The 143,228-nt window shown below is 45.4% G+C and overlaps 4 protein-coding genes across 6 annotated transcripts; 1 reads left to right on the forward strand and 3 right to left on the reverse strand.

Moving 5' to 3' along the window:
* Positions 1-1,200: 1,200 nt before the first annotated feature.
* Positions 1,201-68,423, reverse strand: CFAP44 (cilia and flagella associated protein 44). 2 transcript variants are annotated; one of them, XM_019476161.2, is made up of 35 exons: positions 68,346-68,423; positions 59,779-59,931; positions 56,611-56,736; positions 54,589-54,760; positions 53,402-53,564; positions 47,164-47,266; positions 46,635-46,851; positions 45,142-45,256; positions 44,457-44,621; positions 41,749-41,904; positions 41,312-41,359; positions 40,433-40,532; positions 35,202-35,296; positions 33,614-33,823; positions 33,062-33,172; positions 31,331-31,483; positions 29,467-29,685; positions 29,234-29,379; positions 26,621-26,891; positions 25,684-25,739; positions 25,185-25,347; positions 24,654-24,784; positions 23,524-23,726; positions 22,366-22,546; positions 20,892-21,069; positions 17,154-17,657; positions 15,432-15,635; positions 14,410-14,605; positions 13,003-13,113; positions 11,496-11,626; positions 9,695-9,811; positions 8,545-8,746; positions 5,628-5,788; positions 2,776-2,910; positions 1,201-2,197 (listed from the first exon to the last, which is right to left on the reverse strand). In XM_019476161.2, the coding sequence occupies exons 3-35, from the start codon at positions 56,612-56,614 to the stop codon at positions 2,015-2,017; spliced, it is 5,304 nt and encodes a 1,767-aa protein (XP_019331706.1). In that variant the 5' UTR covers positions 56,615-56,736; positions 59,779-59,931; positions 68,346-68,423; the 3' UTR covers positions 1,201-2,014. The 2 variants fall into 2 exon arrangements, with proteins under 2 accessions (XP_019331706.1, XP_019331704.1); XM_019476159.2 differs by lacking the exon at positions 68,346-68,423 and adding an exon at positions 63,987-64,069.
* Positions 68,424-68,589: 166 nt separating this feature from the next.
* ILDR1 (immunoglobulin like domain containing receptor 1) lies at positions 68,590-98,158 on the forward strand. 2 transcript variants are annotated; one of them, XM_019476455.2, is made up of 9 exons: positions 69,034-69,241; positions 72,576-72,746; positions 74,021-74,170; positions 75,749-75,868; positions 75,996-76,142; positions 79,574-79,705; positions 96,411-96,509; positions 97,022-97,184; positions 97,779-98,158. In XM_019476455.2, the coding sequence occupies exons 1-9, from the start codon at positions 69,187-69,189 to the stop codon at positions 97,870-97,872; spliced, it is 1,131 nt and encodes a 376-aa protein (XP_019332000.1). In that variant the 5' UTR covers positions 69,034-69,186; the 3' UTR covers positions 97,873-98,158. The 2 variants fall into 2 exon arrangements, with proteins under 2 accessions (XP_006259493.2, XP_019332000.1); XM_006259431.3 differs by lacking the exons at positions 96,411-96,509; positions 97,022-97,184; positions 97,779-98,158 and adding exons at positions 82,090-82,934; positions 84,518-88,977 and having other exon boundaries at positions 68,590-69,241.
* Positions 98,159-109,405: 11,247 nt separating this feature from the next.
* On the reverse strand, positions 109,406-114,950 carry LOC132247694 (uncharacterized). The gene is made up of 2 exons (XM_059720463.1): positions 111,615-114,950; positions 109,406-110,406 (listed from the first exon to the last, which is right to left on the reverse strand). Exon 1 carries the CDS (start codon positions 114,674-114,676, stop codon positions 113,129-113,131), a length of 1,548 nt encoding a protein of 515 aa, XP_059576446.1. The 5' UTR covers positions 114,677-114,950; the 3' UTR covers positions 109,406-110,406; positions 111,615-113,128.
* Positions 114,951-125,222: 10,272 nt separating this feature from the next.
* On the reverse strand, positions 125,223-126,838 carry GPR15 (G protein-coupled receptor 15). Its single transcript, XM_006275101.4, has one exon. It carries the CDS (start codon positions 126,828-126,830, stop codon positions 125,715-125,717), a length of 1,116 nt encoding a protein of 371 aa, XP_006275163.4. The 5' UTR covers positions 126,831-126,838; the 3' UTR covers positions 125,223-125,714.
* Positions 126,839-143,228: the final 16,390 nt, after the last annotated feature.

Consider the following 143,228-nt stretch of genomic DNA (forward strand, 5'->3'; position numbering starts at 1 on the left):
AGTTTACCTGGTTTAAAAAAGCCCTTGGTCTTGGATGGGCTATACCTGCCTCATAGTGAAACCTCACCACTGAGGGATCCTTGCACAGGAAGACGGAAGTAGTTCAGAGAACCACAATTCTGATCTACAGAAGGCAGAATAAAATGGCAGCCAGGTCAAAAGCTGCAGCTCTCTCTTCATACAGATTCCAGACCCCTGTGGTACTGAAAAGAAGCAGGCTTGCCCTGGACTCCTCTAAACAAGTTACTGCTCTTGTCTTTCATGTTTCTTCCCTCTCACTCCCCTCTACAGAATGAGCCTTTTGCCATCTAAGTGGGCAGCATGCTCCCGCGGAGTGGGGCTGACCCATAAGCCTGAAAGGTTTCCCTGAACTGCCAGCCCTTTATGATGGGCCTTTCTAAGAAGAACTGTTAACTAACTTCTAGGTATCAAAGCACCAAATTACAGCCCAGCAGAATAATTTTAAGAGGATGATTCTCAAGCATCAGAAATTAGTCCAGTAGTCATCTAGTCAACCACATCTTCACTAACATTGCTCAGTAACTCTGCCTGTATACACATACACATGCCCCTTTTAATTTTCTACTTAGAACTACAATATTTGAAAACAAGAAAAATGAATGTAACTGATTGTATTTTACCACATTCTTTTCCTACTTACTACTTAACAATACCCCACTTCTGTGGATCATCCAACTAACTGTGCTTCTGTCTGTACAGCTGATGCAGTCAGCAAAGTCCTTCTTGTGTCTCTGTCAACACACCTGCTATATAAAGTCCTTTTAGCCCTTCTTTTCCAGATTTGAAAATAGAGGGTTAACATCTGCTCTTAGAGCTGCAGGTTAGCAAACCAAGGCTCAATAAAATCCAAGGGCTGCAAGCTGAAGTCAGGAAAAAATCTCAGAAAAACAAGATGCACATTTTTTTAAGTAAGGACGATTAAGCATCAAAATGGCTTCCCATGGCACATGGCAAAGCCTCCATCCCTTGAAAACAGGATGGGATATATTTCCAAATATCACACTTCGGTGCAACTGCAAGCTGTGGAGTTGGATACTGGGTAAGTCTACAGCCTTCAATCAAGCAAGAGGCCAGATGGAGGTTCCCTTGATTCACATTTCAGCAGTTTTACCCCCCTGGGTCCCACCTTTCTGGCCTCAAAAATCACCACATACAAAACCATCACAAAAGAGTGCAGAGTCCAGCCTGCTGCCAAATGTTTATTATCTACATTCTGATGCCAGCTTCAACACTGATTTCCCATGTGTAAAGCTCAGGTCACCTCTCCCCATTCTTCCTCCATAGCCTTCTGCAAGACTGTGCAGTTAGAAACTGTTCTATGACGCTAAGCGAAAGGCGACAGCAAATTATGCATTAATGGGACAAGACAATTTGTGGGAATGCCAGCCAGCAAGGGAAAAGGAAGTGACTAGGTAAGAAAAAGAGACTGAGCTCTTCCCTAGTGTAAGATAGTTGGGAGCCATGCACAGTTAGACACAGTACCAGCATGTGGCCATGGCTGGTAATACAGCATATTTCTTGGGTTGCCAACAGTGGGCCTCCCTGCCCATATCTGTTGAGTCCTGTAAGAGCAGGCCTGATTGTCACGAAGAACGTAGTGTTAAAAGCCATGGAAGTATAGGAAGAGCCACTGTTGCAAGCATTCACGTATTGTATGTGTGGGGACTGCACCTAATTTACCCTATGGCAGCCTTGGTGCAGCTTGCCTCATACTGTAGCCTTGGAGAGCACAGGATCCCATGCTTCATGCTCTTGCTGGCTTGACTGGAGGAAGAACATTACATGCTGGGACCTGAAAGACTCAGGACCTTCTGTATTCAAACTGCCCTATCGAAGACTGGTAATGAGGCAGCCCAGATGGAGCCTGAATCCTGGAGTTCTGCTTTGACCAGCTGTGTTGTAATGGGATGGGTGCTGACTGCACACAGGCTTACACTAGCATCCAGGTTGGCAGGGACTTGTAGAATGAATAAGGCTAGCGCCAGAGGGAGATTTAATTCAGCATGTCAGTGCTGGGGGGTGGTTGAGGTGGTGGGAAGATGCGCCCATCTTTTCTCCTTAAGAGAGTGATTTCTTCCTTCAGGACTTCTGCCTCTTGGGCCTGGAGCTGGACCAACATGATCAACCTCTCTCTGTCCTGGAGATCAGCTTTCTGGGGCCCCTGAAATTCAGCTCCCTGTTGGAAGAGGACAAGGTGACAGCTCCCTTTAAGCGCACAGGGAGACTGGACCCATTTTCTGAGGTCCCTTCCAGCCCTGATGTCTATGAATCTATTAATCTATTTCAGGCGGGAGAGTGAAGCTGTCCATTTGCTAATCCAAGCAACAGGCCAAATTTATGCCTTCTCCACTGTCATCCTAACACAGAGGGAAGCCACTCAGCTAGTGAATGTTAATGTAGTCTCAGGCCTCTGATCAGGGTAGGAAAACCAAAAGGAAATCACGTCTCATTTTTTCAGATCGCTCTGATTTACTGGAAGAGAAGCCTCATCCCTTTTAAGTAGATATAGGATGGTTTCATCATGATGAGTGAGCAAGGGAAATTTGGGCATGGCTGCTCCAACAGGAACAGGTGTGAGACCCATCTCGCTGTCATAAGAAGTGGAGCTGCCAGTCAACTTTACCAGTGCGTGTTACTGACCAAGCCCATGGATGCCCACAGCAGAGCTGCAAGAGACCTGGTGGGAGTAAACTAATGCCCCCTCTTAGCACACAGCCCCCAGCCAGCAGCAGGCAGGGCTGCACGAAACTTTACCAGCTTGCTCTGTAGTGTGTCCAGCTTGGTTTCGAGTCCCTGTCTTTCAAGGCAGAACCTGTTTATCTGCTGCAGCTTGCTGGTGTTTTCTTTCATCTTCATCATCAGACGTTGCCGCTGCTCCAAGATTTTTTCCTGGGGGACAGAGGGAAGGTGGAAATTGGTGAGGAAGAGAAGGGGAGGATCAAAAGGTTTGTATGGGGGGAGAAAGCAAGAAAGCAGGGGGCTCTCATGCCTTGGAGGGTACAGCAGAGTACACTTGAATCAGTTACAGCAGGGCTCAAGGAAAACAGTGAAGCTTTTCTGTCTTTAGATCCATGTAAATGGATTGGAATCTAGGTCCAAGAGTCCGGGACCTGCAGCTCAGGGTGTGCAAAGGGCAAGCTCAGGCCTGCAGCAGCTGGTGCCAAGAGAGCTGGATAGAAAAATGGAGCAATGTGTTCCTGTCAGGATTTCAGTCTCATCACTCAGATCCAAAGGGGGCTCCCAGGTCACCAGCAGGTGCCACAAGCTCAACATGGGGGTTGCAAGGATGTTTTCTGAATGTGGGAATTAGCATTGTATGGCACCATCTCACAAGGGGCTCCTAGTTCATCATAAACCTGCTTCTGCTCCCAAAGTCAATAGCAGAAACCCCTAGGCCAGATCCAGATCCAAGCTATGACAATGCAGACTGTTGCAGGGCACCTCAGTGCCTGCTCCTAGAGAGGAGAAACTGCTAGGGAGAGAGCCCTGGCAGCGCCTAATGAGCACAGCTGCGGGTTGCCAGGGCAACTGATAAGAATCAGCTGCCTGTAGGGGGCAGGGCCTGGCCCTCATAAAGCCCAGGGCTGAGGCCAGGCTGGTAGTTCCCTGCCAGCAGCCGGAGAGGCAGGAGTTCTCTTGGCTGAGAGATGGGTAGAAGCCTGATGGCCAGTACAGCTCATGAGAGCTCCGAAGGTTGGAGTAATGGTGCTAAGTTATAGCCAGGCGGCTTACTTTGTAGTAGCTAGGTGACATAGGTTTTAGTTGTAGCCAGGAGGCTTGCAGTATGTGTTGTAGTTATTTATTACACTGGAGGCTTGGGTGAGGCTGTAGGGGTTGGAGGAGGCGTCATAGGGACCCCATAGGGGTGGGGTGCCCTAGCGCCAAGAGGGCGCATTATTCTTATGGGGACCCCAGTGCCAGGGAAAGCACAGCTTGTGCACCAGTGAAGGTGCAACTGGCGGCAACGAGCGCAACCAGCGGGTCGCAGGCGGGGAACAGAGACCCTGGGTTGTGTGCGGGTACGTAGACCCCAGCCCCAGAGCGGGGCAGCATTGAGAAGCCCAAGGTGGGCACGGCAAGCCCCGAAGAGGGGGAGCACCATATTGAGAAGCCCAAGATGGGCGTAGCAAAGATGGCCGTAGGCTAGTGTGGCAACAGCCCTCAAGCAGAGGCAGGGTGCTGCGGCTGTCCCCGGAGAAACGGGATAGCAGCACGGTGAGCCGGGATCAGAGAGGGTAGCCGTGCGGTTGGCCTAAAGGACCGGAGGCCCGCTAGAGGGTCCCTGAGCGGGACCACACTTTCAGAGAAGGCCCAGAGTGGGCTTGACGAGAGTCTCGGTGAGAGGCTGGGTATTAGAGAGAGCCCAGGAATGGGCTAGACTACAGGGGAGGCCCAGGAGTGGGCGAGATTACAGAGGAGGCCCGGGAGAACGGGCATGTAACATGACAGACCAACGTCCAGCACATCTGCGAGGCTTGGGGCATGGTATTAGGGGTTGGTAGGAGCCACGCGTCGCCCGTAAGGCTAGGATGCCGGGGGAGCACCCGTCATACCGGGAGACCACGGGACCTCTGTCCCCGCGGTTCTTCCGGACTCCTGAGTAGCCGTGCTCAGCGAGTCATAGGCAGCCTCCCAATCATATTTTCCAGCAAGACGTGGCGGGCGAGAATAAGAGGGTGCCTTGGGCCGGCCTTGACACGGAGCGAGGGACCTCAAGGAGATCACGGCCCTCCTAAAGGACCCCGCCGTGACACAGACAATAAGTAAAGCAGCCCAATGGAGCTGAGCCCAGAGACTTGCCTAAAGACAGTTTTGCAGTGGGTGTCAGTGAGAACAGGAGACAAAGGAGCAGGAAGCATCAGGTACATGCATTCAGGCTTTTGCTCTGGGAGAAATCTGAAACTCTGGACAAAGGACTTTAAAATAAAAATAAAAGCTAGGCAAAAATTGTGCACGTTTATCTGGGAGGTTTTCCACATTTCATGTCTCCAGGCAATCCTAAATTGGTTGCACATGTTTTCTATGTCACTTCATATTTCTAAAATGACAAGCAAGGCTCAGACATCTGGGGGATACTAGAACCTTGCTTTTTCACAAAACAGTAAGTGGGTCCTAGACAAGATAAACTCTGACATCTAAAGGCCAAGGGGTTAATAACAGAGACCAGGAGGGGGTTTCTTAGTCCAGGGGGTGGTTGCTATGGAATTAGTAGAAGCATCCTCCAAACAACTGTGCATTTTTAAAACTATCATTGTCTTGGGGTAGCATTTAGGAGCACAGAAAAGGCAACACTACGCCCCAAAGAACTTGCAATCAAAACTATAAGTGGGATTTTCAAAGGAAACTTAGGTGCTGGACTCTTAACTGAAAGCTGACGGGACCAATGTCCTACACCTACCCAAGTCTGAAAGAAAGGGACCCCACCCACAGAAAACATGGCAGTGTGGCAAGAGTCTCTACTACAAGGTACCATGTAGTTTGAGGATTGGGAGGAAAGGTTGAAAATCCTGGCATCACAGACTCTAATGCAGCTGTTTGGTCTCCAGGTTTCCTAACTAACTCTCTGGGGGAGTGCTCCAACCCTTTCTCTATGTCTTGCTCCTTACCTCCCACATTTTGAGTTCCTGGGCTTGCAACTGCTCTTTCTCCATGATTTTCACCTTCAGCTCTTCCAGGTTGGTGTTAATGGAGAGCGTCTGCAGTGCTTCCAAGTTAACCACTCGGCCAAACTTCATCATCATCAGCTGATTACAGTTTTCTTGCAGTCCTAATAGGAAAGTCCTCATATTAAGATGGACATGTCTTCTGGGCCCTCTGAACATTCATTTGTAAGCTCATAGGGTCCTTTCATAAGAGGATCTCAAGCACTTATTGCATTGTTCTAATTATAAGTCAATTTTTCTTTTTCTTCCAAAAGAACCATAAAAATGCCACTCAACCTCTATACAGGGTCCATGCATAATTGGCCCCCACTTTTTCCACCCAGTCTTGTTTATTGCACTTGCAATAATTTGTGCACTCAGTAAAAATATCAAGTCAGAACTTCTTTCTGTGCCATTTTGACTTCAGTATTTTCAGTGCATTTTTAGTGCAAACTAACTGGGTCTATATCAGTACTTACTGGGTTATATTATACAGATAAGCTGTTTTTCATAAACTTGAACTATGGGGTCAACTTATAATCAGAACAGCATGGCATAAGCATTAATTCATGCAAGTCTCTCTATGCCTTCATCTGGTAGGGTGGTGATATGAGAGGTGTGTGAACACATGCAGCAACTGAACCATTCCAAAAATCACTGATTGGGAACCGGTTCACAATTGTGTGAGGTGCTGTGACTGACACCAGGGGATGGCACTGAGCATCCAGACCAGCATGCCTGGCAGTGGGAGAGTTGGGAGGTGGGGGCAGTGCTTGAACCAACACTTTGCGAGTTCCAGGGGGTGGATGACCGGTGGCTAGGAGCATTTTCACTTTTTCTGTTTTCCCTTGTTTCTTAAACATGAGTTCAGTAAACTTCAGTAGCCTGCAAATGACCAAAGTCTGCAGTGTGCTTGCCTGAGTTGGGGAAGAGAGCAGGGAGTTCTTGGACCTATGCTTCTTGGTTCCTAGGTCATGATGAAGGGATACAATTGAGTAGGGAGTGAGGACACAGCTGGTTGTTAGCATTTATTGAAGGAGCAGTACAAGGGAGCTCACTGATGAAAAATGTGAAGAAAAGGAAAACAAAGGGGGCAGTAGAGTCCTGGCTGTATACCAGAGCACTGAGTTGCAATAGTGTAGGAGAGGTGTGGGAGGGATAAGGAGCAATGCAGTGTGGGATGCTTAGAGGACCAACCAAACCCATGTTACAGTATACTTGGTGGTGACACAGAGTGCACCAGTTCAAAACTACCATATTTTCTCACATACAACACGCTCACAAATCTAATAGGTACCTTGTTTTTGAAAAGCACATTTTTTCAGTTATGGCTGCACTGCGTAGGGACACCCACATTTGCAGCTGACTCACCCTCTCTTTCCTTCAAAACTAAAGTTGAATCCCTAGCTGCGGCTGAAGACTGGTCTCCATGGGCATGTCCAGATGAGCACGGACGTGCGGTATGTGGTGTTGCAGACCCATCTGCGGTACAACACACCACACATGCAGGCATTCCCTGTGCTGCTAGTCCGGAGATCCCAAGGTCAAAAAAAACCATGCCAAAACAAAAAAAGGGTGGTGCACATGGCGCGCCACCCAAAACTGGAGCCTGGCTGGCCGGAGCCATGCTCCAGCTGCAGCTGCTGGCCAGGCTTTGTGCTGTGACTGCAGCCCCGGGAGGCCCCCAGGACCCCAGGTAAAGCTGCTGGGGCCAACTCAGTTACCCCACCCAGGGTAACCTGCTGTGCAAGGTGTGTCACTGCTACTTGTCCCCAGGGAAACAAATGTCCGCTCTTGTCTGGATGTGCCCCATAGAAGCATCCACATTTTTAAACAGTTAAAGAATCTGTGGTAGATACCTAAAGAGGCTTTGAAACAGAGACACCTGGAGCAGCTAGTAGACAGCAAAGTTGCCCTAAGAAAGGTACACTCGATAAGTGGAACATCAGGACCAATAAAATGGAGATACAATTGTTAACACCTGAAGAGTGAAGAACACTCTGAAAGCCATTAAGTCAACTGACTCCCTCATCTGCCTAAACAGTAACACCACAGGCGCTGCACTGTAAAGCATGAATCAAACTACAGTGTTTCCAACCCCAGACAAAATCAGCTTTGCTGCTTCATACATGCACCACAATTTCGGGGTAGGGGTGTGATTTATGGGGAAAATGTATGGAGTTTATGTGAGGAAATATAGTACTTGATTCTCTAGGTCCATGGTTCTCAATCTTTTTCAGACTTAAAGTACCCTCCTACACATTTAACGCATTTTTTGATTACAGAAAAATAATACAGCAATTCTCCTGTTGCAAAGAACTCAGAAAGACCACAACAGGCAAGGATGTTTTTAACAATCTGGATTCCTATTTGAAATCTCTGGGTTTAACTTGTGAATCAAGTTTGCACACCTAGCAATGCTAACATTGCTTAACACCCTGCAATTGCCTTAAAAGGATCTCAAGGCACCCCCAGCATGCTGCAGCACCCCGATTGAAAATCACTGATCCGGATACACTTTTGAACCATTCCAGGCAAATTTAAACTGGCTTCACAGGCTAGTACACCTGTCTACTTTAGGGTTAGACCACATTCAAACCATTCTAGTGTTCTGTGTATCCATGCCCTAAGGAAACTCTAATAGCATCTTGCTAGTCCTGTTTATTTTTCCTGTTAGTTTATCATCAGATTTTCCATGATAATCAACAAGGATTACAGTGCTGGGGAAGGGGTAACACAGACAGCTCATGAATTAACTCAGGCTAGCAATGCACATTCCTTCTGACTGTCTGCAAGTGAGATATGATGGCTGTGTACACAGGAAGTGGAAGGAGTACTGTGTGGTGCGAAGCAGCTGAAACCCAAGTGTTCTGTCACTCACGTTCAATCCGTATCTCCATCTCCCTTTTGTCCCGGATGAGTTGCTTATGCTGTTCCCGGGCCTTCTTGTAGAGTTCCCTCTGATCTGTCTTCTCATGCTGCAGAACCATGATCCTCTGCTGAAGATATTCTAAGGACTGGTTGGTAAATACCAAAGCCTGGCAGAAGTCACTGGGTAACTCCCCATTTACTAAATACTCCACCTGCCAGAAAGAGTCAAAGGCAAGGTTGTTTATTACACTGTGCTGTGAATTCAAGGGACCCATCTGGCTGGCAGACAAGTAGTTACACATACTATCACATAAGGACTGGCTGTATTTTTTAAGCACAGTTGTCTGAGAATGGGCCAGGGGAAGACAATTCCCAATGTGGTGGCCACGAGCATTGTCAAAAACAGGTGAGAGAGCCCTGAATGGACTCCTATCTCACTGGCTGCCTCCAGCCTCCTTTAGTAACTAAAATAGAGGGAAGGAAATACTTTATATCTAAGCGACTCTGCTTTTAGGCAGTCTGGTGTCTTCAGAATTATAAGACCAATCTTGGCACCTTTCTGATTTTTAATGAGGAAACTGGAGATGCCAGGGTGTGCTGGACCTGTCCCCGAGGTGACTAGGCTAGAGCAGTGGTGTTGTCAAGGACTGCCCTGGTTTTCAATAGCCCCTGAATCAACCTCAGAACAAGGCAAGCTAAGGGACCCCACCTAGAGAAACCAACACCACTGTATCAAGTTTGCCTCCCCATTTTTGAGTCACCAGAGCCCATTAAGGCAACATGTGTGTAAATTAACCTATTGTGACCCACCCAGAGGTCCTTATCTGGACAAAGCTTCCAACAGGCATAATGAGAACTTTGCCCAAGATCCAGGATCAAGACCACAGAAGTGTTTTGGGTGCATATCTGCAGCACATGAGGCACATGGTCACTGCCTAGCCTTGCTACTCCTCTGGCACAGGCATAAGGGGCAAACAATAACCACTTGAAATCCCAGGTCAGTCCAGGGCACCTAACTCCATGGAGAATAATTGTAAGCCAGAAATCTTGGGCCTGTGAGACTGATAATACTACTGACTCTGTATTGGACCGTCCCTGGCTGGAACCTTCTTGCTGCTTCTAAGCCAGAGGTAATAAACAGTAGCACACTCCTGTGTCACCTGATGTAGCTTCAGAGGCACTACTACATGCAGCTCATTCACTCTCTGCTGCTTCTCCCGCTGATAGGCTTCCAGGGCTCCCTCAGCAGTGTCAAGGCTGGCTTCTACCACTTTCACCTGCAGGAAGCCAAGCCATGGACAAATGTGAAAACTTTGTAATCTACAATTTAACCAGCCATTGTGGCCATGGCCATAGAAAGACACTCTGGGATGGGCTTAGATGTGTGGTCTCGGGCCCCTGGTTTTGGAAGGGGTTGGGTTCTGCATGGGAGTGGTGGCAACTGTTGCTCATTTGGAAGAGACTGCAGTGCAGAAGGCCCACATTAGTTGGTTCTGTCTTGTCATCTGTAGAGCACATCCCTGCCCAGCAAAAGGATCATCAGTTTTTTAAACTGAGCTTCCATGCAGAATGTGTCTCTACAAGGATGACCCCTTATTACCAAATAAGCTCTCTTGCTATACATATTGAAGGAAAACTGCTTCATGCAATAACTAGAGCAGGCTCTCACTTCTGCTACCCCACAGAATCCACAAGGCTGCAGGAGCAAGGAGCTGAAGTCTGGTTGTGTCTACACATCAGCAACAGGATTGTGTCACTGTGTTCTGCTCGGAAATGTTTATTGATTCTGTCTGAGAAGGCAAAAGCCTGGCTAGACTGGCAGAACCCAGGGTGAATTTGTGGTGTCGGCAGTTAGGAAAGGCTTAAAAAAAACCCACTTGTAAACTGAGTACATTTGCTGGAAGTTACAGGAAATTTGGAGCTTCAACATAGAAACACCCAGCATAGAAAGAACACAGGATTTCAGAGCAAGTTAAAACTGGAAGATGAGAGCACAAAAACAACCATTTAGAGATAATTAAACTTTGGTTGGGAGTTATTTTGTTTTTTAAGAAAGAACATTGCAACAAGGCTGAGGTTTATTGGACGATTACTACAGCAAGTGCAGTGGAAACATCTAAAGAGAAGATTTTTCTGAAGTTCATTTGCTCTTACTGTAAAGGATGTATGTACACACAAAGACACAAACTTCACTCTCCAAAACCCTACTCTTGAAATGGCTATGGCATAAGGCAAATGATGCAGCAGACTAAGAACCTGAATTCTCAGAGTGGATCCAATGACTTCAATGGTGCTATGCTGCTTTTCCCCAGTGAAGAATCTACCTTTATATCTTTACACTGGGACCAAACACAAGAAGATGCATAGGGTAATACATTTTCAGATGCATCATGCAGTCAAATTACAAAACAGAGATCACAGCAAAAAACCGTGGCAATATTTTTCCTCTCTCTCTCCAGTGATCCATTACATCCCTGAGTGCACAACACATGCTCCATACAAGGCTGGCTTCACCAGTTGCTGGCAGCATGAAATGCTGCAGCTCTGTAGCAACACACAACAATGCTGCATACTACTTTAGAGCAGGAGAAAAAGACCATTGTGCCAAACTGTTAGGAAAAGGGGTATTTCTGTGAGCAGAATACCATTACTTTCCTTGCAGTTTCACCTGGGCTTTCTTGGGTTTAGCATCTAGAAATATTGTAGTAATCATCCATTAAACTTCAGCTTTCTCAAAGTTAGCCTAAGCTGAACCCCAAGATACTGCAGCTTGACAAAGTAGTACCCAACCTAGCCTGGGTATGTCTATGCTATACTGCAGTCTTCAACATAAATACTGCCTGTGAGAGGTGAAGCCTTTGGGTTTCAATCCCAACAAAAAGATGACAATTCCAGGAACATGGTATTCCCACCTGCCCACACCTGGCTGTGGCGTGCTGGGAGACTGGGAAATTATGCTACCTTTTTAGCCAAAGCATCATATTCTTTTTTGAGATTATCAATCACTTTCTTCTCTTCCGCTAAGGCCTCCTCAATGTCCAATCGCTTCTCACGAAGCTGAAGAGTGTTTTCAAAGAGCGCTTCATCACAATCTGAGAAGGAAGGGCAAGGTTCAGATTAAACCAGTGGGATGGCTTTGGCCTAGTTTGGATTTTGTTACAATTATAAACTGATCTGATAGCTCCCCAATGGGATGAAGGTTAGGCTGCCCAGCACTTCCCATTACAAGACCTCATTTTCAATTGCTTATATGTTTGCCAAACATGAACTATTTAGGTTGAAATCTTTTATGTTATATGTTTGCTTCAGACTGGGTTTCTTTTAATCTCAGTTGAAACAGTGCTGCTGTTTCCAGAAATGAGGACAGAACAAATAAGGTGTTTTGCCAGTACTGAAAGTCAAACGCTCCAAAGTTAGGAAATACTGGAAATAAGGTTTCCTGAGCAACCTTACTTCAGGAGACAACTATGAATTACCAGTACGCATACTAATTTTCCCAAGGGCCCCTCCCATATCCAGTGCATAGATCAGACCTGCTCATGGGATGAATCATAGTTGTGTGGTGAAGGAGTTGTGTTGTGGGAGGAAAAAATATGGATACTAATACCTCCATCAAAATCATAAAAATTAGTGATAAAAATATGCTTAGGCAACCTGCTTATCAGGTCTAACAAACTAGCCTAAAAAAACCCAACCTTAGCAAAGAGTCATAAAAACATATCGGCCTGAGCTCAGAAATCCACAAATAATTTTACTCACCAAAAATACGAAATTTCCAACTTTCTGAAAAGGGAGGTAGGAATTTGCAGAAATGCTGTATAGACCAATTTATTTGAAAATAAATTCCTCAATCTTTGCTGCCAAATCTAAGAAACAGCCAGCATTACTTCCTCAAACCACAAGGTGGTAAGAAAGAGCTTAATTTACCCACCAAATTCAGAGCCATCCAGGATTTCCCCAGTTTGGAGAAATACAATCCTAGCAAACAAGCCTATTCTTTGGGTTTCCATGGTGAGTGTATACATTACATGTTCCAGCTACAGTCATGGAAATTCTGTCCTCTTGAGGAAACAGCCTTGATATTGTGAGTCTTTCCTTCGCATGTAATAATTAATTCTTAACAACTAGCCTTTTACTTTTTCCAGGGTTTTAAATAATTCCAGCTCATGAATCATCACACCACTCTTTTGCAACAGGTATTACTGCCTCCATTTTACAGGGGAAAATCAGCTACAGGGACAAAACAAATTTCTGTTCCCCTCCTCAAACTGGGTAATACACTGCCCTGCAAGTAGTAGTCCCATGTATGTCACTGAAGTTACTTAAGGAGCAAAGTGCTACTCAAGAACTTAAATGGGGGGAAACTCTGACTCATAAATATTACATTAGACTATTGAAAAATCCTATTTTTCAATGTAAATTCACAGTGTTTGCTCACAAAACTGAAGGAGAGTAACGGCTCACTTACTCTTTGGGCAAACAGAGTCATCAAAGACTTCATCTTCAGATCCCGAATCTTCTTCATCACTCTCAAAGCTGGACTCATCGTCACTCTCTTCCTCGCTTTCCTCTTCTTCATCTAGGAGAGGAAGGTAAAAGTGTTGGTACATACCAAAAACAGGTTCTAATACATGACAGGTCCACTGGCTGTACTGCGGGCTAACAGAGCCCTAAGGAGCAACAGCATACTAATGAATACATCCCCAGTCATCCCAATGTTTTAAGGGTGATTATCTTGTTAAGGCCTTTCCACTAATTCACTGAGCCCACAGGTCAAAGAAGTGGAAGAAGGATCACTCACTCCAGGAACATGCACAGCTAAATAATGCTTTTCTTCCTTTTCTGTATTCCCTTCCTCAAGTATCTCCCCACTTTCTCTGTATGTAATGCAATATATTAGCTATTCTGAAATGAACAATTTGGATTCAGTCAGCACATAGGTTTAACATCCTAGTGAGGAAACTAACAAACAGAAAAGATGTGCCCAGGTACTAAAAGATGAATTGTGTGTTGTAATTGCCAAAATTTGCTGTTTGTTTATATAGTACATAACCTCCTTGGCATCAAATGCCAAATCAGAGAACAAATACTGAACAAATATTTCAGACCAAAACACTGCCTAATCTTAAGCATTTTAAAACTAACACAGCAAGCAAAACCTGACAAATGAATGTGAATCTTTTCATAATAAATGTTGTCACATGAGTTATTAGAATGATTCTTTGCACTGACTAGCGGATAATTACAGATGAGGGGATGGTCCCATAGTAAGCAAAAGAGATTGAAGGAAAATGTTATGCACACAGACACCAGACTAACAGCTATCCACACCTCTCAGGTGGTATCAGTGGCAGCTCTGCAACACTTTGTCCCTTGTTCCCACCCAACATTAATATGTCTCAACACCGACCTACAGGAACTGCCTTTTAAGAGTCTGTTAACACTACAAATACTGCCAAATCAGAGGCCTGGTTATAATGCCATTATTTCCCAAGGTGATTACAACACAGTGGCCACAGCTACACAAGATGCTGACTGCACAGTAGCTTGTTACTACTGCACAGTAATAATGAGCTACTGCGCAGTCCGCAAAAAAAAAAGCCATTTGGTGATGTTACTACACAGTAAGTCTAGTTACAGTGCAGCCATTTAGTATTTGTTTATATAATTATTAAATGACTGCACAGTAACAACAACACAGTCAGTGTCTTGTGTAGATGCATCCACTTTGGTCTTGTAGAACAAATGGGATCTGCCCAAGTGATTTTTTTTTTAAACTAACTTAAACAATGTATATGTCCAACATTTCAATCAATAGCAGTGGCTTCCATACTTCAAACATAATATATAGACCTAAAGAAATGGTATTTCTAACCTGCTTCTCCTTCTGTTTCTTTCTTCTTAACACGCCTGATCTTCTTTTTCAGGACCTTAGTAAGAAAGCTGGCAAAGTTGTTGTTTTCTCCAAGGGATGCTTGGAAGGTGGCATAGAGTGCTTTCTCACGTTCCTGAAGCTTTGCAATCTCACTTTTTTTATCTTCCATCTGTGCAAGGTAGTTGTTTAATTTCCACTAAAAAAAATCAAAATCCAATCCTTAGGCTGGGAGAGGACTATTAGAACGCTAGCCTTTTAAATTGCTGGCCCACTTCTGGTTAGCCATGAATGGCCTTGCAATGGGCACAGGAGCCTTGGTCTGAATGAATGCCCAGCTCTATGCCAGTAGTTCCCTGTGTAGTGCCAGGCAAGTTGTTTTCCCTCTCTTTGGTTCAGTTTCATCGTAGATAAAATGAGGATAATCACACCTGCCCCCCTTTGCAAAGTGTTTGAGACCCTCAGAGGAAACCCCTATATGAGTCCTTGTTTTGTTATGATTTCTCCATTTCAGTGATTGAATTATCAAACTATATGGATACATAAAGAAGAAACAGTTGTCAAAACCAGTCATTAATCTTTACCTTGATCTGACAAAAGCCAGGGTTGATGGTAGTTTTACAAAGAGCTTAGATTATGGATTTACATGGGATGGTTTGGATAGGGATGATCCTGCCTCAGGCAGGGGGTTGGACTAGATGACCTCTGAAGGTCCCCTCCAGCCCGACTTCTCTAAGATTCTATTTTGACAGTGGTCACCCACAGCAGACCCATGGTAGGACAACAGCCTTTAATTTCACACTTCCCATAGTCCATTACATACAACCTGAGGGACAAAAGGAATTCTCTATTTAGGCTTAAAATGACTGTCTCTGCATGATCATTTAGGGCATTTTCTTTTCTTGGTATTCAGTACTAAGGCACTGGCTTGGTACACAGAGAAGCAAAGGGATCCACCCTCTTTTTTGTAGCATGTTTGTTTCCAGCCCCATCAAAAGATAAATCAGCAGCTCTAGCCTACATACTTGCATGCCCTCTTCCTCACTGATAAGGCTGTTGACACGCTCCTGAAGAATGTCCTCATGTTTCTCAAAGTTCTTGAGGAGAAGCAGCTCCTCAAACCACGTGATGTGCCGTAGGTCAGCACACTTCATCTGCATGTCCAGCTTCAGCTTCTGATGCCTCAGGAGGCGGAGCTCAGCATCAAAGGTGACCACCAACTCATTGATCTGGAGCATGGGGAAGGGCAAAATGGAGCAGGCACATATCAGAAAATGACGCTATGCAAGGCAACAGGAGCAGAAAAGCAAATCAAGAATTTGCCAACAGCATTTATGATGATTTACTTGGGTATTTAGGACAACAAAATTAAAATTAACTACAGAGAATGTTTTGGTATCACTGCAGAAGGAGCACATGAATCATCAGAAATGCCACAGATGCTTTTCACTGCTCAAACCACCCTCCACTCCCAAAATTATTCAAGTGAAGTGCTTCACTCCCTATAGTGTTCTAGCCTGACCTGAAGAATGTCCTGCCTCCTGCACCAGTAAATGCATGCTACTGACCCCTGCCTTCTAAATCATCTTGGAGACTATCTGCCAATGTCTTCCTTGGGCAAGTACACTTACGAACACCTTTCAATGGCAGGTTAACCAAACGGTATTTTTAGAGACCAGTTAATACTCACTGGGCGTGTCTATACGTGCTATTAAGTCAAAGTAGGCTTACTGTGCAGTAAGCATGTCTACATGTGCTCCCCCTTGGGAGCAGATTTGCTCCCAGTGGGAGCAGCCTGGCACAGGGCTACACCCACCCTGCTCTGCCCCCCTGCAGCAGCCAGGGGGAGCTGCAGGCTTCCCCTGGGTGCTAGCCCAGGGGCTGGCAGAGAGCATGGGGCTGGTCCCCATGCACACAGGGCCAGGAGAGAGCTGTCTCCTGGCCCCATACACATTGGGAGGGGTCCTGATAGGCACGGAGCAAGAGAACTGCTGCAGAGCTCTCCTACACTATTCACATGGGGACAGGCCCTGTGCCCAGGCTGGAGCTGGCTGGGACCTGCCCCTTCCCCGCAGTTGTTTCCCAATCTTGTGCCCCAATCAGGCAATCTGGACAGGGGGCCTGGGAAACAGCTGTATGGGAGAGGGACTCTTCCCAGCACCTGGCCCAATCACTCAAACAGGGCACTGAGCTGGGAAACAGCTATGGAGGAGGGGCAAGTCCCAGCCCCCTGCCCTGATCCACTGGTGAGTCAGCTAGCAGTGAGTCCCCTTGTGGGCGGGGATTGCCCACCCAGCCAGGGGCTTACTGCTAGCTGCCCTACTGGTAGCTCCCCACTCCCATGGGGAGCCAGGATTCCCACAGTGCTGGGACAGGGAGCAGAGTGGGATCCAGTCCCTGCACCGATCTGCTCCTGGGTCCATTAGTTTAGTATCTGTATTTACAGATACGAGATAACTGTGCAGTATACTAATTTACTGTGCAGTATTTTATTAGCATGGTTACTTAGTGACACTTTTCTGCACAGTAGATTAGTCTTGTGTGGACACAGCCACATTGGTCTTCTAATGCTCTCCCAGCAGTATAATGCATCAGCTCCACAGTTTGCTCCAAGCAGGGTCTCCTGAACTTCCAAAAGACAAAAAGTGAAAGAGTTGCTATTACAGCACTGAAACAGATGGGAAGAAAGCTCTGTGAACTGGTTTTGTTTTGGGAATTAGAGTGGTCAGTCACTTTTAATTTCCTACCCGTTTGATCAAGGTCTCCTGTAGGTAAATGTTTTTGATCCTTTCTTTCTTGAGAGCTTCCTGGTCCATCTCTGTTGGTTCTGCCTTTTCAATCTCAAAAACCCTTGGCTGCACTGAAACAACTGAAGACATGGTTCTCATTGATCTCACACTTGAAGCCCGTGCAGGGGTATCCATTTCCTTTAGAGAAGGAGAACGAAAAAAACTTGTACGGAACAGACCAAATGAGGAAGACTCTCCCACCTGCTCTGAAAGCCTAGTTTTTTGGTCCTGCTCATGTTTGAACTTCTGGAGGATTTCATTGTCATACTGGAACTTTTTTTCTGGAATCTCCTCTGGGTGTAACTGAGGTATTGGGGGAACAGGGAGTTGTTCAGATGGGTCCAGGGCAGACTGTATGGATTTCAGTTCTTGCACTAGACAGTTGATCTCTTCAATAATGGCCACCTTGAGGTCCCGCAGGGAGATGATCCATTTGTTCATGTTCAATTTCTTCTCATGGATCTGGAAAAAGAAGGATAAGCAATTTTAGCATGACTTCCCAGTGATACTTCTGCTGTGTAAATTCTTTCCCAACTCATGTAAGCAATCAAGTGCACAGTCAGCATCTCTGATTCACTTAGTCTATAAGACATATGTCTACTCTGCCTTCTAACTTGCCAATGAAGAAGGGTTTAAATGCTTAAGAAGGCAAAGGAAGAGAAGATATTTACTTCCCTTCACTGTTCCTTCAATGTGGCACCTCTGCATAGTCACATTTGGGAGATCAGGGCCTCCTACTGATGGATTTCTCTAGCCAGCAGCATCTGTTAGGACCATTAGCCCTCCCTCTCCCTCATACAGAATTCCAAGGATAGAAAGACATGACAGGGCCCCTAAACAGCCAGCAGTTCCTCCCCTAATTTGGGAATTTTCCCCCACTTCAGACACTCAGGTGAAGTGGGCAGAGTATGACTGTGGTAAGGTAGACAAGGTTCATAGAATCCTAGAATCCTAGAAGTAGGGTCGGAAGGGACCTTGTAGATCTTCAAGTCCGACCCCCTGCCTGGGCAGGAGAGAAACTGGGCTCAACTGACCCCAGCCAGGTAGGCATTGAGCTGCTTCTTAAAGACCCCCAGAGTAGGAGCCAGCACCACTTCCCTTGGAAGTTGGTTCCAGATCCTAGCCGCCCTAACTGTCAAGTAGTTCCTACGGATGTCTAATCTGAACCTACTCTCCAACAACTTGTGGCCGTTATTACTTGTTATCCCGGGGGGCGCTGGGGGAAACAAGGTCTCCCACAAACCCTTCTGGTCCCCCCTAGTGAGTTTATAGACAGTCACAAGGTCCCACCTCAGCCTTCTCTTGTGAAGGCTGAACAGGTTCAGGTCCCGTAGCCTCTCATTGTAGGGTCTGCCCTGCTGTCCCCGGATCATGCAGGTGACCCTCCTCTGGACCCTCTCAATGTTGTCCACATCCCTCTTGAAGTGGGGTGCCCAGAACTGGACTCTTCCTGGGTGGAGCACACACCAACTGCTGAAACTTCCTTAGCCTGACGAAGGGTTTTTGAACCCGAAAGCTTGCTTAATAACTATTCTCCAAGTATTTGGGTTGGTCTAATAAAAGATATCAAATTCACCCAAGGAACCTTGTCTGCCTATGTCCTTAGACCAACACGGCTACAACCTACACCCCTGCAACTATGGTAAGGTGGCACTCTCAAACAATGATGGCTAAGAGTGAGTCACCTCTTTTCCTTCTTCAAATGGATTCCACATACTCTGAGATTAGCAAGAAGCACTACCCTTTAAGGCAGTGGACATCAGTTCTAGATGGCAAGTCAAAGGAGTACTAGGAGGGACTGTTTGCAGACTACTTCAGTACCATTTCATTTATCCAAACAAATGCCTGGAGACTCTTAACTAGCATCATAAGAAGAAACTAAAAAGGAGAGTGTCAAGGACGTTGTGTGGAATCTACACTCAGTGCACCTTTGATGGGTAAACGGAGTTGAAGGGTGGAGGGATCTACCCCTTTCCCCCCCACCCTCCATTATATACCCTCATAATCCATTGATGTAGTGGGGGGAATGAGCGATCACAAAAGAAACTCCTCGCTACCAATTTTTCAGAGTTCAAGTGCCAGAAGGAAGCAATTCTTCCTGTGGAATGTGCAGAGGCCCACCGAAAAAAACAATATCCCCTTGGTGAGACTGTAACAAGGATCAGCCCCAAAGGTAGCCATTATGCCCTGTGGTGGCCTTGTGACTCCCGCTCTGATCCGGCTTCCCGGGTCCCCTTCCTTTTCCCTCTCCTGCCACACCTTGATGTAATGAGATGCTCGGTGAAAAGGGAGGCTGTCCATGGGTCCCAGATCGAGCCATTGTTTGTCTTGTGGCCAGCTGGTCCCTCTCAGATCCACTGGTCCCAATCCTTCCCCTTACATGCTACGTGGATCCACTTGGCACATCCATGCCAGCCTCCCATCTCTGGGGCACCTTTCACCTTAAGGGCTATTCGTGGCCTCTGACCTCCCCTGCAGTCACATCCACACCTCAAGGGTGTTACCACGTATTCACTTTCCCTTGTAGGGGCCTCAGCCTTCCCAGCCTCAGCCTCTTTTCTCTCACTGGGCCCTTTCTGCCTAGACCCACTGTGCTGGACCTGGCTTCTAGGTTCCAGCCCTGCCTCACCTATTCCAATTTTTTCTCCATCCTGGTTGGAACATTGGGACTCTGGCCCTGTCTCCACTCAATTTGTGTTACAGTTATGTCTTCCTCATTTTCACTAAGCCGCAACCCCTCTCTTGGCCACTGCCCGCTCACACTTTGGACCCAGCTTCTGGCAGGGCTCAGGGCAGTCATGTGCCTCTCAGGCACTGCTGGGATCTCCACCTCTCCTCTTGTTCCAACCCAAACTACCAGTATGAATCATAACATTAAAGCAAACAACCACTTTAACATAAACCTTCCTTCTGGGCAAACAAAACATCAGGAAAATAAAACTACCACTTTAAAAGGAAATCTCTCCTCCCCCATCAGAGCAGCCCTGGCCCCTGGGAGCAGCCCTTCCCTTCCTGGGAGCTATTCTCCCTGCCCCAGCGTGGCCAAACTGACTTCTTTGGCTCTGACACTGAGTTCATAAACTTCCCAATCCCTTCTAGTCAGGTGGCTCCCCAGCCATCCACAGGAGTTACTAATCAAAGCCTGATAATTATCTCTTGGAACAGCTTGCAGCCACTACTCTGGCCACCTTAACAGTGCTAACTGCCCACACAGGGCTCTGCCCTACTGTCCTATTGCAGAGCAGGTAGCACTGCAATAGATACCCAATCTCTGGCCTCTGGATGCCTATTTCCCTGTAGCCTGTCCATAATAGTCTCTCTGCCACCTGGGCTGCTGCCTCTGCCTCCAAATAACAAAAACATTGAGTGTCTCTGTAACTGGGAACATTAGAAGGGGTTTTTTTGATGAGTTCACTTAGTTTCTGGGGAAAATGTCTCAGCCACTGGATGGTACTCTTCTTTGAAGCAAGAAGAATATCTGGTGTTTCTGTCAACATGCCAGAAAAGATACATTCCCATGTTTACAGTATCGGCTTAGTTAATGGTTTGCAACTAAAGCTGACTATGCACAGTCTGTTCTCAGCAGTTCCTACCCCACCTCCATTCCCTCTCAAGCCTTTTTTGTGGTGGCTGGTTTTCTATACTTTGCTTTCCAAAACAGGTGCAATCACAGTCCCAGGGAATCTGTTCCCATACCACCACTTCTAGCGAGGCAAGCTGTATTTTCTTCTTCTCTGCATTCATGCGCATGTGCTCGGGGATCTTATAGTTAGTGGCTGTCTTCAGTTTGAAATCCCCCATGTTTTCCTGAGCCATCTTGATCTCCTGAATATCCTTGGGGTTCTCATAATTATCACTGGGTTTGCTCTTCAATCTGTTGAGTGCCAAAAACAAGCAGAATGTCTTAGATTGCCTACGATTCCTAGATTATCCAGTCTAAAATTCCTGCCTTGTGCAACAGGGCTTGATATTTGATCTAGGAGTCAGCAGTGGGTTAAACAATGTTTAGAAAAATATTAATTGTTCAGAAGACTCTGTCTACATGTCTAATTTATCTATCACCCTCAGGTACTTGAGGAAAAATATCTCCTTCCGTATCAAAGGAACAACAAATTTGTCTAGAAATAGGTGGATTTTTAAAATTAAATAGCTCTCCCAGGACCTAGACTGAACCCTGGATATAGTGGGCAGCCAGATGTAGCACTGCTAAGTAGATAGCACGCTGTAAACCTGATTCAAGTTGGCAAAGGACCTGAAGAAAAAGGGGTGCACCAAGCATCTGCAATATGTCCCAAAATCAAAGCCCAGGGGAAGGGAATCATATGATTCTGATTCAGCTAATGTGCATGGATGTGATCCTGACATTCTCAAGGAAATGCTTGATGAAGTTCTACTTGGCTGCAGTATGCAGTATTGGGTCTAAACCTACAGGTCCAAGAAGAGTCAGAGCCTCACTGACTTCATGAGCTTGCATACTTAAAGCCCTGTTTTTTCATTTCTACCCCTAATGTCATTTCACCCTCTAAACTGGTATTACTTAACAAGACGAGACATAGCAGCCACTATTAATATTCTACGGCTAATACGAGAATCAAAAAACTCTGTGGCCCATTACTGATATTTGGAGCTGATCAGAATTATTTATTCCACCTCAGAATAATATGGAATTATGTAAATGTAAAACTTCACAGGGGCACAGACACTGGGATAGCTTGGAAAGAGATGGTCTTGCTTTGAGCAAGGGGTTGGACTGGATGGCCTCTTGGGGTCCCTAGTTTTAAAAGATACTATGATTAGATTAGACCAGTGATTCTCAACCAGGGTGCAAGGGCACCCTGAGGTGCTGTGAGATCCTTTGAAGGGTGCCACTGAGGTTTGAGATCAGCAGATAAGATCAAGCTCAAGCTCTGCGCTGACTGGCCACTCTCCCACCCCAACTGCCTCTCCCCTTTCAAACAAGGTAAGCACTGTAATAAATAAATTATTTTTTAAAATGGGACGCAGCCATGAACCCTCCAAACATTATGGAGAGGTGTCATGTGTCTAATAAGGGATACCTTTTCTAAAAAGTTTGAGAACCAGTGGATTAGACAGATGAGCCAACCAGGATTATTTCAGCTCATGATACAGAGCACCCGTGAAAGACTGCAGCTTCTGATTCATGACTCACAGTTCTTCCCATTCGTTCTTTCTCTGCATGATCTTAGCTTTGGCTTTATCAGCTTTCTCAACAATTTTTCTGATTTTCTCAAGTTGGTTTTCAAGTAAACGGGCTGCTGCAGTTTGCGACTGTGTCTTCTTCTTCAATTTTTCAACCTCCATCTCCTCCTCAGTAACTCCAGCAACTGGAACTGAAAAAAGAGAGAGGATATATAAATGTTAAGAAATTATATATGATAAACAAGCTAGTCACAGCTACTGTAAACCATACTGGTCTGTCCAACTGAGCGGCCACATTCAACATGTGCTTTCCTGCAGAGTAGACTAATTAGTTGCAGAGTAAAGCATCACCATCTACAGGTGCGACAGTATTAGACTGCAGTAAACTAATTTACGCCACAGTAAGATAGTACTGTTGGGGACAGAACTATGTTATGCTGGGGTAATTTACTGCAATTAAATGCACATGTACACACTGACCATAGATGCAGGCATAAATTGTGCCTGGTCAGCCCAGGCAACCAGAGGCAGACTCCTCCTTGCCACTTAGCCACATGACTTCACACTTTCATCACCCTTGTGCTCCAGCCACCCCTCCACCACCCAATGCTGCCACCCAGACCCTGGGGCTGACCCCCCCTCTCCCCACCAGCCCCCTGCTAGCCTGGCCCTTCTCCACCCCAGCTTAAATTGCTGCTGCCCTGGGCACATGTATAGATGCTGTGCTTGGAAGTTGTTTACTCTGGCTCAAACTGCTCCTGAGTTTATTGCTTCGCATCAGTTGCACATGTAGATGCACCCAGCTAGTATAAATTTGTGGAACTTAAATGAAGTCAGTGTCCTTAACTTATGCCATATTACCAATAAAAAAAGGAAGCAACACAAGCTTATTTCTCCCCTTTGAGTTAATGGAATTTTGTGGCTATCAACTAGAATGTGAAAAAACATTTAATAATAAAGGGTGCTGGAAAACCTGTTGACTGAGAAAGTGAAGTGATGACTGAAAAAACAGAGATACCATGTGATTGCATTTGACCACCGAGTTTCTGCATTTGGAGATGAGGTATTACAAGTACTGAAATATGACTATACAAAGAAATAAACCAGGTAAAAATAAGGATGGAAAAGACATTATATAAACATGTTCAGGCTTTTGTGCATGCCTTACTTGTCTCTTTCAGGGTCTCTCTTCTTTGTTCTACTTCTTTTCCTTTCCAATCATATTTGGTTACCCTCTTTTTCCCTGCCTGACTTTGTTTTTTAACCTTGTAATATTTCTCAGAAATTGCCAGAAGCCTGTATGTGGAGATTTGATGATTACTTCCCATAGCATGAACAACCACAGTATCAAATTCTAACATGTCCCGAAATCTGAGGAAACAAAATGGAGATAACATTATTTACTGTCTGAGATATGCAGAAGCAAGTTATCAAATACTTCACTTAAGAAGAATACTTCACTTAACCCATGTAGCTATCCAAAATGACCTAAACAATTCATTATACTAACTATGACTATTACACAGTCATCATATCTGAGCATACAAACCAGTAAGTAACAGCACTATGCCTGTGACATTCATCAAATTTAGGGATAGAGCCACTTAAGGGCTATATCAGCCATTAGAGTTTGTATACCATGCTTATCACACTAGTTCTGACCACCTTCCAATAATTAAGAAACATGACTTAAGCAACATGACATTCAGGTCTAATGTGTTTGTTCTATCATCCTCTCCCTAGGGGAAGAAATGTATGCCTTGTTTCAGTAGGTAGGTTTAGTTTGTTTTTAAAATAACCATACCTTATTCCTATGTGTTTAAGATAGAGCAGGTATGTTAAAGAAGTGCACACTGAATGGGGACAAATTTTATGACGGACATTAATTAATCCCACCACCTTGGACTGTGTCAACAACACCTCATCCTTTATGATTTCCAAAGCACCAAGAGCATAGTTTCATTTCACAGGTTAGCCCTCAAAGTTCTACCAGCTCTTCTAGACTTTTTAGCCATCACCATTCAGGGAAACTGAAGCAGAGCACTCTTTCACAGCATAGTTGTGCTGCCACAGAAAGGGACAGCTTAATCAACAGGTAATTTTCTTGCTTTGCATTCCTTGTTTTTTTCTTTTTCCCCACCAAGAATCCAAAACAGGCAGTCATACAAAAAAATCACAAAAATGACATGTACAAATTTTGGTTCTATAAACAAAAATAAAGTTGCAGTCTCGTTTCTCAGGACAGATGAAACTGAAAGATCTAATGAGGAAGGACGGTAACAGAAAGCTAGTACTTACCGACTTTGCAATTTCTGCAATCCTATCTGATGCTTCTCCTGTTCCCAAGCCAGTTCTTTCTGCACCTGCTGGATGCGTTGTGCTGTCTGCCTATTCATCTCCTCACAGATCCTGTGGTCCATTTCAAATTGCTGCAAACAAGTGAGACACACAGTTTCATGGTATCCCAACCACTAAGCTATGGCACTCACAATTCTCAGAAATGTTTTTGTCCAGGTGCAAGAGTTGCCTGCGCATTAGAATAAATATTCACCCCAGAGTGCAGAACCGTGTTCTTTGAAAACACTTCTCTCATGACACACAGCATTAGCTGTGAGTTGCAGCTCCTGGTATATAGGGCCTAGGTATATAAGTACTTAAGGGACTAGACCCAACCCACATGGGCCTTGTAATCAGTGACCTTGTAATGCTCTGGAGTAGGATGAGGAGAGAAAAGGTTGGCTAAAGTTGTCCCTAACACACTGGATGCTGTTTCTTTTAAAAGTGGGAGTCTAGTCTAAGGATAAATGACCTGTATGAAAACAGACATACCTCTCTGAGTAGCTGCATGTGTTTTGGCAGCTCCATATTCTTCTGAAGCAAATGAAGAAACTCCTGCTTGAGGGCAGCTAGCTTTTGCCTCTTCTCATTCTTTTTGTCCTCTGCGGCCTTCATTATCTGATCATATTCCTTTTTCTGCTTGGCATTCTCAATACTGGAAATGCAGAACAAAGGAAATGGCACTGTCTCAGTGGTGGAAGTAAAGAGACATCAGCAGGCATCAGCCCAGCCCCAATCACATGCAGCAATTGATAGAAGTTCCCTAAAGTGCTCCACTTTGGAGCACCTTCATCTGATCCCTCATTAGGATGAGGGTTAATTTGTCACGCAATCAGCCACTTTTAAAGCACTCTGCAGCTATGCACATGTGTCACAGCACAGCTATAGATCACTTCCAGGGGGCCAATCACATGACAAATGTCACGTCTGTCAGTGCCCAGAGCTACCAGCACATGGAAAAGTCTCTTATCTTCATCCCAGTCTATCCTACCTGTAGGCATTGGGATCCTCAATATCTTCAGCAGCTTTCTCCTTTTCAAGTTCTCTCTGTGGATCAAAAATATTATTTGTTCTTTAAAAAAAAAGCAGCAACACTCAACAGCTGACAAGGGTGTTCAAAAGGTCAAGGAGAATGCCAGACTGATGTTTGTGGAACTAAATGAGACTTCCATGATGAACATCACAACCACCAAACATCAGGTTCAAATGTTCCCTTCAACCAAAAAGAAGAGACCAATCCAATATTTACCACTGAAAACAGTGGCACCAAGCTGATCTGTAATACAGCATGATTAAACTTATGTGGATTTATATTTGGCCATTACAATCCTCAGAAAAAAATATGTCAGATTTTTGTGCTTCTCAGTCTGCAAATGCACAAGGTGATATTCTTAATTTACTTGGGCCATATCTGGCTAGTGAAGCCATGTTGTCTGGCCCATGGGACTCCCAGAGGGGCTGGGCATTTGATGGTGCCACTGAAATCCTGGGTACAAAGCCCCACTGGGGATGGTTGTCAGCAGTTGGGAATGAGCTATGGATGCATTAACCCCTATTGTCATCACTGCTGCTTACTCTACCACCATGTCTGGATCTGGCAAATGAGGGGCCCTGCACTCTGGATCCAGCCCAAAAGGAGGGGCAGTCTGGCATCCCTGAGCTATAGGATTCCTGAGCCTCAACATCAAGAACAGAAGGAGCATTACCAGATATTTTCCCTGGACTCAAATTTGCAAATTGAGAATGAAAACTTCAAATTTTGCCATAAATGACACACAGTGCAAAAGGTTTAGGCACAGCATTATTCAGCATAGAGAACTGTGCAATGTTTAAGGACCTGAACTTGATTTGGAGAATAAGTTGTAAGCTTCCCCACATGAAAAACACAGTCAAAAAGAGTTTTGAAAGGTTTTCATTTAGTCACTTACTCTTGGAGATGGAACTTTGGCTCTTAGCTCTTTTTGAATGTCCTCTGGGGACAGGATGGTGAAGGTAAAGATGTTGCCATCTGCTCCACAGGTAACAAGAAACCGGTCATCGTAACTAGAATAGATCCCCTGGATTTGGCCATAATCATTGTCATGTATGTTGAAGGACCAGTATCTGTCCAGGGTATCCACCGAGAGTTCTTTGTCCTGGAGAGGGTAAACTCGCACTCCTCCATCCTTCATCCCACAGAACATCAACAGCTTGCTGATACTGCAACGTGAACAAAAGCTAGACAATTTAAGGTGCTGACCTAAAACAATTAATGCTATAACAATGAAGGTTAAATGGCACTTGGAAAAAAAAAGATAAATCCACAGAATTAATTAAACTCACCAAAGTGTCAAGGGCTGGAGAAAAGTTCTCATAACACCTGAGCCCTGCAGAGGTGCTATGCAGGTGACTGACAAGCTAAGTGGCTGCCCAAGGGTACCCTTGCACTCCCTGAACACCATAAACTGGCTTTTTCACTGACCCATGCAGGACTGGTTCAGAAGATCAATTGGGGTGGACCAGGGGAAGGCTTCCAGGGAAACTGGGTTTATATGGTTCCAGGGGACACAATACATTGTTCAATGGGAGCAGGTTGGTTGTAGGCATTATTTCACCCCATTAGGCAAGTTAGCAGCTAAAGTAGAGCTGTGCAGCTGTCTCAAACCCTGGTTCATTAAGAACAGATCATGCTAGGCCTTATGGAGTACATAATGTAGGGAGGTGGCAAGTAGTTCTCCCCTCTGTCACAACCCAGTGATTTTGGTGCCTCGACAGTATGGAATTTTCTTGTCACATGACAGCCTCTTGCACAGCGAGGGTTTTTGCTGCGTGGAGAACCCGTGTGCAGGAGAGAGTTCCCGCCAATTTGCAGCTGTCTTTGCAGGATGCATTTTCCCTTTGCAGCACAGAAATGCACGGTGCAAAGAGTTCCCGCTATTCGAATGCAAATTTGTGTCCCGCTATTGGCTAGTGCTAAATTATTCACACGTGGCGGCCAGTAATTGGCTTGCTGGCCGTTTAAAAATTAGTGCGACTTCCGCCCAAGTCAAAGAACTTTGAGCATGCTGCAGAGTGCCTCTAAAGAGATCTGACTTGCGGCTAGCTGGTCGATAGACTGATCACCTATCGATCCTTCTTCCCGTCGCCGAACGCAATCCCAGACGTACCCTTTTCCCGCCAGCTTGAGTTACGGACGGATTTACTGGCTTTGGCCTCGCCAGCTGGAGCAACTCACATTGTTGTCCAGACGACCGAACCGCTTCCGTCGCAGCCACCCGCAACGTAAGTAAAGTTTTTTACAACCGTTAAGCCTTGTCAGCCTCTCCATTCACCAGCTCACCCTGACGAACGAGCAGTTTCTAAATCACCTCGAGTCGGCTCAGCCCGGCCGAGACACCCTTCACTTATGCAATCCACATAATAGCCAGGCAATGTGTTAGGCCGGGGTGCTCAACCTCTAGGCCGCGGGCTAGATCTGGCCTGTGATACCATGTCATCCAGCCCATGCGGCTCCCCATGAGGTCTAGAAATTTGGCAGCAGTGGAGAGGTGGTACCACTCCCTTGTGGCCAAATCTCAAGACCCATGGGGAGCCCTGGACCCTGCACGCTGGATCCAGCACTCAATCCCAGAATACAGGGTCCAGTGGGGGTGATGCTAGGCCCCAGGGCTTAATCCTAGAGTGGGGAGCTGGGAGGAGGCAGCATCAGGCTCCTGGGACACAATCCTGGTACACAGGGAGTGGTGCCTGGCTCCCAGGACCCAATCCTGGCATTTGGGGGGTAGGAGGAGGTGACATGAATCTATGTCATTGCCCCCCCCAGGACCCAAACCTGGTGTGCAGGGGTTAAGAAGGGGTGATACTGGGTCCCTGGGACCCAATCCCAGCATGCAGGGCATGGGAGAGGGTGGTGCCAGGCCCCTAATACCCAATCCCAGTGTGCAGGGGGTGGGAGGGGATGGTGGTGGGCCCTAGGGCCCAATTCAGCCTGAAGACAGGCACCATACCCCTCACCTGGCCCACAGGACCAAAAGGTAGAGCACCACTGTGCTAGACTGTATATAGCTTGCTCTCTTGGTACTCTGCAGTACCATCCAATAGGGCTGAGAAACTGAAAGAAGCTGAGGTCTTGAGTGCTATCAAGGACTAGTGCCAAAGAGATGCAATAGGCTGGACCCACGTAGCAAGGGTAACAGCAAACTCCCAGTGCTTTGCTTGAAGAGCTAGAATGCAGACTGCCTCCAATGGCTGCCTATGCCTTTTAAGCATTATTGTGCCATTAGTTCTCAAATTCACACCTTTTTTCACCTTGAACAGTGCCTGAAGAAAACAAATAGTATATTCTGCATTGCTATATTCCCAAATCATGCCTGTCAGGAATCCTAACTCTGATAAATAACGAGCACAAGCTAGCAATGAACAGCACAGAACTCATCTTGAACTCTTACAAATGGATATTGTCTACACTATGAGGAAAGAAGCAATATGCCATGGTTTCTCCAAAGCTCAGTATATCAGGCTTTAGTGCAAAATGACTGCTCATAGTGAATAAGCTGTTTTACCAGAAAGAGATCCTTTGGATGGGGTTATCATCTGTGTACTCCATAGGAACCACTTCAAAGGGTTCATCTTGCCTATTCTCAGGGTCTTTCTGTTGATCATTTGAGGAGAATGAACAATGGTAAAGGAACCCAGAGTCATAGCCACCCTGAAGAAAACAAAAGCCATAAGGAAGTGGTGTTATTGTTTCCACGTTTTACACATTTTCACACATTAAAAGAGAAAGACTAATTACCAAGGAGAGCCAGAATTTCCCTGGTGCTGAATAAAACCCACAGAGGATGGGGCTGGGCTCCTCTGGGATGTAGAACGGTGGCAGCGGTTCCTCTTTTTCAGGCTCTTCTGGCTCTTCTTCTACCTCCTTTCCCATCTCCTCTTGTTTCTTTATCCACTCAAGCCTTGCCTTCTCCTTCTCCTGTTTCTTTTTCTCTCTAAGCTCTATCTCCTCTTCTCTCTATTACAGAAAAGCATAGACACAAAACAATATGAAGCCAGTGCACCCCTTAAGTCACTGACTGAACGGCTCTCATGATGAAAAAGTTAGGAACTAGGAAATTAGAGTAATATTTTTTCCTGCAGCTGAACAAATATAATCCATGCATCACTTGAAGCTGCAGTGGGAATCCCCTTAATTTCTTCCTCCTCTTATATTTGTTTCAAGGGGCTTGTGAAACAGCAATCACCCCAAGCAAATTAAGCCCTGTATTAGCCAAAGAGGTGGCTTGACAGGGATAAGAGATTCTCTTCAATTCGGTGATGGGGTGCCCCACTTTCACAGTGCTTCATCTAGACCCAGTCCTCTGTTTGCCCAAGAGGACAAAAGACCAAAATGAAGACTTACACCAGGGGTCGACAACCTTTTCCTCACCATGGGCCACTCTTGCAAATGGGCTGGCAGTCTGGGCTGCCCATTCCCTGCTTTTCCCCAGCTGTTCCTGCTCTGGGCAGAGGGGCTGATCTCTTACTTTTCCTCTGCAAACTGGGGCTGGATCCAATCTCTTTGAGAGCCACATCCAGCCTGTGAGCCATAGGTTGCCAACCTCTGACTTCCACCCACATGACAGTGCACAGTTTGTGCACTGTCATGTGGGGTGAGAAGAAAGCAGCTGTAATGACCTTCCTTGTTCTGAATACTGAAATGAAGACTGCTGCCATCAGCAAGATCGATACAAATATTAATATAGTTTCATTACAGCTTAGCACAAATATAATCCTAAAAGGGTTTTTTTTCCAGAAAAAGAATATTAACCATATAAGAAACCAAAGAATTTTCTCCCTTCTGAGTATTCAATTTCTCCTGATCATGGTGAGTGCTGAGGTTCTGCCTAATCTTTAATAAAAAGGCAGCATTCAAAATATTGGAAGTAGTCTACATGGAAAGGACTGACAAGAGGGGTCAAGAAGTGTTAATCACTCAAGAGGTAGCTCTAGGCTGGTGGACTAAGCACCTTGTCTAAGGATCAAGTAATTGGAGTTCGGTTTTTAAGATTATCACTGGCCTAAATCTGAGCTTCATAAAATTCACCACTGGTGAACATGGACAGAATTCTCATGATATCAAAGGAACTGCTGCAAATACATAAAATGTATTTCTAGAACATAATAAAAAGCATTATAACAATATAATTGGTGAAAAATAGTGGGTTTTCATATTTGGTTAAAATGGGACCAAACGGTTGTTTATGAAACACTCTGAAAGAATTTCCTTTCAGGCCAAGAGCATAGAGAAGCAAGCTCTCCAGAATTTTTTTCTGAAATATATATAAATAGATAGCTACATAGATAGTTTAAAACAGACGTGCCGTATTATCATAATTCTTCTATCACTAGTGTAAGCTTCTAATATGTATGCAGTATAAACTCCATGGCATTTCTCAATGGGACATGTTTTGATTCCAGTTAATTAATGTCAACATACAATTGTCAAGTGATGAAGCAAAGCTGTAAGTGGACTAGACCTAGTCGTCCTTTATGAGAAGATTAGCTAACCCCCTATGTTTAGCACTCCGTAAAACAACTAGAGCCTGAGTGATTTTGCACTCTGAAGATGTTGATAGCTGGGGGCTAAGAGTGTAATTCCCCATAGGAGTGTCCTTTACCTTGATCCGGGATTTAATGCTGCAGAAGTGGAAATACCGTCTGGGCAGGTCTTTGATCTGATAGGTGGATACTGTGTCCTGTTCCCCGAGCATGGGACCAATGACCTCGAGAGCAAAGCCGTTCTCGCAGAGCACGAGCAGCATGCTCTGTGCCTGTACAACAGCATATAAAAAACAAGCATGAGGCAGGGGAACTAGGAAATGGGAGAAAATAAAGCTAAAGACCAAAAGCTGCTAAGCTGCAGAATTAAACTAGTCAATGTTTGTTTTAATTGTGTGCTTCCTTAATCGAACATGCCTCTGCTAGAAATCAAGTAATTTTTTTTTATACAACATATTGCTGGTAAAGCTAATTGCTAATTGATATAAGCCAGGGCTGTCCAACTGCATGGGCCATACACCCTGGAGTCCTGCCCAGTGCTCACCATGTGAGCAGCCCAGCTTTCCCCATCCCAACTTCCCTCTTACACAGGCAACATGGGCAGCCCAGCTCTTCCCCTGTGCATACCTCAAACACAGGATGGGCAGGACTGCAGGCTACACATACAACACAAGCAACCAGGGTTTTCTGGCTGCTCATGCAGTATGAGCAACTTGACCTCCCTCTTGCCAGCCTAATCCTTCTTTTGCCATATGACCAGCATGGCTCTCCCCCCTGCTGTATGTGCAGTGACCTCCCAATAACCCACTCCCAGAAGCAGGGGCAGGAACCAGAAGCCAGAGGAGGGAGGGGAAGCCTAGAGACCCCAACTGTTCCAATAGCAGGAGCAAAGGGGGGTTAGGTGGCTGGGCACCTCATCTTAACCCCTCAGACTGCTCTGCTATAGACGATACAAGTATGCTTCTAGAATGGTCTAGGTTGGGAGTGGAGCAATGATATTTTGCAAGTCATGTCTTTTGTAAGAGATGAGACTGAACCAGAAGCTCAGATCCAGTGTTTGGGTTGGACAAGCACTTGAAAATTCAAAGGCTCTCTGTCCTCTGCAAATCTCTTTTGTCTTTAAAATTAGGCTAGAAATCTTGCAAAACACACTTCTGTTTTGTTTTAACATGACTTCTAGTCTAACACAGTCTAACATTCGTTTGAATGTATATGTTCATATGACTGTCAAATACCAAAAGTTGCTGGTATATCTATAGTCATTGTCACTGTTTCTCTATCCCTAAAACAAAATAAATGATAAGCTATACTTTAATTGGCATGATTTTAAGGCATAGATTTTTTATGCACTGTTGCTTAATCTACAATATGGGGATGCTGCCTCTTTAATAATGGAGATGGAGCCCTCTGGTACAGACACAGCTCTGTTGATTAAAGCTTTTCTGCTGTGAAAGTTACCCCAGTTCCCTCAAACAACAGAAGCTCTGCCACCAGAAGTCTAGAGACTGCATAGGAGGCAGAGTCTGTTTAACAGCTCCTTTCATCCCAAAGCAGCATGAAAGTAAGAGTTCACTCCATTACCTGCACTATATTGTTGAGATGATGACTCTTGATCCCTGAAATCAGCAGTTCCCAAGCTCATTCACAGATCACCAGTGTTCTGCAAAGTAAGCTCAGTCCCTCTTTCCCAATTAAGTTTCATGATAAGATGGCTTGTGAGAAATTCTGAAGGTTGACAGCAATCCATTGGTTCATATAATTTGATAACTACTGCTTAAAATAACAATACAGAATCTGCCATATTTATAGGCGTTGAAATGTTTCCAAAATAAGATCCAAGCACTACTCACATGAGATGGTGGAGACCACTGTAATGCCTGCACAGGCCCAGGGACATCAATGAACCCAACTGGCTCATATTTGTCTTCAACAGCAAAAAAGAAGACCGTTTTGTCTTTACTCTGAGAAAAAAAAAGAGAGAGATACTAAAAACACTTTAGAGAATCAACAAATCTTTCATCAACTTACATGTCTGAAATCCTCCATGGCTTCAAATATATTTCATTTCAAGCCAGTGAAAGACCACAACAGAATTGTTTTAATAATATGAATTCCTATTTGAAATCTCCAGGTTTATCTTGTGAATATCTGTATAAACCTAACAGTGTTAACATTGTGTGGCACCCCATGGCACCCTTGAAAGAATTACAAGGCACCCCAGGGTATCATGGCACCCTGGTTGAGAATCACTGAGCTAAGCCATAGGAAGCGATCACCAGGGGAGAACCTTTATGGTAGATAAGATTGGATAGTTCAAGGAAGAGGCACTAATATATTACCTTAAAACAGCTTTGATCTTTTTCAGCTTAATAAAAGCAATCCTTTGAACGCTTCAGACCTACCCCTGTGGCGAGTACTTCCCCATTTCGTTCATAGGCCAAGGCTGTAACTACAGCGGTGTGAGGCTTGAAAGCTTGTTTCAGCCGCATCTCTGCCTTCTTTATGTTCATTCGTCCTGCAAAGATGGTGAGTCCTTGGGGATCATAGATTTCAATAATGCGAACAACGCCATCTTCAAACCCAACGGCAATGAGACCTCCTTTAGGATTTACCTGGGAGTAGATAGAGGAAAAAGGATAGATACTAGATCAAGAGGAAAAGGACAGTGAAGTCAGCAACTTCAGACAAAAGATAAGCAGCCCTGTGACATGCTGTTGTGGAATTAACATATAACCTGTTTTATAGATCACTCCACATTTCTATTGTCTGAGCATATACTAACTGTTTCTATACAAGGAAAATGTTTTAAAATTAATTAAAAAGGCCTATCAGTATTAGGGCAATGTTACTTGATACTAGGAAGGTGTACAATTAGTATTAGGACAGCAGGAATTGGAAAAATTAGAAGGAACATGCTTGGAGTTCACGGGACAATTACTTTAGATATACCAGTGACTTTTGGTATATTTATTGAGGAGGAGAGTGAAGTCCAAAGGGAGTGCTACCCCTACCTTCGGTCTAATGAGGAACAGATGTCACATGTGATTTTGAACAAGACAGGTTTTTAAGATGATACTGATGAGAAGTTAAAACAATATTATCAGGAAGAAAAAAGGCAAGGATAAATATACTTAAATGGCAGCTTTTTCATGAAGAGCTAGCATCTTCTAATGCTATGGCAAACCTTGGGTAAGGTCTCATTGTGAATGCCACACCCAGAAGAGAATCACAAGAGGATCATTCAAATTAGTTTAGTTACAAATCCTCTCCTTTTACAAATACTATCCCCAGTGGCAATGCGTAGGAGGTGCACGGCAGTGCCCATGCACCCCCTGAGACCCCTGGTGCACCCCCTCACAGCCAGCACTCCTTGTTTAGGTGATGGGCAGGGGGGCAGGCAGGAGTGCCAGTGCCCCCCCTGCGAGCACTGGCCGGGGAGTGGGGGCGCCAGGAGAAGCACCACTGGCACTTCCGGGTGCCCCGCTCGATCGGCTGCAGGGGGACCCACCCCTGGTTGGTGAGATCAGCTGCAGGGGACTCCCTGGTTGGCAAGATTGGCTGTGGGGGGACCAATCGCCCATGACTATCCTGCTGCAGAGTAAATTAGTTCACTCCAGCCTAATAGGGGTACATGTGTAGATGTGCAACATTTACTGTGCAACAAATTAGTCAACTGCACAGTTGGACTAATTCCAGATGTGGACATGTCTACATCTTATGTAGACATCAGATGTAGACATGTCCACACACTGCAATAAATCCCAGCACAATTTCTCTAAGAAGCATGGCATAAAGAACTTGCTTTTCTACATGTTTGCTGGGTAAGAAGAAGCTATTTTCCACTGTCCCAGTTGAAAGGTTATCATCATAAAATAACCTCACTTGAAGCAATTCATGAAGCCCAAAGTGGGCTGGTAGTTTAAAGCCATGAGTAATGTACATTTGTGATTTCTGAATCCACGTGAACATGCTGCAGTAGGGTAAACTTACCACCCGAGGGGCCCAAGTCAGTGCTGTTCCTCCCTGTTTAAATTTAATCTCAGTCAAGAGACAATTGCTGATGAAATCATAGATACGCACTGAGCCTGTGTAGGACAATTAAGGAAGAAAGTGGAAAGAAGACAAGTTATTGTAGACATTTTTGAAAGATGACTTATTTTAAGATGGTGGGGAAAATTCTGAGGCATCCTAATGAAAACCTGGATAGAAAGTTAGTAATCTCTCTCTTTTAACATCAACACTCCTAATGAGAAGGATCTGGCTAATGATTAGATAGTACAGTAACTTTCTCTGCGAATTTAAATGTTTACTCCAAAGGGCAATAAGACCAGGGAATGCTTCAGAAATAATATGTTCTGCTGTACAGCAAGAATAACAGAGCCCTGCATTGACTGTAGGTAGCCCAAGAGCAAGAGTGAGCCTGTGGACAGACTTAATTTTCAACTGCTTTAAACATAAATTGTTTATACACATGCTCTGGGAGGTGGGGAAGAAAGGAGCTTTAATTAAAGTGACTTCAAGAACTGCTCTAATTAAAGCACCTGGAGCATCAGGTGTATCGGCGTCCCCACGCTGAAAAATGGTGACGGGAGCACTTTAACTAAAGCTCATTGAGCGAGCTTTAGTTGAAGTGCCCCCGGCACCATTTTTGAGTGCAGAGACACTGATATATGTGACAATGGAATCTGCTTGAGTGTGGTAATTGCTACATTCCAGTAGACTGGATTGATCAAGTCTGTTCCAACAGACTGTAATTACACCGCATCGGAACAGCCTTAATGCATGTGCATAGGTGCACCACAGCTGCATCTACACACTCATTTAACTGCCCAGTAGACTAATTAGATGTGGAGTAAAGCATTACTGTCTACACGTGTGACAGTATTAGGCTGCAGTAAACTAATTAACACTGCAGTAAGGTACTGTTGTCTGGGACAGTACTATTTTAGCTGGGGTAATTTACCATGATTAAATGCACATGTAAACACTGACTCATAGGCGATTAATGCATGAGACAGCAGGGCTTGGGCCCAAGGGCCCCCAGATGCCTGGGTTTCCCCCCGCACCATGCCTGGGTTTCCCTGGAAGTGGCAGGTTTCCCCTTGCAGGCGAGCAGCAGTCCAACCTGCAAAGGGTCCTGATTAAGGCTTGGGGAACGGCCAGGAGCACAGCTAGGCAGCACTCTGCAGGTAAGTCTAATGCAGGGAAGGGGCATGGCAGGGGCAGAGCACAGCCCCCATGGGGAGAGAGGGAGTGGGGCTGGGGTGGGGGTAGGGGGACCTGGAGCCAGGAGTGAGATACAGACATGGGTGGCTCATGCACAGGGTCCAGGGAGGAGGGGTGCAACTCTCTGCTGCTGCACATATCCTCCAGGGAAGGCATGGGGGTGGGCATGGGCCCCCCCTTATGTGTGCACGGGATAGATGCAGGTTGCACACTGTGGGCTTGGGGTTCTCTGCTGCCTTTGCCCCAAGGGCCTGGCACACGATGACCACCCAGCAACAGTGGGGGTGGCAATTTGTGCTTCTGGATGTCGGATGGGTAGGGGTGCGGTCCTGGGTAAGCTTTTTGAGAGAATTATTCTGGCGCATGTCCGCAAGGGGCCAGCAGGGGATATTATGCTGAGGGGCAACCAGCATGGGTTCATTAGAGGCAGGTCCTGTCAGACCAACCTGGTGGCCTTCTATGACCAGGTCACAAGATCCTTGGACGCAGGTGTGAACATAGTCTTTCTGGACTTGAGGAAGGCCTTCGACACTGTCTCTCACCCCATTCTCATTAAAAAACTAGGGGACTGTGGTGTCGATACCTACACAGTCAGATGGGTCGCTAACTGGCTGGAGGGGCGCACCCAGAGAGTGGTGGTGGACAGGTCATTTACGACCTGGAGGGATGCGAGTAGTGGGGTCCCCCAGGGCTCGGTCCTCGTACCTGCACTGTTCAACATCTTCATCAGCGACTTGGACAAGGGGGTAAAAAGCACCCTGTTCAAATTTGCAGATGACACTAAGATGTGGGGAGAAGTGGGCATGCTAGAAGGGAGGAATAGGCTGCAATCGGACCTGGACAGGTTACAGGGGCGGGCGGATGAGAACAGGATGGGTTTCAACACTGACAACTGCAGGGTACTGCACCTGGGGAGGAAGAACCCCATACCTACAGGATGGGGAACAGTGCAGAGGCAGAAAAGGATCTTGGAGTCATTATTGATGCCAAAATGAACATGGGCTGACAGTGTGGGGACGCGGTCAGGAAGGCCAACAGTACCTTGTTATGCATCCACAGATGCATCGCAAGCAGGTCCAAGGAGGTGATCCTCCCCCTCTATGCGGCACTGGTGAAGGCCGCAGTTGCAGTACTGTGTCCAATTCTGGGCGCTGCACTTCAGGAGGGATGTGGACAACATGGAGAGGGTGCAAAGGAGGGCCACCCGCATGATCAGGGGGCAGCAGGGCAGGCCCTGTGAGGAGAAGCTAAGGGACCTGAACCTGTTCAGCCTCCACAAGAGAAGGCTGAGGGGGATATAGTGGCTGTTTACAAAATGGTCAGAGGGGACCAGCAGGCATTGGGGGAGTCTCTGTTCCCCCAAGCACTCCCAGGGGTGACAAGAAATAACAGTCACAAGCTGGCAGAGGGTAGATTCAGACTAGACATCAGGAGGTGCTACTTCACAGTCAGGGAGGCTAGGATCTGGAACTAACTTCCAAGAGAAGTGGTGCTGGCTCCTACCCTGGAGGTCTTTAAAAGGAGGCTGGATGAACACCTTGCCAGGGTCGTTTGACCCCAGTTCTCTTTCCTGCCCTGGCAGGGGGTCGGACTTGATGATCTGCTCAGGTCCCTTCCGACCCTACCAACTAACAACTAACTAACTAGCCAGCACAGGTCCCCCGGTGCATCCAGTGTTAGCAATGTACACGGAGCTGCCAGGCCACGGTGAAACTGCAGCAGCTGGCAGTGCTTGCTGAAGTGTGCAACTTCTTGCCTGCCTGCTGCTGCCACCTACAGGGAGGTGCTGAACCAGTGCAACGTGGAGGCACACTTAAGGGAGTGCTGCGAGGTGTGGGCTACAAGGCCATGCAAACATGGCTGTGGCTTGGTGCTGACCCACAGCAAGAGCCAGGCCAGTGGCCACTGCTGCATGACAGCGCTTCAGGGCTATGGTGCCAGGCTGCAGACATGGTTGGCCACACTGGAAAAGGAGCTGAAGGGTCCTTCACTGCAATGCATACCCCACACCCTGCTGCCATGCCCTGTGCCCCTGTGCCCGGGGCTTTGCTCCCTGCTGCCCCCCACGCGCCGCCTCCCCAGGAAGCCTCAGGGCTGGGGACATGGCACAGCAGGGAGGAGAAGTGTCCTCAGTGGGATCAACTGGAGAGGGAGAGGGCGACAGGAGGAGGTCCCATGAGGGGAAAGTGTGTGTGTTCATGGCAGGTAAAGTGTGTTTGTGTCTGTGCCCATGTGCAGAGAGTGAGTGATAGTAGAGCATGTGTGTCCATGTGCATGGCAGGGAGTGTGTGTGTTCATAGTAGGGAGAGATAGAGTGTATTTGTGTCTGTTTGTGTATTTGTCCATGTGCAAGGCAGGGAGTGAATGAGACTATGGTGTGTATGCGTATGTGTGGGTCTATGTGCATGACAGGGAGTGAGAGCGCCCCCAAGGCAACAGCAGCAGACTGGAGTCCCTAGCCCACAGCAGGCAGCCCACATCCACCCTTACCCCATTGGGCTCTGTTCTGGCCACGGTGAGGGAAGTGGGGTGGGAAGCAGTGGGGAGAGGTGGGCATGTGCCTCCCCACACCCCACCCAGTCGAGTCCACCCAGCCTCCCCCACGGGACATAGAAGCCCACCCTGCCCTTGGCAGCAACAGCAGGACCAGGAGGGTAAGGTGCCCCTCTTCCCCCGGAGTCCAGCTCCCACGGGGGAGAGGGCCTCCAATTTTGTGTTTGCCCAGGGCCCCAGTAAAGTTTAATCTACCTCTGCGCTGACTACAGGCATAAATTGCACTTGGTCAGCCCAGCCAGCCAGGGGCCAGACTCCTGCTTGCCACCTAGACATGTGGCTCTGCATTTGCAGGACCCTCATGCCCTAGCCAGCCCGTCTGTTGCCCAATGGCATTACCCAGAGCTCAAGGCTGACCGCCCCCACCCCACGCTCGCTGGCAGGGTGGGGCTGCTCTGCCCCAGGTCAAATTGCTAATGTCCCAGGGGATATGTAGATGATGAGCCCAGGAGTAGTTTACTGTTCCAGAGTTGATTGCTTTACATTTATTGCACATGTAGATGAACCTGCATTGTAACAGTTTATACCAGGTCATTCCATACTGGCATAATTGTTTCATCCGTCTGTACCCAGATGTGTTCTAAGGGAAAGTCCTATGCTGTCAGTCTAGGAAAATATGATGTGAACAGACTTGAATATGGCTTTAAGGAAAATGCTTATCTGGATTCTTCCTCATTTTAATCTGTTTAATATCCAGCCTCATTCTAGCTGGAATTAATGAGTTAATAGAGACATCTATTCACATGCAAAGACTTCTATGCCAATTAGCATTGATGACATGCCAATTAGACTCAGCTGGTAGAAATTTAGCATTCAGGCACAGAAATGCATTCTTAGTAACTGATAAGGACAAGTCAAAGGCCATAAAGCACTTTCTGAAAAGCATAATAAGTGATGCTAATATCCTGGCCAATATTTCTTCTCTCACACTAACCAGTGCTAATGCTAAGTATAAAGGCTTGCACAGACACATTTAAAATATATATATTTTAAGTTTTAAAAAAGAGGCATAAGTGTCAAAAGCTAGGTACAAGCTCTTTGCTGATAACAGGCAACTGCTAGGAAAGGCACAGGTATTAATAGGGCATTACAAAAGCTGGTATACTCATTATTGTCCCACAGAGCCTTGAATATGAAATCTTTTCAGTCATTGTCTCCTAATGAAAAAAGCTTGTAAAGCTTCCCTTTGAGAATTTCTTTTATCAAAGCCCAGTTCTCAAAATCTGATACACATGGCACTTTATTTCATTAATGATCTATCCTATCTTTCAGGATACTGTCCCAGGAATAAATGACTAAATTTTACAAAGTAAAGGGACATGTCCACCCCAAATCCACACCAGTTCAAACAGTGTCATTCTCAAGTATGGGTCAGAGCTACAGCTCTGCCCTTAAAACGTAATAGTTGCAGTGAGGGAAAGAGAGAAAAAAGCTGTACTTACGGTCAAGAGCAGTTGTGGCCATGAGGTATGTGACAGGAGACACATCCATTGCTTCTATTTTCCCAGAATGAAAAGTAAATAGGCACTCTGGATCATGGGTCTACAGAATAAAACAAGGAAAGAGGTCCTGCTGTGTGAGGCATTATAAGCCTTGTGTTCAAACATGGACACCTCAGAGGAACTCTACAGTCTCTACAGACACATATTGTGCACATATAATACGTGGGGTCTGTGCATTCAATGGATGCCTATGAATACAGTTTCACAATGGTGGCATGAGCAAATTTCTACAGACATATTAAGCACCCGTACTTAAAATGTTGGCAGTATCTACATAAAAATAAAACAGAATCATATTAGAGTAAGAAGCACTATGTCGGGGGAAAAAATTTCATAATCGAAAACTACTCTTCCAGGAGTTGAGAAAATGACTTTAAACCAACAACCAGGTAGGCCACTAAAAGTCTTTTCCCAGTCCAAAGAGAGAGATAGGTTTCTCTATATACTTCTGTCTTCATAATATACATTATACATCACTTTTTGCCATAATAGCTTTGCAGTTTAATTCTTCAGTTTTCATTATTCAAAGAATACTGAAATCAACAAGAGTCTTCCTGCAGTTTTCAGCTGCTTTGGGGCAAGCCTTAAGTATCTTTATTTTAATTTTTCTGGTCAAATGACCCTCTCCATCAATATTTAAAATCCTGGTCAATAACTGTAATTGATGAAGCAGTTAAAATAAGTTATAACAAGATCTGGTCACAATTCTAAATCCCCAACTGTTCAAAGTAGGACTGTGGAGCCGTCTATTGTAATTATAGAAGGCTATTAGGAGGGAAGTATATAAATCAGGGGGCAGAAGAGGAAAATAAAACTTACAACATTTGAAAAAGTCAGATCGAGCTTCCAGATCGCTCCATTGGAATCCTAAAGAAACAGAAACATTTAAAACTTGTATGTCTTTTCAAACTGAGTATAAAAATTCAACCAGTTCCTTACAAACATTCTTTACAAATGTCAGTAAAACTTTTGAATGGTCTGTGTGAAAGAGAATTTGGATTTCAGAGAATCCAATTGTGTCAATTAGATGAGGTGCTCAGGGTAATAGAGCTTGAGTATTCTACTTCCACTTTCTCCTTTTGGTTCTCAAAGTCAGAAAATAGGCCCCAATGTTTTACTACTCTAGGAGGAAACAATAGTAATTCTACAGAAAAACAACAGATTACTTCACAGTAGATTTCCTCTCATACTGCATCATCACCTTTCTTGTTATATATTGCTCTGTTAAGCAGACACAAATGCAAATTATGTGTTACCTGGGCATACCAAACAGGTTGTCCATGGTCATGGATTTTCATCATGAAGCTCAGGTTGACATTCTTGCCAACCAGAAGTTCATTCATATGCTCCATCTCTAGTAGCCCGGTGTCATCTACAGAATCGGCTGTGTCTATCGTTTCAAAGTCCCATACCTTCATGAAATTAAAAGGAAAAATACTAGCAGAGCTTTCATCAGTCCAGATGTCAACATAACTCACGTTAACAGATACAACGGACATATAGCAAACAATAAAACAGTGGCAGCTCCATACGTATAATATAGAACCATTTCCCTCCACATGGCTAGTCTGAATGAAATCTGGATCTGTGACAAAAAGCAGCAAACATTGGTAGCCTATGTAAAATGACCTCATTCGACTTTCAAAAGGATAATTATCATAGCCCCCAAATTGCCAACCTGCCAATCACAACTTCAGCTCCAGAGCTGGTGCCATCATGCGGGTTTTGGCTTCTACAACCACGATCCACACTTCCATGGAAGAGGTATCCTGGGACGAGATGGTCTTCATCTCTCTTCTAAAAGTAAGAATCTGTCCTCCTACAGGTTGGCTGATCTCCGAAGGGCTTTAAACTAGGTTCACTGGGGGATGGGGAAGCAGAGGATAAGGAAAACCTAGGATGAGTGAGCCATGAGCAATGCATTGGATCAGCCCAGATAAGCACTAAGGTAAGCACTAAGGGGCCTGATAGATATCAGGAGAGCGGGGTACCAAGGGCACCTGTTGGGGGGCTTAAATGTCTCTACACTAATGCTATGAGCATGGGGAACAAGCAGGAGGAACTTGCACTTTTGCTTGCAAGCAACAACTTTGACCTGGTTGGACTAACTGAAACCTGGTGGGACCCTACTCATGATTGGGCAGTAGGCATTGAGAGTTACAGGTTGTACGGATGAGATAGGTTGGGGAAAAAAGAGGTGCAGGGGTTGCGCTCTATGTTAAGACACAATATACATCCTCTATAATCAAGATGAGATCAGAGGAGGGCCAAACCAAGGTACTGTGGGTTAGGATACGAGGGGGTGGGGGGGACTTGGTAGTGGGGGCCTACTATAGATGACAAACAGTTCCAGGGAGGTGATGCTTCCTCTCTATGCAGCACTGGTCAGGCCACAGTTGGAGTACTATTTTGAGGGAGCACTTCAAGAGGGACGTGAAGAATCTTGAGAGGGTCCAGAGGAGGGCCACATGTATGGTCAGAGGCCTGCAGGCAAGGCCCTATGAGGAGAGGCTGAGGGACCGAGATCTCTTCAGCCTTCGCAAGAGAAGGATGAGAGGTTATCTTGTGGCTGCCTATAAATTCATGGGGGAGGGCAGCAGGGAATAGGAGACACTCTATTTACTAGGGCTTCCCCTGGAGTAACTGGGAACAATGGCCACAAATTGACGGAGAGCAGATTTAGGTTGGACATTAGAAAGAACTTCTTCACAGTAAGGGTTGCCAGAATCTGGAATGGGCTTCCAAGAGAGGTGATGCTCTCCCCTACCTTGGGGGCCTTCAAGAGGAGACTGGACAACCACCTGGCTGAGGTCATCTGAACCCTGCGCTCTTTCCTGCCCAGGGTAGGGGGTCGGACTCGATGACCTACTGAGGTCCCTTCTGACCCTGACATCTATGAATCTATGAACTGGCACTATTCATCACCTGAAAACGATGGGAAACAAAGTATCTGCTTCCTCCAGATAGTGCATTGATGGAAGCAATGTAAAAGAAAGATTGGAAAAGCTTGCGCTGCCACTGCCTGCTCCAGACGTAACAAGCAGATTTCAGTTTCAAGAGATGTTAGTCCACCACCTTTTCACCCAGCTAAAATTTACTAAATGGGATAATATCAAAGCTTTTTAAGGGGGGAAAAAAAGTCTTGTCTGAAATGCACTGATATAAACGACACTTAGATGTTCTACAACTGAAAGATTATATGAGAAATAACATTGTTTTATTCCTTGTTGTTTCAGTATTAAACTGAGCTTTGTGTATACTCATTCTTTCACTGAATACTCATTCAACTTCCCATTTTGGGGGGTCTTTCAACAATAAAGGAGAATGCTTTCCTAAAAGAAAAGGAAAATGTGTAAAACTCCCAAATACTAGCAGGTGGAAGGAGAGGCAGGCATAGAACCTGAAATGATTTTTAGCTCATTTCTAGTGGATTATATTTTAAATTGAGAGTGTTCCATTATTTTAAAATAGACAGCGATTTATTAATTGATTGAAATAAATCTCTCTGAGATAAAAAAGTTGCATAGCTGCTGGTTAGTTACACAAATCTAACTGATCTAAATGAGTGTCAAAATTATCAGAAAATTGCATTCAAACACCACTGTCCTTTAAAATCTTAGCTAACACACTAATACAGCTTGAAAATGACATACGTAAATCCAAGTTACAAATAAGAAAAATCATATTAGAGACTGGTCAAGAAAGAAACTTGTTAGAATCATCATTAAAATTTATACTGAGACATTAAAGCATAGGTTAGAAGTCTTTTAATACTGTCTGATCCAAATGCCAACACTATAGAAAGACTCCAGTTTTTATCCAGATTATGCTAGAAATTGATATTGAATGATCCTCAGTCTCCCTCCATAAACTAGCTAAGATAGGCTAAAAATTATTGTCTTATATGATCATTTGCAAGCCCCTATATACCAATTTGTATCCAGACTACTACAAAAAGGCTCACCCTGACATATCCATCTCCTCCAGCTGTGACCAGTTCACCCTCATCCAGAACCAGCTGATTAACCGGGCCACTGTGACACGGTCTACGTCCAGTTCGACAGAGCTCTACTTTGATGAGGCCCCCTTCCCAAAGGAGTAAGTTGCCCCACTCTGACCCAGAGATCACCTTCAATGCAAGGGAAGAGAAATACAGAAATCTTATAAGCTATCCATATACATACATTCATGGCAGACTAATACCAGAGGTTCTTTTTGGAAAAACAGGAGCTGCTACACTTGTTGAGACATAAGCATTTGTTAGGGAATGCATAAATGGTGAGGGGATTTAACTCTTATAGGACCATTGGGATGGTTAAGGGTTTGGGGTTTCTTTTTGTTTAACAGCCTAAGTATTTTTTTTTTTGTTCTAATGTTTACAACATTCAGCACAGCAGCCTTAGCTAACAAGTCTCTTTTGTCCAGGAATCATGATAATAATTGATATTTTTAAATGGGTACAAAGTAAGCCATCTTATTTTAATTTAAGATCTACACTGGTTTATGGGGGCTGAATGTGAGACTGGATTAGACTGTCAGGACACACATCACTTTGGAGTCAGTGGTAAGACTCCCATTGGTTTAATTGGACTCTGGAGCAGCCCCTGCAAGGGAGCAGTAGTACACAAGTTCACCTCTTACTGACTCACCTTCCCATCAGGTAGTTCCACATACCCTATGATGTCAGTCACTGCTGTCTTACCAAATCTGCCCAATGCCCCTTGTAGCTTAAGGCCAGTGAAGGTGTGGGCCATCTTCCAGAACCTGGGCATAGGAAACAGAGCCCTCTGGGTTACAGGGTGTTTTTTTTAAACAAAATCTTTAGTATCTCTCAGTCTCGAAGGTAACCGTATGGGGATATGTCCAACAGATATCTCCAATATGTGAACAGTTTGTTAGCTTACTTATTTTTAAATATGAGGTTTTGCATTTGCTTTTTTTAAATGAGAGAACACTTTATTATATCCACATTCACTCTTACAGAAGTACTTAGCTCCCACAGACTGTTCCCCTCCAACTCCCAGAAATAACCTATGTGAAAAGCCTTGGGCAGGGAAGGATGGGGTAACCAAATTAGTACTTAAAATAGATCATAAACCAATTTATACATCCAGTCTTGCTGTATTTTCCACATTTACCTGGAAAAGCCTACTATTCTCTAGTTGAGCTTCAATGTAAGATGCTCATATGTTTATATCCTTAATATATACACAGTTAAACACTTTTTGCATAACTCCAAGGACAGTGGTAGGGTTGCATAAATTTACATGAGCATACAGGTTGGTCCTATAGGTCCATAGCTACTTTTAAACATTAGGAAATGTTCACCAGATACAGAAGTATCTTAGGAAGAATGAATTGTAGACAAACTGACCTCTCTTACTGCAATTAGAAATAGTTATAGTTAGGTCATAGTTAATCCACATTTATGCTAACTATGGTTGGGGTTCAGGGTTCGACACTGAATTATGCTAAGGCTCAAGTATAGATCTGATGGCTCTTTTTCAAAGTGTTCCCAAAATGCTTTAACTCAAAGTGGAGGAAATCTTATATGAAATCAATCAATAAACCCTTCAAAGGTTTTGGACATATCTGATCTGGATATGGAAAACAAGCTCTTTTCTTGCTTTAGATCCAACTTGGAAGTAAAATGAGATCTAGGGATATAAATCTGATTCTTCTATAAATTCAAAAGGACTTCAAAATAATCACTGCTGTCATTTTATAAGTAATTTGTACTGCAGTAGCATCCCAGGGCCTTATTGTGTTGGGCAGTGTTCAGGCACAGAACAAGGATAGGGTCTTGTTCCCTGCCTCAAAAAAAGTTGAAGTTTATACTCCATTTTTATTTGACAGGCTGGCCAAGAACCACTCCAAATGCACTTTGGATGGTCAACAGTAAAAATTCTTCTATCACCTCTTTTGGAAAAAGCAAAGGCACCAAAAGGTAAGCTATTTGAGCAACCTGACTATCTGTATGGTCTTAACAGCTTTTAATCATTGCCATTATTATTCCTAAATGGAACAGCATTCTCCATAGGTCTTCACCTGTTAGCAATTATTGTTATCATTACTAATCAGTCATCTTGTAGGATTCATGACTTTCTTGGCACTTCATACTCAGCACATTAAGCAAACCTACTTGATGTGTCCTGTTCCAGAAGTAGTTAGTTGCTCTTCGTTTTCAAGAGAGAATGTGACCTTATAAACATCCTGTGAAAAAGCTTTGGACCTCAACACAATCTTTTCCTGTTTCCAGTCCCAAACTGTCAACATGTAGTCAGGGCTGCTACCAACACTGGCTAGTAAGGTGCCAGAATGGTTGAAATCAGCAAATGTGTAGGCTTCCTCTGTCCCACCTGGAAGGACAGACCCCACAAAAAGAAAGAAAAAGAGAATGGTAGGACAGGCAGCTCAATGAGATCTCCACTCTTGCTGTCATTATTATTACTGTTTCAGCAGCTAATAGTCACTAATTGGCTATTGCTGCTGTTTGAAAATGTTCATCTACCCCAAAATGCAAAGACAATCATGGACAACTGACTTTACCCTCATTTCAAGTACCTAAAAATATTTTTTAAACCTAAAAATGTGACATTACTCCACTTGCTGGAGTCTATACACACTGCCCTGACCACATAATATTGGAGAAGCAGTCCTAGTTAACATACCTCGCAATATTCTATAGGGCCTTAATGAAGGATATTCATAGATGATGATGTTTGGTTTCCTTCCTTTTTCTCCTACTGCAAAATACTGTTTACTAGGGTGTACCTAGAAAAAGCAAAGACCCTCTTAGATATTTTCCTGATCTTTTGGGCAGTATTTAACTCAATATTGAGTTATATTTCATACATATTGCAGAATCATGACATAAATTATTCTTGCTCCTGGCCCACCTGCCCATCTCCTCCTGAACCACTGTTGAGACAATAGTGTCTTTTTCTGCTTTTGAAGAAAGGAAATATGGATAAGATGTAAAGAGCTGAGGTGATTCTCTAAGAATTATTTACAGTGTAACAGAGAAGCACAGGGCCAGATTCTGAAAGCCTTACTCATGTGGAATACTATCAATAATCAGTGGATCTAGTCATTAGGGCTGTTCAAAGTTTCGGTCGCCGATTCGATTTGGAGGAGATTTGGCCCTATTCGATGGCCAAATCTCCAAATCAGGATCAAACCAGGAGACCCATTAAAAGGTCCGAATCGAATCTGAAGGCTCTGAATCGATTCAGAGAGATTCAGAGATTCGGATTGGCCAGGGAGAGACAGGTACAGCCGAGGCAGCTGCAGGTTCTCCCGCAGCTCCTCCAGCTGTGCTTGCCTCTCCCCAGGCAGAGGGAGGCATGGGAGAAGCCCCCATGGCTGCCATGGCCGGCCCCATCCCCCAACTGACCCCAGTCTCCCGGCAGTTTAAAAAAAAAAAAAAAAGCCCCACCCACACTCACTGGATGCCGGACCCACGGATTGGGGGCTATGGGCGCTTGTGGCAAAGCCTTCCCACCACCCTCCCAACACAGCATGGGGCAGTGGGGGGGCAGCGGGGATCACCCCCCCCCTCCGCCTGGCACCTGCATGGCAGCTACCCCATGGTGCGGTGCAGCGTGGCTTAGCAGGGCACCACACACTGTCTGGGAGCTGGGGCTGCTGGGGCTGAGCAGTGCCACGCTCCAGCTGACAGGTAGATACACCCCAGCTCCCAGATAGGGTGTGGCGCCCTGCCAAGCTCTGCTGCACCCGCATGATGCGACAGCTGCCACGCAGGTGCCAAGCTGGGGAGGCACTCCCTGCTGCCACGCGCTGCACAGAAGGGCTCTGCCATGAGCCCTCAGATGCCCCAATTGCCACTACTGCAGCCAGTGAGTACAGGGCTTTTTATTTATTTATTTATTTTTTAAGTGCCGGGAGGCTGGGCCGGGCAGGGAATGCAGGACAGCCATGGGAGCTTCTTCTGCAGTTCCCCCAACTGGGGAGATGCAGGCACAGCTGGAGAAGTCACAGGAGAACCTGCAGCCGCCCAGCTGTGCCTGCCTCTCCCTGGCCGAATTGAATGGGGACAGTGATTCAAATCATTGAATCAAATCACTGTCCTGTAAATCAGCCAAATCTGAATCTGAATTGAATAATTCCCTATTCACATAGGCCTACTAGTCATGGGTAAAAGGCTACTAAAGCCAAAATAACTGTTTCAGGATCTGACCCACAAAAGCTAAAATCAAGCTAGAAGGCAGGGTAGATTTCCACCTTACAGAACAGTGGTGGCAGTAATGAGTACAGAATACAAAAACAGTACTTTTGGTTTCGTGGCCTGGATGAATAGCACAGGGCTGGTCCACAGGTCAGATCAGGACCCAGGCATCAGGACTGGGCCCAATGCCATCTCACCAGGATCAGGCCCTGCACAGCCTGCCCTGGTCCTGCACATTCTGGATTGGTCCCCATCCACCCTGATCAGTCCCACACCATTTTCCACCTGGCCTAGCATGCCAGGATCAGACCATACCACCCCTGCCTGCCTCAGTGCAAAAGGATTGCACTCTGCCCTTTTTCCACCAGGCCCTACATGCCCAATATAGCACACAGGGCCATTTAACTAGCTGTGGAACTCCAAAAGATAACACACACACACACATGTATGTATTATGTATGTATATCACAAGCTTTTGTGGGCTACATTTTTCTTCATTTACCTATGTACTTGAAATTCCAAATTTTTGGATAGATGAAACATTGAACTAGCATAAGGTATAATTAGCAGAGAGGAAATATTGAACAAAAAGAGTTGGTTTTACCCAGGGCACTTTAATAATTAAAACATTAAAACCACAAAAAGTGAATTCCAGATGGCTCATCAAATCTTGTGAGCACATTGGTAACATAGCCTGAAGCCTAGACGTGAATCTGCTACCTTTCTGCCCAAGTTAGGTAGTGTACATTGATTGGCTGAGATATTTGAGATGACTACACTTTCTTGCCAACCCTTTAATCAGTACTGCTATTTACTATTTTGTGCATGCCATAGTAAAGCAGAAGTTATGGAAATCTCCCATCGAGGAACTCAAGCCATGCCTGTGTGATAAGCCATGCCTGTGTGATAAGCCAGGGAGAAGCAAAGCCCACCTGTTCACTCCTGTTCATTGCAGGCCAAAACCCAAGAAATTATGCAGTATAACTAATTTAGAGCAACCTTGAGTATGTGCCAAGCGGTGCATCCAGGCCAGAGAATCTGGGAACGGAAGCAGGATGCAGTCTCAGGGACACTCTACACCAGCTATCCTGCTCTGAACGAGCAGGGCACATTCCTTGAGAGTGGTCTTGGACTCATCACAGAGTCAGAGTAGACAAGGTGATAGACAGGGCAGTCCAACTGGCAGTCCATGGGCTGCATGCAGACCATGTGGGAGTAGCATACTGCACAGTATAGGAGGGCCCAGGAGGACATATCACTAGCACTGCCCGTGCAGCACGAGGGTAAAGGATTGCTCACTGCCTGTGGAGCCCCCACACTGGAGGGTGGGAGGCCATGCACTGCACGTGCAGCCTGCCCTGAGAGCGGCTGTACCACCCTCTAGTGACCAAGCAACCTGTCTTCCTCAGCTCTTCAGGGTAACTTCCTCACTGTCCCACCTGCAGGTAGAGGGAGATAGGTAGATAGGCCAGCAGGGGTCATTATGGCCACCCTTGAGGCTGGTTCTATCACATTTGGTGCACTGGCTGGGAAACACCTGACAAGGAGTAGGGGGCTTGTAACAGGAGCCTCTGCCCTTGTCACTTTCAGAGGAAAAGACTGAGCTGCCGGGTAACAGCAGGACAGCAGGAGCATGAGGCTTATTTAGGCTAAGGGGAAACACTTGTGTATGGTGAAGGAGCCATAGGACCAGAAGAATGGTGCCCAGAGGGATAGAAGCTCAGCTCCTGAATGGGAGCAGGCAGTCTGGCCCTGACCTCCACAGGGAGAGGTGTTCCAAGGGAGAAAGGATGCAGTAGATGTACCTGCAGGCCTGTAAGGGCTGGAAAGAGACAGCTATGAGGGAAGGATGAAAAGTTGGGGGTCAGTGACCCAGAGTGATATCTGATTTTAGCTGGAAGTGTAGCAAAACCCCCAGTTTTACTTTTTTTTTTAACTTAAAAATACATTCCCTCCCCTTCCCCAACCATTTCTGACTTTCTCTCTGCCCTCTCTATCCCTTATAAGTAGTTATAAGAAGCCATAGATAAGTTTCTGTATTCCATTATTGTGACAAGCCCCTTTTATATTGTAAATAGTGTTCTGTTATTTTTGTATTGATTTTTACTGGTTTATATTGTATTCCTATTATGTTTGTATTGATTTTTATTGTTTTATATTGATATTGTATGATTTAGGCCTGTTCCTGTAAGTTAACCAAAGTAATATCAAGCCTCCATCTTGTAATGTTAAGTTTCCATCTTTGTGTCCCCTGCCGGGGCATACCCTATTGTAATTGTGTTGCAGCTGTGACTCCTATCTATCTCTCCTATGTAAATTGGTTCCTGGATGAATGAGAGTGAATGAGGGTGCTTGAGACATAACAGTAGCAGGCCTAAAAATAGCTCCTGCCAAATGACTGGACCATCAACTTAATGACCGGACCATCAACTTAGCAACCGGACCACAGCCTTGCATTGACTCTCCCTGAAACCACAGACCTACTCCCAGGATCAGAGACAAAACTCAATATTTGAAAGCTAAAGACCCTCCAAGAAACCAGTAACATGGAAACAAAGAACAGAATAGAAACCAGCAACCCTATCATTGTATCCCACCAGACAATAAGGACACCTGGAACTGTATGACATCTGAACAGGACTGGCCCTTGCCTGGGCATGTCCTGCCCATTGGAGTCACAGGTAGCCCTTCCCTATAAAAAGGGTGGTAGAGTGTGACCTCAATGAGATGCCCTCTCCATGAGGACCAACACTACGCCACACCACCTATCTACCCAGAGACCCTACCGGCGACCCCCTCTGGACAACACCTTGCTGGAGAAGACCCCAGCTGGCCATCAAGGATCAACTCTCAGCCTGGGATAGGTAGCTATTACCTGCCTTCTTCCCCCAAGCAAGGGACCTGAGCTCTGTCTCTGCACACCTTGACCTCAATCCCTCCATTAAGCCTTTCCTCTCTTGCTACCATTGTGTGAGCGTATGGGAGAGTTTGTGTGTGTGTGTGTGTGTGTGTGCGGGAACCAATAACTTCAAGGGATGTATAGTGTGTTGCCTGTTTAATAAAACTGTTATTCTGGAACCCCGAGTTGGATTTTGTCTTACTGATCTCCTAGCCCTGCTCCAATCTCTGCTGTCTGCCCCCTGACCTTCCTCCCATCTCTCTCTCTCTCCCCGGCTATCTGATCTTTTAACCCCCACCATCTCCCAGCGCCCCCCAGTTCTGCCCTCTGCCTCCCAGCTCTCTGCAACCCCGACCTGCCTCCTGGCTTCAGCCCTGGTTCTGCCCTCTGCCTCCCAGCTCTCTGCAACCCCGACCTGCCTCCTGGCTTCAGCCCTGGTTCTGCCCTCTGCCTCCCAGCTCCTCTGCTTCTAGGCATCCCCGCTCTCTGATCTTTTAACCCTCATCACCTCCTAGCTTCACTCTCTGGCCCCTGCAGCCCGGTCCGGTTTCTGTGTCTCCCGGCTCCTTACCTCCCAGCCTCCTCCTCCTCCAACTTTTACCTCCCAGCTCTTGGCTTTTTCCTCCACTGCCCCTCATTTCACCTCTCTGCAGCTCCTCCCAGCTTCTTTGACCGGCTCCGCTCTCTCTCTGCTGCCCTGGCTTGATCCCCTGGCTCCGCTTCTTCACCTCCTCGGTTTCTTGGATTTTCCTTCACCCCCAAGTAACCCCAGGGCACCAAGTGACCCCAAATAACACCAGGCACCAAGTGACCCCAGGTACCCCCTAGTGTTAACACACAGCCACCACTGAAGTGCGTGTTTGTGTGTATGTGCGTGTGTGTGTGGACCCATAGTGTTGTATGCGTAATTTGTGTGCATGTGTATAATTTGGCATCACACCTTCCTGCCTAACAGTGCAATATTGAGATCCCGAGCATTGAACTGACATATGTCAAGTCAACAGAAGCAGTTTGCTGGTGTCTTGGCTTATAATTGGAAGACCAGGTTGTGGCCATGGGGGAAGTTTGGAGGCCACGCAGCAGGGTGCCAAGGGTGTACTCTGTGTTAAGTCCTGTATAGGGAAGGGATGCAATGGGGCCAGGGAGCCACAGCCCTAGACAGTGGACCAGGGCTAAGGGTCTCAGCAAGAGAAAAGGAGCCAAGATCAGAAGAAGGCCAAGGCTCAGACAAAATGATTAGTGCCCAACAGGAAAAGAGTACAGACAGGGCTGGCAAGTCCCACAAAAAATAATGGAGTGGTACATGCTAGGCATGGGAATGACTATGGGAATGGCTGGAGGCCAACAGGGCCCAATCAGCTAGGCCACGTGGGCCCAGGGGGCACACACTCAGGGACTTTGGGAAACAGCCTCCCAACGTAAAATATAATTTCTACAAGATGTATCAAGTCGGACAGTGAGGAAGTTACCCTGAAGACCTGAGAGAGACAGGTAATTTGGCCACTAGGGGGAATTACAGCCACCCTTGGAGCTGGTCCTGTCACAGAGCCACACACCTCTGGCACTGCCCATATAGTGTGGGGCAGATATTGTGGGGCTGTGTACCACCAGCACTGCTTGCACATAGGGGTGGATCCCAGGAGCCCACTCCCCTAGGGTACACCCCATGCTATCTGCAGCATGGGGGCTGCATGCTAGTATTGCATGCAGGCCCTGGCAACACCAAAGTTGGAAAGCCCAGCCTTAAGACACCTAAACTGTTTTCACTATTATGAATAACCTCTAGAAAAGAATCTCTTCTGTAGGAAATAAAAAGCCATACCGTGATCACACCAATCCCTCCACCACTGCTGCTCCGGAGGTAACTCTGATATTTAGCTTTCATGTCTAGGAGTACAAGTTGATTGCCAGCTATGTAGAGCAGTGTCTGACTATCCAACACCTGCAAGTTTGCCTGTCTGGTGCAGTCATAACCAAAAGAGTGTCTGACAACAAGTTAATAAAGAAAATAATTCATCCCAGATTTCTACTTTAATTTCTTCCAGGCAATAACAATAAAAGTACCAGAACAAACATGAATGGGAATACTGATTTGGATGGTCAAGATTTATTTTAAGACTGTGTTCAGTATAGAGTTATGGTAAACCAAGATTTTATAAATGAGGAAAACCTAAGTGAAACCTTCAAAAGGTTGGTTTTCCATCCTTCTAACTCCATTGCACAATCTGCGTTTGGTGGCCTATCCAGATCCTCTATGGCTTCCCAAGTAACTGGCAACCTAATGCCCCAATGCTCTTTTTCCAAAGGGAGTATAAGAAGTTGATCAAATTATTAGGAAGTGAACTGTAGGCAAGACACAGAACCAATGCAATATCTCACTGCCTCTGCCTCTGCAAAGAATTACAAAGAAGTGTAACTCTTTGCAGGTCTGCGATGTGGACAAGCAAGGATGTTTCCTACTCTCCATATTTCCCTGCACGGCCATATTAGGGCGGGACACGTAATAATCCATAATAATAATTACTCATGGCAGCAAACTGTCTGCCCAGTATTAAGTGCCTACAAAATCAACACTCAAGACTTATATTTCAAGGTGAATTTAAACTTGAATGGCACAATTCAGACCTCAAGCTCACTAGTTCTATATCAATGTGTATGACCACACATTTTCATGGGAGACATCTTGGAAATAGGGTATGTGGTAACAGAGAAGTCAAGGTCTTTCACTACTGCTTCAAAGGTATCAGCTTGAGACTCATCCTGAATGCCACTCCTCAGCTGACCATGGGACTCAAAGGTGGCTGGTTATTATATAGGTCTCGTCATTCCCTTATGCATGCCACTGGCTACAGAAACTACCCTGCGTTAACCCCACTAGCTCAGTAAACTGTCAAGCTTGGATGGACCTTTGACTTCTGATTATATTGTACTATTCTAAGAAAAGGCCTGACTACTTCATATATGAAAACCCTAGTTCTTGGTCCACACAAAGCTGGATAGGAAGGATACATGAGAACAAGAAGGTTACTGGGTATCCCAGAGTCTGAAGTCACAAATGGTCGTGAGCACAAATCTTCATAGTTATAGAAGAAGGTTTCAGAGATTTTCTTTTCCAGCTTCTCAGGTTTATGTTTTGGCTCTGGATGTTTCTCAGCACCTTCAGGCTCCTCCACATCTTCCTCTATAGTTCAAAAATGGGAATGCATGGAAAAGTTTTACTTATGATACTGATGTTTATACTTAACTGCAAAAGTGGAATCCTTGTTCTTTCCTTTCCTCAGAAAAGTAATAGGCACTCCACATCCAAAAATGCATCAGCTAACTTTGCAAGAAACTAATTCCTCCACTAAGTTTACAACAAATATTCCTGCAAAATAAGAACATTTTGAAACTTTAAGGTCCTATATGCACAGAATAAAATTTCTATATCTGTAAGATAATTCATCTTTATTGAACTTAAATTTTGCCATCTTAATTGTACTGGAACAATTTTAGTTAAACTCCACTTGATGTTTAGGTCACAGTGGCCACGTCTACATAAGTGCTTAACTGCAGACTAGATTAATTAGCTGTGGAGTAAAGTATTGCCATTTATATGTGCAAGAGTATTAGGCCACAGTAAACTAATTAATGTTGCAGTTAGGGGACAGTACTATCTTATGGTGGGGTAATTTACTGAGATTAAACACACCCATAGACGCTGACCACAGGCATAAATTGTGCCTGGTCAGCCCAGGCAGCCAGAGGCCAGACTCTTGCCTGCCACCTAGCCACATGGCTCCATACTTTCAGCACTCTCATGCCCTAGACAGTCCCACCCAGAGCCCAGGGCTGAGTGGCCCTGGTATAAACTGCTCCGCACTGGCTCAAATTCCTGCTGTCCCAAGCTTACATGTCGATGTTGAGGCCGGACATACTTTGACATGGCTCAAACTGCTCCAAAGTGTATTGCTTTGATTAATTGCATGCGTAGATGCACCCAGTTAGATTTAAAAACTAAGCCAAGTCAGAGGCTTCAGTAGATATTGGGGGTGTTGGTTGTAGCCCTATTGGTCTCAGATCCTCAAAGGGAATTTACAAAGCACTTTTCATAGACAAAACAATGAACTTCACTTCATAAACGTATTAGATACAAAAAATCATGGAATAAATATTGACTTTGGATTTATGGCACAGTATAACCTTCCTGCCATCCAATAACCCCAAGTAACCACTCTATACTTTCCCTGCTGCATTCTATCACCTGTGAATACTCCCCTCCTTTGTTTCCCCCCTCCTCTTCCCCCCTCCCACCAACCTGCCTCACCTATTAACTCCTATCCACTCTGATCCTCCATGCCAAGCATTTGCATTTCACAGACCTGCATTTTGCATATTGGCTTATGGTTCTATTCAAACCATAGAGAGTAGCTACAGACCACCAGACTTTCCTCGTGCCTCAGAAAGGACACCTGAGCCCAAAAGCTCGCAAAGAACAATTTTTCCAACTATTCAGTTGGTCTTGTAAAAGACATCACATTTACCCAAATAGCCTCAGTAGATATTGCACATACGTCATTATACTAAATAATCAGTACAGGCATTCAGTTCTTTGCTTGCTTGCATATGGCAAGGTCCCCTGAAGTCCCCTGAAGACTAACAAAGTCTTACTGATGACAGATCACTCTGGACAGTTTTTTACTGAAACTTTATTACTAAAAAACAATAACAATGTGAATTCTAGTCAGATACAACAATGAAGTAAAAATAATTCCAAGTTTGGTTCCTCAAAATGAATTCCCTTTCCCAATTTTTGTGGATTTACAAAAATCGGAGTGAAGAGAGACTGTGGAAAGAAAAAAGTGGAATGTGCTGTATGGTTAGTGCGGTGAAATGCAAAGAGCACGCCAGCAGGGGGAAAAAGCAGAGAAAGATAATTAATGCAATTTGGATGCAATGGTTTTAGATGACATTATGTCTTACAGCAGTAGGCAAAAAATGCAGGAAGTAGCAAGATGTTTAAATCTAAATAATGTGTTAGACAGTACTCACGCATAAAACTGCTACTATCAGATTCACTATTTTCCACAGACTTTTCTATACCTTCTTCCTCTCCCTCTGGCGGTGGTATCCCACCTTCAACTGGTAGTTCCTTTGAAGGACTACTTTTGCTTTCCTCTACAAAGAAAAATTAGGATAATTTTCATTTCTTAAGACTGGATTCCAACAGACTGAATTTACCTATTTTGCTTGTACTTGCCATGATTAGAAAATAAAGCACATACAGTTCTGAAGCATTACAATTCCTCCTGTCTTGCAATGTACTTCCTGTTATTCAGAGGACATTTCATTGATTAGAACTGCTTTACTATTTAGAAGAGAACATTCTGAGAAAAAAAATTGCATCAACAGAAAGAATGAAGTGAAACATCAAGAAATAATGTGACAAAGCTTCAGAAAATACCCTCAAAGAGCCACACCAGGCTTATTGACAGGCCATATCTTCATGCTAACATCATATACTGATGCACAGAAATAGCAGCTGGACCCAAAGTACCTAGACAAGACATATCTATGAAAGTAACAATTTAAGCAATGATTAGAAAAGGGTTAAGTAACCAAGGGCTTTGAGAACAGCCTTCCAAAAAAAAAAAAGGCCTTTATTGCAGCTCTGACTGGAGAAGCACGTCTAACAAGCATGGGATGTCAGAGAAGTGATCAAGAGAGAGAACTTCTGGCCACGGAGATAAGTGCACAGCTCCTGCAGGATGTGCCGTTACTGAGCAGGGTCAAGGAGGAACTGGGTGAAAAGTTCTAAGGGAGGAGAAAGAGGCAGCTGGTGATTCACATTTACTGGTAAGGAGTTGATGAATTGCATCCTGGTCACCACTACTTTTGTCTAAAAAGACAAAAGTCTTAAGAGCTATGCAAGTTCCTGACTAAATGCTTAATGTACTGCCAACCACTATGTCACTGGGATACTGAGAGAATGGGGAAATGATGTAATAACTGGAATATATTCTCCCTGTAAACTTGGGAAATTCATCCTACCTTCTGCTGAAAGTTCAAGTCATCTCGGAGTCCTGCTCTCCAGCATTCTCTCCAGATTCAAGTTAAATCACAGTCCCCTAGCATCCCAAGATGCTTTGCACCTTTCCTGCAAACCCCCCTCCCCCTTGTGGGGTGGGTGGGCTAGCCTTGGCTGAAACTGTCTGCTCCAGCTGAGCAGGGAGGCATGCTCTAGTGCCCTTCAGCTTCTGGCCTAGGCCACTGCAGGCATGTGGCTGCATTTCCAGAATCAAAAGTGAATGTCTATTCACTTGCTTATCAGTTCAATCTACGCAGTTTAGACTAACCTGCAAAGACTGAATCGATTCAGCCTCAGGCTTTTTGACTGTCTGTACTTAGTCTAGATATGTAAGACTTTTCCCATCCTGCCTGATTCTCCTGGTTTAAATTCTCAAGTGTTTTCTCATCAGATCTCTCTTTCTCTGGGTTTTCCCTCTCTCCTTTAAAAAACAAGAGCACATCTTACAGACAGATCAACAATGTCAGTAATATATTTCTATATTTACTCAGATTACATGTGTGCATGGTTACATTCCCCATAATAAAAAAAAAATCTCGTTAATCTTTTTAGGTGATCTAATAGGAGGGTTATAAGTCTCATAGCATATGCTGCCATATCTCATGATTTTACTGCAAGTCCTTTACTACTGGGTATTTTTTTCTTAAAGCTGCATTTCCTGGGATCGTGAATCACTGCTTCCATTTAAAATAGTAAAAAAAGCTTCTAGTTGCCACAAATGCAGAGAAAGATCTGAAACCATGTTTGCAGAAAGGCCAAAAGCCAAAAGCCAAAAAAAGTGGAAACTGCAGTTACCTTTTAATCTCAAGATCCTTAACCAAATCTCACTGACCCTGTTTAATGATTGCTGAATCTTTGAGGCTGGTAATACTGGAAAAAGATCTCCACTTAAAGAGCCAAAGTGAGTCAAAGAGATATCTCTAGACTTGTTAAGAATGGGGAGTCCAGAGACCTGAACTCTAGCTCCAAACCTTCCACTGCTTGTGGTAAATTTGTACCAGGTACTTCATCTCTGTTGGTCTCAGTAAACATTACAATGATAATACTATTTACCTATTTGATATTTAGGTAGGGAAGGGTTTTAAAAGTCCAAATTGGTGCAGCTAAATACAAGATTTTGGTCTGAGTAGTAACAGACAGCACTACTATGTAGTCAAAAGGTGGCATTTAAATACTAACTCATAGATGTAAAATGTAATGAGAAGGTTCAGAAATGTTGTTCTCCCTTTGGTCACAAGCCCAATGCCTGCCCTGAGGTTGCATGTACATTCAAAGGTGTGATTATTTAATAATGTGAAAACAAATTTACTGAGGCAACATCTTATTTATTTGTGTTACCCTCCTGTGTTTTTCCCTTTTCTTTACTGAAAAAGTTAATTAAATGCAAAAACCTAGATAAACACAATACTGAGGTAAACACAGTGCTGAAGCTGATATTTTAAATGTGTAAGAGTCAGCGAATTAACCAATCACAATAATGAAGCCTTCTATTATTTTTTAAACTAAGCATATCTGGCAGTTAGGGCCAAAGAGTGAGAGTCAGAAAATCTGTGCAGGGGGAGATGTTGTCTATTCCTGCCCCTGCCACTGCCTGCCTGTGTGACCTTGGGTAAGACACTTCACCTTTTAATGCCTCAGCTCCCAGGAATTGAAATGGAAATAATAATACCAACTTCTATTCAGCACCTTGAGAGGCTCAGAAAAAAGGAGGCAGAACCCAATGTTTATAGAATTACGTGTTTATAGTAAGAATCAGTGATGAGCTGAATATGGAGTAGAGCAGGTCAAAGCTATGCCAAGCTTGTCTGATTTAATTTCTGACTTCACACCCACACTTAGCCAACAAACCGTTTTAGGTAACCTGGTGGCTTCAAAAGGTTTTGACTAAAATCAAAACTTACACAATCTCTGGATAGGCACAGAGGCCATGAAGTAAATCAAGCGCTCTTGTAACAACGTTTGTAGAAATGGATCTGAAGAGTCATAGAGCACCCTATATCCATTCCCTTATTTGACGCATAGCGTTAAATTAAACATTCATGTTTATAATGTTCAGAGTTTTTCCTTTGGAAAGGAGACCTTATCTAATGACCAAAACATTATATTACTGTATAGTGGAAGCTTTTACTCACCTTCTGTTGAGGGCTCAGGCACCTTCTCTGAGACCAACTCTGCTTCAGCATCTTTGGAAGTGCCTGACTTTCCTCCATTTGCGAATTCGTGTTGGTTGAACTCCTCTCCAGGTACCGCAACCTCAGGGCTGTCTTTTGCAGGGTCTTCTTTTTCTTTATGAACAAAAGCAAGCCATTGAGGCAAATCACTACATGTTCCTTTTAGTCTGCATCTTTTATTAAAGGGCTGCTACAATACTAGCTCACAGCGCTCCTAAAGGGCAGAAGCAGGTACAAGCAAAGGAAACTCTGCAGAATTTAAACTGTCCTTCTTAAAAGAATTAATCTTCTAGTAATTTTGATGACAAAGAAAATCTTCCACCTGTGAGTCTGGGCAGTGTTGTTTACAGCTTTGCCAAACAGCAGCAAGATGAAATTAATATGACTGGTCATTTTCTTGGCTGCTATTGAAAATCCCAGAGAGATTATAATTAGATTACTCATAGTACTGCACTGCATTTATAAACCTGTTGCTGCTATGGAAAACTAAAGCAGCAGCATATGTGGATTTTGGGGCTGTTTATGAGGGAAGTTATTCACCCTAAGGCACAAGTGTAGCAGAGGAGAAATCCTACCTCCCCCTCCCCACAACCACAGAACATGGGGTGAAGAAGTGTTGCATCCCCTCCTTCTCACAGTAGTCAAGAGGCTCTAGAGCAGGGGTGGGCAATTATTTGGACTGGAGGGCCACTGAAGGAGCTTTGGCGATCTGTTGTGGGCCAGGGGGTTGCTGACCCAGCCTAGCGCAGTTGGGGTCAGGGGTTGCTAATGTGTTACAGTGTGGCAGGGTGGGGGCTCACCTGTGACCTGGCATGGTACAGCAAAGGAGGGTGCTGACCGGCCGTGATGGGTGGGGAAGGGTCATTTGATCCTATGCAGCCCCAAGCCCGTCTGTCCCATTCCCACAACAGAGAGCTCTGGATGGAGTGGGCAAGCGGGGTCTCCATAGAGACTGGCCCAGACCCCCATGGGCAGCGCACACTCAGCTGAGCAGGTGGGATGGGACTGCAGGCAGGTGGGGAGCAGTCCAGGAGTGGGACAGGCAGGCAGGACCGGAATCGAGGGGTGGTGACCGTGTTCAGCCAGGCAGATGGTATGGGGCCATGGGCAGGCAGGGTGAGACATCTGGGAGTGAGAGGCGACTGAGGCTTGGGCTGGGGCTGGGATCATGAGGCAGTAACAGCATGGGCCCAGGGTCCAGAACCCGGGGCAGAGCTGTTATCCGCTCCCTGCATATCCCTGCCCATAGAACCAGCGCCTATCGCAGGGATGTGTATCATGGCTCTGCCCCAGCCCCCAGGATCATGGCTCTGCCCCAGCTCCCAGCCCCACACTGTCACTGCCTCACAATCCCAGCCCCAGCCCTGCCCACCCATCCCACTCCCAGATGCCGCTCCCCACCCACCCATGGCCCCATCCCATCCACCCTGCCAAGAGCACGCAGCCCATGGGGGACTCAGGTCAGTCTCCATGAAGACCCCACTTGCTTGCCCACTCTAGCCAGTACCCTCAGCTCTGCATGCATGGTGGACTGGCAGCGGCAGCCAGGCAAAGTGAGCCACCACTGCTGGGGCTGCCAGGAAGCCGAATCCAACTGCCACGCTGCCCCCACACCACCACATGCCCAGGGGTGGCGGGACTGGCCACACATACCATGGCCCAGTCTGCCCCCCATGCCTGGACCAGGTGGGTCCAAAAAACCTGCTGCGGGCCAGATAGAATTCCTTGGTGGGCTGAATCCAGCTTGCAGGCTGTACTTTGCCCATCCCTGTTCTGGAGAGAGCAGCAGAGATGGAAAACACTTTCCCTTCCCTAGGGGTTGGGCTTTGAATGAGCAAGAAATCTAATCAGAGACTGAGATACAAAAGATTCACAGATTCACAGACGTTTAGGGCTGGAAGGGACCTTGTGAGATCATTGGTCCAGCCCCTCTGCTCTGGGCTGGAAAGACTGCTAGGGTCAAATAACCTCAGCAAGTTGTGCATCCAGTCTCCTTTTGAAGATCTCAGGGTAGGTGCCTGCACCATCCCTGCTGGAAGTTCGTGTGACCAGACTCTGGAATAGACTGTGAAGATGGATAAGCCAAGCAAGATTCAGGCACAGCAACCTTGTACAAACCTCTCCCTTTGCAGTAGAGGAAGAGAATAATTGGTCACTATGAACAGTGGTTCTCAGATTCTTCTGGGTTGTGCATCCTTTTTTAGGTAGGTTATATTGCTGTACCTGTATGATTGCACATTATAGATAATAAAGAAGTAAAACTGTTTCAAACTTCTGTAAAACTGTAAAACTGTAAAACTGTAAAACTTCTCCAACAACCAGTGTTATACATTTTTTCCCCTTTCCCTCCTTTGCCTGCATTTGTATGAGCCCTTTCCCATCTTTTGCTGTCCTATTCCTTTCTCTTGTGAACCCTCTATGCATGTGTTGCAGTCCCAGAGCTAGAATCACCCCTGTGTCAGAAAGACCGCATTAGCGGGCTGCCTTTGCACCTTGCTGATGTGTTACATATGTATAAGATATTTACATGTTAAATAAAAAAGAATTTATGCGCAATTCTGACATTAGCTGCTAAAACTGTCTATTCTCCACATCATCCAGATGCTCTTTTGTCATATAAGCCAAATCCTCAGCTCTGTTAAAATCTGTTGGTGTGAATAAAGGTTACTGTCAGGCCTTTTGTGAAGAAGAAACACAGAACAGGTCACACCAACACAGCAGTTACTCATTAACTTGCAATAAAAAGAACAACTTATAAAGGATCTTAATATATAGCAGTGAAATGTAAAACTGCAGCTGCAGCAAGTAATAAAAGGAGCAGTTTTTGAACGTGGTCATGAGAAACAGCAGGCACAGCTTGTTTCAGCTAAGCCAAGAGGAGCTGAAAGGCAGCCGTAGGTCAAATGGAAAGTCTCCTGTGGTGCCCTACAATTCTTCCTGCAATCAATGCATGACAAGACAATCAGATGGAGCCCAACTTCACAAGAACTGCACTAGCTGTGGGATGCAGCTCTTTTTTCTGAATAAGAGTACTTGCAACCTGTGCCCTTTTAGGAAATCAGATAACAACCCCTGACAGAACAAGTTGCAAATACAGCTATCAGTTAAAACAGAGACTGAATGAACTTTGGTAAGAGAAGGGCTTGTTTTTCAGGCATGCCTGCCTCCTTTAAGGCAAGGAGTTGTTTTTTTGCAGTTGTTCTAAGGAAAAGTTACAGCACGTTTGTGTTTATATATATAAGTACAGCAGGGATTGGGGGGGGGGTGTTGGTTCACTATTATCTGGTTCCTAGTGAATGAAATATTAACCGTAGTTCAATTTCCTTCTGCCTTTGCACTGTGGCTCAGGAGAAGGCTTTAAGAAAAGATACTGGGGAGAGGAGGTAAAGAGGGAGAGAACTCCTTTTGGGATGACCAGGCTGCATATGCAGGGCCATCAAACTAGAGCTGACCCTCCCCATTTAGGAATAGTTTTCTGCTCTTGTATTTTGCGTATGGCTGCAGTTCTCTGACAGACTGCGCACCGCCAATTTAAAACGATACAATCTTAAGTATCACCAGCAAATTTTTGTCACATAAAGTAATTAAAATAAATCTGTTAACATGTACCACTGACAGGTTGTCTGTGTACCACTGGTGGTACACGTACCACAGATTGGGGACAGCTGGGGTACGGCAATGTCTTTTGATTTCTTTTTTATAAGCATAATTCTTCATGGCAAGGTAGTATTTACTCGTGATAACTACAGGGAGGTTATTTCTCTACCAGCAGGTGGTTTCAGTGCACCGCTGTGTGCAATACCAACTTGCGGCTCAGTTTATAACTAGACGCGCACATGGAAGCTCCAGGATAGAAAGGAGATCTATTACAGATATTACCCAAAACCCTTGTTTCTCACTCAAAAAAAATGACACGTAATGGGGAGCCGAGTTTAGAAAGTGCAATGAGTTCAGAAAGCCCCTGGGGCAGCAGGGGCGGGATCCCCTGCACGGGGCACCCCACGGGAGCAGGAGGGGGCGGGGGGGGGTCCCCTGTAGGGCACCGCTCGAGGCCGGGTCTCCTTATAGGGGGCGCAGTGTGGAGCAGGGCGGGCCCCCCTGAGGGGGTGCGGAATGGTACGGCCCTCTCCCCCGTGGGGTCCCCCCACCCCCGCCCCGGCGCTCGGTACCTGCGGCCGCCTCCTCCTCCATCCCTTCGTTTACCCGGTTGCTAGGCAACCGCTACAGGACCGCGGCGCCTCCTGGGAAATGGAGTCCGAACCCAGCCGGCGCGGGTCCAGTGCGCATGCTCTGGCGTAGCGGTGGGGGCTGGGCAGTGTTGCTCTCAGCACCCTTGGGCGTGGAGTCTGCCTCCTGGGGGTGGGGTGGGGCGGGGTGCGTGTGAGAGTGAAAGAGAGGAGTGTGTCATAAAGACACGTGTATATATGTGTAGGAGAGACAGGTGCACGTGTTATTAGGACGTGTGTGTCATGAGGAATCGTGTGAGAGAGATGGGTGTGTGTTTCAGGGCACGTTTGTGTGAGATGGGTGTGTCTCATTTGGATGTGTGTATGTGTGGGAGTGACTGGTGTGAAAGATGTGGGGGTGTCAGGTCACTTGTGTGCAAGATCAGCGTGTATTGGTGGGTGTGTATGAGGGGATGTCAGAACAAGGTTATGTGTCATTAGGACGTGTGTGTGTGAAAGGTGCATGTGTCAGGATGCACATGTGCATGTGTCATTAGGACACTTGAGAAGTGTGTGTGTCAGGATATGTGTGTGAGAGTGGGTGTGTATCATCCTGTGTGAGGACGTGTGTCATTAGGACACGCATGAGGCAGGTGTGATGTGTCAGGATGTGTGTGTGTAACAGATAGGGGGTGTTTCTTTAGCAGGCATAAATTGTTGTTGGCCCCATCTGTGACTTTTAGCCCCAGATACAACCAATTGTTTAACATTCTGCCAACTTTCAGATCTTAGCGCTTTTACAATGCAAAACACTCTCTAAACACTGCCTCTGGCTGCCTGCCACCATCTCCTACAAACCAAGCAGGGTGTCTCTTAAGATCTGATAGCCCCGCCCTAGCTTCAGCTTCTAGGATCTGTTCTAGCAGTGAAGACATTTCCCCCCTCATGGATAGGGGCATAACCTTAATTGAGCTCTACATTGGAGTTGGGTGCAAAGCTGCAAACAGATTTAAGTCCGTGTAGATCCTTGAGCCCTCCCCTCCCTTCATTTGGTTCCAGTCCAGCTCTGCTTATAGATTCATAGATTCATAGATGTTAGGGTCGGAAGGGACCTCAATAGATCATCGAGTCCAACCCCCCGCATAGGCAGGAGAGAGTGCTGGGTTCAGGTGACCCCAGCTAGATGCTTATCTAACCTCCTCTTGTAGACCCCCAGGGTAGGGGAGAGCACCACCTCCCTTGGGAGCCCGTTCCAGACCTTGGCCACTCGAACTGTGAAGAAGTTCTTCCTAATGTCCAGTCTAAATCTGCTCTCTGCTAGCTTGTGGCCATTATTTCTTGTAACCCCCGGGAGCGCCTTGGTGAATAAAACCTCACCAATTCCCTTCTGTGCCCCCGTGATGAACTTATAGGCAGCCACAAAGTCGCCTCTCAACCTTCACTTGCGGAAGCTGAAGAGGTCCAGGTGCCCCAGTCTCTCCTCATAGGACTTGGCCTGCAAGCCCTTAACCATATGAGTGGCCCTTCTCTGGACCCTCTCCAGGTTATCCACATCCCTCTTGAAGTGCGGCACCCAAAACTGCACGCAGTATTCCAACTTTGGTCTGACCAGCGCCGATAGAGGGGAAGTATCACCTCCTTGGATCTGTTCGTCATGCATCTGCTGATGCACGATAAAGTGCCATTAGCTTTTTTGATGGCTTCGTCACACTGCCGACTCATGTTCATCTTGGAGTCCACGAGGACTCCAAGATCCCTTTCCGCTTCCATTCCACCAAGCAGGTCATTCCCTAGGCAGTAGGTATGCTGGACATTTTTCCTCCCTAGGTGCAGCACTTTGCATTTCTCTTTATTGAACTGCATTCTGTTGTTTTCTGCCCATATGTCCAACCTGTCCAGGTCTGCTTGTAGTTGTTCCCTGCCCTCCGGCGTGTCCACTTCTCCCCACAGTTTTGTGTCATCTGCAAACTTGGACAGAGAACACTTCACTCCCTTTTCCAAGTTGCTGATGAACATATTGAAGAGTATCGGTCCAAGGACCGAGCCCTGCGGGACCCCACTGCCCACACCCTTCCAGGTCGATACCGACCCATCCACTACGACTCTCTGGGTGCAACCCTCTAGCCAATTTGCCACCCACCGGACCATGTAGTCATCCAAGTCACAGCCTCTTAACTTGTTCACCAGTATGAGGTGGGATACCGTATCAAAGGCCTTCCTGAAGTCTAAGTATACGACATCCACCCCTACTCCTGTGTCCAGGCGTTTTGTAACCTGGTCATAAAGGAGACTAGATTAGTCAGGCATGATCTACCTGCTACAAACCCGTGCTGGTTTTCCCCTCAGCATAATTTGTCCTGCTAGGTTCTCGCAAATGTGAGCCTTGATAATTTTTTCAAAGACTTTGCCTAGGATGGAGGTGAGACTGACTGGCCTATAGTTGCCCGGGTCCTCCTTCCTCCCCTTCTTGAAAATGGGAACCACATTGGCCCTGCTTGAATACTACTACTTGGACGTCCTTAAACTATCCCTGAGTACCACAAAGCATTTAGTACCACACAACCTTGCAACATGGGGTCACAAGCAACATCTCATTTTGTTCTTGCGGATCTCATGTCACGCAGCTCCTGAAAGCACAGGCTTGGGAGCAGTGTTTTAACCAGCCCTATGCAAAGCTAGCAGTGACAAGACCCATGCCAAGTCCAGAGATCACGATAATGCTCAAAGTTAAGAGTCTTGAAGAGGCAAAGATTTCTTAGGTTGATATCTTTTATTGGACCAACTGCATAGTTAGGACTGAGTTTCCTTTCCCATGATTCCTAGACCACAGTGACAACATCATCACTTTAACACTACCATAAGATTATTAAAGAATCTATTGTTTCCTGCTATTTCCACAGGGTTATAATAACTCTCCAGAACTTTCACCTTTCAGCAGGGTAGGTATGGGGCTATAACCATGATGGTTCAGATAATATGCAAGAAGCAAGGGTTTGGGGATAGGGGCCTGTTTGTTGTGATATCTTTTATTGGAGAAAAAATTGACAAGCTTTTTGGGTGCCCAACTGCCCTTGGTCCAATTAATTAACCAACCTCTCACCCTGTTGTTTCACACCCTTTTTGGACTGAATTTTTCCAGGACTAGTTTCAATGGGTGAATTTTTGTGGGAAGTTTGAGCAAAATCTCTTCAGTGGCTGTTACCTCAGAAGTCCCTGAAAAAAAGATACATACTTACTTTTCTCTATATAATTTAATCCTAACCCTATTCTTTTAAAACAGGACTGCACCCCAAATGGAGGACGTTTGAAGCTGAATATTTGGTCTGTACTAGAAAGGTTTTGCTAGGTTTATATTTACCGAAGTTATAAGTATTTGAAAATTACACCCCAAGTATGCATAAACAATTCTTTCATTAAGTCTCACTTGAGGTCCTGCTCTAGCAGGCTGCTTCCCTTGCAAGGGATCTAACAGGTATTAGAACCTGAAGTCAATTAATTTGGCTCACAGGGTGGGGGGGAATGGCTTTATTGTTTGCATACCAGTGTATTGTGCCTGTGAGCATGTAGAGGGTGTTTAGCTAGGAAGTAAATGCAGGAAAAATGCTGAAGTTTCAGGGAGATTAAGTGAGAAGTAGATAAAGGGAATTCTTCCTGTTCACCTTCTCTGCTGCGGGGTGGGGTATAGAGGGAGGTGACTTGACTCTGGAAGGAAAGAATGTAAGGGCAGGGGGTTTTACATTTCAAGGGGTGGGAACAGCAAGAGCTATGAGCACTGTTGTTCTGTTAGTACAGGAAGAGGCAGCTACAAAGGCAAATGAGACAGGGGGAGAGGTAACTTGACTCTCTAGCCCTGTGTTTAGGACATTTTAAGGGGGAAGGGTGTCACCTGAGTGCCAGTCCCAGTTCAGGGTCAGACTGTAGTTAGTTCTAGTTGTTTGGAGCCAGTTTCCACTTGTTGAACTTCATAGGGGGAGTAGCAGCAATAGGTTTGGATTTAGCAAGGGTTAGAACTACTTTGCTGCCCTACATCTGAGACTCTGCAGTGTGGTCTGACATGTGAAACCTGTGTTTTACATGTGGTCCCATGCACAAAAACTCTGCCTCGGTCCTGTAAAGCAGGGGTAGTTTTAGTTCTCGACATAGTAATGCAAGACTACCGTCGTCAATATTCATGATATTCTATTCTGTTCAATATTCTATTTAGTTGGTCTAATAAAAGTTATCACATCTACCCAAAGAACCTTGTCTGTCTCTCAGTAGTCATGATACATTCAGACATTCTGATGTTAAAGGGGGCATGACTGCTCAGTTATCAAAGAGGCCAAAGGGAAAAAGGCACCTAAACCTATTACACACACCCACCTTGTGAATAGGAGGAGAAAGCATTTTTGTTGGAATGGTAAAACAGAACTATAGATTCCTTCAGCTCGCGTGTCTGCTCCTACGTGAAACCAGAGACATGGTGGTTTTCCCATAAGGAAGGAAGGCAGAATTGGGAGGAGCCTCTGATGTCAACACACTTTAAAAAAAAAATCCCAAGTACTACCAGGAGGCAGGGCTCTTCCTAAGCACTGAGAGCTGGGGTTATGCTAACATTAACTGAGCTGGATCTGTGAGTGTGCAGAAGGAGGGTGTGATCCACAGGAGTATGGCTAAGAGCCAGGTCTTTGTTTCCAGCGGCCCTTATGCCAGTTTAACTCACTCAGGCAATAATGAGCTGGGATGGGCAGCCCTGACCAGGGCTCGGGGAGGTCTGTCTGGGGAGGATCTTTGAGTTGAAGAAGGGAAGGCGGAGTCTCACCTGGAGGAGTGACTGGGGAGAGAGGAAGCAGCTGCAGGTGACAGTGAAAGAGGGACAAGAGGAGGAGGGGTTTGTAGCCTTAGAGAGGAGGGTGCAACACTTTCAGGATCTTTGGTGCATAGTAGATAGGAGGGGCAGGGAAAGTAACAGCCACTGCAGGTGGAGAGGGAGTGGCGAAGTGTGGGGGAGGAAGGACAGTTCCCTGGGGGAACTTGTTCGCTGCCAGGAATAGCGGGAAGTTGGGGGTGGGGAATAGAGGCAGAAGAAGTGAGCAAAGCTGGAGGAGGTAGGGAGCATGGATTCCTAGCTGCGCCAGGTACAGGTTCAGCCAGAGCCAGGTGGCCCGCCGGGAGCCTCAGGGTGACCTCTGCGTGAGGGATCCAGGCAGAAGAAGCAGGTGCCATGGCCTGGAGCTGGTGGCTGCAGCAGGTGCTGCTCCTCACCTGGCTGCCTGCAGGTGAGTGTGGGCAGGGGGTGGGTGCTGTGCCAGCCTGGGCTCTGCCCCCTGCAACCTTCCCCTGCTATTTGCAGCCCTCCTACCCCTTTGCCCTTGGGCACCACCTCCTCAGTCCCTTTGCTTTAGCAGTTTTGGGGCTAAAGGGTGCCTCTTTGGGAGCTTTCCCTTTGCCCCAGGGGCAGCACCTACCACTTGCTACAGAAGTGGGTGCTAGGTTTTTGCCAGGCTGAGCTGGATTCTCCAAAATGGGCAGGTAGCTGTGGGAAGGAGCGATGCAGGGTGTCCAACTCTGCGAGGTCACCTCTGCTGTGTAGAGGGGCCAAGCCCTTCACAGGGGAAGGGGAAGGAGAGGTGGTGGCACTGGCCTCCTCTATTTTGGCTCCCCACTGAACTGTGCTTTGCAGCGAGAGCCCAAGCTCCAGCTGCTCTTGGGAGATGAGGCCTTCCTGGGGATGGGCCCTCTCCTGAGAAATCGTTGCTGCCAACCCTCCCCTGTTCCCTTCTGGCATCCAGCAGCCTGCAAGGATCCTAGGATCTTAGGAAGATTGCTGGTGGCTGGACAGTTCCTGGATGATTTGGCCTCACATATGAGGTTTGAGAGCTTTTCTAGGGAGCTGGTACAAAAAACAAAATAGCAGGGTTTTGAGTGCACATTGCTGCTTTCTAAGAGCTGCATTACCATGTTGTGTTCTGGCTAAAATTTGGCTTCATCAATGAGGAAGAGCAGTGAATTTTCACTTTCACATGTGCGGTATCAGTAGATGGGTAGTAGCTGGCTCTTCTCTTTCAAGCAGAGAGGAAAGGCAGAATACTCCATAGGGCACTAGGCTTGCGGCTTTTCTATCTCTGAAACTGACTTAAATGGCTTTCAGTGACTCACTTAGCCTGATAGTTCTGAGCTGCTGAGTGCCTCCATATCCTGACTCTTTGAGGAGGTACTGTAGGTTCTTCATATATATATATTTTTAACTAGGCTTACCTTTTCATCTCTTTCCCCATCTATAAAGCAGAGGCAGTGATATTGAAAAACATTTGTGGCTCTCAAAACTCTATACAGATTAAATGGATGATATGGATTCTAGCTATCTGATTTCTTCTTGAGAGAGATGGTTGCAGGGATGTTGTGGCAAATGGATATTCTGTTGTTTTGACCAGATCAGTGGTTTTCAACCTTTTTAAACTTAAGGTAACTCTTGGTTAAAACCAGATCTTTTTTTTTAATTGTTTTTTGACTACAGAAAAATACTAGAATCATCACCCTGTTGCAGAGAACTTGGAAAGAGGTCAGAATGGTTTTGACATTATGGCTTCCTGTTTGAAATCTCTGGGATTATCTTGTAAATCATGTGTAGATATTTGCACACCTAACAGTGCTAATATTATATGGCACCCTAAGGCACCCTTAAAAGGATCTTACAAAACCGTGATTGAGAATCAGTAGATCAAACACTGGAGAGGCTAGAGTCTGATCCTCTGAATATATAATCAACTAAATACTTTGTCACTAATGGTTGTTTTCACTGCAAAAAAGTATGTGTGTGTTTTTTTTCATTGTGAGATGGTCATCTTGCTGTGAAATCCTAGGTGGGATGAGGTGAGAGACAGCCTTAGCTGTGATATAGCTAAGTGAGGCTGACACTTTACCTTCTCTCAGTCCCATTTTGTTGGCCTCATCTAGCTAAATTGTGGTAAACTGTGGACTTTGTCTCCACAAAGGTTTTGGCAACACTTCTGCAAGACTTTATACTCTTCCATTAAGAGGATGCTGTAAGAAAGGTGATAGTAGACATGACCCAGATGTCTCTGTGAAGTCACTCTCCCTTTACTCTAATGCTGATAGCAAGTGATGGAGGGAAACATTGAGACAATGAAAGCAAGGGGCTTGTCTCACTATGAATTTAAAATGCATGCCATACATTCAAATTAAAGGATGATACAAGCCAGCCACAAAGATGTTCCACATTTAACAAGCAAGATCTTTTATGGCTGGTTTGTCATTTCATCACATGATAGATGCTTGCTTGTGTGGCATGTTACAATATATCACACAACTAATGTGTTAATGTTGTGATAAATGTAATGTTTTCCAGAGGTTCAGTTGTAGGATGGTTGGGGTATCTTTTGTGCCTTTGACAATCTCTGCCTTAAGCTTTTCCATCCTTTCCTTGCCATGCCCTTCCTTACATGGGGTACTGTATCCTACATTTCTTCCGCAGTGTTTGTATTGCCTTATCTAAGGGCGCTGGTGATAGCTTTGCTATTATTTATAACAAGCCTATCTCTTTGTGTGTTATCTTGTTTACATTTGATAGGGAAAACAATGGAATATGTCTGAGCTTATGTATAGCTTATTTGAAACATTTTAAAAATTTGCTCAGGAAATGCAATTATTTGGGATGTAAAATGACACAAAGGGACTGGTACCTGGATGAGATGAGAAGATGGCAAACAAAACCAAAAAACCCCAACAAAAAGCTACCTAATGAATAAAGAACAATTGATGATAAATAGATTGCCTTCAACTGGTCTGTTAAAGTGAACTATGGAAAGAAGCAGAATTGTTTTATGTCCTTGTTGCTGCCAGATAATATTGTGGCAAATAGTCCAACAATACAAAAATGATTGGGTGCTTTTGTATCAGTGGTTCTCAAACTTTTTTAGACTCAAGGCACCCCTCAGCTCTTGGCTTTTGCTAATTTTTTGACTATGGCAAACTCATAGATCAATTCTTCTGTTGCAAAGAACTCAGAAAGACCACAGCAGGTCAGAATGTATGCACACCTAACAGCGCTAATATTGCACAGCACTCTGCAACACACTTGAGTTTCTCAGGTGCCCAGGTTGAGAATCACTGTTTATATATAAAAGTGGGGAAGCAGAGGCTAGTAGGATAATGTGTGTAGGAACATGTGCTTCAGAGCATAGAAGAGTCACAAACATGGCTCAGGTGGACATTTCTCCCCATGTCCTAGTACTACACAAAGAAAGACATTATGGGGTGCATCATTCATACATTGCTTTCTTTTTTGTCAGACTAGGGCCAATAATGGTCACTTCAAATGGGAACCAGATTAGATGGACTAATGTGTGCCATATATAAGAAATGAGGAGTAGGTGTCCCCAGTCCTAGTCCTGGTTTTGCTATTGACTTCCTGTGTGATCCCTGGCAAATGCACCTGAGGTTTCCCTTAAAGTACCGTGCATGAAATGCTATGATATCCTATGGGGGTAAGTTTTAATAGAAGGGCACAATGTTGGTGCTGTTGTTGGTCTGCTCCCAAATGGCTGTCTTTATGTGATATCCATTCCCATTGACTGGTGTCCTTATCCACAGGCTGCCTTTCCCTGCTGGTCACAGTACAGGATAAGGAGCGTTACACCACGCTCTTTGCATCTGTGATCCTCCAGTGTGACTACAGCACCTCAGCGCAGCTACAGGATGTCATAGTGACTTGGCGCTTCAAATCCTTCTGCAAGGATCCCATCTTTGATTACTACTCTGCCTGTGAGTTCCATATTCCTCCTCCTAGGGATTCCCCATGCAATTGAGGGAGACGTATGGGAGAGTTCAGGTGTCTACTGTCAACTGCCTCCTGGACTCACTCAGCTTGTGGTAGGGATCCTCAGTGAGGGAGCAGTTTTACCCCACAGAAATCTCACTGCTAGCTGTATATCTTCCCCCTTGTCATTGTATGCAATGGCAGTGGCACTGCTACCTTCACTGGCAGGCATGGAACCCAGAGGCTCGGAGCTCTGCCTCTGCAGCTGGAAACAAAAGTCCCACAGGCAGTGATGGTTGATAGCAAAAAGGCTGCATCTGAGAACCATTTTGGTGGGGTGAAAAATATAGGCACCCATGATCCCAGCTGGAAGGCAAGAGACCGGGCACTATCATTTTTAAGGGAATAAAAGTAGAAAGACTCATGAACAATCACATTACTATCAGTGATGCTCTCTCCTGCTCGGCTACACTGAGAGTACCAAAGGTCAAAACAAAGAAGCTTTTTAATAACCATTTTCCTCATCTTTTGTCTGTGATAAAGCCCCAAGAGCCTAGCCCTGTTAAAGAGGGATGGGGTAGCAAATATGTATGATTAATTCCCCTTCATGAACCAAATGATTAATTCACCAGGTCACCTGCAAGTGCCAGACTATATTATGTTGCTAGCTTAGTTGCATTTTATTTGTATGAAAACAAACTACCACATTTCCCCCCAGGTCTATTAATTAGGTTCCCCTCCATTGCATATCTTTGGAAAGACACAGTCCTTTCCCTGCTCACAAGCCAGGTGTCATAGAAAGGCTGGGGAAAAAGAAGGCAAAATCTGTGTGGTTTTGTTTATACCCACCCAAGTTGTGGGTTTGGTTTTTTTTAAGTTGAGGTTGCTTCAGTTGTTCCAATGGGCTGTATGTCTTTGATTCCTTCTACACACGGAGGACTGATTTATTTTTTTTCCCCCCTTCCCCCTCCTTCCTGATTTCCCATTGTCTTAAGCACAGTGGTTGCAAGATTTTTCTTCTTTGCAGTACCTGCACTCTGAGCTAGGCAGAGAGAATTCAACTTTTCATCTCCACTCATTTTATTTGATTCTGTAAAAGATTTGCTTCCTTATTCCATTTTATATGACCAAACATGGTGGGTCTGAGTGCATATTTGCTCATTACACAGGGATGTGAGATTAACTGCACCCTTTGTGGCAAATCAAGATGAGCTTTTCGCTTAAAGGTGGACTGAGATCATTGCTGCTATTTCAGTGGTGTAAAATGGTTTATTTGTAGCCTACCAGGCTGGTTTAGCTCTTGGCCAGGACCCATCAGATGACTGCAATGATAGTCAGCGGGAGGGCCGCAACATCATTCAGAAACGTGGACAGAATGAGCCTGTGCTTGGCACAGATTACAGACAGCGCAAGATCACCATTCAGAACCGTAAGTCACCAGCTGATTAGGGGCCTATAAAGGAGGTATGCAAATGCAGTAACTGTCTAACATCTTGCCTGCCTGCCTGAAATCACTTAGTGAAGTATGAGTGTGGCCAGCTGTGTCTGTGACTTACACAAGTCTATGAGCCAGAGCTGTAGCCAGATTCCTGCTAAAGAGTATCACTGAACTATGTTTACAACTCCCTAAGCAAGAGCTCAGATAATGGCACTCAGACATCTGGCATGGTAAACTGAGTACTACAGCTTAGTGTTTATGGCATTGCATGGATATTGGCTGCAGCCAAGGCTAAAGATTTTGAATGGGGTGAGCCAATGCTTTTACTGGGACTTAAAGCGGGAGGTTACTGGCTAGAGGGTCTTGCCCCTCTGCTCAAGGTCAGACCAATTGCTATATTTGGGGTCAGGAAGGAATTTTAGCCCAAGGTATGATTGGTACAGATTGTAGGGTTTTTTTTCTTTCCTTTGTAAAAAGGAGTGTGATCTTCTTCCTGGGATCTCTTGAGCATATATTAACAGCCTTTTACAGAAGCAGGATTTTGGCTGTCATGGTCCCCTTGCTTTGTGTATGGCAGGTTAAAGCATTACATCTTGTGCTGTGTCAGGGTTGACAATAGTTTTACTAAGAGATCTGTATAGAATGATTTGGATATGTATGAACCTGCCTCAGGTAGGGGGTTGGACTAGATGACCTATAGACATCCTTTCCAGCCCTACTTCTCTATGATTCTTACAATTTTCTATAATTTTTCTCATTCTAGAGTTTTGAGTAATTGGCCATTTTTAAGTGGGTTTCATTTTCTTTTGAAGAAGTAGTTGGTAGCCACTACTGCAATTCACTTACCGGGCTTAATGAGCATTTTATATCTGCTCCGGGGATGCTAATACACAAGATGCTGGAGGCAGCTGGAGGATGGCAAATGCCACACTCCAGTAGACTCAATTAATCAAGTCTACTCCAACACACTGGAATTCCAGTGCATCAGAGCAGCTTTGCTGCTCATGTATAGGCACCCAATGTCCCCCTGTCCTGATTAGGCATAATTGAGAGATGTTGGGACACCAGCCTTGGTGCATCAGTGGCTAGATCTGAAGTGGACAGGAAGTGTGATATCAGGGATATTTTTCTTCTCATTCAGTAACTTGCTGTGATGTGATTGACTGAGCACCCTGACCATCAGGGTCAAACCAGAAGATGATTCTTTTGAGGGAAGAGAAATGATGAGCTGAAAACCTAAGAAGCAAGACAAGCGTGTACAACAGAGGTTTTGTGGTGTTTGCAGCAGAGACAGGGTATAGTGTACTACTTATTAGTCATGTTGCCTTATTGACACAGAAGATATGGGATATACTTCTTTACCTACTAGAGGAGCCATTGCTCAAGTTAAAGTTCAGTGTCCTGTGTTATTTGAAGATGAAGGGCACTGCCCCCTATCAAAGCTGCAAACACCAAGCACTCTTCTGTGTCATCTGCAGCACAAGTGTTTGTTACGCTAGGGTCTGAGAGCAGTGTCAGCCCCAAAGTGCCCATTGCTCCTAGCATTTTCTCTCTCTCTCTCTCCTCTAGGAGCAGATCTTGTGATTAATGAAGTAATGTGGTGGGACCATGGAATGTACTACTGTATTGTTGAAGCTCCAGGAGACACATCTGGTGACCCTGACAAAGAGGTTAAGCTAATTGTTTTACGTAAGTGCCAGTGGTCTGTTCTCCTGTCACTCCTACTGTTTACCATATCCCATCACAACCATCTCTAAAAATTCTCTCTCTCTCTCTCTCTCTCTCAAACACTGTCTTCCCTTCTCCCCTACGTCAGATTGGCTAACCGTGATCTTCATCGTTCTTGGTGGTCTCCTCTTGCTCTTGCTGATTGGGGTGTGCTGTTGCCAGTGTTGTCCCCAATACTGCTGCTGCCATATCCAGTGTCCCTGCTGCCCAACTCGGTGCTGCTGCAATGAAGAAGGTGAGGAGCAGACGAATGTATGGGTGCATATATATATATCCCCTGTGCTGTTGCTTTTGGCAACATGAAATGTGTCTTGCATAACATGTTTAGCCCTGCTTCAACCATGTGTTTGGAAGCAAGCTAGTCTGTGACGCTCTGTTATACTCACATCATCAACCTTCCAGTGAGAGAAGGGGGTCTAAAAAAATGGCTCCCATGCCCTCCACCTTGCCCCTCCACTTCCAAAGGAGTCCTCCACACCTTGCAACCCTGTCTCTGTCCTTGCCACCAGCTCCTTTCTTTCTCCCCACACAGCAACTTGCCATTGAATAAGAGGAGCAAGGGGTTTACTAAATGTTAGCTGCTTCATGGGGGCTGCCTATGTGCTTGCTCTTTCTTCATAATAACTGGAAGCTAAACTGTGGCAGCTTGGCCCTCAGGAACAGGAGCTTTTGTTACCATATCCCCACTTACCCATGCACATTCTGCTGGGTTAATAAAAATAAGGTGCATCAAAGGCTTGTATTAGTCAGGCTTGCCAGCTGAAGTGACGCCGATTACCACTGGGAGCAGATTGGTGAGTAAGGAGCTGCCATTTTTTAGGATATCCTTTCAGAGACACATGGCTAAAGGTGGGTTGGGATTGGCAAATTTCCAGAGGCTAAGGGAAGCAGAGGAGCTAGCCCCCAAAATAGTTTGTTCAGCTATTTTTTGGTGTGGGGTGTGCATAGTGCAGTCCTTCTTCAGTGGGTTAAAATATTATGACGACTGTTTTAAGGGCTCTAAAGTGAAACAGTTGAGGGCAAAGGTTGAAATCTGGTAGGGATGTTGGTGTCCCCGAGGGGAATATTGCTGCTCATCTTCTTTCAGGCCCTGGAAGATGGCGGGGGCGGGGGTCTGAAGAATAAAGACCCCTCTTCCTTTCTCTGATTCTTGTAGTGCCCCTACCTGAGGGGGGATGTGGGTAGGTTCTCACTTCTCTAAGCTGGGATCTTCAGATAGTCTGGAGGGCCTCTGTTTGTTCCTGTCCTGCCCTTCCTAACTCATGTGGTCAGTAGAGCATGGTCTGTTCTGCTGCTGTCTGGTTCCATGGTGAAGAGCACAGATCATTCTCTTTCTCTGTATGTTGGGATCTGGGGGACATAGACTCCAACGTATTCAGTGGGAGGAGAGGCGGTTTTGGCCTGCTGTCCCACACAATCCATGCCATCTCATGCTCCATTCTTTTTTTTCCTTTCTGTTATTAATTGCTGAGTGTTCTGTGTGAGGAGTCTAGTATATTTCAGCAAAGAAAGACTGGGTTTCTGGAGGCATCTCAAAAAGTCCCAGTATCCCATAAAATACAGGACAGTTTTGATGTGTCTACAGTATAACAAAAGTATATGGTCTCTTCAGATGAAAATCTCCCACTAAAAGAAATGTATGGCAAGGGTGAAATTTATAGTTTCTTGGCAAATACAGGCCACAAGAGGGTGCTCTACATCTTCTGAAATAAGCCAAGGTGCCACTGATGTGTAGGTAACTGTTATTTCAAAGCCCAGGTCCTTATTAGGCTTAGTGTTGATTTTGGTCATAAAATCGAATGAGTTTTGCATGGTTTGGAGGGTTTATTTTGGATATAAAACCAAAGTATAATGGACTAGACTTATCCCTCTTGCAAACAGCTGCCTTTCCCATAGCTCTCACACAAGACCTTTGGCATAAAAGATGAGGGTGAAATTACATGTTACACTTAGACCATACTAAATCTGTGGAATGTTAAGTGGTGTTAAAGTTTAACCCTAGAACATGCTGTGAGTGATGGCACATTAATATGGCTTCTTGGTTGCACAGCTCTGACATGCCACTGGTGGGCTGGTGAGCAGGTCCATGGCTAGAAGCCAGGATGCCTGGGCTGTACCCCTGCTCTGGGTAGTGGTGGGGGGTGGTGTATGGAGTAGTGCATCCTGGGATGCTGTAGGATTGCAAATGGCTCTTTTTTTTTTTTTTTCTCCATGGAGCAGACTGAAGTTACCCTAATGTGAGCTAACTAGCAGAGCCCAGAGTTAATCCTTGCCTGAGGTGGCTTAACTTTGAGATGCTCAGAAGGCATTTTGCATGAGTTAATGAGCTTTAATGTGCAGATGGTTGCATTTTAAGTACCCTTAGCATGGTGTAAGTTTAACATGTAACTTCACCCTCAGGGTGAAGGCATGTGTGCATGACATGTCTTCTTTTCTGCTGCCTTTTTCTCCTACAAACCTCTCCCACTCCATTGCTGAAGTAAATGATGCTTGTTCTCCATGTCTGTCAAATGCCAAACAAGGCCAAGTTCTGCCACATGCACCTATTTTCCAACTCTCTCACACCAGCATTTCTCACTCTAGAATTAGGACTAGTGTCTCTACAACCTTTAAAAGATGAAAAGTGAATCTTCCTCACGTACCCACGGGATTACATTCTATGTGGTGGAACAGGGGAATTATTTTTTTTTTCCCCAAAATCACTGAACTCAGAGCTGGGAGGCGGTTGGAGAAAGACAAACTGATGAGCAGGGAAGATAATTCTAGCATGTGTACTATAAAGGGAGCAGCAAGTGTGTCAGGGAGGCCAGAATGAGGGAGGTTGAAATAATGCAGACAAAAGTAGGGCAGGGTGGAGCTCAGTGCCATTAGCTTTGAGGGAGAGAAGAAAGGGTGGCTTTTCAGATATACTGTGGATGATGGAATGGCTAGATTTGGAAAGTCTGCATGGAAGGGGGCAAGGAGCTCATTGTGACCCCTTTTACTGCAAGTCTGGACAGAAAAAGGGAAATGGAAATTGGCATCAATAAGATGAGGCTTAGGGAAGTAGAACTGGGTTAAGAAGAAAGAAGGTGCCTGGCACTATAAAGAAAGGGAATAGCATTAACCTCTTCACCATCCAGCCCCTAGCAAAAAAGAAAGTAGACTGTGCCTGTAGACATGAGGGGAGGCTGCTCCGACACATTGTAATTATAGCACATCGGAGCAGACTCAATTAATCGAGTCTGCTGGAACATGCTGATTCGTGTGCTCCAGCAGCCTCTGCATCTCGTGTATCATTGTCCCCGTGGTTCAAAATGGCAGTGGAGCCCTTTAAGTAAAGCTCAGAGCCACTCTAATTAAAGCACCCTCCCTGCCGCATGTGTAAAAATACCCTTCATGTTTTAAAGGTACAGTCTGTAACTATCAATGACATTGAAACTTTCCCAGATGCCTTTGGCTGGATCACAACCTCAGCTCTGTGGCATCTCATTCCATGGTGGAAACTTTTCCTCTTTGTTTCAGGTTTGCCCCATGATGAAGAGGGCTGTTTATGCTGTTGCTTTCTTAACTGTCTATCTATAGCTGACATCCACATGCAGCCACCTATGAAGGAAAGCTAGCTGGTGTGGGCTGCAGGGATGGGTACTGGGGATAGGTTCTTTAAACCTGTCTCTTCCCTCCTAGTTTTGGCACGACACCGGTTCCTGAAGCAGACTCGTTCCCTTGTGCCATGGATGTCACAATCTCCATTCTACGTGGGAGGTGACAAGAACTCCCAACTCTCTACCTACCAGCTAAACCCACTGCTGCAACGAGGTGAGGCCTTGGGTGTCTCTGCAGAGAGAGAAGGCTGGTAAACTGAACTGGGCCACTCCTTGGGGTCTAATGGCTTGATTGTAGCCTGTAGGCCTTGGTGTGGTAGAAAGACATTACTGCCATGATTCAGATGCATCTTCACCGAATTGTTGCTCTAACTGCAGTGTAGCGTACACTTACCAGCATTAACTTTAAACTGGCAAATCTGAGTACTCTTAGCAGTGTGGCCACACCAGCCCAGAAGTCGGCACAGGCTGCAAAAACCGGCTTGAGAAGCTAGGTGACAACATTGAGGTGATCTGTGCCAAGCTCCACGATGTCACAGATAAATTCCTATGGGTAGCTGGCTTGCAGCCAGCTCTGAACTATGCTGAAGTGACTGTAAGCACTCCCTCAGCCATTTCATTCCCAAGGGAGGAAAGAATACAGTCTCTGTCCTGCTGTGTTTGTCATGATCCATCCCTTATAGCAGACACTGACACAGTTAAGTGGAGCACAACTTGTTTGTGTGGTGCTAGTCTGCATAAATGACTGAGAACAAATAGCTTTCTCTCCAATGACACTGGAGAGAAGACGTCCAATATTATGTGTAACTGGGAAACAAAGGAGGAGTTGAAACTTAATGTCTCTGATTACAATCTCTTTCTAGGTGGCCTCCTCCCCAAAGTGAATTAAGATTTCAGTTTTTGACACATTTGCAAGGAAAAATAAGACAAATGTGTTTTGTTGTTTTTAACCATAGCAAAGCAGGAAAGTATTTATTACGGGAAATAAAACAAAATACATAAACATTCAGAAAATAGGGGAGAGCAGCATAACTTTCTCCCAAATAACTTTAATGCTGCTTTTGTTCACAGTCAGCTTGAAACAAGTTTTACAAAGCAGTTCCACCAACTATATGTCTGTACTAAAAAGCATCTTTTGTTGTAGTTTCAAGAAGTATGATTAATAGATTCTGCATTCACTGTTGGAAATATGTAATCAGTGATATTTTATGACTGACTTTGCCTACCTTACTCCTGTGCATGTTAGCTTTGGATAGCCAGTCAGTTAACTCCTACAGCTCCCAGTTTTGTGGCTACACTTAGATTTCTAGACATGGTGTGCTCTATCAGCTTATTACTAAAATGAGTCTGAGACTGAGCCACCGTGATGTACAATGTGGGTAGTCTGACAGCTTTCATGCAGGCATCAAAACACGGGTGCATACTGACAGAGGGAAAGGGTGGAGTTGGGGCTGCCTTGAGTCTGTGTATTTCCATTCTTCTCCATTTTTTTTTTTTTTTTTTTTGCTCTTAATTTTCATTTAAATTAGTTTTCAGCCTGCTCCCCTACTTTTAATCTCCAAATCTTTTAATCACTACTGTAAGAGAATAGAGTTTGTATTTAACTCCAGCTTAACAATATTTGTTGTGTGAACCAAGGCATTCCCTTTTGGTTTTTGATGTAGCCCATAAGGAAGTGTAGCCCTACAGAAAATGGACTCTCCTCCGAATATATAAATTGGAACAGAGTTGTCCAGTTGGCAGCCTCCAAGCTGCATGCAGCTTGCAAGGGGCTAATGTGCAGCCCCTGAGCCCCTACCAAGCCAACATCCCCCTCATTGCTCTGGTTCCTGCTGCAGCCAGGGTCTCTTTCCTCCTTCAGTTTTTGCTTCCTGCTCCCGCTTCAGTGAATGGAGTGGTGAAGTCCACAGCACTAGGGGAGCCCACAGCACTGTGCAGTGAGGGAGCTGAGCAGGGGGCAGCTCACATGCAGAACAGCAATGTGAGTGAGGAGGGAGTAGGGCTGCCTGCACATATACTGCAGTGGCGGGGGGAAGGTACAGCCTGAAGTCCCATGGCCCCTGGCTGCTTAGTTGTCCAGCCCTAAATCAGAAGAATGGTTCCTAGACTGGCAATCCTAGGAAGTACCCAACAGAGTAGGTACCGCTCTCAAGCATGCCCTGTTCCCTCTTGCATACGCTAGATCTGGAAATGAGGAGATGAAGGTACTGTGAGAGTAGGCTCACCACCATTCCCTGGCTCCTTGTCTCCTGCACACTTGAGAGTAGCAATAGGGGATAGGTCCAGAACAGTTTCACTGCCTCACTTCCAGGGCCAGGGCAGAGGGTCAGGACATGTTTGAGAGCATCAAGGATACATGTACACATACTATTCATGATCTCTTGCTGCTTAAATTCCCCAGAGCATAGATAATGCTCTCACCCATTGGTAGTTTGTCTTTGGTCCCCTCGATGTGGTGAAGTGAGGGAGCAAGAAGGTCACAATGAAGGGGTGGGTAAGGAGGAAAAAGAGACTCTAATCTCCTGGTTCAGACCCTTTTGGATGTTAGCAGCAAGAGAGACATCTCACACTACTGCTCCATCTGTCCTGTATCCACAGATGTCTCTCTGCAGAGCAGCCTCCCCATGGTGCCATCACAGGGGCATTTGCCTCCCAGCAACAGGGTCTTGGACTATCTGGAATCTGAGATCCAAAAATTCAACCCCTCCCAACCCTTGCCACCCTCCCAAAAAATTGGGGCTGGCCAGCATTCCAGCATCCTTTCCTCCCTGAACTCGGAGATCGTGGAGCGTAGAGTAATCCATCTGCCTCCCATCATCGAGCGTGCCCCTTCCTCACAGAGGACCAGCAGCTCGTCACGCCTGCAGCGAACTGCCCGGACCGCAGGATCCTGGGACTCTGCAACAGAAGATGAGAGGGAAAACAGGAGGCGACACCAGTCTCAGGATGGAGATTCCTACTCCACCTATGAGCAGGGGTCCTGGGACAGGTGGCGAGACCAGCATCCTCGAAGGCAGAGGGATGCCAGCTACAATAGCAGACGCCAGAGCTCCCGACGGGACACGTCACCTACAAGACAGCCAGAAAGGGGTAGGAATGGTGGCAACTTCAACTCCTATTCTGGGGAGGGAGAAACCAGGGGGCACTCAGGGCGCCACTATGACTCAAGGCCCCAGACCTCAGGGAGACGAAACCATCAGCGCCCTACCAGACGGAGCAACAATTCAGAGAACTGGAAGCGGCGGCGGCCTCGCAGCTACTCTCCGCCATCAGGGAGAGAGTCATGGAGCTCTATGGATGAGCGGGAGCATTCCCCAGCAACCCGCAGGCCACGCCACCACCGTTCCCCAAACTGGCCCGAAGACAAACCTCCCAGTTACCGCTCACTGGAGATCATCCCAACCAAGAGTGGCAAGCCCAGAAACAGCACAGGGCAGCAATCGGTGAGTCCTCACTGTTTCTCTCTGACAGGTTTGCTTTAATGGGTGCTGTGTACACACTGCAGTCTAGGAAATGTCAAGGTAGAGGTCAGGGAGCATTGGGTACCCTGCAGCTTGCCTGAGGAGATTGGGAAGAAGGTGCTGAATTGATTGCATGTTGACTGATGGTGGTGGTCTGTCCCAGATAAATAGGTGGTTCCTCCTGGGGCTTGAGAAGGAGGTCTCCAAGTTAGATGTGCTGAGAGTCCCCCATAATCAACCCCCTTTTTTCCCTGTTGCTTTCTTTCCGTCTTTCCTATGCTTATTACTTCCATGTAAAAAAAAAAATAAAAAAAAAAAATATATATATATATATTGTTTGAGCAGTGATTCTCAGCTAAGGTGCCAGGGCATGCTGACAGACCTTTTTGAAGGGTCCTGTGAGGTGTGAGGGGGTAAGCAGCTAAACTAAGCAGGTAGAGCAGACTTAGGTTTGTCTCTGCGTAGATGATCCCCTATCCCCACTGCCAGCCCTGGCCCTGTAAGGTGGCAAGTACTGTAATCTATAAATTAGCTTTTGAAATTGGGTGCGATTCAATTCACAAAGTTATAGAGGGGTGCCTTGAGTCTGATAAGAGGCAACTCCGGTCCAAACTGGTTGAGAATCATGATGTTAGAAACACAATTTAGCATACCTTTATAAATACCATTAAGATTTTTTATATGGCCACAATTTTCAAACATAAGTGCTCAGAGTCGTATCTAAGTTCCTATATTAGTGGGCCTCTTTTTTTTTTAAAGATGCCAAACCATTCTAGTAAGGATATCTAGCTCACAAGAACCTATACGGAGAACTGAAGGCGAGGGGTTTTTGGCATTATTATTTTATTGGACCAACTGCATAGTTGGGACGGATATTAGCCAAGCTTTCAAGCACATATTGCCCTGCTTCACATCTAGGCCCCTTGTAAATTGCAAATTTCGATATACTCCATGTGGTAGTAGGGCTAGAGTGATGTTGTGGCCATGATGGTCCAGGAAATATAAAAGAGGCAAGGATTCTTTGGTGATATTTTTTTACTGGATCTCTCTCAGTTATACTCTTGGTTTGAGAATAGATATTACAAAGAGATAGAGAGAGGCCCAAAGACCATGCCTCTTGTGTGTTTCCTGGGCTAGCTTCAGTACAGCACCACCTAAAACTGAAGTTGTCACATAAGGCACTGAACAGTCTTTCACTCCGTTTTCCTTCTTCAGCCTGCAATGTGGTTTGAACCGGCAATCTGTATGGAAGACCTCATAGCCCATTCCCAGACTCCAGTTTTATCCAGTTTTGTTCCCTAATTATTTTTACACCTTTCAGTTTTTCAGTGACCCCCAATTCACTTGTGTGGGACACTAAGATATAGGGCTGTTCTCAGATAGGTCATGCCTCACAGTTCCCTTCACTCTTCCCCATGCTACAGGGAGAAGTTTTCCCCCTTTTAAGTTTCCTCAGATTCAGCCCTGGCACTAGTGCAGATATGAAGCATCTTGCTGTACCCCTCAGCTCTCTAAGTTTTCTGTGCTTCCCATCACAGTTCTGAGTGTGTCGTTTTCTCTTGCAGGATCGAGGAAGCTCCCGCAGTGGAAGAAGCGTTGTCATCTAATGCGTGCTGTGCTGAAAGGGCCAAGATTCCTTATGGTTCTGCTTTGCCGGGGTCCCTCTCTGCCTTTCCTGCACATACATTGATATGACTGCTTCTGATTGTTGCAGGTCTCCTGCTCAGGAGGATAAAGCAGGTCCCCACTGCATTTGTGACTGAGGAAATCTGTGCCTAAGGGCCACAAGATGCCTGGCTTGTAATACCATCTAAATGCCTTGATACCTGTTCCCTACCCAAGGAATTTAAGTAGTTAACAGGCCATGGTTTGAAAGCATTCCTTTTGAAGGGAAGACATTTTTTTTTTTCTGTGTTCAGCACCACAAAAGCATGTTTCTCTGCTATGAGCCTGCCTTTTCATCTGGTTGGGTGTCCTGGAACTAAGAAGGAAGTCCTTGGAACACTCCTCCTTTGCAAACTGCTCACCCAGTTAATACTCAGGCAGAACCCATAGGGTGACAGGACGTGTCTTATTTCTTTGATTCAGGATGCCAGCAAGTATGGTGTGAGTGAGTGTAAGATTCACCAGCAAACATCTGATTGTACACTGTGATAATGAAGTAGTTTCCTGTTTGCCCCTTAATGGACTCAAGTAAACTTGTTTCTGTGAGGTAATGGAAACATCAAAATGCCTTACTGCATCTGGCGATAGCTGCACATACCCAGAGAGCTCTCAGCAACTTCTGTGCTTGATGAACATTACTAGCTGGTTCCTTTTGTATTGATAAATCCATCTGCCCCAGCACAAAGATCTACCAAGGTTCAGGTATTGCAGGCTGCTGTTTTATTCTCAGGGCCTAAGATGGTGGGCAGCTACTCCCCTGGGTACTGTGGTCCTGATTTTTTTTTTTTTTTTTTTTTCAAAATTACTGAGCTTGTCCAACCTGCATTTGAAGCCATGGGGAGCAGGAGATGTCCCAACAGCTCTGAAAATCATGACCTGTATGGATATCTCTTTGGAGGAATCTACCCTTTCCCCAGCATCTTCTCTGCTTAGCTTTCCCCTGTTGCTCCTTATCCTCCCAAATTTGGTATACGAGGGAAATGGACTCTAGGAGAAATCTTTCAGTCTTGCATTCTGCTCTTAGTAGTGCTGTTACAAAGCTAATCCTTACTGTCCACCCCAGTGATTCTCAATGAGGGTCTTGCCGCACCCTGGGGTGCCTTGAGATACTTTCAAGGGTATTGAGGGGTGCCACATAATGTTAGCATGAGAAATTTCAAATAGGAATCCAGAGTGTTAAAAACATTCTGACTTGTTGGGGTCTTTCTGAGTTCTTTGTAACAGGAAAACTGATTTATTAGTTTTTCATTCATTTTTTGACTACAGAAAAGAAGGGTGCATTTTCTGAGGGGTGCCTTGAGTCCTATTGAGGGATGTTTCAAGTCCAAAACCCCACACGTTGTTCATCTGATCTGTAGCATGGAGACTGCTGGACTGTGGAGGGGATTGCCTGTTAGCTTACCCTGTGGGTGTGTCTGCATGTACTTTTACTGCAGACCAATAAACTCCGGAGCTTATTGCTTATCCAGAGCTTTTTGTTCCAGGGTGTACCATTTGATCACGTGCTAGGGAGCAAAAAATTCCAGAGCAAATTGCCTCGGAGTTTACTCATGCATACCACATGGATCCTGGTCAGAGTAGTCCAGGTTGGCAGGGGACCCAGGGAGTCAGCCTGCCAGCCCAGGGCTGCTGTGATTGGGCTCTGTGTGCTGCAGGGGGGCTGGCTGGGGTGCAGAGTGCCTTAGCACGGGGCTAGCTGGCAGGCAGCCCCCACACAGAGGCACACTGTGCCCCAGCCAGCTGCGGAGCAGCACATGGAGATGGGGGAGCAGCCAGCCCAGGGCTACTCCTCTGTCTCCAAGTGCTGCAGAGCCCCCTTGCTGAGGCACACTGTGGCCCAGCCAGCTGCAGAGCGGTACTCTGAGATGGGAGCAGCCAGCCCTGGGCTGGCTGCTCCCCCATCTCCATGTGCTGTGGAGCCCCTGTGAGGCATGTGGCGACAGGGAAGCAGCCAGCTCAGGGCTGGCTGCTCCCCCATCTCCGTGTGCTGCAGAGCGGCTGGCTAGGGTGCAGGGTGCCTCAGCATGGGGGCTGCCTACTGACTAGCCCTGCACTGAGGCAATCTTCCCTGTCAGGGCAACATCTACACATGCACTGCTGCTCACAAAAAAACTCCGCAGTGGGGGTAGTACTTGTATTTTACAAGACCGCCCTGCTACAGATTTTATTAGTTCTGTGTGCCCTAAGAAATGTTTACTGTAAAGTTCATTGGTCAACTATGTAGTAAACTTCTCACGTAGATGCACCCTGTATTTACTAGGAGAGAGATTGCTTTAAAAAACTAATTTCTGTAGGAAAAACAGCAAGTGACTTTCTTGATGCGATTGGTTTGCCACTTTGAATATGCAACAGAAAAACCCTTCCTTGGATGTTCATAGAATCATAGAAAATGAGGGTTGGAAGGGACCTCAGGAGGTCATCTAGTCCAACCCCCTACTCAAAGCAGGATCATCCCCAACTAGCTCATCCCAGCCAAGGCTTTGTTGAGCCAGGCCTTAACCTCCAAGGATGGAGAGTCCACCACCTCTCTGGGTAACCTGTTCCAGTGTTTTACTACCCTCCTAGTGAGAAAAGTCTTCCTAATATCTAACCTAAACTTCCCTTGTTGCGAGTTGAGACCACCGTTCCTTGTTTTGTCATCACCACGAACAGTTCAGCTCTACCCTCTTTGGCCCCACTCTGCAGGTAGCTGAAGGCTGCTATCAGATCCCCTCTCAGTCTTCTCTTCTGCAGACTTAATAAGCCCCTCTCCTCGGAAGTCATGTGCCCCAGCCTCCAAACCATTTTCATTGCCGTCCACTGGACTCTCTCCAACTTATTCACATCCTTTCTATAGTGGGGGCCCAAAACTGGACACAGTACTGCACTGCAGATGTGGCCTCACCAGTGCTGAATAGAGGGAAATGATCACTTCCCTTGATTTGCTGGCAGTGTCCCTACGAATGCAGCCCAGTATGCTGTTAGTCTTCTTGGCAACAAGGGCATATTGCTAACTCATCCATCTCACTATAACCCCCAGGCCCTTTTCTGCAGAGCTGCTGCCCAGCCAGTCAGCCCCCAGTCTGTACTGGTGCATGGGATTCTACTGCCCTAAGTGCAGGCCTCTGTGCTTGTCCTTATTGAACCTCATGAGATTTCTTTTGGCGTAATCCTTCATGTTGACTGGATGCTTCCCATCCCCACAGTAAAACTGCTTTGCAAAGGCACCTTCCTGAATTGAGGATGATCAGCACTCTGGGCACTGCTTGTGCGTTTTGTAATTACAGGTCTTGACCAACCTAGTCTCTATGGTTACATCATCCAGTTCATTTTTTCAAGGTTGTTGCCATGAGGACATTTTCTACTGTTTGTTCTAGTTTTAAATGTTCCAATCCAATATGAGAAGACATATAGTGGAGCAAGTGGCTTTTCCCTTCCCTGGGGCTGCATATACACCAGATAATTACACTGATATATGGATAAATGTTTATCCTGGGCACATATCCCCAGCTCAATTCCATGGTTTTGCTTGTATTTGTACTGTACCATCGCAGTAGCAGTACTTTTTTGGGTGTCCCAGCATGACTGTCTGAAGCAGTGGCAGCTAGGTTCAGAATCTGCTAGGGGGCTGGAGAATATATTGCTTTCCCACAGTCCCCTGTGTACCAGTGATATTTCTGGGTCCATATCTTGGGATGGAGGCCAAGATAAACATACACCTCCCTCTTCTTGATCAGCAAGAAACTTTGCCAGGTTTTCCTTGGAGGTCTGCAGTTGGTGGCCAGTCCTGCAGAGGCTGAAACAGGGACTTTCAGAGCTAAAAGCATGAGTCTATTTATGGCTTGAATTCAAGAATTAGTCTCTATTCCAGGTGACTGTAACAAACTGCTTTCTGGCTCCTATGCAGAGAGGCATATGTAACTTGCACTTACAAATGAGTTAAACTTGCTCCATGCTGGATTAACTGGTCTCGTATAGTATTTGGGGGTGATGCTCATCAGGTAGAGATGCTCTTGCATCTGGTCAATAGCTGAAGGATGGTGTTATCAAGTTGACCATCAAGTAACCAGGAGTGGCTGGCTAACTTCAGGTGAAAGGACAAGATTTTGTCTGTGCTTCTGTTGCACTAGCCCTGATACTGCAGCAACTGGAACAGAAGAAAGAGGGCTGTATTCCTCCTGGGAAATGACCCTCTGAGATTTGATCACTGTGGATGGATCTTGTTTTGAATTTCAAAAGGCTGTAATCATGTGCTGGTGGTGGGACTTGCATAGTTTGGATGGTTTATGATGTTGTTGGTCATGGCTGCTTAATAGTTTGTATCAGTTATGAAAAGGCTATGATGATTGCACTGATATTAAAGAATGACTTTCCTTCACAATCAGCATCCTGTTTGTATACCAGCAGTGTTCCTCTGCTATAAGAAGTAGCAGATGTCCAGGACCATACAGTTCAGTCTCCTTGAAAAGGGTAAATAGTGGACAATGAATATTCTTAAGCATAAATTGCTTCATTAAAGTGTCCATACCTGTAATGAGATGAGCAAAGCAGCATGCAGTACAGTTCCTTTTTTCAGTATCAACCCATCAACCCGGTTGCCCAAGTTGCAGAGAGTAACACTGACTCTCTTTCAAAAATAAATTCTAATCTGAGGCCAAGGCAGAAAGCAAAGTCCCCTTCTTTATGCACAGCACTCTTTCCCTTCCCCCTCCTCTACCATGCTGCTTTGCACAAAACCTTGCACAGCGTCTTTTCAAGACTTAATGCCTCATTATACACTAAGAAAAAAACATGGAAGACTGTGTAACAATGCCACCTGCTGAATCCTGCCACAATACCATAATTGTACTAATTGCTCAATTTAGGTTACTTATGTCCAGGAAAAATAGCTTCTTTTTCTCCATTCCCACTATCTAGTAGAGAGAAGGAAACTGATTCTAAGAGTTCTACAAGGATTAATCATGTTTGGAACTTCTGTTCATATTTCTTTTTAAAATTCAAATGAAAAAAAAATCTACTGATATGGACATTCTTCAGGAAAAATTAATTTAAAGTCTGTAACTGAAATTAATTTAGTTTTTCAGCTTTCAAATAAATTTGGGGCATTTAATATCTTATGTAACCCAGGAACAATAATGGTACCTTGTGTTTTTAGATATCTACTCTGTATTGGAGTGAGACAAATAATTGCAAAGAACAGCTGCAAATATTGCAGTTTGTTCACACACACAGTTTTCCAACAGTTATAAAGAAGTAGTATTCATGTGTCAGGCAGTTTGTGGATAGTTTTAAGAATATTGCTAAATACCCTCAACAAATTCTTCACTGTTGGTTGCTAATTTAGCTCTAGTTTCCATGGATTCTGTTGCACAGCTGAAGAGGAGCAGCCCTTGTTTATGAGAAGTAATTTCCTGCCCTGGTAGAGATGAAGTAGGCTGGAAATGATTCAGGTATAACAAAACCTTTCATAACGTGAGTATGTGACTCTGTCATTGCAAACTCTCTTAACTTTCAGAGTAGCAGAAATCTTAGAAAAATAGGGCTGTAAGGGACTGCAGGAGGTCATCTAACCCAGCCTCCTGCTCAACTCAGCGCTTACCTAACCTGGGCTTTAAAAATTTTCAGTGTGGGGACTAAACAACCACTTCTGGTAACCTGGTCCAATGCTAAGTCACCCTCATAGTTAAAGTTCTTCCTAACATCCATGGACAGATCTAGGATTGCAGCAAGAGGGTTGCAGATTTATGTGGCATGTATGCAGTGAGTTCTTTGACCTTACCTGCTGATCTCCACAATTGCCATAAGTTTTCTGAGCTCACCAGCTGATTTGCATGGGCTCTAGCCAAAGCTTCTACTTTCACGCAGCTCTGGAGCCTGAAGGGTGAGTGCTATTGCTGTTTATGCTTCCTACCTTCCACCCCACCTCTCCCACTCCTCCTGCCTCCCCTGTTCAATTAATCAACAGGGTAAAAGAGTAGAGGAGCAGCAGTGCATACCTTCTGGGCTTCAAAGCACCAGAACCCATGCAGATCAGCTGGTGAGCCAGAGAGCCTATGGCATGTACAGAGTTCTGGCAGGAGGGGTGCTGACATGCCAATGAATCAGCTGAAAGGGGTGGAGGGCAACTGAGCCACCACAACCTCTTGGATCCGCCTCTGCTAATATCCAACCTACATTTTCCTCATTGCAGCTTAAGGCTGTTGTTCCTTTAACTGTCCCCTGTAGCCACAAATAATAGTGTATCATCATCTGCTTTATAAACACCCTTCAGGTATTTGAAGACTGTCATCAAATCCCTTCTTAGTCCTTCTCTTGTCCCAACTCTTAGCTCCCAATTCTTCCAAAAATTTCTCCTATGTCATGTTTTCCAGACCACAATAAATTTTGCTGCTTTCTGCCAGATTCTTTTCAATTTGTTCACATCTTTCTTGAAGGGCAGTGTCCAGAGGCCTCACAAATGCCAAAAATAGCAAAAGAATAATTTCCCTGGACTTGTAAGTGGCATTCCTGTTAACAGCAGACTGGGTTGTATTAGCTTTTTCTTGCAGGAAGAACATGTCATTGACCCATTCAGCCACTTTCACCCCCAGGTCCTTTTCTACAGTACTGCAGCCAAGTCAGTCATTCCCCAATTTATCCTTGTGATTGTTTTGTTCCACTGGAGGACTTTGCCTTTATCCTTATTGGATTTCATCTGATTAATTTCAAGTCATATTTCCATTTTCCCCAAGGTCATTCTGAATCCTAATCCTATCCTGCAAAGTGTTTGCAACCCCACCCATCTTGGTTTCTTATGCAAATATCCAAGCGTGCACTCAATTCCATCCTCCAAATCTTAAATGAAGATGCTAATTAATACCAGGCCCAGGAGAGACCCCCGGGGAATCTGCTTCTATATCGGTCCCCAATTAGACATCAAGCCATCAATGAATATTCATTGAGCAAGAAGACCTAACTAGTTAAGTATCCACCTTACAGTACTTTTGCCTACATTTAATTTTCTTATCTTACTAATGAGAAGACACAAAATACTGATCTTGGCAGCTGCTCCCCTCCAACCTTAGATCTGACAAGTGGTGTAAAACTCTCCCATTCTCCCTCTGACAGAACGGAACCATATGCATAGCTATCTTATGTATTTGCAGAATGCCCATCATCACAGAATGTAGGCACCATTCCAAAAATGGAGCAAGAAGGGTTGTTTGTTGTGCAATTGTTGTTTGCATTGTTTGAAAATAATCAATCAGCCCACTCTTGGCAATCACCTGCTTGGCAAGAGAAAGGCCCAGATATGAGTTTTGGGGCTGCTATTCATGTCAGTGTTAAGCTGACATGAAAGGACCTAACGAGTAAGAATGAGAACAGTACAAAACATTCAAACTGCCTCAAGTTTCTGAGCCGCATGCAGGAGCTCTATTGTAGGGCTGTGTGAAACAGTACTGTTCTGATTCAACTTCTGTTTCGACGATTCAATGGAACAGTGTTTCGTTTCAAGTTTCATTTCCTTTCAAAAGCACTGTTCCATTTCGTCAAAACTGTTTTGCTGTTTCGACACTATTTCGATGTTTCGCCCATAGTTTATTATGGGGAAACATAAAATACAGCAGGCAGGCAGATAGGGGGCTTGCTGGCACCCCCAGGAGGACTGTGGGGACTGTGCCAGAGTCCTCCCAGGGGTGTGAGCCCCCGATCTGCCCGCCAGATGAGAGAAGCTGGGTGCTGCTGCCAGTCCCAGGCAGCAGCACCCGGGTCCTGTCACCCGGCAGGCAGATGGGGGCAAGCACCCCAGGGAGGACTCCAGCACAGCCCCTGCAACCCTCCTGCGGGTGCCGGCAGCCCTGATCTACCTGCTAGCTGACAGGAGCTGGGTGCTGCTGCCTGGAGCCAGCAGGGCCTGGGGCAGATCAGCTTGTGCGGGGACCATCTCCTGCCTTGGGATTGGGGCAGCAGGTCCCCGCATGAGCTGATCTGCCCTGGCCCCGGCCCTGGCCCCGCTGGCCCCAGGCAGCAGCACCTGGCTCCTGTCAGCCAGCAGGCAGATCAGGGGCCTGCTGGCACCCCCTGAGGGCTGCAGGGGCTGTGCCAGAGTCCTCCCAGGGGTGTGTGCCCCCGATCTGCCTGCCGGGTAACAAGAGCCAGGTGCTGCAGCCTGGGGCCAGCGGCAGGACCAATCTTCCCGGCGCTGGGTGTGGGCTGTCATCTGGCAGGCAGATCATGGCCCGCACCCCCGGGAGGACTCCGGCACAGCCCCCACAGCCCTCCTGGAGGTGCAGGCTAGCCCCTGAGCTGCCTGCCGGATGAGAGAAGCCGGGTGCTGCCACCTGGGACCAGTGGCACCAGCAATCTTCCTGGTGCAGGCCCCAGACAGCAGCACCCGGCTTCTCTCATCTGGCAGACAGATCAGGGGCCCGTACTCCTGGGAGGACTCCAGCACAGCACCGGCGAGCCCCCAATCTGCCTGCCAGATGACAGGAGGTGGGTGCTGCCACCTTGGACTGGCGCTGAAGCCAGTAAGTCTGGTTTCAAAACTCAAAACTTTCTAAACGTTTTGAGTTCCCTTGTTTTGTTTCAAAGCTGTTTTGAAGGCTTTTGTTTCATTTCGATTTCACTGTTTTGAGCTTGAAATGCATTGAAACAGCTTTGAAACAAAACACCAGGCGAAATTTTGCACAGCCCTACTCTATTGCTAATTCTAGCAACCTTTGCTGAAATCCACACTCCCTGCCAGGCTAGACTGTTCTAAGTAAAAGTTCCACACTTATCTCTAGATCAAGTTTTGAATGGTGAGTTAGGGGTAAGACTGGTCATACCCCAAGTAAGCACCATGGTACAGATCAAGCCTTTGAAGTACTGTATTATGTTTAGCTTCTACAACATGCCTTGTATCATTCTTCTAAAAATGTTCTACTATTATAGCTCTCCAGTGAAAAGACAGATGTTAACTATGTGGATTTTTCAGAGTGGATTACAACTGACTGGCATCTCTTTTGTATTTGTATGTTTTGTTGTTTCTTTTTAGAACAGGAAAAGTAGTCATGTGCTTTCAGGAGAAGACCTGGAACCAGAGGATCTATTCTCATCTGCTCTGAATCTTGTACCACTAGAGAGGGTTGGGGAATATTTGCATTCCATCCCCAAGAAGTTTTTTTACTTTAGAAAAAAACTTTGTTTTTTCAAATAATAAAAATAGCGAAGGAAAAAAAAAAAAAGATGAAAACCCTTTTTAGTCACAGAGGAACAACTGATGAAAAATTTTAGACCTGCCTTCTTCAAAGATGTGACTTTAGCCAAGTCATTTTGCAAATCAGTGGGTGCATCTACACATTTATTAATGAGCAGTAGTTACTGCGCATTTAACTTAGTACTTATATAATCCTAATACTACTGTGCTGTAGCATATTAGCACTGTTTTGTGCAGTGACGCACTACTGCACAGTATTATTAGACTACTGTGCTGTTAGTGTATCATGTAGACATATCCGGTGAGTCTTGTTTGTTAGTCTTTCTTTTACAGATGGGGGAAACTTCTGGCTCTATGTCCCCTGCCTGTGCCAAACATTGCATTTAAGACATGACAATCCAGCTAATCACAATTTATATTGTTGTCCGACCACACATCTAAGCAATTCATGGTATCATAAAACACAGAATAAGCTACAAAAGATATTCCACAAAAAATGCGTAATAACTTTGTGGCTGGTTGCTATGATGCCAATAATTGAACATGTGGCCATGTGTGCCCCCGCGGCTGGGAGCCTGGGGGATGCTGACAATAAAGTGTAGCGAGATCTGATGCTGGATCCCCCAACCACGCTTTGCAAGAGAGCCATGGCAGGAAGTGTGGTTGTGTGGATCATACATCAGATCTCATTGCACCTTTACCTGCATGTCTGGCAGTGCCTAAAATGCTTCAGGCTTTATACAAAGAGAACAACTTTGGAGTTAAATAATGTTTTAATTGTTACAGGTTAGCTTAAATGCTGACTGAACCCTCTATTTCTTTTTTCCTCATGGGAGAAAGGCATCTGATTGCTTATTATAGTTAGCGAGTATTGGTAAAGTAAAAAATATATGGGACCTGCTGAGGCATTCAATGGAGAAGGAGAGCATGAAGTAAACACTTGTCAAATGGAATTTGATCAGTTTGTGGAAGGGTTTGTCTGACCTGGTCGCCAGCCGCAGCAAGGGACTCGATGACCCCGTGTTGCTATGGGTCAGAATCCAGGCTCAGCTGCACTGATCCTCCATTGCCAAATCCCAATCTGAGCAGGACTCTGGACTCTACACTTCCTGCCCATCCCACCCCGCCAAGTCTCATTGCAAAAGAGCTAATGTGGAAAAAGCAAGACCTCTGACCCCTGCTCTCTCTATATTAACGTGGCATAAGCACTTAGCTTCCAGATGAGCATCTTCTCCTTCCTCTGCCTATAAGAGAGACAGGTAAGAGCAAATTCAGCCTGTAGTTTCCAGCTGGGTGAATTATACTAAATGGTATATATGGAACATCCAGAAGTCAGTAGAGCTAGGGGGCTATGTATACCCAATTTCCTCTGGCAAAGGTCTGATTTACTCAAGCTATTAGCTCTTCTCCCTATTTCCAAGGCAGTAATAGTCTATAAATTTGGGAGGATGAAATTCATCTACTAGGAACAGGAACCTACTAATGTGTTTCATGGCAGGTCCAAGGCAGGAGGAGACAGACCAAGGTGCAAATGGTATCTCAGGTCTGCAGGAGAAAATCTGGCCATAAGATTAAAAAGTAGTTCACTTGGTTTCCTTTCTATCTGTAAGAATTAGATAGCAGTTATCAGCTGCCTAGGTCCCATTAAAGGAATAGCATCTAAGGTTAGGAAATGTATACTAACAGCAAGCAGTTGCTGGTACACTAATCATGAGCCTTGATTAGTAGCCATTTGGCACAAGTTTAACAAACCTAGTCTTTTCAGGAGGTAGCCCAACCACCTTTCCTGCCATGAGATGCCTTAGTTTTAGTGACTTGTTCATATGTCCAGAGGTGATGTAACTTGACTACAGAGTTAATTTGCTCCAGTGTAAATTACTCTGTTAGGTCCAAATAGTTGAAAAAGTGTAGTTAACTTTAACCTTCTGGCTTTGACTCCTGTAATACTGATTTTCCAAAGATCCTCTAGTAAGTATTGAGAGAGAAGAGACTGGATGAAAAGGAAGCAGTTCTAGTACTGCTTTGCTAACTGCAACAATACTAATGTTTTTGTGCACTATTAATGCTGATTGCTAGCTGCATAAGCTTCTAGCAAATCCCAGGATAAACAGGACAGATGAAACCCTTCCGGACTTCTGCTCCCATCTTTTCCCTGTTGTAGAAACAAAAATGATTAGACCAACCGATTGTTCCATTTCATTCAGTCTCCTATGTCTAATAACAGCAATAAGAAGGTACTATGTGAGAAGATGCAAGAACCCCTACAATATTACTTTTTAAATTTTATCTGTCTGTTTAGGTGGAAAGCTAATTGTTATTGTTACTCCCTATCAGGTTAGAAGTTTGCTTCTGTTTGGCAACATGATGATTTAGATCCTCTATAAGATAAATAATTTTTGGTTAAACACATGATCACCTCAAATGCTTTCCTTATCCATGCACCTTTAATATAGCAACTTAATAAAATAATACTGTATCATCATTTTGTATTGAATTAGCTTGGCTATTTAATAGAAAAAGAAAAGAAAAAACAGAATGTTCATAGGAAGGAAAAAACCCTGCCTGCTACAAGTTAAGTATGACATGTTGAATAGATATGCCACGATCAAAGGATTAACTTGTGCTTCCTGCAGGTTTCTGTACCTATTGCTCTGAACTTGTACTACAAACCATGCTTCTGTCCAGGGCAGTGGCTATAGCCCTTGTAATGCTTCTCAGCACCAGTTTCTCCGGTAAGTCTGACAAAAGCTCTTCAGTCTATCTGGGACATTCCTCAGCTTTATATGCATTTAACTTACTCTTACATAAGCCTATCCCAGCCACAAATGAAAGCAGAAACTTGAAACTTGGATTTTCACCATGACTGGCAGCATGAGTCCAATTTTGAGTGCATTGCACTTGAAAATCCCTGACACCTCTTGACTGATGGGTTTATCTTGGTACTAGTGCTCTGCCCAGTACATGCTACTGTCCACAGAGGTGCTTGAGCACTGGTGGTAGTGTGCTGTATCAGGTTCTGCTACACACCTCCAGGCTGTAGGTGCTACTAATACTACGTGCATGGGCTCTATTTTTGGAGGCTGGCCTCTGAATCACGGTGCATAGAAATTCTAGTGTGAGGCTCTGCATCCCTGAACAGTTTCCACACAGTACCTTTCCAGTGCAGACCTGTGAAGGACTTGGTGCCATTGATGAGAATGGTCATTAGAGGTGCTTAATATTCTTTTTCCCTTCTCCTCTCCAGAAGTGAGTACGAAGACAATTGAAAAGAGACATGTCCGTCGTGACTGGCTGGTCATACCTGACACAATTGCATATTACATATATGAATCCGTGAACAAAGTGTCGCCTACGGTTGGGCAGTTCTTGGTAGATGCTGTTCGGATGCCAGTCATCGCTGAGATAAGGTTTGAAACGGTTTCCTGAATTCTTTATTTGACTAGAGGTAGGAAAGGAAAGTAAGGAAACATGGTTACTCTCCAGAGACCAAGATCCTTGAAAGAACAGACCAAGCAACCTCTCACAGAGCAAAATACACATTCTTAATCCCATCCATCAAAGTATAATTCCTCCCTCTTGAATACTTACGGGTGATGATCCATAATCAGCTGTACTGGGCCTGTCTGGAAGCGCATGAACTGGTGCTGTCTGTTTTTAACTGTCTGAGAGAGGGAATCCCAGAGAGTAAATTAGGATGCATGATGGATTGATTCAGTTAGTAAATATTCCTCAGGCAATGGATACTGGCAAGCAAGAGCCAGAAGTGCACTCACTTGAGAGGTACCATTCCATTCACAAGAAGTCCCCAGACCTATCCTGCCTTTTGAAGCGAGTCTTTTCAGGACCACTGTAGAGCTCTACATTCACACTATTAAGCTAAGCTGTCAGGCCAAATTAGCTTTATAGGCCAAGACAAGGGAACAGCAGCCTTTTGACTACTGAAAATGAGAGGTTTCCACGCCCATCTGCATACCTTGCTAATACATCATTGTCTCCTGCAGGAACCTTTTGATGAAGGAAACTGCTAAAATCACTGTGATGGCTGAACAACTGGTGGAAAAAATAAAGGGTGTGTGGAAGAATGGGGAAGCCTAAGTAGCGAGATCAAGACAAGTCACAGCCTCTGGATGTGTAGCCAGTTTTCGACAGTGTCCTCTCTCCCTATGGACTGAGATCCCTTATGAGCAGAATATTCCTCATATTCCACAATATTGCCACTAGAGGGGGTGGAAGCTTTAAAGACTAGGGAACCCATAACCTTGAAGAAAAAAATGTGGTACTAAAACAGAGCTGCAAGTAGCTGTATTTCTGTAGTTGTTTAGGAAGCCAATTTCTCCTTTAACAGTATAGCCCTTTCTAATAAAACTTTGATTGCATTACAGTTCCTTCTGTTTCCTCCTTTGCATTCAATATTATACAACCACTGTCCACTTAAGCATCCTGTTCTGTGGAGAGAACTGATGTGATACAAAGGAAGAGGGATGATAAATATGTTCTCAGTGATATGGAGGATCTCCCAGGTGAGCAAAACCAAGCTCAGGAACTACTCCTTTCTTCCATAGCATCCACATGAATGTAACATCTCACACATGTGTTGGGGCAGGTGGTTTCTTTGGCATCTGCAACAGTCCACAGACCTACAGATGCTTCTGACACTAAGTACTGCAGATTTTAGCACCTGCTGGGTTCCCAGTTACTGCATCTAACTGCATCTACATCTAATTGAAACTAATACAGTCTGGCACCTGTAAAACATTTTCCATTGGAAGATACTGACTAATGTAGAAAAGCAAATGTGTATAAACAGTCTGTGCATAAATCTAGGCTGGGAATTGGAGGGTTTCTAATTATCTTTGCAGCAAGGTTCTGCAACAGCCTTTCAACAGGAGTCAAAAGCTCTCCTGAGCCTAACAACCTGTGGGGCTGGGTGGGTAAGGCGCACATTTTTGTCTCCAGTGGCACACAAGGAGGTGAGAATTGGGAATTGGGAACCATCTTGTCTGTCTGCTTCTGACACCCCACCCTGAATGACCAGGTCTGCTGTGCACAGTCTTTGGCACAAATCCTGAGCGAGGCTTCAACTTCCTGTTTTGAGAGTGGCAGTGAGCTGCCTTAGCTGCCCTTTCTTTCCACTGCACCCCTCCTGTCAAAATAAGGTGGGTGAAAAAAAAATTAGCTTTAAGATGGAGCTTGATAGTTTATGAATGGGATTTTATGATGCAGTTGCCTGAAACAGCAAGGACTTATGGTCCAAAAGGTCCTTTCCACTCCTCATCCCAACCCTCTCCCAGGCTGGGTAAGGAGATCTCTATCTTACAGTTATGTAAACAGAGGTGTAGAAGGTATGTGATTTGTGCATTATCACACTAGGAGTTTGGGGCAGAAACTAAAGTAGGTGGCTGGGAAGTGGAGGGGGTAAGGCCTTCTTACTCCTCAAGACAGGAAGATCCTTGCTTGGACTGTCAAAAAAAAATCAGTCTTCCTATTGCGAAGCAAGCATTAGCTCTGCACTGGTGCTTGGAACTAGTTTTGTGGAGCCAAAAACAAGGTCACTGGAATAAGTCAGTTCTTGACCACAGCCCTGTAAATTGCCTCACCTATTTCTCTGCCTTGGATCCTGATACTGCTGTCTTGACAACCTCTTTTGTGGACTTCTTGGTTGCTACTGGTTTGGTCATGTGCTTTTTGTGTTTCCTTTCTTGTGCACACATGTACAAACACACCTCTGTACCTCCTTGTATGAAGAAGAATGAGCTGAGCAGAGTGCAATATGAGCTGATGAGGGAGTTTACCACATGAAAAATAAAGCAGCTATTTCCGTTATAAAAACAATTTCCTACCTGCACGCCACTCCTTGTGTTTGACAACCTGCTGTTTTGCTCTTTCCTTCTCTTCCTTTTCACTGTATTCTAAGTCCATCCCTTTTACTGAGGCAGACAAGGTTCCTTGGGTGAATTTGATATCTTTTATTAGACCAACCCAAATGTTTGGAGAATAGTTATTAAGCAAGCTTTCAGGTTCAAAAACCCTTCGTCAGGCTAAGGAAGCTTCAGCAGTTGGTGCGTGCTCTTACTGAGTCATTCAAGGAGCTAGGTTATTTCTCCAGCTGTACTTATCTTCCAATTATCTTGCATAAAAAAAATAAATTTATGCTTAATAAGGCTGGGAGTCTGGGGTTGGCAGAAAATAGCCTGTATGGCACATGGTATCTCATAATGCTGATTGTCCTATCTGTTTCAAAATGGATGATTTTTGGGTTGCTCTTTTGAATACATGTATATCTATTTATAAAGACACTGTTTTTGAAGTACTGGTAGTTTATTGCAGCTAGTTGCTGTTGGGTTTCTCTTCTCTCTCACTTGATGGTTGTAGGAAGCAAAGAACACACTTCCAATATGAATTTTCAGAGTAATAATCTGTGTTAAAATCTGCAACATTTTGGATGCTGATGAATACTTACTAGAAGTCCTTCCAATCTTCTTTAATAATATACTCATTCTGGATTTTACCAATCTAAGTGATGACCAGTTATTTCTGATATGTTAGCCTATGGAGAAATATGAATGAGATGAAGGTTCTTTGTATCTGCATCTGTTGAATTCCCTAATCTTTTTTTTTTTTCCACTGGTGCCTGCATGTGTGTGTTTAATGGTATTGGAAAAGGTTTTTTGTAATTTGCCAATCTAGTGTAATCTACAAGAAGAATGTGAATGCCTCTTTCCTCTACCCTTCCGCCTGGCTCCACTAATTCAGCTCATCTGTTTGAAAAAAAAAAATTTAAAAATCTGGAAAGAATGAAGAGACGGCAGAGTTGGAACGGGTGCAAAGCAACAGTGAGCATCTGATTCCAAGCTGAAACAGCATCTTGTGATCCAGTGGAAAAGCATAGAAAATGAGAGTGGGGCAAGGCATTGGTATATTTTACTCCCACAGATTCACCATTTGACTTTGGACGTGCCACTTTACCTCCTTACCGTCTGTCTGCATCTGTGAAATGGAGAGGGAGAAGCATTTCCCTGACTTTTTTTTCCCCTGATTCAAATCATTTCTGCTAAGGTACTTTGAGAGCCTCTGACAGAGAGGGCTGTCAGAAAAAAATATTACAACTTTAGTGATACTTGTGTTTTGAGTAATAATCACCAGCTTGTGGTTGAGTTATTTCAACAATATCCCTGAACTAAAATTTAAAAAAACATTGACTTTTTTTAGATGAATTATGTAGTGTATGCTCACAATTTCTGAAATGTCTTCTTTATGTTAAAGTATTCACTTTCAGAATCATTTGCAAACTGTCCAAGAGTGGCTGATTTTAGACTCTGTTTTGGCATAGGACAGTTCACACAACGTAGTTTCAATGACTGAAATCTTTCAAAGGATAAAGATTAACAGATAATTAATAAAGTACACACAATCTTTATTTTTATAATAAGTAGTTCCAAAAATGTATCTGGCCTCAAATAAGCTGCAACTTTATTTCAAGTCTTTTTTTGCAAAAAGATAAATTATGAAAAAAAAAGGAAAACCCATTAGGAAAGCAATCAGAACTTAAATTACTATGCTCAGTTAATTGCATCAAAAGCCAATCTCCTTTTTTAAAACATTTGTGTGTTTTAATAGACAATATTAAAACATTTTTATTAAAAAGTTATAAAAATGCAGTTACTGAAAACCCAGGTGTTAATAAATATGTTTCAACCAATAAAATATTTCAAGTAATTATTACCAAAAATATTACAGGCTGAAAAAAAATAATGAGAATTAGTTGGGGAAAAGATTCACAAAGAAACTATTACTGTAAACAAACTATAAGTGGCTTTAAATAGGACCCGAAAGCTGTTTTTGTTATTTGATTAGTTCAAGCTGTTAGCAACCCACAGCCTTGTTTTTTTTTGGGGGGGGGGTTGGTTTTGGGTTGGGGTTTTTTTTGGTTTTTTTGTTTTGTTTTGTTTTGTTTTTTGGTTAGAAGGTATCTGTTTACACAACACAGCTGAAATAATTTAATTACTTAGGTGGTTTAGACCTTGGTTTCTTGCAGGGTTTGGTCGCAACCCCCTGAAAGACAGAATGGTGTTGCAGCCACGTGAAGAAGGGTGCTTTGTACCTCAGAGCTTGTCTAAATCTCTCCCAACTGTACAGCTGGTCCAATAACAGGTATCACTAACAAATTTCCCTGTATCCTGAAGAAAGAAGGCATGGGGAGAGGGAATTAATATGGGCCTTGGGTCAAGACCCTTTAGCCTGCAGGTCTGGCTCCTGCCCCAGTCTCCACCCAAATTCATTGGGGAAATTCTGGGTGACTTGAAGCACTGGAACTTAAACCTTTTCAGACTGACTTATTTGACAAAAGGGGCTAACATGGGTTTGACACCCATAGAACAATGGCTGCCCCCCTGTTATTGGATGGCGGGGTGGCTATTGGGTATATGTCAATTGATTTTGGGGGACGACTGAAGAGAAAACAGGGATGGTAGTGAGGTCAGGTTCAAAGCGAGCGTACCAAGCACCTCTGTTCTCAGTGGTGACAGATGACAGAACAAGGAGCAGTGGTCTCAAGTTGCAGCAAGGGAGGTTTATGTTGGATATTAGAAAAACCTCTCTCACTAAGAGGGTGGTGATGCACTGGAACAGGTTACCTAGAGAGGTGGTGGAGTCTCCATCCCTGAAGGTTTTTAAGGCCTGCTTGACAAAGCCTTGGCTGGAAAGATCTAGTTGGGGATGCTCCTGCTTTGAGCAGGGGTTTGGACTAGATGACCTCCTGAGGTCCCTTTCGACCCTCATTTTCTATGATTCTATGAACGTCCAGGGAAGGGCTTTTCTGGTGCATATTCAAAGGAGCAAACCAATTACATCAAGAAAGTCACTTGCTCATTTTCTACGATTCTGTGATTTTCTTTGACACTGAGCAGAGTGCACTGGACAATGCCCACAGACTGGAGGCAACCACCCCTCTACAGACTGGAAGCAGCCCTCTGCAGACTTAAGCGCCCCTCAGACAAGACCAGCTCTTAAGTTGGGGCTTGTTTCTTGCCTACAGAGAAACCTGAAAGCAGTTCTTCTGTTGCCAGAAGCTCAGAAAGGCCCACAGCAGGGCAGAGGCTTTTAGCCCTCTGGCTCCCAAGAGCACACCCCAACCGCAGAAGAAACTTCCTCAGCCTGAAGAAGGGTTGGGTTTTTTTAAACCCAAAAGCTTGCTTAAAATTTTTCCCCCCAACTATTTAAGTTGGCCTAATAAAAGATTTCAGATGCACCCAGAGAACCTGCTCTACTGGAAAGCTCTGCCTTCCCCTTGCCAATTGTGGTGGGAGCCTAGCCTAGAATGGCGCTCCAGGGTCCCTGCCGGAGACGCCCCGCGGGAAGGGGGTGGCATGGCGCGTGCACACGCCAGGTGCTCCGCAGCCCCTCTCCAGGGGGCTGGCCCACCTTGCCTCCCATCGGCTGGCTCGGTCTCCCCGGGCCGGGCTCGCGTGCGGCGGCCGGGCGCCGGGAGGCAGGAATCAGTCAGCGCGGGCAGCGCTGAGTCAGAGCGCGCCCCGCCGCCGCACGCGATGCCTTGCCGGCTGCCCCGCTCCGCACGCCATCCCCCCCGCTCCCAGCCCCGCTCCCGCTCCCGGCCCCAGTCCCGGCCCCGGCCCCGGCCCCGCTCGGCTCCTCGCAGAGCCAGCAGCAGCCCGCGCCGGGGATGGCCGCACTCCCAGCCCCAGGTAGGACTGCGAGCCCGCTGCCCCGCCGCTGCTAGGGGGGTGCAGCGCCCAGCCCCGCTGACAGCCCGCCACGGCGGAAGGGGCCTGCTCAGGAGGGCAGGCGGGAGTCCGACGCCCCTGCTCCAAGCACCGGGGCTTCTGTCAGCCCTCATTGCTCACCACCTGTTGCTGAGCTTGGAAAAATTGATGGGGAGGGAGGAATAGGGAATAAAGAACACAATTCAGCCTCCCTGAGTGGGGGGAGCAGCCTCCTCCCCTGCCCCTGAGCTCCTGGCTGGAGGCTCCCCTGGGAGCCCTGCGCCAGATCCACCTTCTCCTTCCCACTCCTGCTCCTTGCCCAGGCTCCTCCTGGTGCGGGCTGGGTGGGAACCGGTATTTTGTCCCCATATTGGGCCAGGGCCTGTCATCCTTCACAGTCAGGGTGCCCAGACTGTGGAATAAGCTCTCTCCAGAGGTGGTGCAGTCGCCTACCCTGGAGATCTTCAAGAGGAGACTGGAAGCTCACCTCGCTGGGGTCACTTGACCCCAGTTGTTTATTCCTGCCTAGTGCAGGGAGACTGGAAGGGACCATGAGCTACAAGGTCCCTTCCAGCCCCTGACAGTCTATGAATCCTTCCTTCTCACCACTGTTCCAGCCCCCAGGCAGGGTTGGCTGCAGACCGCAGGGGGCTTCCCGTTGACAGGGGGCTGCCAAAAGCTGGGGTGATGCAGGCAGCTCATGGGGTGCCACCTGGGGCAAGGGGGATAAAGTGGCTTTTTGGCTGGAGCTAACAACTTGCCTGCCTTGCACCAAACAAGTCTGCAGGTGCTGCATGTACCCTATACACCCTGGGGTTTGGAGGATGGGTGCTAGAAGAGCAACTGGGCTGGAAAGAACAGGGCAGGGAGATAGTCTAATCCTTAAAGGAGTGTTGCCCACAAAGCCAAATCATATGGAGGGAGTGGATTAGGTTAGACCCTCTGTAGCACATGCAGACTTTGTTTGGAGTAGGGTGGGTAAGCTGTTAGCTTCCAGCTGGACTGGGAAGAGCAAGGTAGGAAGTTAGTCTTATCCTTAAAGGATCTCTGTCCACAAAGGCAAACCGTAGGAGAGGGGTGGATTAGACCCTATGCAACACTCTGAGACTTAGTTTGCAGCAGGGTGAGTAAATTGTTAGCTGGCATAGTCAGCTGAAACCCTGTGGGAAGCATTATCTTTCCCTAAAGCACAAAAACTGCTTTGGAGCTGGCTGGCATGAAAATTGCAGCTAGCTCAATCTGGGGATTCTGATTTAAAAAAAACCCCTAAATAAGGATACCACCTTTTATCTGTCAGCCTTCATTACATTAATATGAATGCATACCTTCAGTGAGGGAGGGTGTCCTGTAATTTGGGCAGGGAGCGTCGTGATGAAGACAGTGCTTGGTAAAACCTCTGAACTTAGTGTTATTCATTTGATAGTATCCGACTGTGGCATCCATATTTTCTATCCTCATTTCTTTTCTTTTAGAGAATGTGAAGTTCCCTCCAGAAGCCATCTCAGAGAAATCCCAAAATTTAAGATGGCACATGCAAATTTAAATCTGTCCCCTTCTACGTATGCCTTCTGATGCAGTCTTTAATTGTTAAGTCCCACACCACTACTCAAAGAATGTAACACACTGTGTTTCCCACAACACTAGATATACATCTATCCATATCTGGCACCTGTCTGGCATCTTGTGGCAGAATGCATTACTCGGGGTGTGCTAGGAAAAGAGAGTCCAAGAAAAGGATTCATGTGAAAAGTACCATTGCTGCACCACTTGCTAAAGATGTTAATAAGTGAACGGAGCAGTATGAGTTTGGCGGCATTTCAATGTCACCTAAGACTGTAGTTACTTTATCTGCAAAGATGCTTCACCCCTCTTTCCCACCTTGAATTAAAACTGGGAGTTCCTCCTGTGTCTCCATGTGCAGATGAATTAGTTTCATAGTTAACTGCTTCCATTACTAAACTCTACCTCAAGAGAGCTGGGCTGGAGGTTAAAGAGAAAATGTACTTTACATGGCTGTTGAGAAATTATTGAAACAGTTGCTTTAGGGAGAAGAGAAATTAACTCTTAAAAAAACTCTAAGAGCTGGAGTGTCCTTTGCCCTTGGGCAGTGAAGGAATTAATTAATTTCCTAATATTTTTTCTATGTTGGTAGTGGATAAACTGTACCCTCCCAAATAGCCCATACAAAAAGATGCATTCAGAACTGGGTCTTCTTAATTTTGCTTAAATTTAATGTTTAGGACCTCTTGAGGATGTAAAGGGTTGCAGAGTACAAGGATGCAGGGTACAGCCATTTAAGCCATGAGCCGCTTATTATTCTTGGTTCTGTAATTCAGCATAATGCTGAAGTAGTTTTTAAAAAAAAAAAATCTTTCTTATTATAAGGCCAAATCTGAGGTTCCTTTACAGTTTTATTTAGTCTTTTGTCAAGAGAATGCACCACTGTAAGAAATGAGTTCATAAACTATCTATCGTAGGGTTCTTCTAAACTGTTATGCATCGCAAAAGTGTCTGTCTGAGCACCTTCCACTAAATCAATAGCAAAGTCTCAATGTGACTTTCTGGAGTTTCTTGTGCTTCTCCCTTGCGGGGGGGGGGGGGGGGGTGAGGAGGGGGTCAAAACTCTATTTGGGTTAAGTATTTTTTTATAGCTGGTTTTATAGAGTGTTTTATTCCTTTAATCTTTTTTTTTGAGGAAGGACAAGGGTGATTTAGATGTAAAATCAGGTGTCACCATTAAGATAAGAATATGGGCTCAATAAAAGATGGAATCCAATTTTACAAACACACTTATCAGAGCTTCTTGAATAGAGAAAATAATTCTACTTTGGATCACCAGGTTATTATTTCTCCCAAATAAAAGGATCATCAAGATAGCACAAAAATAATCCCTTTTATATATTTTCCTAGCAGATCAAACCAGGCACACTTTGAGCAAAGCAAGAGTCCATTCTCTGATAGCCATCGTTGAAGCAACAAGTCATACACAAGTGTTTTGCCTGACGTGTTTATATGCACACAAACATATGTCAAAGTATCATCACAATAGCTCAAAAATAATCCCTTATATATATAAAGGAAACAAGACTTTTGTGCTATCTTGATGATTTGTCCTTTAATCTATTTTAAAAACAATGTTTCATGAAAAACCTTTGAGTATGACTTGTTTCAGTGATGGCTATCAGAGGACAGACTCACACTTTGCTTTTAGCAAGTGTGCCTGGCTTTATTTGCTAAGAAAATGCCAGTGTTGTAAACAGGATATAAAATGCCAAATAACTTCATTACCCATAAGAAAGATCTTTCTACCGCTTAAATTCTATCCATTTTCTTTTAATTAATAATGTTCAGATTTTTAAAACGCTTCACTTAAATTATTTCCTCCAGTCTGTCCTGTTAGTTATCAATTGCTTGTCTATATTTAAAATGGAGGGTGGTTTTGAGAGTTATGTTTTTTGGAAGGTCTTTTTTAAACCCCTGTTTTAACATGACATAATTAGTACAGACCTTTGTCAACTCTAGTTAACTGGAATTTGATTAAATAAAGAAAGCTAACAAGTTGTAAAAGCTAATCCCTGGTTCCACAAGGGCTTGTTCCAGGACACAACAGAGTTTACACAGACTAAGGAGCAAACCACAAAGTTTTGTATCCTGGAAGAAATGTTTGTGGACTGTCTAGACTGTCATTTAGAATACTTTGATTAATTTGAGTTAGTTGAAAGTCCAGTATTGCTAATATTTGTTCATAAATGTTTCTAAAACTTCCTTAGCTCAGTCTTTTTTTTTAATGAATGTTTCTAGCTTTTGTGGAGGGAGAGAAAAGCTTGAAAGTGCAACTTAAGCATAAACCTAAAAGTTCAAAAGCCAGAAAGCAAATAAAACCTCAATTATAATTATTTGAGAGCTCATGATTATAATCCAATTTTATGATTGGGGGAGTGAGGTGATTATTAGATGCTCAGATCAGAGATACTGCACTCACATAACTCCATATTAAAGCATAAGTGAAAACACTTTTCTGGGTGTAGTATGATTGAAAGGAAAATACTAAATATTGTTGCTTGTCGCCTTTTGCCTGGGAAAGACTCTGGCCATAGCAGTAATCTATAGCACTCTAACACCCACACTTTATGGTTCAAACTCATCTGTTTCTCTTCCCCCTCTACCCACCATATCCCCATTTCTGCTTTTCACGCAATAAACAACACCTTGTTCATCTTATGCAAGAAATCTTTAGTTAATTTTTTATAGCAATGTTGCCACTCCCTGGTTGCATCTAGCTCAAGACAAATGACAGCTGCTTTTTGTTTTCTTGCAAGACTGAAAGTAAATATTCTAGTGTGTGCTCTGTAGCACAGATCCTGTTTCCTTTCTAATCTTCCTTTTTCAGTTCTTCAGAACTGTCTCAGACGCTTTGATTTCATGCCAGGCTTTGGGCTTAAAGGTGGAGTTTTATTTTTGAAGGGTAGAACAAATGTATCCTTTTTCAGGTTCTCCCCACTGAAAGTTTCTATCTGATTGTTCTATAGTGGAACAAAGAATAAACCCTTCCCTTTTCCTAAAAGTGGAAGAGTATTTGACCTTCCAAACCGGGGAGCCCCACAATTGAAGGTGTGAACATTAAGTAGGCCTGTCTTCTAAATTAGCTTGCTCTGGTAAGTACCTATTATGAAGAAGTGGAAGTATGAGCCTCAAAGCAGGCTGGAGACCCAAGTTTGGCAGAGTCAGGGCAGAGATATACCTTATAGACTAACTAAAACAAAGATACCTAATCTTTCTTGAGCTCTGAGTCCCAAGAAGACCTATATATTACGTGCTTGCAGGCCCTGCTGCTGTGTTTTCATATTACCTTTGCTAGCTAGATTGAATATAGCAGGGAAATGATTACCTGAGTGATTACAGTCACTCCTAATTGCACTAGAGACATACCCATAGTGGATCTTAAGTTCTTCAGTTGAACCAAGGCCGTTTGCCACCAAGGAGGCCACCTGTGCCTTAGTGCTGTGGTCTGTTTTCTGCTGATGTTATCAGCCTCCAAGGGAATGCTGTGCTACCACAAGTTCCCTCTGTGACCTACTTCCTTTCTAATTAGGGGAAAAATAACCAACAGTTATTTCTTTCTTTCCCCCTGACTAGAGGGGCCCAGAACAGGGTGAGTGAGGTATCACTATGGATCCAGAGGTGTAAATTTGAGCCATGGACTAGTCATATCAAAGGCTGCCTCCAGTCAATGCAGTTGTAAGTGTTGCACGATCATTCCAGCTCTGGAGCAAAGTCATCTAGGTGTGATGCGACATCTCTCCCTTGTGTGTGACCCCTAGGCTGAGGCAGGCCTTTGACCTTTTCCCTTGACTGATCACATTCCTCTCAAGAAAAAAAGCTAAGATGCTGCCTCACATTGCATCCCACATGCCCTTCATCAAAGTGGGAAGGGAACCATATCCTGATCATTATGTCTGTGCAGCATTCTTGAACTGTTTTGAGAGAAAAGCAGTGGCTAAGTTCGGTATGGTCTTTCTTAGATTTCCCCTTTTTCTGCAGACTACATCTGTACTTTCCACATTTTCAACCCTGTGTCCTGGCTGTCTGACTCAGGCTCAAAAGTAGTGTGTATGTGTCATACACACAGACACATACACACACATGCAACTTTTGAGTCTGAATATATAGATTGTGCATATATAAATATTATATAGATCTAGAAGCTTTATGTATACGTATACACTTAGCCACCTCCACCTCCAGGGCCAGAGGGAATGGCAGGGATGGAGTGGGATAGCGGAGTGCCGCCATGATGGTGGGGACGGAGCAGGGGGGCGAGGCCATCCCCTGTGTCCCCATGTTGCCAAAACGGCTAGTTTCGTTCCTCTGGAGGCTTGTTCAATTACCCTCAAGGAAAGAGTCACACATACAGGCTGGGTCCATCTAGGTTTATTGTTTGCAAACAGTTCGACCGAGGAGCAGAGAGCTCAAATCAGGGCCAACGATGAGTCCGGCCTGGAATCACATTTTTATAGCTTACATTCAACAGAGTCTTGACGTACTAGAAGTTTATTGGCTGCAGTACCAGTTCCTAATTGTGACGTCTTATCTTGTAGGCTGTACTTAACTAGTTATTGGTTAATGTGACTTATCAGGGTTAGTACGTGCGCACTCAAAGGTAGAATTGCAGCATGCTCAGAAGAAAAGAGCAATTTCAACAAAGTTAGTTAAACTTTAGTAACTTCTTATCTTAACGTAACCTTAAGGCACTGGACAGAGATGATTTCAAAATGCAAGGCAAGCAGTAAGAACCACAGCTTGGACATTAGACCTCCTGATCTTTACACAAAAGGGTCATAAGATGGTCATAAGACACTTCTATCATATGGTTGTTGCTCAAGCATTACTGCAAAATTATGGGGGCTAACGTCTTTTTACTACAACTCCCCCCTCAGATGCTTTCTTACTCTAAATTTTTAATAAGTGTCTGCGATAGCCAATTTCTGATAGTGTACAAACATTTCACGGTTAACAACTGATCGAACAGTCCGTTTCAGAAGGGTCATGATGCACGGTAGCCAAAAAAATAGATTAGAGTCCACATTTGTGTAAGCGTAACTTCAGATCTCCTACTGGTTCACTTGTCCACTTGTCGGCTTCTTGTTCCCGGGTGTTGTCAGCTTCCGGAGTGACCACACCCTGGGAGTTGGTGTCCTCCGGATGAAAAGGCTTCACTCTTGAATAGTGGGTCCACTTGTCGCTGTTTGATAAGCGGACAGCCGTGTGCGTAGTCAGCAACACCTGATAGCGTCCTTCCCACTTTTCCGCAAGAGGATCTTTTTTCCACTTCTGTACCAGGACCTGGTAACCCGGTTTGAAGTTGTGGGCTGGTGCATCAAGCGGAAGGCTCTGGAAGGATGCAGCAAACCTGTGTAGAGAAGACAAAACAGACTGCAAGGCAATAACGTGTTTCCAAATTTCAGATTTACCAAGTTCTACAGTAACTAGTTCCCTCCATCCTGCTGGCAAGACCCTGGGAGGCATACCAAACATCAATTCAAAAGGTGATAATTTAATTCCCCTACGTGGTGTACTACGAATACAAGTTAAAGCCAGTGGGAGTGCCTGTGGCCATTTCAAATGAGCCTCAATACAAATTTTTGTCAACATAGCCTTCAGTGTCCTATTCATGCATTCCACCTGGCCTGAACTCTGGGGTCTCCATGGAGCATGGAGTTTCCAAGTGATATCTAAAGCTTTGGACACTTCCTGTACTATTTTCCCCACGAAATGACTGCCTTGATCTGACTCAATAGACTCAGGTAACAGAAATCTGGGTATTATCTCGTGGAGTAGCACCCGTGCTACTGTAAATGCGGTAGCTGTTCTCGTGGGGTACGCTTCCACCCACCCAGTTAACTGGTCAACTAGTACCAACAGGTAATGGTATCGGCCGGATCTAGGAAGTTCAGCAAAATCAATCTGCCAAGCTTGTCCAGGATATTGAGCCCACGGTCTTCCTCCCATGGGAGCTGGTGGTCTGGCAGATTTTGGATTCACCTTCTGGCAAGTCGGACACTGAGAGACCACTCTCTGGGCATCCAAATAAAGTCCGGGGGCTACCATTTGACGAGTCAACAAATCTCCCATTGCTGTGCTTCCCATGTGAGTGGAAGAATGCAATCGGTGGAGTATCTCTCCCAGCAGGGCTCGAGGTATCAACACTTTCCCTCCCGGTACGATCCACCATCCCTGTGAATTTTTACTAGCCTTGAGTTCAGCGGCTAGCTTATCTGACCCTGGACCATATTTTACTTCACAATTTTCTAAATAGGAAGACACTTCATGGGCCGTGCCCTGGAACGCTGCCTCTCCTCCTGTTTGTGCTGCCTCTTTAGCTGCCATGTCAGCCTTTGCATTTCCCCTTTTCTGGCGTTCATCTGCAGCCTTGCCATGGGCTCTTACATGTACCACGGCCACCTCCTTTGGTAGCCGGAGGGCTTCCAATAACATTATTATTTGTGGGCCATTGGCAATCTTTTGTCCAGAGGCCGTGATGAATCCCCACTCTTTCCACAACAACCCATGGGCATGAACAGTGGCAAAGGCATAACGTGAGTCTGTAAAAATGTTTACCCTTTTATCTTTTCCCAATTCTAGTGCACAAGTTAGGGCCATGAGCTCCGCTGCCTGTGCTGACCATGTCGCAGGGAGCTTTTCTTTCCATACCGTTTCTGTCAATGTCACCACAGCACATCCGGTATATTGCACACCCTGTATCACACTGCTCAAACCATCTACAAAGAATTCCTCCTCCGGGTTCTCAATTGGGTCATCGTTCAAATCAGGACGAATTAGTGCTGTCTGTGTCAATACTTCTAAACAATCATGACCCGGAGGCCCCGGCTCTGGCAGTAGAGTCGCTGGATTTAAGGCTGTGCTGTGCTTGAAGGTAAGACCTGGATTAGATAAAAGAAAGATTTCATATCTCGATTGTCTGGAGGGGTTCAAAAATTTCCCTCCTTCTCCTCCGAGAATCTGGGGAACCCCATGTGGAGTGTGTATCTCCATGTCAGCTCCCATCCCATTCAAAGGCAAACAATTTCTGACTATCTTCATGTAGTGGAATAGAGAAGAAAGCATCTTTTAAATCTAGCACAGAGAATACCTCAGCATCCGCTGGAACCTGGGTTAAGATGGTGTGGGGATTTGGGACTGTATGGTGGTCCACTAAAATCTTTTTGTTTATGGCCCTTAAGTCTTGTACCAGCCTAAAAGAGATTCCATCTGCTTTGGGTACACCCAAGATTGGGGTGTTAAAGGGGGATGATCCCTCTATTAACCACCCATACCTCTTAAATTTTTCAATTAGTGGCTTCAAGCCTATTCGAGTGGCTTTCTTCAGAGGATATTGTTTGACACACACAGGACCTTCTCCTTCCCTCAGGGGAATTTTTACAGGGTGTACATATTTTGCTCGGGCAGGAGTTCCGTCTACCCATACACAGGGATCCACATTTTCTAAAATCTCAATCCCTTTGGGTTCTGATCTTGTCTCAACTGTCCGTAAAGCCATCTGGTAGTTTGAGCCTTGCTTTACCGGTAATTGCACTACGATTTGATCTTCACGGAAGAAGATTTCCGCTTGCAGTTTTGTTAGCAAATCCCGTCCCAATAGTGCTACTGGGCAGGCAGGTGATACTACAAATGCATGCTCCAGTTTATTATTCCCAATCTTCGTGAGGAGGGGCTTATATACAGGCAATCTGATCCGTCTTCCCTCTATCCCTTCTATCGTTACATACTTTCCGCTTCCTTTAGCTAAAGGGGGTTTCACAGGAATCATTGAAAAGGTGGCCCCAGTATCCACTAGGGCCTCATAATCTCTGCCACCTACCCTAATCTGTACCATGGGATCCTTCCGGGCGTTTGCCTGTAGGGCGGTGGCCTTGAATCCCTGGACCCTTCAGATAGAATCTTCTCCTGAGGATTCTGCTAGCATCTGGCGGTCCCCTCGTTGGGTTTCCCTCTTTTTATCCTGTAGCTTAGGACAATCTTTTTTCCAATGTCCTTTTTCCCGGCAATATGCACATTCATCCAGCTGCGGCTGACCTCTTCCTTTCTTCTGCCCCCCCCTCTGGTTGCCCTTTCTATCCTCCATTGCCATTAGTACTCTTGCTTAAGGCGGCTGCTAGCATGGCCATTTGCTTCTGTCCACGCTTCTCCTCCTCCTTTTCTGCTATTTGATCCCGGTTCCCATAGACTTTATACGCAATTTCCACTAGCTCTGAAAGGGGTTTCCCTGGTCCTCCTTCAACTTTTTGCAACTTCTTCCTTATATCTGGGGCCGCCTGCCCAAAAAACAGCATATTCACCATGCGGTAATTTTCTGAAGCCTCAGGGTTTATTTCACTAAATTTCTTAAAGGCATCATACAACCGCTCGAGGAAGGCTGAGGGAGATTCATTCTTTCCTTGGCGGACCTCGCATATCCTGGAGAGGTTTGGTACCCGTGGTACTGCCTTACCCAGAGCTTCTACTATAATCCCCAGACATTGACGATTCAGATCTCTCCCTTCCTCTGAGTCGTTATCCCAATTGGGACTCTCAATAGGACATACAGCACGCAGGTCCCCTCCAGGGGCTACTACCCGCTCCTCAGCTATCTTATCCGCTACTCCCTGTACCATCCGCCTTTCCTCAGAGGTCAGGAGGGTATGCAGCATCATTTGAACATCAGCCCAGGTAGGACGGTGGGTTTGCCCTACTGACTGAAACAGATTTTGCATCTTATCGGGGTCTTCTCTAAAAGAAGGATTTTGATTCTTCCAATTAAACAAATCTGACGTGTGAAAGGGTACGTAAACGAAGGTTGTTCCCCCCCCTTCTCCTGGAGTCACTACTTGTCTCATGGGACAATTGTAATTGAGGTTCTTGTTATGGGAACTCCGGGGGATTTTATCATGCCAGGATTCCACGAGCTTTAACGCTGATTTGAGCTGAGCCAGCCCCTCTGGGAAGCTGTCCGTTTCCTCATAAGGGGGAGCTGTTGGTGGGAGATTCTCTGGGTCTTTTCCCTTCTTTTCTCCTGAAACCCCGAGGCCAGTTAGGGGTACTACTGAGGGACTTTCTGACCTCTCCCTGCCCAACAAGTCAGGATCCTCTTGGAATGATGAGGATGATGGTGATGATTCCTGGCTCCTGGAGCTGGGGCTAGAGTCCATCTGAGATGATGATGGTGACTCCTGACTCCTGGAACTGGGGCTGACAGGTGACTCAGTTCTAACTCTGTGTCCTGGTCCCTGAATCAGATCTCCCTCACTACCAGAATCAGGAAGGACTTGGGCTGTTCTCCCAGTGTCTTTTGCCAATAACATCTTACACATTTTCTTTTTACACTTCTGAACCCATGGGGGAACAGGATTCATTATAGCACTTATCCAACAATCTATATACGGCCACTGATCCCAGTGGCCGTCCCGGGTTATCACATTTGAAACTGCATTAGCTAATTTTACATTGTAAGAACCAACTTCTGGCCATCCAACCCCGAAAGTGGGCCATTCCTTCTGACAAAATATAATCAAGTCATCTTGTGTCATTTCTATTCCATAGTCTCCCTTAAATTTACCAAAATTCCTCAGCATGCATCCTAATGGGGAAGCAGAATCTTCTTCTCGGGAGCTACCCAAACCCATTGTGTCTACCAATATACAAATGCACTCAGGTCCCTGTCCACTGAGTCACGAGGTTCCAGCTGAGCCCCCTTGCGTTCGACTCTACCTTGTTGGGCAGAATCGGTGCGGTTAGGCGCAGCTATAGTCTCAGACTTGGTCAGCGGCTCATTTTTCTAAAGGGATTCCCCGGATCCAAAATCCAGACCAATATGCTGGATACCAAAACCAACACTTAAATCCTCAGGGCTCCCCAAATTCCCTTAGAGACCATTCAATTGACACAAGGAAAGCGAATACTCACTCTGCTGGACCCCTGGCGCCGTCTCTTCGGACCCACTCAGCCTGGATGACTCGTTCAAAGGAGTGCCTTTGACCTTTCAGGTGCCCGACTCACGGACCCGGGGGTCGTGACGGACTCCAAGATCAGTCCGGTGGCCACTTCACGACTCCCCTTTGCCGATCTCGTCGTGCCCTGAAGTAGTCCAGAGGGCTCCTGGCTGGCTCGCCAAATTGTTGCCAAAACAGCTAGTTTCGTTCCCCTGGAGGCTTGTTCAATTACCCTCAAGGAAAGAGTCACACATACAGGCTGGGTCCATCTAGGTTTATTGTTTGCAAACAGTTCGACCGAGGAGCAGAGAGCTCAAATCAGGGCCAACGATGAGTCCGGCCTGGAATCACATTTTTATAGCTTACATTCAACAGAGTCTTGACGTACTAGAAGTTTATTGGCTGCAGTACCAGTTCCTAATTGTGACGTCTTATCTTGTAGGCTGTACTTAACTAGTTATTGGTTAATGTGACTTATCAGGGTTAGTACGTGCGCACTCAAAGGTAGAATTGCAGCATGCTCAGAAGAAAAGAGCAATTTCAACAAAGTTAGTTAAACTTTAGTAACTTCTTATCTTAACGTAACCTTAAGGCACTGGACAGAGATGATTTCAAAATGCAAGGCAAGCAGTAAGAACCACAGCTTGGACATTAGACCTCCTGATCTTTACACAAAAGGGTCATAAGATGGTCATAAGACACTTCTATCATATGGTTGTTGCTCAAGCATTACTGCAAAATTATGGGGGCTAACGTCTTTTTACTACACCCACCATCATGGTGCTCCACCGTGCCAGTCCATCTCCTCCGTCCACCTCCGCCAGGAGCAGAGCATCATCATGACAGGGGACGGAGCTGGCCAGTGCCACTGCCACCTCCAAGGAGCTGGGCTGGGGGGAGGTGGGGGCAAGGCCAGTAGTGCAATTAAGGATATACCACTCCCATTGACTTCTCTGGAAGCAGCATTTTGCCCACTGACTTCAACAGTTTCCGTGAGTGAAAGTAGAGGTAAAGGTAATGTTAGAATCCATAACTACTGGTAACTGGACATGAAACTGGAATAAAGAGCAGACACAGAAGATCACAATCTCCCTTTCATGTACTTCCAAATGTCTCAGCAGTTTCATGTAGCAATGACATGGAGCTGGGCTACAAAGTGACTAAGTGCACAAGGCCTCCAGCCTGTGCTTTCAATTGCTCTGATAGAGCCCTGACTGTTAGAGGCTGTTTGTCTATGAGAGAAGGAATTGTCCAGGAACATTTTTGTCCCTCTTGCTTATCAGAAAGACCCAGATTAAGTCATCTCTCATTTGGTAATTGCCTTAGAATATTTTCTCTTTCCGAGTGCTAGCCTGATTCATCAGATGTTTGTTGTTAATGTATTTGGCTTTTTGCCTTTTAAAATTGTTCAACTTTCTATATCAGAGCATGGGTTTAGGTTGTAGCCATGTTGGTCTAAGGATATAGGCAGACAAGGTTCCTCGGGTGAATTTGATATATTTTATTAGACCAACCCAAATAGTTGGAGAATAGTTATTAAGCAAGCTTTCGGGTTCAAAAACCCTTCGTCAGGCTAAGGAAGTTTCAGCAGTTGGTGTGTGCTCTTCCTGGATGGAACGAAAAGTAAAGAAGCCAGGGGCTGGGCTGGGGAGTCAGTTGCCAGGCAGATTATAATGTATCATTTGATAATCATTTGATACATTATAATCTGCCTGGCAACTGGGTGGCAACTGGGTGGAATCAGTGCTTATGAACTAATTGTTCTCAGAGGCAGTGTGGGCTGGTGGGTAAAGCACCAAGATGGGAGTCAGGAGATCTGGATTTGAGTTACACCTTTACTGCAAGCCTGCTAGGTAACCTTGGACAACTCATATCATTTCTCTGTGGCTTTGTCTGTTAAGTGCCCAAAGCTGAAACTGTTTCTAAGGCTGCATCCAGACAAGCAGGCATGTATGGTTTGTGGCACTACAAACTGCATGCATGGAACATTAAAGTGTGCCTTGCTGTGCAAATTTACAGTGCTGGGGCAAAACTGGTAGTGGAACCCCACCCCCAGAAAAAGCAGCTCAGACCATGGAAAAATAGCGTGTGCCAGAAGAAACAGAAGCTTGGTCCTCTAGTGAAATGCTCTCACTTCTGGCCAGAGCATCTCTACTGCTCCATTTGTGACCCTGCTGCTCCAGCACAACAGGAACTAGGAGGAGCTGGGCAAGGGCAGTTTGCCTAAAGCAGGAAAATGTGTCCTTGGATAAAACTCATGTGCAGGGGCATGCACTGAGGCACAAAGTAGTGCCACACATTTGTGCCACTGCTACTTTTGGTGCTGCAAGTGCATATCCCTGCTCATCTGGATGCAGCCTTAGTGTCTGTGTACAACATCTAACAGCATGAGGCTATTCTGTTAACACAAAGAATAAAGAACATCTAGATACAAGTTCTTCTGGCAGCCTTCTCTTTTGTTTCCTATAAGTGATGTGTCTTCTTAGCATCTCCTCTTATAATTGCTCATAATTAGATATTCATTTTAGCTAGAAAAATGCATTTATACTAGGGCTCTTAAAATGCTCTCTGTTGTCCCCTGCATCCTCTCTTGCTCTGAATGAGCATTATCTGCTGCAGTCTTTTCCTCTTATTTGTATGTATCAAAGTATTCAAGCTGTGTTCTATGCAGAGTGTAGGCGTCCAACTAGTGGCCTGTGAGGGGTTAAATCACAGCCCCCAGGCTCCTGCCTGGCCATGACTCCCCTGTTGCTCCAGCTGCAACAGCAGCTGGTGTCTCTGGGCTTCCCTTCTGTCTTCTGGCTTTCCACATTCTGTGCCTCCCACAGGGGGGATGTGGTGTGGTATGGCACAGTGCTGGGACACTCAGGATGAGTCTGATGCTGTGTGGTGAGGCAGTGGGGCATCTGTGTTGTGCAGTAGTGGGAGAGGGAGCATCCATGCGGGATCTTTTCAGCAGTGTGGCAGGGTGCATACAGGCACATAATACAGTAGGGGGAGGTGTGGGTGCATGGTGCATTGGGGGCATCCATGTGGCGTGCAGCCTGGAAGCCCATGATCCCTACTGGTGTGGTCTGTGGGTCATGATTCCCCTGCTAGTGTGGTCTGTGAGGCATATGATCCCCAGTCACTTAGAAGTTGGACAGCCTCACTGTAGAGTACTTGAGTGTTTTCTCTTGTCTCACGAAAATGATTCAGTGGTTTGTGAGGGTGTAGGTAAATGTTTGTGTGGTTCTGTTGGAGTGGGGAGGACTGAGTGGCAGGGAAGATGGGCATTGAGGGTAATCATGTGGTTGGTTATGCAGTTTTTTAAATCCACATACAGGAGAAAATTGAGTGTGCTGTTAAGCAGTTGCATGTGACTGTATGGCAAATGCCCTGAGTGCATCCTGGCTGCAAATATTGCACTTTCTTTCTAAATCTTGCTTCATGGACAAAACAATTTGTTTTCTACCAGTGCTACAGGGATTGGACTGAAATTAAAACCACTGACCCAGTTTCATTCTTTTACTCACCAGGGTGTCACACAGTTTCACAATTTGGTTTACCTTTGCCTCAGACTGAGGGAAAAAACAAAAGGGCATCCCTTGTGTAACCATAGATTTTATATCATTAACTAGCTAATTGCCTGTCAGGAATGATGGGGGTGGGGAGTGGGGACAGAGCGCCACTGCCATTTCCCAGGAGTTGGGGGGGAGCTTACCCTGCCACCCCCTCTGCCCCCCTCGGCCAGCACCCTGTGCTGCTGCCACCTCCAGGGAGCGCCGGGGGGGGGTGAGGGGGGAGGAGGGAGGGAAGAGGCCAGCAGCGCTGGTCTTGCCCTCCTGCTCCATCCCCTCCATCCCTGCCGTCATGGTGGTGCTCCGCCATGCCGCCACCTTCTGTCCGGGATGCTGTTGGAGCACTCTGATTGGTTGTTTCAGTAACCAGTCAGACTGCTCCGAGAGTGTTACAGACAGACAGACAGACAGACAGACAGACAGACAGACAGAAGGACTAAGCCCTTTATTATATTAGAATTAAAATATTGACCAAATTGTTTTTATTGGAAGAAGAAAACACATCATATTTTCAGGGTTTGGATGCTTCTTTTTTATTGATGCCCCATTTCAGATATCTTTCAAGGACCTGACCTTCAGAGAGTGCATACTCAGCACTTTCTGAAAGTCACTTCCTTCTCAGAGATGTCAGCCTCAATGCTCAGAAACTGAGACATTTGAAATCATTAGTGGCTACTAGAAAATCTCAGTTTTGCACCCCCCCCCCATACCAAAGAGCAATTCAGGTTTAAAACATAGGAACATAAGACTGAAACAGGCCCCCTGGGTCATTGAATCCTGTCCTGTGCATTCACAAGCAATCATTAATTGAAAGAGTCCCCAAAATAACTGCTTCAAACTTTCTGTGTTGGGTATTGGGGAACATGAAACACAAAAAACACTCTATGTGCTGCAGAGGAAGCAGGGGAGATGAGGGCACTGCCAATGCCCTGCCATTGTGAAGACAGAAACGTTCTTTGTTCACTTGGCTTCTAAGCTATTTTACTGGGATGCCTCTCATACAATCCCAGACATTTTAGGACACATGGAAAGTAGCTGAGTCCAATAAGGAGTAGTGACAGGAGCTGTTGGCTCCAAGTCTTCTCTGTAACCTGTTTTTTTTCCTTGAAATGTGAGATTGTGATGATTAATAAGCAAAAGGTGCAGTTGCTGCCTTTGGAGCCTTTACAATCTATGGCAAGCAAGACTGAAAGATGGGAGAGAAGGAAAAATCCTACAGTTAACATTAAAACAAATATCAGCACTTTCAAGTGGCTCTCTGTTTGGCTAAGCTGTTTGGCCACTGTTAATGGGCAGTTTCTTGTAGGCATCCAGGTAGAAATTGGTCCTCCTCTTAGTTATTACTTCTAGGAGCCAATACTGTTTGAGGCTCCTTGTTCTTCCTATTCCTTTTTTTTTGTGCCTTTCTGCACTCTTGTTCTCTATTTGTTATAAATTCCTACTCTTTACATGGGATTTACACAGTAGTTTAAGGGAAATTGGTGTCTAAAACCCTTTGACTTTCATTGAGATTTGGGTGCCCCATTCCTTTAGTCTCCTGTGAAAAGATCTGTGTATCTCTGTGTTGATTTGTGCTTCTGTTGGCGAGATAATGTCATTATATTATGATGTCTGCACTGAAAAAAATGGTAGGCACTGTAGTTGCTATTGAACCTGAAATGGTGATTACAGGGTGCATCTACACATCACCATATGGTGATGTTGCTATGGCACCATGCTTTAGTACTTCCTTTTGGAAGTACTAAAGGATGGTGCAGTACGGGTTGTTACTGTGCCATGTGCATGGCGCACGGCCAGATTTGCCAGCTGTGTCACCATAGCGTGCCTTACAATAAGGTGGTAGGTCACTGCGTTGCCATAGGACGTTGTGTAGATGCGCCCACAGTGTACTAACTAGATACTCTTTGGGTGTGTCTACATGTGAAATTAACATGCATGAATAAACTCTGGTGCTTATTCCTCCAGAGTTTATTGCTTTCAGGTGCCACTTCTTCATGTGTGCCCAGAACCACAGCAGGTTGGAGCAGCCCCTGTTGGCAGGTGGCCCAGCGGGTCAGCCTGCCAGCCCAGGGCTGCTCCCCCTGGCCCAGTGTGCAGCAGAGGGGCTGGCTGGAGCACGAGGTTGCTTCAACGCAGAGCTAGTCGGCATGCACTGAAGCACCTTTTTGCCCCAGCCAGCTGGGGTAGTGTCTAAACATGGGCCACTGTGGAGTAAGAAAATCCACAGCAGGATAGAACTGGTATTTACAAGTACTATTCTGCTGCTGAATAAACTAATTTACTCCAGTTTAAAAGGAGCACATGTGTAGATGCTCAATGTTTACTGTGCAGCTAATTAGTCTACTGCACAGTAAACAGCTCATGTAGATGTGCCCTGTGATAATGATTATGATGCTATTGGAGCTAATAAAGGATAGTTTCTACTCCCCCCTCCCCTTTAAGTTTGATACCTGTTTATATGATAATTGCTTTGGGATCCATTACATGAGCTAGCATGAGTTAGGGTTTGGGGTTTTTTTTTTCCACTTGTGATAAATATTGATTGTGAGATTAGCTCTGTTCCTTGCTCACAAACCATTTTTTTTTAAATAATGTGATATTCCTGAGTATTCAGTGTAAGCTTTTATGCAAGTGAATTTTGCTTCATGGGCTGTTGCAAACTGTTTGCTTTGATGATATGGTAATCTACAATGGTATATAATTCATGTGGAGTTGCTCCTCTCCTGGTGGGCTATCCAAATGTTTTAAATTGGAGAGTAACAGTAACTCACTTCTAAGTAGGGATGCTGGATCCTTAATCCTGTGCACTAAAATTCCTGAAACTCTGAGATTTACATTTTTTTGTGAATATGTCGGTCTTCTGAATCCTCATGATTAAGATGATCTGAAAAATTGTATTTCTAAGTATTGCAGTAGCTCTGTGTACCAGTATTTGATTATACTAGGTACTGTACAGACATATAACAAAAACTGTTCTCTCCCCAAAGAATTTACTGTCCAGAGAGCTCACCACTGGTGATTTAGAATAACTGGCAAATATTATTAGGTTTATCCTCACAGTGCCCCTGAGATCAGCAAGCATTATCATCATCATTCTTCATACGCAAATGTAGAGGCACAGATACATTATGGTGTGTTGCATCCAGGAAGTGTGCTGTGCAGAGCTGGGATTTGAAAGCCAAGGTGAAATCCCACAGCCCTACTGAAGTCAGAAGTTTTGAGTTCTGATCATGACTATACACACCTTTTAGATAGGAACTTATCTTTTTTACCAGCACTATGCATGAACGATATCTACAGGTGTGTAGTCATGATCAGAACTAATCCAAATTCTAGAAATGTTTGCTCATGCATTGCTATTTTCGTAACTTAATGTAAATCTAGTTTAAGCAGAAGGCAACCTTCAAAACAATTAGTTTCACAATAGTCAGAGTGAAACCAGTTTTGAAGTGCATTGTTACAGCATCTCTTGGTTCAGAGATGACCCCTTTTATGAGACCAACTCAATCGCAACAAAAATATCTTTTTCTGCAAGCTTTTGGGCTCACACGCCCTTCCTCAGGCTCAGGGAAAATTAAAGATGGTAAAAAGTCCTCATAGGTAGGAGATAAACTTCATTTTTGCACAGAAGCTGAAGAAGGAAGACTCTACCTCTGGGTCCAGGAGAGTGTCTTTGTGAGTTGCTATTTGTTGTGCAGATAAGACAGGATTCCTTCCCTGGTAGTGTCAGATGGCAACCAGATAGGGAGGTGTAGAACCCTTTCTTGTTGTTCAGCAATGAAGTTAAATCCAAAATTGGCTAAAATTCAGCATCTTCCATGTTTTGGGGATATATTTGGTAGTTGTGTTGGTCTGAGACAAAAAGAAATGCAAAACTCTAATAAAAGGTATCATCTCTGAACCAAGAGTTGTAGAGTTTTGCATTTCTTTTTGTCTCAGACCAACATGGCTACCAACTACATCTCTTGTCACTTGCACCTAATAAAATATAAGTATGAAGAACTTTGTTGTGTTGGACTAATAATTTCCTTCGCGGTTTTATCCTTCTAAACTAAGCTTTTGCTGTAGCTTTTGTGTATAAGTTTGCCCCATTCTGTGATGGTCAGCACATTCATTCAGTTGTTTTAGAGGCAGATCCTGAAGTTTTAAGGGAAATGGCTGTAGTACATTTTCTCAGTAGAATGAATTCTGACTACCATTTTTATGCTTTCACGGATTAAAAACAAAAGACCAGAGCTAAATTACAGTTGTGTAAAGTCTAATTTTATTCTAGAGAGACTGATATTCTTCCAGCTAGGTTAAGGGGAATAACTGGTATTGTAAAAGTCTTTTAAAACATGATCATAGACTCATAGAAAATAAGGGTTGGAAGGGACCTCAGGAGATCATCTAGTCCAACCCCTGGTCAAAGCAGGGCTATTCCCAACTAGATCATTCCAGCCAAAGCTTTGTTGAGCTGGGCATTAAAAACCTTCAAGGATGGAGATTCTACCACCTCTCTAGGTAAGCGAAAATGATGCATATTTGTAATGGAATATAATGAATAGGTTTCCTGGTTTGGAGGGCTTAGCCTAATCTTTCATAATAAATTTAATCTGATCAGTACTTGCTGATAAAGTAGTGCCATCAGCTATGAAGGTGGCCTGAGCTATGACTTTAAGGCTTCTGAATAAGTTCTTTGTCTTAGGAAGCTGGCATAGTGAAGTAGATGACTTCAGTGGATTAGAGATCTGATGAGATCTGCTCTCAAGAGAGTTTCTCTTACAAAGTAGAATCTGATTAGGGATCAGAATGTGAGCTAATGCTTTGTTTCATTTCAAATGCTGTAGGACTGGAATGCATTTAAAGGATTATTGGGTTCAGGCTTCCCTTGGGAGGAATAGGAAGAATCGAAAAATATAAGAGGTAAAATTAAGCAACCAGGGAGCAGGGGCATGAACACAATACAAGAGAAAATATATGTCATGAAAAGGGAGAAGTGAGGGGCAGGAGAGTGAAAATCTAATAAGAAAAGATACTCTGCTGTTAAAACTTTCAGAACAACTGAGGTGATTTAGCCATAAATTTTCTAGTCAAAGTAATGGAAGATCCATGAGGTAGTTCCTTAAACAGCTAAAGCATCATGTTTTTGGCAAGCATTTTCCCAAATTAAGAAAAAACATCATTTCCTTTTTTGCAAGGAAAAAAAAAAAATCTGAATCAACCCCTCACAGGTATTTGAGTGCAGCACAAGAAGAGCAAAAAGAGTCTTTTCTTTTAACAAATCATGTATAGGATAACTCTTGCCAGTGACAAAGTCACATTCTCTTTAACCTTAAAGGGTTACAGCTGTCTTCAAGAATTGCAACATTTTGTTTTATCACATAGTGATGATAAGATGCTCCTGCTGTCTTAAGGTATTGTAAGTTTCACAATAACTTGTTTTAGATCTAGAAAGGCTAAAGGGAAAGAAGGAAAGATGACATCGCAAAAACTCAGAAAAACCATGTCTGAACTCAGGCACATTGCATATGCTGGATGCTTTATGGTATAGATTTATTATGACAAGCAATAACACATTAAGGTATGCATTTGACAGAAAAGCAGAAAAGCTGGGGCATGTTGCAGTCCCAGCTGAATGAACATAACTGATAGAGATTTACAATTAGAATTACAAGTGCTGATTAGCTAAACATGACACTTTTTTTTTTTTTTTTTAAAGAGAGATTGGTATTTAATTTGCTGAAAAACAGAGGAGGGAAAAAGAGAAATATGAAGTGAGTTGTCTGTATAGAACTCCACTGCTGGCTTGCCCAGCAGAGCTCATCTGCCTTTGCTGTGTGAACTGTGGAGTTTGTGACATCCTGTACTTTTGTAAAGAGATTGTTTCTAATATAAACCACACAGTTCTCTGTTGCATACATTTCTACAAGATTGCTGAGGGTTTTAACTACCAGGAAAAATCAAGACCCAGAGCTGAATAAATGCGGGAAATGTTTTTCTCTCCCAGTAATATTCATGTTTTTAACTTTGTACCCCCTTTGCATGAGGCTTATCATGAAAGCTCACAGAAAACCAATCTGAAGCATTTCACGGCTTGCAAAACATACATGTAAATTTTGCTTTTCATGAACATCCACACTAAAAATCTAATTGGAGGAGTGCAGTTCTTACAGTCGAGGAATATAGTTTCATAGTTTCATAGCTGTCAGGGGCTGGAAGGGACCTTACAGATCATCAGGTCCAGCCCCCTGCACTCGGGCAGGAAAGACTGCTGGGATCAGATGACCCCAGCAAGGTGGGCATCAAGACATTTTTTGCAGATTGCTAGTAACAACATTGTGTAACTCATGACCAATTGTAGATAAATAAACAGACAATATTGGATTTTCTGCATCATGGACTGCAGTGTTACCAACCCAAGGATTCCAAAATCACCAAACTGCCAAACAGACTCTCTAAAAATCATGAGATTACAACAACTAATCAATCTGTTTTTTTAAGTTACATTCTGGACTTTCAGTTTTCAGGATGTTTGAGTTACATTTTCACCTAAACAGGAATCTAAATGATGAAATTGTAAGATCTGTCAATGTTGGTAATGAGTATTACACAAAATAAAATACACAAAAATAAAAATAAAATATACAAAATAAAAATCATCAAATAACTTTGAATATCAAGTACCTTCTGAGAGAATCCTGATTTGTTCATATTTATTCCATGAACAAAACATCAAAAAAGAAGCAAAACTCCAAATACATCATCTATTAATTATTTGCTAAGCAACCTACATGTTTCAACTCAAAGCTTTTATCAACGTGACAAGAGAGTAAGAGATTGTAATCTAGTGATCTGATCTATTTTTGTAGGCATTTGTACTGAGCACTGGGATTTTGATTCAGACATTATGCATATTCCTTTCTGATAGTTTTGGATTTAGTCTTGGTAATGACAATAATTTGCAGGAACCTGTAGTTACAGTGTAACATTCAAGATAAGCACGTTGTATAGTTTACTGCAGGAAAGTATATGCTCTCTAATCCAATGTGCAGCCACCTAACAGTTTCCCAGTTATGTTCTCTGTCCTTTTCACTCTCATGCCTTTTTCCCCTCTTTGCTTATTTTCTTTTGACCTTACCTCACTCACCACCTGTGAGGTAAGTGCCACCCTCCAGAGTTCCTGTTTCTTGTCAGAAGGACATAGATCGTCTCCTCTTCCTGGTAGCATCCTCCCCATAAATAAAATAGGATAAGGAATGGCTTAACCGAGTGTCCACAGTGTCAGAACTGCTCCTGACACTGTGAGCTTTCACTTGTGAATATATGCACCTCATCATGGCTCTACGGATATAGCAGTCAAAGAAGTAGTAGATGAAAGGGTTGGCACAGCTGTTGGCAAAGGCTAAGGGGCCGCTCACCTGCATACCCACCAGGGCAACCTTGTAAGGAAGACACAGCAGGTTTGGCCCCAGGAGCTGAGAGATGATGGCTAGCAGCTTGAAAAGGTTGAAAGGGATCCAGGAGAAAACAAAGGCAGCCACTACAATGAAGACGATCTTGATGGATTTCCTTAGTTTCTTGTCATGTTTTCCAGATTTCTGATAATGCATGCAGAGCTTCCTTGTCACAGAGCAGTAGAAGGTCAAGATGCACAGCAAGGGGAAAAAGAAGGCCAGAATCAAAATGATCAGTGATGTGATCCACCTCATGGGCATCAGGTCACTGTCTGTGCAATGAGACGTGCCAGTCTCTTTGTCTAGCACCAGTTGTCTAGTCAGGAGGATTGGCAGCCCCAGGAAGCCGGACAGCACCCAGACGCAGATGCACATTCCAATGGAATTGAATCTTGTTCTCACTTTTCTGGCAACAAAGGGGTGCATGATGGCCAGGTACCGGTCAGTACTCATGCAAGTGAGGAGCAGGGTACTGCAATACATGTTGACTGAGATGACATAGGAACTTCCCTTGCAGAGAAAGGAGCCTGACCTCCAGTTGCCTCCTGACTTCTCCTTGTCTACCCAGAGTGGCAGTGTAATAAGGAAGACAAAGTCAGAGGCAGCTAAATTGACAATGAAGACGTCAATCAGCCTCTGAACTCCTCGTCTGAAGAGGGCTGCTATCAGGATGGAATTGCCAATAATTCCCACAACAAAGATGATGGCATATAGCAGAGGAAGGAAAATGTTCGCATGTGGCACAGGCTCAGCCTGGCAGCTTTCCTCAGGACTCTCAGTGGGAAGGCTGTAGTCATCATAAGCGACGTAGCTGGTCCCAGTCATCATAGGGTAAAGATATTCACTGTCCATCTCTGACATAGTTGTCTCCAGCCTTACTCTTATTGCAAGGGACATAGCAGAGCTCTTGTAAGAAACAACTTAAATACCACCATCTGTGTGCTCTTACCCAATCGTGTAAGCTGAAGTAGGTGAGCAACGGAAGCATCTTTGTCTAATCCAGTCAAGTCAGGAGTTTGCTTAGTAGTTGGTTGGAGGGGGAGGGGAGAGAGGTGTGTGTGTGTGTGTGAAATATGATTGGTTTCAATGATTTTTATCTTCATTTTGCATTTTCATTTGACCAGAAAGACGGCTTTCTGCATTTATTGACGGGGGGGGGGGGAGGGGAGGGGAAACAGAAGCAGTTACCACAGTTTTTAACTCTTTTAAGAACAGGGCTTTTTCTGTATCCTATTTTTTTTAAAGAAGAATATTAGCTGCAAATGTTTGAGCTTGCAAGGTTTAGGAGTCAGGAAGCAATGAATTCAGTGGCTTGCTCTTCAGTGCTTCTTCTGTGCTCTTGTCTAAATTGTTGTTTAGGCTGTCACACACACACACACACACACATTTTATATATGTATATATATTTTTTCAGAAGCTTTGAGTTTTACACCTGTACTTATTTTGTCTACTGACTTTTCTAGTTAGAATGGTTACTTTCTCTCCAGAACAACATGACCAGAGAAAAATGTTTACAACCTTGCCTTCTTCATTCTGACCTAGTAGTAAATTCTTCCCACACAGCTCTGACAGCACCTTTCAATCCTGACTCATTGAGCTACCTGCTTAGTCTTCCTGCATGGCTCTCTCTTGTACCTTTTCTTGTGCTGTTTCAAGCCTTACTTGCTCATGCTTCCCCATCACCAGTTCTGCCAAATGCCTCACTTCTGACCTCCAAATGTCTTTATTATTCCTCTCCTTTCCACAGGGAACTACCAGTTTTAGACAGTTCTTGCAGGCATTCTTTCTTTCTCTCGTACACGGAGCATTTCTAATTGACATCTCTGATCCAAACATCCTTTGCTCTTCCAATTCTCAGCTACACCACTCCACATGTATGTCAGTTTCATATGGTTCATAGGTTAGATCTTAGTTTTTGAAATCCTGGATTACAATACATCCTTGCCTAAGCACAATAATATGAAGTAGGTCTATAATTTACTATTTTCCTGCCACTTTCTATCTTCCTTTCCACCCCTTTCTCTGCTAATATATAGTAGCTAGTGGCCAGCCAAGTTGATCACAAGTAGGAGCCGGGCTTCTTCCAGTCCATCTTATCAGACAAACTGATGCTCCAGGATGACATGCAGAACAAGACCCAAAATTGATATGTCTCACCCCATCTTCCAGAGTCTTGTCAATTCACCCAGTCCTCTTGGCTCTTGCTGGGTTATTACTGTGTTCTTCCTCGAAGGTCAATTGCTGTTGTTCTCTCACTGTTCTGGGGCACGATGTCACCCATTCTCTGACACATTCAGCATACAAAGAGTACATTTGATTCTTGATTCTTCTCCCCAGTTGTATTTCATATACCACTGGACTAAGACAGTTAGTAGGGCTGTGCGAGGCTTTGGACAGAGCTTCGGATCCTGAGAAGCTTTGGATGATTCAGGGTCTGAAGCAGCACATCCAGGTTGAAGCGCTGGCCTTGTTAGGCTTCCCAAACCGGTTCGGAGCTTCCCAAGAGCTTCGGAGCCACCTCGGAGATCCAGCCATAGGGTATAATGGGGAAACAATAAAATGTCTATAACTTTGTTGTTTTTTGTCTGATTTGGATGAAATTTTCAGGGATGGTAGACTCCACTGAGAGAATAAAGCTTGCCAATTTTCAAGAAGATCGGTGCAGGGGTTTAGGGGGAACGACACCCCAAATTCTTGAAAGCAAAACTCCTTCAGGTCTATGTGTTACAATACAGGGGGGTCAAAACTGCAGGAGTGGTAGCTTTTACTGAGGCCACAAAGCTTGCCAAGTTTCAAGAAGATCCGTGCAGGGGTTTGGGGGTAACTGCCCCTCAAGCTATGGATAAGCAAAACTGGTGCCATGGGTGCAATGGGACTGGTTGTGTCTGTCTTGGGGCAGGGAGGGGAGACACTGCTGCAGGCCTGGCTGCTAAGCTGCTGTGTTCCCAGTTACCAATCAATCAATCAATCATGATTCACTCAGGGACCAGGGACTCAGGGACCAGCTCAATACACAGGACCTAGCTATTACATAACGACTTAACGAGCATCAATTAGCACCTACAAAACCAGGATAAGGAGAGGAAAGAATCAATATAGACAATCAACTGCCCCAAGACAGATACAGTCTTCGCACCAGTTTTGCCTGTCAGCAGCTAGGGGTGCAGGGCCCCAGAACCCCCCTGCACCATCTCCTTGACAGCTGGTAGGCATGATGGCCTCAGCAGGGGCTACCATCCCTGCAGCTGTCACCCCGCTGCGCCTTAACACACACAGTGTCACCCATGGCATGAGTTTTGCTTGTCTGCAGCTTGAGGGGAAGTTCCCCCCAAATCCCTGCACCAATCATCTTGAAACTTGGCAGGCTTTGTGGCCTCAGTAAGAGCTACCAGCCCTGCAGTTTTGACCTCCCTGTGGTGTAACATAGATGTGACATGAGTTTGGCTTTCAAGAATTTGGGGTACAGTTCCCCCCAAACCCCTGCACCGATCTTCTTGAAACTTGGCAGGTTTCATGCTGTTAGCAGAATTTTTGCTGTGGTGATAAAACTGTGGCTTAGGTGAAGAAAATGCTGTTGATGGTAATGAGGCCTCTAGTCTATCAGTCACATTTGCTACTAGATTGAATTTTAAGCTATAGCTTCTGCAAAAGAAAACAAATACACACAAACCTGCCAAGGAAAACTCCATGCAGTAAAATATTATTCATATTTACAAATTTACAATGCTGATGCGCAGTAACAATGCACATATTATTACAATTATTGGGGTGTTTTTTCTTGTATATATACATATACAAGACAAGGATTAAGTGACAAGGATTATTTACATTTATTTTACTGTTTTCAGCGGCTTCATTGCACCGTTTTGGCAATTGGAATTTGGACCTTTACAAAAAAAAATTTCCAATGTGAGATCAAGGGATGCTAATACTCTTGTTACATTTTAAACAAAATTGCCTTTTTAAAAATTTTTTTTCCTTTTAGAGGGACAGTTTTCCCCTCAGAATTGTTATTTAAAAAGTTTTGTCCATATCTTTATGCTGGGACATTACAAAATCTTTAAGGTATTTGGATAAAACAATACTATTGTTCCCATGAATATCAGTTCCAAACTATACCAGCACTTTTGTGCTAAGGAAGTAACCAAAATACTATATTAGCCAAATTCAGTATTAAAAATAATTTTACCCCTTCTGCTATAGCTGCTGGAACTTGAAAGTATTTTGCTATACCAGGAGCTACAACAGTTGTTACTGTTAAAGCTCTTAAGTTTATTGTCAGTTTTCAGGTTTTCTTGTTTGCCCTCAAAACAGACCAAAATCAGGGAGCTATACATATTAAACATCTATACTGTCATTTCCCAACTTAAACTATCTATTATAACTCATAGTAGATAGTTTATTTCAGCCTCTAGTGAATATTTACACTGCCTTTGTGGGGGAAAGCTTGATTTCTCATTTAAAACACATGCCTGTATCCTGCCACATTTAATTCTTTCTGCCTATGCCTTAAGAAATGCCTTCATTTGCTTGTCTTGATTAACCCTATCAATTACAGTTAGAGCCTTAATAGCTGACACTGAGTTTTTAGAACAATCTTTTTTTGTCTTAACAAGTGGTTATCATTTTCCTCTCTAAAAGATTCACACTATTTCTGAAGAGTGCTGGGAGGTAAAAAACCAAAACATTTCTCACCCCCTTTACCAATGAGATTGCAAATACTTATTTTCAGCAGCTTTTCTGCCTTGCAAGACACACACAGAGCAAAAGTACCACACTGCTCACACTCTCTGTTTTGCACCAATACCTTAACAGTCTTTGCAAAGCTGCTCACTCATGAGGCTCCTTAGGCGCTGCTTCTGTTATAAACATTTACAGTTTCCAGCACAGGGGTTAATATTCTTTGCTACTGACTTCTTATGGGACCAGCAATAGAAGGTATTTTACTTAACCACCTCAGACACTCTCTGAGATCAAGTTACAACTTTCTTTCAAGGTTGCTATATTCGTTTCTGCTATAAAGCAATCATTTCTAAAATTTCATTCTCACTCTCTCCTCTCAATGTGGCACTAAGGTGTATTTCTGCCACACATCTCTTTTCCTTGGTCTTCACCAAGGGTTTTCCTTACAGAGACTACCCCGCTACGAGTAGCTCCACCACAATAACCACGCCTAGGAGGGTGGCAGTTTCAGGTCATACCCAGGACCAAACTCTCCACTCTCCTGCTCTGAGTCTGTTCTCAAACCCCCTTTAAAGAATCTCTCTCATTCCTCAACAGGTCTCTCCACCTAGCAATTCTCTCTCTACTCTGATGGCAATACTTTTTCCAACAGATTGCTCTTTAGAATCCCAACACTTCCTTCTAGGTCTTATCTAACTTCCAGCTTTTCTTTCCTTTACCAGATCTTAACCGTATCCTTTCTGGTCTACAGGCTTTACAATCCAGTCTCATTCATGGCCCTTCTTGCCTTGCACTTTGCAAACCAATACATCCAGCAAATCTTGATCTTTCTCTCATAGCTTGTCAGTTCTTACGACACACGCACAATCCAGCAAGCTGTGTTCTAGGACCAAGAGAGCTCCCCCTGAAAGACTGTGTGAGACGGATTACACACCACACACAATCCTCTCAGAAAAGCTCTTCCTACCTCCAAAAGGAATCCCCCAAACTATGCCTCTGTAGAGAAAAAACAAAACAAAACATGCCTCTGATAAGCTCACTTCTCTTTCTCTGCCCAGAGTAATTTATGGGCACTGATCTCTGTTTACACAGCTGTACTGTGATGTCTCCCAAAACAAGATGTTATACTCCTGTAACAATCTCTTCTAGGCTTTTCACTGTTCTTGGAGAGGCAGGAGAACTTGCGTCACTGGGGAGTTGGAAGAGAGTGTATTGTTGGAAAACTCCTTTGTCATCCACTTAGGGTTTCTGCCAACATACCTTTTGCCTTGCCTAGCAGAAAAAGCCCATAGGCTTCCAAAATAAATTGGCAAACTCTCACAGTTTGAAGCATCTAAACTTATGGTTCTGGGATATAGCTGTAGTGTGTAGTGTTTGTTCTTTAGCAGCAAAGGGTTGACCAGACCTATGAACAGGCAGTTATCTAGAGAATGTTTTTCAGTGATACACAAAATGAATCATTTTTGATAATAGAGTAGTGTGGGTTTGGGTGTTTCTGGAGGGGAGGTGTTGCAGGTTCTCTTTTGAAGTGATCAAATAACAGGAAAGCTGGAGACCCCTTAGTTTCAATAACAGATCTTTTCTCTCTCACGCTATGACACTGTAACTGTACAGTCTGGCAATAGTTGAAAATGGGAACAGAATTCACACAAAAAAGGTTACAGAAATTGTCCCTGTATTTCGTGACAAAATGTTAAAATTGAAAATGCACTGAGTAGCTCCAATGCTAGCTTGAAGACTGGGCCATCTTCATTCATTTCTATTTAGAGAGAGATTTTTTTTCTTTAATGAAAAAACCCCTGAAAAATTATATCACCAATGGCACATATGACATGATTCCTTTGCCTCAGTACCAGTGAAGGAAATATGTTGAACTATGAGATCAGCTGCACATTTACTCCAGTACCACAGCAAACCCATGTGTCATCTACTCCTCTACTGTATAGTTAGATCTAAATGCATTCAACTCAAATCTGTGTGTTTTAAACAGCAAACAAAGAGCTCTCCTGCCAGCTCTCCTCAAAGGTTTAAGGATAATTTCTCCTTAAGAACTGGGATGTCCACAAAAAATAAATATGTACTTTAAGTACATTAGAAGCTGAAGACCTGCCTGGGAGTCAGTTGGGCCTTTGGATGATCAGGATGTAAAAGGGGCGCTAAAGGATGGCAGGGCCATTGCCTAAAAACTAAATGCATTCTTTGCATCTCTCTTCACGGTGGAAGATGTTAGGGAAATTCCATCACCAGATCCATTCCTCTCTAGGAACAAGTCAGTGAAGCTGATTCAAATCAAAGTTTCAATAGATGAGGTTATAGAGGAAATTAATAAAACTAAACGGCAACAAATCACCAGGACCTGATGGCATTCACTTTGAATGAGCTCATATTACAAACTGTTGACCTCTTAATTGTAGTGTGCAACCTACCAGTGAAAAACAGCCTTGGTACCAGAGGACTGGAGGGTTGCCAGTGTGACTCCTATATTTAAAAAAGGCTCTAGGGGAAATGCAGGGAACTACAGGCCAGTAAGCCTAACTTCTGTTCCTGGAAAACTGAAAGAAACAATAATTAAAAAAAGAAATGTTCAGCACATGGATGAATATAGCTTGCTGGGGAGGAATTAATTAACATGGCTTTGTCAAAGGGAAATCATACCTCACCAACCTACTGGAGTTCTTTAAGGTTGTCCATAAGCAGGTGGGTCAGGACAATCCAGTTGACGTAGTATATTTGGAGTTCCACAAAGCCTTTGACAAAGTCCTTCATCAGAGGCTTTTAACTAAATTAGGTAGTCATGGGATTACAGGCAACATCCACTTGTGGATTAGAAATTGAATTAGAAAGAGTAGTATAATGGCCAGTTTTCAGGATGGAAAGACATAAACAGCAGGGTCCCCTGAGGTTCTGGGTTGGGATTAGTTCTGTTCAACATATTCATAAGTGATTTGGAAAAGGAGGTGAGCAGCAAAATAGCCAAATTTGCAGATGACAAAACACTTCAAAATGGTAAAGACCAAGGCAGACTGTTAGGAGTTACACACAGGATCTGGCACTATTGAGCAAATGGGCGACTAAATGGCAGATTAAATTTAATGTAGGTAAGTGTAACGGGATGCATATGAGCAAAAACAACACCAACACTGATAGGTTCTACATTAGCTGTCATTGTGGACAGTTTGCTAAAAAACATCAGCTAAGTGCTCAGCAGCCATCAGAAAGGCAAACAAAAGTTAGGGATTATTAGGAAGGGAATTATCAAGAAAACTGTAAGTATCATCATGCCCCTTTATAAATCCATGGTGTGTTCATACCTTGAATACTGTGCCCAGTGCTGGTTCCCACACCTCGAAAAGGATATAGAAGAACTCCAGAAGGTCCAGAGAAGGACAACAAGGATGAGTAGTGGTATGGGAGGGCTTCCATATGAAGAGAGAATAAAGAAGCTAGACCTATTCAGTTTAGAAAAGAGGCACTTGAAGGGGGATGGGGCATGATAAAGGTTTATAAAATACTAAATGGTGAAGAGAAAGTAGATAGGGATTTATTATTTACTTTCTCTCACAATACAAGAACTAGGGGTCACAAAACAAAACTAGAAGGTAGTAAATTTAAAACTAAAAAAAGGAAGTTCATTTTCACACAGTGTGTTATTCAGATTTGGAACTCATTGCCACCAGACATTGTGGAAGCTGACAGTTTGGCCAGATTGAAAAAGGGGTTGGACAAATTCTTGGAGGAAAGGGGCATCAGTAACTATTGAGCATGGGAGTTAGGGATATAGCCTCTGAATCAGAACTTCCTAGACCAGGGATTGGCAATTATTTGGGCTGGAGGGCCACTTAAGGAGTTTTGGTGAGCTGTCATGGGCCGAGCCAGCACACTCCCCCACCCGCAACAGCTCACCAAAACTCTCTAAGTGGCTGTGCCCTGTGCTAGTCCAGGTAGATAGGATGGGGCCATGGGTGGGTGGGGAGCCGGATCACAGGGTGGTGACAGTGTGGGACTGGAGCCCAAGGCAGAGCTGTGATCTGCTCCCCGCATGTCCCTGCAAATGGGCACCGGTTCCATGAGCAGGGGTGTGAGGGGAGTGGGTTGCAGCTCTGCCCCAGGCCCTAGCTCCAAGTTGTCACCTCCCAGCAATCTCAGGGTCTCCATAGACCTGCACAGGCAAGGCATGTGGCTGGGTGGATGGGATGGGGCTACAGGTGGGCAAGGAGTGTCACCTGGGAGTGGAATGGGCTGGCGGGACTAGGACTGGGATCTTGGGGCCATGATAGTGTGGGGCTGGGGCCTGGGGCAGAGCCATGATCTGCTCCTCACACACCCCTGCCCATGGAACCAGAGACCATCACAGGAGTGTGCGGGGAGTGTGTTGTGCTTCTGCCCCAGGCCCCAGCCCCGTGCTGTCACCCCACCAAGATCCCAGCCCCACTTGCCTGACCTGCTCCTGGATGCTGCTCCTTGCCTGCCCATAACCCCATCCCATTTGTCTGGCTACATATCCTGCCCATGTGGGTCCTGGTCTGGTCTCCATGGAGACCCCACCTACCAGATCTGTCCTGCACCCCTGGCACTGGGTGCAGGGTGGACAGGCCAGAGTGCCTGGGAAGTGGCAGCAGTGGAGGGCAGTAGTAGGTCCAGCAGTGGTGGCAGCAGAGACAGGCAGTGGCAGCAGGAAGGAGCTATTGCTGCTGGGAAGTGGGTCCAGCTGCCACACTGTCCCAACTCTGCTGCATGCCTGGGAGCAGCGGAACTGGCTGCTCACGCCACAGCCTGGGCTGCTCCCTGTGCCTAGGCTGGGCAGGGCTGAGTGACGTGCTACAGGCTGGACAGAATCTCTTGGCAGGCCAGATCCAGATTGCGGGCCATATTTTGCCCACCCCTGTCATAGTCCTTAAATGCTGGAGGCTGCAAGTGAGAAAGGAACAGTGGAAAAAAACCCTGGTTATACTTTGTTCACTCTTCCTTTCAGCATTCACTCTCTGTCCATGTGTGACACAGGATACTGGGCAAGGTGGGCCTATGGTCTGATCCAGTAAATGGCAATTCTTATGTTTCTTTGCAATTTAAAAAATATTTTAATGTATCCATGCAGCAGATGTACGTGTGAGCGAACTAACTGGGTGCATCTACACAAGATGCTTTACTACAGAATTTACTAGTTCTGCAGTAAAGTGTCACCATCTACACATCCACCACTATTATTCTGGAGCAGGGGTCGGCAACCCCCAGCATGCATGCCAAACATGGCACGCAAGGCCATTTTGCTCAGTACACCACCACCAGCCCCAGCTCTGGGTAGCTGCTGCCAGCCACGGAGCCCTGGCTGCTCGCAGCAGGCAGCTGGAAAGCTGGAAGCCCTGGTGCAAGCAGCCCGGGCTCCATGGTTGGCAGCAGCTACCCAGAGCCAGGGCTGAGTGTAGCAGGCAAGGTGCAAACAGCTGTGCCGGGCTCCACAGCCCCGACATCGGCTCCATGCTGGCGGTGACTGCGCATGCACCTCAGAGTGGACAGTGGGAGGGCTGTGCTGCCTCAGGACCAGGCCCTATCCCCTCTGTGTGCTCTGAGGTACACGTACAGTCACCACCAGCAAGGAGCTGATGCTGGCGTTGTGGAGCCCGGCGCAGATGTTTGCAGCCTGCCTGCTGCTTGCTGCAGCTGCCCAGAGCCCAGGCTGGCTACAAACAGCTGCGCCGGGCTCTGGAGCTCCACCATCAGCTCTGTGCCAGCAACAGGGAAGAGACCGGGGTTGCGCTGCCTCAGCCCCCCACCCCCGCCTGCTCCAAGGCGTGTGTGCAGCTATTTGCAGACTCCTGGCTGGAGCCAGCTTCAGCTCTGGGTAGCTGCTGCCAACTATGAAGCCCGGGCTGCTTGCAGCAGGGCTTGCAGCTGAGCCCGCCTGATTCCCACACGCTCCAAGCCCAGCACTGGCCCAGCCCCCCTACTAGGATGAGGCTGGCACTGCCCCTTGCCAGGAGCGCCGCACCTTTGCAGGCTGAGCTGTGTGGAGTGGGCGGGAGGTTGGGCTTATGGGCAGGCTCTAGGCTGGGGCCTCAGCTGGCTGCGCTGCAGCCCAGGGCCTGGCTCCCCAGGGAAGCACAGGGGCTCCAGCAGGCCTAGGGCATTGTTGGTTTGGACTTTCTCCAGTGGCCCAGCAGCTCAGCTCTGTGCACCCATGCATCTGGTTCTGTGTGTTTGTCTGCCTCTGGTTCTGTGTGTCTGTGTGTGCACACGTGCCTGGTTCTGGGTGTGTGTATGCATTTGTCTGTTCTGGTGTTTGTGCACATGTGGTTCTGTGTATGTTTGTGTGCATGTGTGGTTCTCTGTGGGCGTGTGTATGTGCCTGGTTCTCTCTCTGCTCCCCTTTCTCTCTCTCTCTCTCTCTCTCTCTCCTCTTTCTCTTATTTCTCTTTTTTTCTCTCTCTCTCACTGCAACATGCTTAACAAAAAAGTACACAACAACAAAGGCAACATTTATGATTATTAAATATACTAATATGCAGTGCGTCCTGCCATGTACTGTCCCCCATCCCCACCCAATTTTGTTTTTCTGGCATGCCAGCACTCCAGCACCTTCCAAGGTAGACATTTGTGGTTTTTTCGGCAGTCCGGCCAAAAAACATTGCCTAAATTAATTACCTCTACCATAGGATAGTACTGCCCAACACAAGTACTATCCTATGGTGGAGTTATTTAGAGCACTACAATCCACATGTAGACAGTGACCAGAGCTAGCTGGGATGTGAGGGTACTTCAGTGCGGGGGCTGCATCCCCTTCCTACAGTTTTGTCACCTTATTTGTCCTGTCCAATCTTCACAACAAGGATTCTGTCACTTTGTTCTGTTAAGCATCCAGCACGCTTTTCATGTAACAAAGTTAAGATGCTTTGCTATGAATTATCACATTGCCAGTACTTCCTTATTTTTACACATCAGAGTGCAGAACACTTACAAGATTTATGAGGTAAGGTAAAATCTTTTATTGGACTGTGACGGGCTAGCTGACAGTGACCTAGCCCAGGGGTTTTGAAAGGGCAAAAGATGATTGGAGGACTTGGGATTCCCTTTCCTCACTAATCTGGTAATGATTTGGCCCAGAAATTTTGAAGGGGTAAAAGATGATTGGAAGACTTGGGATTCCCTTTCCTCACCAATCAGGCTCCAGAGATTCACCCCTCATGTCCCCTGATTGGCCCCTTGGGTCACCTAGAGGGGGATAAAAGGGGCAGCATGGCTGACTCAGGGGACAGCCCAGTGAGGGACCATGAGGAAGGAGCTGCAAAAGTGTGGTGGAAGCAGTTGCCCCAGAAGAGCCTGGGGCAGCAGGACCTGCAGGCAGCAGTTGGACCCTCAGCAGCACGGCATGTGGCTAGCAGGAGAGGCTTCCTACTGGGCTCCAGGATCCCCTACGAGAGGCTGTGGCCAGCAGGAGAGGCTTCCTGCTTCAGCAAGGATCTGAGCAGCGACCTGAAGGGTTCCCAGCTTAGCTTCCAGCTCCTCCAGTCAGAGACCAGGCAGGTCAACGTGAGGCCAGGGCTTCAGGAAGGTCAAGACCCCTAGCAGTTTGGAACAGCAATAGCACTGGTGGCTGTGTGGCAGTGTTCCTGTCTACTACATGGGAGATCTAAGTTCAAGTCCCAGCTTTGTTGACCTGGGGGTGAGTGAGCTAACAAGGAAGAATTTCTCTTGCAGTGGAAAGGGGCCATTGTGTTTTCTCCCCTTCCAGGTACTTAGGCCCTATATTTCTTTGTCCTTTGACATTTTGTATTTTGTGCCTTCTTATATTTCCCCAACCAGTATTGTTTGCTCTGCTGTTTGTTTTATATTTTGTTAACCCTGTCTTTTGTCAATGATTGTAAGTGTCTAACCTTTGTTGAATCCTGCCCCTTGGGGCATTGTAGTGTCCACTATACCCCCTGATTATGCCTGTTATGTTCCCAGTATTGTTCCCTCATTAAAAGGTATATGGTTAAGTCCCCAGTGGTGGTCTGGCTCTGCTCTATGGGGGGAGGAGAGTCCCTACACCTCCCACAGCGCTTGTGCACCTGCTTTGATCCCTTCAATTGGAGAGGGGGTACCTTTTGGAGTACTGCCCGGGTTACATTTTGGGGGCTCGTCTGGGATCCCCATGTAGCGGGTGCCAGGATATTTTTCAAGCACTGTGTACCCCTGTAGAGAGAGAGAGCCACCAGGAGACATGTCCAATGCTGACCTGTCTACCGTACCCTCTGGGAGTGATGGGATGGTGGAGGGGGAAGCGGGACAACCTGCTGGTACTGAAGCTACCCTGGAATGGGTGAGGGTTTTCCAGCAGATTCTGCGGGAGGTGGCCCGTTCCTCCACTGACCAGGCTGCCTATAAGAGACTCCGGAGTTTCTCAGGAACCCTTCCAGTCCCTGCAGGGGAGGAAGGATTCGATTCTTGGCTCTCCCATATTCAAGAGACTTTACTGACTTGGCAAATACCTGATGAGGATAAGCGACGCAATCTGCTGGGGGTCCTGAGGGATCCTGCCTTTGGGGTTGTGAGGACTGCCAAACTCCGGAACCCTGCTATCACCATCCAGCAATTCGTGCAGGTCCTTCAGGATGCTTTGGCCAACCCACAGGGAGTGGGGGTGCGTACTATGAATTGCTGGGAACTTTCCAGCACAAGGGCAAGACTCTTTTAGCATATGTCCTGCGCTTAGAGTCAGTGTTACAACGCCTGGTGACCCAGGGAGCGCTTAGTGTCACCGACACTGACCAGATATGGCTCCGGCAAATTCGTATTGGGGCACAGTATAGCTCGGACTTACTCCAGAACCTCAACTTAGTGGGGAGCAGGAGCAACCCGCCTGACTTCAGTGACCTCCTCCGAGAGATTCGTGACGAGAAAGAGATATCCAGACTCAGAGAGACTGTGTGTGTCCCAAAGGATGTTTCACCCCAGAGAGGACCCATGGGCCAGGTGCTAACGGTGGCTCCCCATGAGGACAGCTTGTTGGGAGTGGAGGAGCAGCGTGTGGCTCCAGCACTAGCAACTGCTGTGGCCAGAACCCTCCCTAGGGGTCAGCCCTTGCCCCATCCTTGTGCCTTGGGAGGACCTCAGCCCCATACCTGCTCTAGGGCCCCAGGGTTCTGCTGTAGATGTGGGGAGCTGGGGCACATGGCTCGGGAGTGCACCCAACCTGAGAACCCTGGTTTGGTATTTGAAAGGTTAAAAGGGCGATGGGCAGTGGGAAATAGGGAAGGAGCAGAGCAATGGAGTCGGCTCTGCTCTGGACCCAGACAGACTCCCACACATTACCCTCAGTAAATTCACGGCCAAAGGGGCTAGTGGGACCCCGTGCAGAGGTTCCTGTGACTGTGAATGGTCGCCCATGCCGGGCCATTCTAGACAGCTGGTCCCAGGTTACCATCCTATTTGAATCCTTCTATGAGGAACATCTGAGACACTTGCCTTTGCTTCCCCTTACGGAGCTGGGACTTTGTGGCTTAAGCCAGGAACAGTATCCTTACAGGGGTTATGTGAAAGTGAGGCTAAAATTCCCTGCTGAAATAGCTGGGGTGGAGGAAGAAGTGTCAACCATCGCTCTAGTATGCCCTGATTCAGGGTGGATGAAAGGGGCCACTCTCATTGTGGGGACCAACTCCAGCCTTTTCCAGGTTCTTGCTCGCTACTGTAAACGACAAGCTGGCCCAGGTTACCAACAGCGGTTAACGATGCATGCCTTGTGCTCAGAGGCATATGACCAATGGGATCATAGAGAGATGCGGGGTCACCCTGAGGTTGTGGGGACCCTGCGTTTCTCTGGAGCAAAGCCCCAGCGAGTCCCTGCACAGGGCCAATGGCTTTGCCTACTGTATGCAATTGGATTGAGAGGGATGAAAATAATAAGCTGCTGGTGGTGGAGACTCCCACTGGGAGAGAGAGACCCAGTGCACTGAGGGTCCCTGATGGTGTGATTGAGACAAAAGGGCTCAACCAAGACCTGGTTACAGTGATAGTGGTTAAGCCAACCTTGAAAGATATTGTGGTTCACCCGGGACAGAAGGTGGCCTTGATAAAGGAAGCTGAAGTGGTGAGCCCTGAGCAGGAGGAAACCCCCCCCTCCAACTGACCCTTCAAGGTTTTGTTTTGGGAACTCCCCGGTGTCTGAAGCCTGTAAAGCTCAGCTCTGGGACAAACTTGGGGCTCGAGCCCGTGTTTTCTCCCTGCATGACTGGGATGTGGGGGAAGCTAAGGGGGTGGAGCATCACATTCGTCTGAGCAACCCACGACCCTTTCGCAAAAGGTCTCGGCACATTCCCCTCGCTGAAATGGGGGAAGTAAGATGTCATCTGCAGGAGCACATGGACCACCGCATCATCACGGAATCTAAGAGCCCTTATGCCTCTCCCATTGTGCGGAAGAAGAACGGCCAACTCCGTATGTGTATTGATTACTGGACTTTGAACACCTGGACCATCACTGATCAGTACACTGTCCCATGGGTGCAGGAGGCTTTGGACTGTTTAGTAGGGAGCAAATGGTTTTCAGTACTAGACCTCTGCAGTGGCTACTACCAGATACCTCTGCGGGAAGAGGACAAAGAGAAGACTGCTTTTATTTGCCCCTTGGGATTCTATCAGTTTGAGCGAATGCCCCAAGGGATATCTGGGGCTCCCGCCACCTTCCAGCAACTAATGGAGAAGGTGGTTGGGAATATGCGTATGACCCAAGTACTGGTTTATTTAGATGATATTATTGTTTTTGGAAAGACCCTGGAGGAACACGAAGAACGGCTGCTCCAGGTACTCGATCGGCTGGAGACTGCTGGACTTAAGTTGGCCATTGATAAATGTAAGTTCTGCCAGGCCTCTGTGAAGTACGTAGGACACATTGTATCACAGGAAGGGGTCAGCACTGTTCTGGAGAAAGTAAGTGCTGTGACCACCTGGCCTCGACCCAAGAACTTTAGGGGATTGAAAAGGTTCCTGGGGTTTGCAGGTTTCTATCAGCGATTCGTTAAAGACTATGCTACAATAACTGGACCTTTAAATGCCCTAACTCACAGACACCAGAGGGGAGGTCACCCCACAAGAAGGGGCAAAACAATGGCTTAAATGGGCTTCCTGTGACACAAAGTGCCACAGAGCCTTTTGGTCCCCGGTGGGACTCACAGTATGAAGATGCTTTCCAGGAGGTGATCCGGCGGTTGACTCAGGCACCTGTGCTGGCATATGCTGACCCCAAGTGCCCTTTTATTTTACACACAGATGCTAGCCTGTCAGGACTGGGGGCTGTACTGTACCAAGAACATGATGGACACCGGCGACCAGTGGCTTTTGCCAGCAGGGGATTGTCACCCAGCGAGATGCGCTACCCGGTACATAAGTTTGAATTCCTAGCCCTCAAGTGGGCCGTCACTGAGAAATTCTGGGACTATCTGTACGGGACTACCTTCCAGGTGTGGACAGACAATAATCCTCTTACCTATGTACTCACCAGCGCTAAGTTGGATGCGAATGGCCAACGTTGGATCGTGGCATTAGCCAACTACACCTTTAGCCTACACTATCGAGCAGGACGAAAGAACGTGGATGCTGATGCCCTGTCTTGACAACTCCCCAGCAACCCTGGGAGTGTTTGGAGCCCCGAGACAGTGAAGACCATTTGTGACCTGCAGCTACAAGACCCTGTGGGGACAACGGAAAGTACCGTTTGCATAGCTGAGGTGTTGAGATTGCCCTACGACCCTTAATGCTACTCCAGCAGCCCACCTCCTGTTGAGGGAGTGGGAAAGGCTTCGCTTGTTTGATGGAGTGCTACATCGGGAGGTGCAGGACCCAGAAGGATAGAAATATTGACAGCTGGTCCTCCCTCAGAAGTATAAGGCCCTTGCATTACAGGCCTTGCATGATGACTTTGGGTACATGGGAGTGGAGCGCACCCTGGCGCTAGCCCATGAGCAGTTCTTTTGGCCCAAAATGGCTGAAGATGTAAGGACTAAGTGCTCAAACTGTGATCGGTGTGTGCGGAGGAAGACCCTGCCCGCTCGAACTGCCTATCTACACACCATCCAGAGCTCAAAACTCATGGAGCTGGTGTGCATGGATTTCCTAGCCATAGAAGGGTAGGGGCACCAAAAGGAGAATGTGCTGGTTGTGACAGACCACTTCACCCGATATGCCCAGGCCTTCCCTATGCGAGATCAAACAGCAAGAACAGTTGCCAAAGTGCTGTGGGAAAAGTACTTCTCCATGTTTGAGCTGCCCACAAGAATCCACTCCGATCAGGGGCGAGATTTTGAGAGCCGGTTGTTGCGTGAAGTACTGACAGTGGCTGGCATACACAAATCGAGGACTACACCCTACCACCCCGAGGGGATCCCCAACCTGAGCACTTCACTCGCACTCTCTTGAACATGCTGGGAACCCTCCAGCAGGAACAGATAGCTGCATGGAGCCATCATATCGCATACCTGGTGCATGCCTACAACTCCACTAGGAATGATGCAATGGGGGTCAGTCCATATTTACTCATGTTCGGGAGGGAGCCCCGGTTACCCATGGATTTGTGCTTTGGAGTAGAACGAGTCTACCA

This window comes from Alligator mississippiensis, chromosome 1 (assembly GCF_030867095.1).
Source record: "Alligator mississippiensis isolate rAllMis1 chromosome 1, rAllMis1, whole genome shotgun sequence".
Classification (NCBI taxonomy): Eukaryota; Metazoa; Chordata; order Crocodylia; family Alligatoridae; genus Alligator; species Alligator mississippiensis.

What these genes read in the sequence shown, in the direction of transcription:
- CFAP44 (XM_019476159.2), bottom strand. Translation starts at nt 64,008, where the DNA reads ATGGAGGAGGAGGCGGCCGCAG. An exon ending in GAGGAGATGGATATGTCAGG is followed by an intron (nt 41,905 to 44,456) that starts GTGAGCCTTTTT and finishes AATTTCATGAAG; the next exon opens with GTATGGGACTTTGAAACGAT. An exon ending in ACACACTACAGAGCAAGCTG is followed by an intron (nt 2,198 to 2,775) that starts GTAAAGTTTCGT and finishes CTCTTCCAACAG; the next exon opens with GGAGCTGAATTTCAGGGGCC.
- ILDR1 (XM_006259431.3), top strand. Translation starts at nt 69,187, where the DNA reads ATGGCCTGGAGCTGGTGGCTGCAGCAGGTGCTGCTCCTCACCTGGCTG. An exon ending in CAAGATCACCATTCAGAACC is followed by an intron (nt 74,171 to 75,748) that starts GTAAGTCACCAG and finishes TCTCTCCTCTAG; the next exon opens with GAGCAGATCTTGTGATTAAT. An exon ending in AAACCCACTGCTGCAACGAG is followed by an intron (nt 79,706 to 82,089) that starts GTGAGGCCTTGG and finishes CTGTATCCACAG; the next exon opens with ATGTCTCTCTGCAGAGCAGC.
- LOC132247694 (XM_059720463.1), bottom strand. Translation starts at nt 114,676, where the DNA reads ATGGGTTTGGGTAGCTCCCGAGAAGAAGATTCTGCTTCCCCATTAGGA.
- GPR15 (XM_006275101.4), bottom strand. Translation starts at nt 126,830, where the DNA reads ATGGACAGTGAATATCTTTACCCTATGATGACTGGGACCAGCTACGTC.